The following is a 144,179-nucleotide window of genomic DNA, read 5'->3' as shown; positions in this document are numbered from 1 at the left end:
TGGTCCAAGGTATTTGGTCCGAGGTATTGACCCTAGGTATTTGGTCCAAGGTATTGGTCCTAAGTGGTTTTGGTCCATGGTATTGAGAAAGGCCTAAAACTATAAAAGGAGGAGAAGATCATTAGGCCAAGGTGTGCAAGTATTGAAAATTTGATGAAGTGTGAGATCTAGTATGCAGGTTATTGGCTTAAGGTGTTTTGCTTGGTCTGAACCAGGGATGAACCGTAGAAGTTGATGGACGATAATATCTAATGGTGGATCGAGATATTAAGGCTTGAAATGAATTATCTTTATATGGTTTGATCATGTTTATTCTAGATATGTATACTGACGCATGTGTTGTTCTGTAAATATTATGGTCTAGGTATAACTGAAGTCTGGAATAGCTGCAAAATTATGAATTAATATTTGCAGATGTATACGCTAGTTGGCTTTGGGAAAAGCACGTATACACGCAGGTTCGACACATGGAAGTAGCGTATACCTTATAAAATATGTTTCAGTTGTTTCTATTTGTTGTTGCAAAGTTCTAGGTTCTGGTTTGGGTTTTGGTTACTGTATGCTGGTGACAATATTCTAAATGATCAAATTGATTGGTTGTCAAAGTGATTGATTGATTAGGTTGTGGTTGGTTCAGAAAGTGATCGATTGGTGCAGATGTATTTGATGATTTAATTATAGTAATGATCTTGTTGATGGATCCAGTCTGAAAATTTATGAAACATGGTCCTCGGAGGAAGAAATAAGGTTGTAGCCTTCTGTAGGTTGCAACCTGTGTACTAGTAAACATATCGGCTAGTACAAGAGTTAGGGGGTTGTAGCTCCCTTCCAGAAGAAGCTAGAGAATGAGGGAAGGTTGTAACCTTCTACAGGTAGAAGCCTGCGTATTGGTATAAGTATACACTAGTACAAAATTGTAAACAGATTTTCTTATTATTAAAAGAAGACAAAGACGATAGCAGAAGTTGGCTTTCACCCACATTGGGTTTCCACCTTATATCTTGGTGTTCATGTCTATTGCTTATGTGTGATGTTTTATTTTGATTTTACTGCACTGTGTAATAAATCTCTGATATACTGGTTAAAGTTCAATGCATGATAAATTGAGTAAATCAAAAGTTCTCTGCATATACACTGGTTGCCTTAATTATAGTCGCGTATACACACTAGTTCACTTAGCTGAAGTAGCGTATACAAATATGTTTGGAAAATTAAATTATTGATCTGATAATACTGATTCACCCCCCCTCTCAGTATTATTTCCAACAATTGGTATCAGATCCGGTCCTTCAGAAGAAGCTTGATTGCTTGAAGGGAGATCAATCATCATGAGTAATCAAGAAAGCGTGGGATCCATCATACCACCAATCTTTGATGGGAGAAACTTTGTTTATTGGAAGATAAGAACCACAACCTATCTATAATCACTTGGAACATATTTCTGGGAAATCGTGGAAGGAGGATATACATTTCCATCAGCAATTCTTACAGATACAACAGGTAAAAAGAAATATGAAACCAATGCTAGGGTTGTCAATACATTATTTGGAAGTCTATCACAATCAGATTTTATCAAAGTTATGCAGCTCAAATCAGGTAAAGAAATATGGGACAAAATCATTCTAAGCTACGAAGGAGACTCTCAGGTAAAACTTGCTAAACTGCAAACTCTCAGAATTCAATATGAAACTCTTAAGATGCACAATGATGTAAGTATAGCTAGTTACTTCTTACGTATAAATGAGGTTGTTAATTTCATGAAGAATCTTGGTGAAGAGATAAATGAAGTTACATTAGTTGAGAAATTTTTAAGATCCTTGTCTGCTAAATTTGAATCAAAAGTATCTGCCATAGAAGAAAAACAGGATCTACAGACTATCATTATGACACAGCTTCACGGAATCTTAACTACCTTTCAGATGAGAAAAGGAGGCCCATTAGATATGACAGAAGCCGCATTTAAAGCTTTAGCAAAAGGAAAGGATGAACTCAATGAATCAGGACATATTTCAAAAGAAGAAGATGAAGTAAACTTTGTCAAGAAGCTTCAACGGGGTTCTAGAAGATTTAGAGGTAAACTACCTTTCAAATGTTTTTCCTATGGTAGAGTCAGTCATTATGCTACCAAATGTCCTCATAAAGATAAATATGATGAAGGGAAGGAATTTGCAAAATGGAATAGAAAACAAAGTGTAAGTAAAAAGAGTTACTATACTCATGAAGATAGCGATGGTTTATCAAATAGTGATGAAGATGAAAATAGTAATGACTATAGACTTCTAATGGCTTATGAAGATGATAATTCTTGGGATGCTTTAGAAGAAGATGACCTTCATGAAGAAATATCTAAACTCAAAATCTGTTTAGAAGAAAAGAATATGATTATAGATACCTTGACATACCAACTTGATGAAAGAGAAAAACACAACGAAAAACTAGAATGTGAAATTGTGTGTCTAAGAAATGTTAAGTTATGATATGTTATATGCTTATAACAATTTACTTCTTTTTCTTATTATATTCCACCAATTAGCAATCACATGTACATAAAGTAAAGTGTAGATAGAACATTAAACGATCGACAGAAAACAAGCCAAGACAAGAGACACAAGATGTGGTGGCTAGCCAGGGACAAACCCCACAATGTGTGGGGAAACCCTTTGATCAAATCTTCTTTTATCTTCAATAATTCAGCAGAGAGAAATAGTACAATAAATCTGATTCATATCAGCAGTAGAAAACCCTAGATCAGCAGCATCAGCATTAGCGGCTTCATTATCAAACTAGGGAAGACGATATCTCACAAACCGACCGTTGTATTGACTTCATTCCACCACCAAAAGTTTCGGCTTCCAGAGGAGGTTCAGATGAGGAGACCTTCTAGGCGATGCAAGTCAATCTTTACTTCTGCAGTTGCAGCTTCAATTTCAACAGTTTCCGGCTTCAAACTAGGGCAGACGATATCTTGCAAACCGTTTGTCGGATTGACTTCATTCCACCACCAAAAGTTGCGGCTTTCAGAGGAGGTTTAGATGAACCTACAATGCAGTTCAGATGAGGAGATCTTCTAGGCCACGCAAGTCAATGTTTACTTTTGCAGTTGTAGCTTCAGTTTCAGCAGTTTCCGGCTTCAAAATAGGGTAGTCGATATCTTGCAAACCATTCGTCGGATTGACTTCATTCCACCACCAAAAGTTGTGGCTTTTAGAGGAGGTTCGGATGAACCTACATCGCAATTCCAAAGAGGATATCTTCTAGGCCACGCAAGTAAATATTTACTTCTACAGTTGCAGCTTCAAATTCAACAGCTTCCGGCTTCACATGTGTGAGAGAGAGAGACCCATTTCATCGCAGTAGAGAAGAGACTCATATCTGCGCAGTAGAGAGAGAGTGATGCAATGAGATGAGTGAGTCCAAATGAGGAAAATTCCTCTTATATTTATGCACAACATTGGTGGGTGAATAGATGCGACTGTTGGGCTTTTGAGCCTACATGAGTTGTAGGTCGGCTTGATAATAATTCCATAATCAAAATAAATTTATATCTCCATGAATACTTATCAGAATCGGATGATATTTATATCAATCCTACACCTCTCGACGAGAGGAATCTAATAAAAATATTATCAACCATGAATAAGATGACCCACATGAAGTTTTTCCCTGGTTGCCAATTTTAACACTCCCTCTCAACCATGGAGAACTTCATCTGCAATCTGTCTATCGTTCATTACTATTCATCCATCAAATGCACTACCCTGTACAGCCTGACCCTTGCCATGCTCTGCTCTATTCTTCTTGTTCTGCTTTGTCTTGTTCTGCCTGCACTGATCTGTATTGTTTTGCTCTGTTCTGCTCTGCTCTTGCATTGTTCTGTTCTGCTCTGCTTTTGTCTGAAATATGAAGAAGAAGAAATGATCGAGGATGTATCATACTGACTTAAAGTCAGTCTCAGAGTATGTACCACTGGTCCCAGACTAGTCTCAACCAACCCAAAGTCAGCGTCATAGTGAGTACAACTCCAATGGTCCCAAACCAATATCATCCTGCACTGATTCAAAGTCAGTCTCAAAGTATGTACCACTGATCCCAGACCAGTCTCAATCGACCTGAAGTCAGCGTCATAGTATGGTACAACTCCTACCACAAGTTCCAGACTAGTGTCATTGATCCCAGATCAATGGAGGTCATCCTAGCATAGGGAGTATGGTAGTTACAACGATGCGTCCATCGGTACTACTATGGTCCCTAACTTCATTTCCCTTCTCATTGATCAGATGAGAGGTACTTCCCATGAGTCCCAAACTGCATGGGTAGGATGCCTCGACAGGAGAACTAATCAATCATGTCCTCACAGGAGAACACATCAATCCTGCTACAATTTCCATGGAGAACACATCAATCCAGGCCTCACAGGAGAACACATCAATCCAGGCCTCACAAGAGAACACATCAATCCTGCTACAATTGCCATGGAGAACACATCAATCCAGGCCTCACAGGAGAACACATCAATCCTGCTATAATCGCCATGGAGAGCACATCAATCCAGGCTGCCATGGAGAACACATCAATCTAGGCCTCACAGGAGAAATAATCATCCTACTACACAGGAGAGCGAATCATCCTGTTCCACAAGAGAGTGAATCATCTTGTCCCACAAGAGAGTGAATCATCTTGTTCCAGTGTGCACCACCAGGGTAGGGTGAGTCACCCTGTGGTCATATGTTGCTCTAGTAGGAACCGAAAGCCCTTAGAGCTCCCAGAGCTCAATGTATGCATCATGCAGGACCCTTGTACAAAGGTTTCTTTCCGACTCCAAGTCGTTTGGGAAAATCACAGATTAGATCTTTCCTCGGGGCTTTGACAAGGTGTATCAACCTGTACATCATCTTAATGTGATGGAGCTTCCTTGCTCATCCACTTACCATATCCTAGATGATGTCTATCTACTGGAGCAATTGACGAATACGAGATTCCTCAATAATCGAATCCCACCTCTGGTTGTTACAGAGAATCACAGTGGTATCCAATGTAAATCCAAACAACTCACTGAATAGATTTCGCAACCAGACTGCCTCACATGAGGTTATGCTAGCAACAATATATCCTGCTTCGGCGGTGCTCAAAGCCACCGACTTCTGCTTCCTGCTCATCCAGGATATCGAAGCATATCCCAAGGTGAAACAGTACCCGGAAGTGCTCTTACGGTCCACAACACTGCCTGCCCAATCAACATCAATATATCCAAGTAGTCTCACATCTCCGGCAGTGTATCTTAATCCATGAGAGATTGTGTCCTGAAGACATCTCAGAAGATTCCTGGCATCAATCCAGTGCGGCTCAACCAAGTATGAGCTCACAATGCTAACTGCAAAACATATGTTCGGACGGAGGTTCACTAAGAACATCATTGCGAATGAGTTTTTCAAACTCAGAGGCTTTTCCCAAGTCTGGTCCGACATCACTACCATATAACTTCTAAAAGTTAAGATCCTCGAGGTAGTCACAGGCTTGCAATAAATCATACTGAATCTTTCCAACATATTTACCACATATTTTCCTTGAGATAGGAAATTTTTCCTTGGCTTCTGCCACACTTCAAGTCCTTGGTCCTTCATTTCAAATTCAAAAGTCATCTCCCTCTTACATTTGTGAATGAGAGGGTTTGCACCTGTTAGAAAGAGGTCATCCACATACAACACCAGTATAAGAGGCTTGTCATCTTCAACCTTAAAGTAAAGGTTAGGATCAGCTTCACTCCTAGTGAATCCTAGCTTCATCAAGTAGCTATCGATCCTCTCATACCATGCTCGGGGTGCTTGCTTCAGCCCATAGAGAGCCTTCTTCAACCTGCATACATGAGATTTTCGATCATAAATCTCAAATCCTTCGGGTTGCTCCACGTAGACCTCTTCTTTGATCGAGCCATGCAAGAATGCAGTCTTGACATCCATCTGATGTAGGTTCCATCCTTGTGAAGCGGCAAGGGCTATGATCGAGCAGATGGTCGTATATCTGGCAACAGGTGCAAATATCTCATCATAGTCTATACCTTCCTTTTGGTAGAAACCTCGAGTAGCAAAACGAGCCTTATACTTTTCCGTGCTTCCATCTGCTGCATGCTTTATCTTGTAAAGCCATTTTGAAGTAACAATTGTCTTGTCCAGGGTCTGGGAACTACTTCCCAGACATCATTCTCCATAATAGACTCATATTATGTGGTCATAACATCCTTCCATAGTTAATGCTTGATGACATCTGAGAATGATGAAGGTTCATTTTGTATGATCGAGCTCATGATGGTCAGGTATCCCTGATACCTGTTAAGTTTCTTACTTTGATGGAAGGTTCCTCAGGGTGCAGCATGTCCTTCAGCATCATTAAGTATCCCCCTAAGCCATGAAGGCCTCTTCCTAGAAGAGGAAGGCTCATGTGAATGAGGATCAATCAGATCCATGGGTTCTTCTACATCAGGCATTGATTCATCATCCTTTTCTTTCGGTTCCCTGGTGTCAGCTTCTTAAGAGCTACTCAAAGTCAGCAGATTGTCTACCTTGCTGAGAGCCATATCTTTGTCAAAGGTGACATCATGACTAATCACGACTTCCCTTTGACCGGTGGTGAACATTTCTTCAGGAGTTTAGGAACCCAATGCTTGATGAGGGCATCAATTTTGTACATATACGACGGTGATTGTAGTTTCAGCCCATAGAAACTTTGGAAGTCTTTGATCATGTAGCATGGCCCGGACAACTTCCATCATCGTGTGGTTCTTCCTTCCTGCCACACCATTCTGCTCAAGAGTATGTGGTGTAGTAGTCTCCCTCTTAATGCCAGCCTCAGATATGCCTGAGTGAACCAACTGTAATACATCGGAGGTCTTGCTTTGGCTTGAGGGGAACGGTCCCCTTTTGAGCTTTCCTTCGACACATCCCGGACATACACCTTCTTTCTCTACTTGGAATTCGGGCATCCCTGTCACCATTTGTTTTACACCAAGTAGAGCTTTGTAATGAAGGTGGGAAAACCTCTGATGCCAAAGTTTGGACTCAAGAGTTGTGTCACAAGACATGACACCTAGCGGACTTCCATCGACTTGATATGATGAATCAACACTAAACCCAAGAGTAAAGGCATTTCCATATACATACCTTGCCATTGCTTAAGGTTACCTTGTAGCCTTTGTCTTCCATTGCCGAGATGGACACTAGGTTATTTTTTGAGGTCAGGTGCATTTAATACATCCTGGACTTTCTAGCCTTCTTGAATGGTTGTCCTCTTCCTCGATCCCCAGATCTCCTCTTACCTTTGCTGTTGAATTTGTTATTCCTTTGATTTGACATCATAGGGATTTTGATCATTGTCCCGGTGTGAGTCCTTTCTATCAGGGCACTCCCTTGCATAGTGACTTGCTTTATCGCAGATGTAACATCATCCTTTTCTTCCACCCTTAGGTCTAGCCTTTCCTTTTGATTTAGACCCAGAATTATTTCTTTCCTTAGCATGAGAAGAAAAAGCAGCAGGAGGACCTTTAGGCAAGGGCATTTCCTGCTCTTCTACCCTTGTTTGTTCTTGAATGCATCTAGCCATTAATTCCTCGAAACTAGGAATTACATTATTGTTCAGAAGAGTAGTCCTGAACACATACCATTTAGATAGTAATCCTCCGAGAGTTGTGAGTGTCATTTCTCTGTCAGTAATGGTTTCCCCAATAGATAGGAGATCGTTCTTGATCTCGGTGATTCTTAAGAAGTATGCTTGCATACTTTCATCTTTACCCTTCTTGATTTCCCTCAACTTATTTCTAGGAAACAAAACTTGATTTGCATCTTTAACATTAAATAAACTCACCAGTCTATCGTAGATTTCCTTGGAGGTGTCTAGATCAGAGATGTAGGCCACCAAGTGCTTGTCGATAGAGTCCCGGATGATCTTCTTTGTTTTGACCTCTCCATTTTTCCATTTGTTCCAGGCAGCAGCAGATGCATTTGATGAAGGCTCAACAATATTGCCTCTTACATGGTCCAACACTCCTTGATCTTCAAGGGTTAGATCGATAGACATCTTCCATCCGTGATAGTCAGCTTTCTCACAGAGCTTGTCTTTGGCAGGAAAGAGTGTTGAGGACCCCATAGCTCTTTTAGGATAGCCTTGCCAATCTTCTCTTGAATGATTGCTCTTGCTCTTGCTCGGGCTTTGTCTTCACCTCAACTCTGATACCATGTTAAGTTATGATATGTTCTATGCTTATAACAGTTTACTTCTTTTTCTTATTATATTCCACTGATTAGCAATCACATGTACATAAAGTAAAGTGCAGATAGAACATTAAACGATCGACAGAAAACAAGCCAAGACAAGAGACATAAGATTTGGCGGCTAGCTAGGGACAAATCCCACAATGTGTGGGGAAACCCTTTGATCAAATCTTCTTTTATCTTCAATAATTCAGCAGAGAGAAATAGTACAATAAATCTGATTCATATCAACAGTAGCAAACCCTAGATCAGCAGCATCAGCATTAGCGGCTCCATTATCAAACTAGGGCAGACGATATCTCACAAACCGACCGTCGGATTGACTTCATTCCACCACCAAAAGTTTCAGCTTCCAGAGGAGGTTCAGATGAACCTACAGCACAGTTCAGATGAGGAGATATTCTGGGCCACGCAAGTCAATCTTTACTTCTGCAGTTGCAGCTTCAGTTTCAGCAGTTTCCGGCTTCAAACTAGGCCAGTTGATATCTTGCAAACCGTTCGTCGGATTGACTTCATTCCACCACCAAAAGTTGCGGCTTTCAGAGGAGGTTCAGATGAACCTATAGCGTAGTTCAGATGAGGAGATCTTCTAGGCCACGCAAGTCAATCTTTACTTCTACAGTTGGAGCTTCAGTTTCAGCAGTTTCCGGCTTCAAACTAGGGCAGTCGATATCTTGCAAACTGTTCGTCGGATTGACTTCATTCCACCACGAAAAGTTGCGGATTTCAGAGGAGGTTCAGATGAACCTACAGTGCAGTTCCAAAGAGGAGATCTTCTAGGCCATGCAAGTCAATCTTTACTTCTGTAATTGCAGCTTCAAATTCAACAGCTTCTGGCTTCACATGTGTGAGAGAGAGAGACCCATTTTAGCGCAGTAGAGAAGAGACTCATATCTGCGCAGTAGAGAGAGAGAGATGTGATGAGATGAGTGAGTCCAAATGAGGAAAAGTCCTCTTATATTTATACACAACATTGGTGGGTGAATAGATGCGACTGTTGGGCTTTTGAGCCTACATGAGTTGTAGGTCGGCTTGATAATAATTCCATAATCAAAATAAATTCATATCTCCATGAATACTTATCGGAATCGGATGATCTTTATATCAATCCTACACCTCTTGACGAGAGGAATCTAATAAAAATATTATCAGCCATGAATAAGATGACCCACATGAATTTTTGCCCTGGTTGCCAATTTTAACAAGAAAGGATCTTGAGAAAACAAAATCTCTTAATCTTAGATTTGCTAAAGTATCAGAAACCTTAAATGAAATTATCAAAGTGTAGCATTCTCCTCTGATAAAGATAGGCCTTGGATATACTAAAGAAGCATCTCAATCACATAAGCCATCAACCTCCACTAAAAGCTATCTTGATGAAGCAAAGAATAGTGAACAATATGACAATCGTTAGCAAAGCCATAAAGCAGATCACCAGGTAAATCAGGCTCAATCTGCTTCAAGGATGAATAGAAGCCACAACCAACCTCAGGTAAATCATACTCAATTTGCTTCAAAGATGAATATCAATAGAAATTACAATCACCAGGTTAATAGATTCGATAATCGTAGGAGCTTCTTTAATGGTCAATGATTCTCATGTCATAATTTTGGACACAAAGCTACTCAATGTGTTGCTTACAAAACCATCATGACTAGAGAAGCACGAAAGCAAAGGAATGTAACAAGGATCAAGAAAAGTTCCTATAATAACTTTTCTCTTCTTGAAAATGAAATAGAATGCTCAATCTGTAACAAATTTGGCCATAAAGAATCTGAATGCAGGAGTAAATTTCAGCAAATATCTCAAAAGGAGCAAACTCCATTAAATCCCAAAATATGGAGAAAGAAATAACCGCAAACATAAAGATGTGCTATATCCTTGTATGCAGAAGGACAAGAAAATCAGTGGTACATCAACAATGGATGCTCAAAACACATGATAGGGGACAAAGAAAAACTTCACTCATATAATGCCTTAGAAAAGGAAAAGAATGTCTCATTTGGAAATGACACTCTTGCTGTCATAAAACGTAAAGGCTCTATTTTCTTGAAAGAAAAGGTTAAAGCTAGGAATGTTATGTATGTAGATGGTTTAAAGCATAACCTGTTGAGTGTCGATCAAATATTTTATCAAGGAAATGAAGTGGTGTTTCGATCAAATGGATGTGTTGTTTGTGGGCTTGATACAAGAGTAACCATGATCAAAGGTACAAGAACTCCAAACAACTTATACATACTCAAGGGAGGACAACAACAATGCTATCTAAGCAACAATGATGAAAATTGGCTATGCACAGAAGATTGGGACATCTAAGATTTTCCCAAATAAGAAAAGCATGTAGATTCCAGGTTGTTTGTGATCTTCCAGATATCAACATTCCTAAAAATACAATATGCAAACCATGTCAATTTGGTAAGAAAACCAAATCTCACTTCATTGAAAAAGAAGGGTCAGCTAGTAAGCCTCTTGAACTTGTTCATACTGATTTATGTGGACCATCAAGGAAAATGTCACCTCGTGGAGAAGAATACTTTATATTGTGCATTGATGATATTTCCAAAATGTGTTGGATAGATCTTCTAAAGCATCAAGATGAAGCATTTGAAAAGTTCAAAGCCTTCAAAGCTTTGGTTGAAAATGAATCAGGTCACAAAATAAAATGCCTCAGATCTAATCAAGGAGGAGAATTTACCTTGGATGAATTCTTTGAATTTTTTGAACAACATGGAATAAAAAGGTAGTTCTTCACCACAAGGACTCCTCAACAAAATGGAGTGGTAGAAAGAATGAATAGAATTATTCAACAAATGGCTCGAGCTATGCTAGATGAATCTGGAACTCTTGCAACCTTCTGGGTGAAGCTACATTCGCCGCCATCACTATTCTCCACCAAACAAATGTTCAGGTAAACAACACTCAAACTCCACATGAACTTTGGTATGGTAAAACTCCTACTGTAAAATACTTTAAAGTTTTTGGAAGAAAATGTTACATCAAAAGGACTGATGAAAAACTTGGTAAGTTTGAACCTAGAGCAAATGAAGGTATTCTTATTGGTTACTCTTCCCTAAGTAAAGGATATAAATGTTATAATAAAAAACTTGGGAAAATTATTGAAAGTATTGATGTTGGGGTTGATGAAGCATGCGAAAATCCAAAACAGATAAAATTGAAGATTATGATAATGAAGAAGATGGGGATTATTTTCCCACATCAAAACACACTGATTTTGAAGAAGAAACCAATGAAGCACCAGAAGAAGAGATAACGGTAGAATAAAAGACTCCATCTAGGTATGTTGTGAAAAATCATCTAGAAACTCAAATTTTAGGGGAAAGAGAGGCTGGTGTACAGACAAGAAGAACTATTACAGAAACCTCAAGCTATCTAGCATTACTATCCTCCACCAAACCTCAAAATGTAAATGAAACATGCAAAGATGAATGTTGGGTCAAGGCCATGAATGAAGAACTTGAGAAAATTGAAAAGAATAATACTTGGGAATTAGTTCCTAGACCTCACGATAAGGATATCATAGGAACTAAATGAATATTCAAAAACAAGCTGAATGAAAATGGAGAAGTTATTAGAAACAAGGCTAGACTTGTTTGTAAAGGATATGCTCAACAAGAAGGTATAGTTTTTGAAGAAACTTTTGCACCTATTGCCAGACTTGAAGCCATAAGGATGTTTCTTGCTCTTTCTAGTTTTCAAAAATTCAAAGTATACCAAATGGATGTAAAATTTGCCTTCCTTAATGGAGACTTAGAAGAAGAAGTCTATATTGAACAACTAGAAGGATTCATTCTTGGAGATGATGCAAAACTTGTATGCAAACTCAGAAAATCTCTCTATGGTCTAAAACAGGCTCCAAGGGCCTGGTATTACCATCTTGACAAATATCTCCATCAACAGGGTTTTTCAGAGGGGTCAGTAGATAGAAATCTATATACAAAGATTGGCACTGAAAAAATTGCTAATAATTGTTGTTTATGTTGATGACATCATTTTTGGTAGCAATGAAGAATCCATGAATCATAATTTTGCTTCAATAATGCAACAAGAATTTGAAATGTCCTTGCTTGGTGAGCTTACCTATTTTCTTGGTCTACAAATTCAACAAAATAAAGATGGTACTTTTCTTTCACAAACCAAATATATGAAATAGATCTTGAAAAATTACGGCATGGAAGATTCTAAACCAGTATGTACCCCAATGGTAACAGGATGTAGTCTTAGCTCAAATGATGAATCAGCAAAAATACATCAACCAACTTACATATCCATGATTGGCAGTCTGCCTTATCTAATAGGTATTTGACCTGACATCATGCATGCAATAGGAATAGTTGGAAGATTCCAAGAAAGTCCAAAGGAATCACACCTTCAGGAAGTCAAAAGGATTTTCAAATATCTTCAAGGTGTTATCACTCAGGTTGTCCCTCAGGTTGGAGTAAAGGGATACGACCAAGGTAACCACAGACCAACTTTGGACTACAAATTCTAGCCCACTTGCAGTCAGAGAGGGCTCTCTCTTTATGGTTTAGCTTTGTTGAGGGGGATTTTAGGCTAGTTATTGAGTTTAGGGTGTTTGTTTGTGTTTTGGTGGGCAGATTGATGTTTTCAGGTAAAGAGGCATGTATAGTGTGAAAGTTTCAAACCATTGGGCATGGAGTCAAGGAGTAGGACTGCTGGTGCGTTTTCTTGGTCACAAGAGGAATAAGGAGCAAGGTAGCTGCACATGGAGCAATTTTTCAGGTTTAAAGGATGGAAAGAATGCCAAGGAAAGAGAGGAAATTAAGAATCTCTAATTCAGCTTAGCAGAGAAAGGGGGAATGAGTTCTATCTAGGGGCAGTAAAGAATCCCTGGATAATTGTCAAGCACGTGTGAATTAGAGTAAATATGAGCCACAGGGAATTCATATTCATGTCTAGTTCATTTCAGATGAAGAAACATAAAGAAACAATAGAAATTGAGCCTAGAGTGCAGTTAAACAAGTTCTAAGATAATCTTTCTTTCTGCTATTTAGATGGTGAAACGATGAAAACAGAGGTAAGAAGCACTTATTGAGTCATGTTTGCAGCACAAGAATTCCACATTCACTTCCTCAGATCATTAGACAGAGAGCAGACAATCATTCCTCCAATCTCTTCAACAATCTCTGATCAAGTGAAACATATCAGGTATACAGTGCGAGTCTCTACTGAAAATTATCAATCGACCAACCCTTGAAACAATACAGAGGGTGGTATATATCGAAAAAATTCTCCAAAATTGTTTATTACAACTTTGACCTAAACAGGTCTGAAAGTAAAAGATTACTTTAACCTAAACCTATCAGGAATAAATGCAGGAAAATATCTATGGGTTGTACTAATGGCAGCCGTATCAAAACTGAATTAATGCGTTGTCCTCGGTGGCTTGGTGCAGTGCTTCTGCAATAACTGTGCATGGACTTCTGCTCCATTGTAGTTCGGTGGCTTTAAGTGCTTTAACTGTGATTTGAGAGCTGGGATGGGCTTACACCATCTGATTTGACTTTTCTGGAGGCCATTCAATGTTGACTTGCTTTGGGAACATAAGATTTCCATTAAAAATTTAACTGACACTCTTTGCTGCTTCATCTTTCCTCTGATACTCTTTGACAAATGGATCGGGCGGGTTCTCTCCTTCGCTGTGGGTCAAATCAAAATTTAATGGCTGCTGTTTGGCCCTCTTTTTCCTTTAGAACTGTCTTTTGATCCTTTCTGCATGCCTCACGAAGAAAAACGGGTCATTTGGCGCCTTTTGGGCTTGCTGGGGGCTGCGCAATGAGGGGCTTTCCACTTCGGCCCATTTCCCGTAGCCATGCGCGATTAGCGCTAGGCCCTAATCGTGCATGAAAAACTGCCTCAAAATTTGAATCCGGGCTTCCTAAGCACGATTTTCGCCTCTTGTGCCATAAACTGATGATGACGTCAGCATGACGTGGCGGGATGACGTCAGCAGGGTGACGTCAGCATGTACGGTTGATGACGTGGCAGGGACATGGTGGCAGCGACGTGGCAAGGGTGGCTTGGCAAGAGGCCGACGTGTGTAGATGACGTGGTAGTGTCCTGGTGCAGTCGTCAGGGGGAGGGACAGAAGGCGGTTTGTGGTTTTCATCGGACCGCCTTCTGTACGAGGGCGGTAACTGTCAGAGCGGCTTTGATGCGATCCCAGATGGACGTGCGTCCTTCTGTACGATGGAAAAATCGCCAAGCCATCGGGCGCTAATGGTCAGGCGACGGGATGGCTCCGAAATCGCTGAGAGCCGTCAGATCTGGGAGTGGCGGATCAGAGGGTTGACGGGAGATGGAGCTGGCGGCAGGTTTATACGGGGGATCTGTGCGAATATTTGGATCTTCATAAATGCCGCGGGGAGGGTTAAACTTTGGTTTTGTGGGTTTTATGGGCTTTTACAAGCAGGGGAGAACCAGACTTAATGTTTTATTAAGACCTTTAAACATTATCTTTGTGCAAATGATTGCGGAGGGGTAAAGTTACAGGGTTTTGAGGACAGCAAGGTGGGTAAAGGTTCTTGGTCTAACCAGAGGTTTAGACCAATCCCAGTTTTATAACACGAATGGGTTCATAATATTCCGAGGTGGACTACTATGTCCCAGGACTGAAAAAATACATAGCTATAGTGCTACAAGGTGGGATATGTACATAGGGGAGTTATTAACATAGATTTAGTAGGGGAAGGGGAAAACATATGGGGATTTACATAATAGAGTCAGTAGTTAATATGAAGATGATGAGAAAGCGCTAAGGTAAGGAACCTTAGGCTAATTTGGGGGAATATAACTTTGTAAAAGAAGAATGGAAATCCTTGAGTGAGGCAGATCTTCACCAAGGCCAAAGTTATGGAACATGATGAGACTAAGAGGCTCAAGCAGATCTTGACCTCTTTGGGAAAATTAATGAGTGATTTTGGGAATAAGAAGAAAGGGGAGTTAGTTATGTCTAGTTTGAGTTCCTCCAGATGAAAAACTGCATCATGACTGTGATCTAAAAAGATATAACAATTAGAAACACAAAATTGATCATGGATCATCATTCTGCTACCTCAAAAACTACCTACCCAACCTACTTTCCTAACATTTTTTTCTTCCTTTTGGTTTGGGTGCACTTAGACTTGCAGACCCAGCTTTACAATTTTTCTTTTGATTGCCTTCCTATCTAAATCTACACTTGTTTCTGCCAAGGGCCCAGATTAAGCGATTGGGCTCCTTTGATTCTCCACCTATCTAAAAATCTGCCAAGATTAAGCTGTTTGGACATATATCATTTTCTATATTCTAAAACAGGAAATTGAAACCTAGGGAGACCAAGGTTAAGCTATTTGGCCCTCCCTTTTGTAGAACATTCTTTTTAAAAATGGTTAAATCATCAAAATTGGAATGCAGCAGTGGCATTTGGACTAGCACACTTCATGGCTTCTTCTTTGGTCTCTTCTGGAAATATGGAACATTGCAACATGCAAAGTATGACATATTTGGCATGTAAAATGTCAATCATGAAAAATGAACACCTGTCGCAATAGGAGGCTAACACAAGGAACATAGAACTTTGGTTTATCGTATCCTATAGATACAAATCTTACTCTTCATGCATATACAGATGCAGATTGGGCAGGAAGTGTTGATGACATAAAAAGCACTGGTGGTGGTGCATTCTATATGGGGTCCAGGTTAGTGTCTTGGTTTAGCAAGAAATAAATTTCAATTGCATTATCTATAACTGAAGCAAAATATGTGGCTGTTGCATCTTGCTGCACACAACTACTTTGGATGATGCAAACCTTACAAGACATTTAGATCACATGTACTCCACCCATCTCCATTCTATGTGATAATACAAGTGCCATCAGTATTTCAAAGAATCCAGTCATGCACACCAAGACCAAGCACATACCCATCAAATATCATTTTCTATGTGAACAAGTACTTGAACGAAGGTCAAATTGGAGTATGTTCCCTCCAAAGAATAGGTTGCTAATATATTTACTAAACCACTACCCAGAGAGACATTTGAGTAACTTAGACAAAATCTTGGAGTAGTTGTTGCATCATCCTGCTGTTAAATCCTATTTTTCAGAGAAAGGTTGTTATATGCGACTTTCATAAAGCGTAGTTTCGTACATATGTGGGTTTCTATGGGCAAAGTCATGTATATGTTGGTCTGAGGAAAAGCAGTGGGCTAGACTCAGGAAAAGGGGATCTGATATGGTTCTGTCAATTATCTACTCTATTTGATGATGGATACAATCTGCTGATAACATGTGGAAATATGTTGGTCCTCATAATTTGTTGACAACTTGATGTATATCTTATTGATGACGCTGCATTGATATTTCTTACTGATATATGCAATAACCATATCTGACAGTGAACATCTAGCACAGGTTCACGGGGAGCATATGCCTCTAATAATGCATTGTTGGCATTATCTTAGAAGATCTTGGTACAGATCCGCATAATTGTTTTGATTCGGGTGACTCTTTTGATGATGGAAATATACAGGCTATTGATCCTGATGTTGCTGATGGTGCAGATCATATATGGTGTATGATAGTTTCTGATGACTATCATGGTCTTGTTTAGACCGGTTGTCCTTATTATAAATGTCACGTATATCATTTAAAGTAAAGGTCATGGAAAGACCAAATTTGTAACCCCAATATGCATGGGATGGATGATGTAATATTTGTTATTTTTGTCATGTATAAACAATTGGTATATCCCCACTTGGTAGGGTGGATGAGTCAAATTTGGTATATCCCCACTTGGTTGGGAGATGGATGTATGTATGAGTCATTGGTGATGTATGTATAGAGTCATGTTTCTAGACTTTTCTTGTGCTCAGGGGGAGCATGGACTCAACCATGGGAGCTCAATCAGTACACTTCAACATATCAGAGAATTCAGTATGTACTTAGGGGGAGCATGACCAACATAATGCATGTCAAAAGGGGAGCATGACCCTTTGCCCTTGATGTCAAAGGGGGAGACTGACTTGGTGTTGTTGTTGCCATCAAGTCCAAAGGGGGAGATTGTTGGCATTATGATACAGGTAGTGTCCTTGATGGCAACTCACTCAGATGAAAGATCACAGTACAACAGGTTAATAACAAAGAATTATAGATCAGTCTACACATAAGGAAGAAAGAGAGGTATACGCAAGTTCACCTTGACCAATGTGCATATACATGCAGGTTCACTGAACACAAGTAGCATATACATACACACACACTTTCACAGAAGGAAAAGCACGTATACCTTGGAAAACTAAGTTTTTGGTCTGAAGTATTTGGTCCATGGTATTTTGATCCATGGTATTGGTCCAAGGTATTTGTTCTGAGGTATTGAGCCTAGGTATTTGGTCAAAGATATTGGTCCTAAGTGGTTTTGGTCCATGGTATTGAGACAGGCCTAAAACTATAAAAGGAGGAGAAGATCATTAGGCCAAGGTGTGCAAGTATCGAATATCTGATGAAGTGTGAGATCTAGTATGCAGGTTATTGGCTTATGGTGTTGTGCTTGATCTAAACCAAGGATGAACCTTAGCAGTTGATGGAGGATAAGATCTAATGATGGATCAAGAACTTAAGGTTTGAAATGAATTATCTTTATATGGTTTGATCATGTTTATTCTAGATCTGTATACTGATGAATGTGTTGTTTTGTAAATATTATGATCTGGGTATAACTGAAGTCTGGAATAGTTGTAGAATTATGAATTAATATTTGAAAATGTATGCATTAGTTGGCTTTGGGAAAAGCGCGTATACACTTAGGTTTGACACATGGAAGTAGCGTATACCTTAAAAAATATGTTTTAGTTGTTTCTATTTGTTGTTGCAGAGTTCTGAGTTTTGGTTTGGGTTCTGGTTACTATATGCTGGTGACAATATTCTGAATGATCACATTGATGGGTTGTCAAAGTGATTGATTGATTTGGTTGTGGTTGGTTCAGAAAGTGATTGATTGATGCAGATGTATTTGATGATTGCATAACAGTAATGATGTTTTTGATGGATCCAGTCTGAAAATTTATGAAACGTGGTCCGTGGTGGAAGAAAGAAGGTCGTAGCCTTATGTAGGTCACAACCTACATACTAGTAAACATATCAGCTAGTACAAGAGTTAAGGGGTTATAGCTCCCTTCTAGGAGAAGTTGGAGAACAAGAGAAGGTTGTAACCTTCTAAAGGTAGAAGCCTGCGTACTAGTATAAGTCTACACCAGTACAAAATTGTAAACATATTTTCTTATTATTAAAGAAGATAAAGACGACCACAGTAGGTGGTTTTCACCCACATTGGGTTTCCACCTTATATCTTGGTGTTCATGTGTGTTTCTTATGTGTGATTCTTTATTTTGCTTTTGCTACACTGTCTAACAAATCTCTGATATACTGGTTAAAGTTCAATGCATGATAAATTGGGTAAATCAAAAGTTCTCTACATATACACTGGTTGCCTTAAGTACAATCGCGTATACATGCTAGTTCACTTAGCTAAAGTAGCATATACAAATCTATTAGGAAAATTAAATTATTGATATGATAATACTGATTCACACCCCTCTTAGTATTATTTCCAGCAATATTTTAGCCCTAAAAATTAAGGCGGAAACAATCCAAAAAAACTTATTCGCCTCATTTTGAAGTTGGATTTGATTGTAATCGCCCCGATTTCTAGTTTGGAGGTTGGATATGCTTGCAATGGCCTCGATTTCCTTCTTTGCACATCGTATTTGGTTGTAATGGTAGACAAGATATTGGGTTAGCAGTTAGCACCTACCATTGTGGATGATGGGTTACAGTAAGTGCTTGCAGACATGAGAGGAGACGAGAAAGATGAACTAGATGTTGATGTGGGTAAGTCAAACAGATTGGGAGATATTGGGACCATTAACATATACATATATGTCGAGTTACTTGATTCTGACACCATTAATGAATTCAAATAATTTGGGTGTCTATTTCCACTTATCCATAGGGAACAAACTATAAAAATAGTTTATCGGCTTTCATACATCCATCCCCTTTGCTACTAAAAGCTTGGAGCCCTAGTTTCTCTTCCTACTCATCGATTCTTCCACAGATGAATCTTCATAGGTTCTTTTATTTATTCTGAAGATTAACTTTCAAGAAAGTTGGGAATGTCGTATGTAGCGGTTAAAAGTTTAAACTGGGAATTTAGGATAAACTTCTATGAAATTTTTCTTTCAGATGACTCTGAGTTATGTTTTGAATATCAAGGGATGTCGCCTTTCAAGCATTACACTTCAAGCTCACAATATTTGGGAACCAACTAGAGGTTCACTTTGGAAATTTACTTGTTTAGAGTTTAAGAGCTAAAGATTTTTATTTGTTTCCCAGAGTCAATCTACATATACATTCATGAAATGAGGACACATTTTGGAAATGGTTGTGATATTTTGACCTGGTAAAATGGCATTGGTAAATTGACTTTATCTCTGTTCAAGGAGTCTTGCAGTTATGAGCTAGTAGAGTTGGAGCACTCAGTGCAAGGTTCACCTATAGCAATGTAAGGCAATGATCTTTAGATGCTTTTGGAATTGGGGCTTGCGAAGCCTTTCTTTCAAAATAAATATAAAACCTCAGAAGGAAATATATTGTTTAGAGGCACATATCACTTATCAATAACTATAGACACAGGTTTGGAGACTTTGATCCTGTGAAAACAAATTCTTAGAACCTGAAAAGCAGTATTATATGGCAGATTTGAAAGAGCCCCTTCTTCCTCCTTGGCCTTCTGTTTCTGTGGCGTGTGAAGCTCCTTGTTGATCAACCATGCCTAGAAGGCCTGTATTTCAAGGACTATACATTTCGGGAGTTAAAAAGAGAGGGCAGGGGATTCGGTCATGGATAAGAATAGATAAAAATGGGAGTTCTCAAGTTTTGGAGGTAGATAAATTAATAATAATGAAGCATTGTGACTTTGCAGCTAGGGATATCCATGTTTTGGATCCATTATTTGTATATCCTTCCACTATTCTTGGATGAGAGAGAGCAATTGTTGTGAATCTAGAACATATAAGGTGCATAATCACAACTGATGAAGTATTGTTGTTTAATTCATTCGATAACTATGTTTTACAGTATGTGGTAGAAATACAAAGGCGTCTGAATGTTAGAAATGATAGGGTTAACAATATGTGGCATTCTAGAGAGCAAAGAAGCTCAATATTTCCACTAGTGTAAAGTAGACAAGAACTGAGGAATGATGCCATGTCTGGTAACACACATTCTAGCCAACAAAAAATAGTTAGTGATGCCAAAATTTATAGTGGTTCATCTGCAAATGATTTTCCCTTTGAATTCAGGGCACTAGAGGTTGCTTTGGAGGTAGCTTGCACATTTATAGACACCCAAGCATGTCAAAAACATGTTTATATTCTCATATCCTGGTTGTTGTACCTCTATTGATTGTGAAATATATTTAGTAATACTTCAACTCCTGTCTTGCCTGATTTGTTTTCTAGATCTCTCTCTCTCTCACACACACTCTGATACCATATGTTCATACCATGCATGTATTGTCACTTGCTCTACTATGTTCAAAGAGCGCATGGGATTTGGCCAAAAGCTGAAGGTTCAACTTCATTGAAATGTTGGCAAAAGCTATCAAAAAATGTAGTGGAATGGAAGTGTAGAAACATAGCTGGAAACATTAAAAGTGTCAATTGAATTTGCAACCAATGCCTGCACAGTCAAATCTGTGAAGGCCAATAGCAAAGGATAATGTACTCTTCTCATCTAGGGGCTATTTTATGTTCATACTTCTTGAAGTTATTTTGTTTGACATGTTTAGTAAATTTGTATATGAAATATAAGCCTTAGATTTTGATACACACTCATGCACAAATGGTGAAAAATTGTATATAATTTTGAGATTACTTCTTATATTGACATAATTTATATATATATATATATATATCTATATATATCTATATATATATATATATATATATATATATATATATATATATATATATATATATATATATATATATATATATATATATATATATATATATATATATATATATATATATATTTATATTTTAATTCTTTTTGGATTTTCTATGTAGATGAAAAAAATAACTAAGTCTACTCCCAAGCCAAACCATACGTGGGCTTGTTTTCAAGCCAAATTAAATCAGTCTTGAGTCTGACTCTCTGTTCGTGAGTCAAATTTGCCAGAAGTGAGTTTATTTTATGAGTACTCATGGGTTATTTTCTCCCTAATGAGTGCAACTCATGAGTGGATGGAAAAAATTTCTAGGGTATAAAATAAATGCCAAAACTTGAAGGAAATGACATCATTTTTAATTATTTTGTGACAGAGATTTTTTCCAAGTTTCAGTTGAACTCTTAAACTTTTCCCGTGCAGAGCTTAGTTTTCCAACATTAAATTTTCTAAAGTCTCAATGAAATCATTTAAATGGATTTATTTTCATAAATAGGTACTGTATCAAATTAACAATGAGTTTAACCTTGCCAACATTTTATTATCTTCTTGGCCCAAACTGTTGTATTAACATCAAATTGTGCTTTTATTAAGGTTAACTATATTCACCAAAGGATGAATTGATGATTTGTGTTCAAGTGGATGAGTCAAAATGTATCCCACTATGGACTTCATTGAAATACTATGGGAAGAAAATACCCATGCATTCACTCTTATATGGATCTCTCTGTTATATGCAACCCAAACAAAGTTGGATAGATAAATGTGCAACAACACTTACAACATTGCACAATGCATAGAAATTTTTTATGCTGGAGAAACCCTCACAGGAATAAAACTCTGGCATGTGATTAATCTAAAAACCAATGCTTATAATAATTTCACTTAGGTTTCTAATTTTTTAGTGATTTAACAACCTCCCAAAAAACCATAGTGTTGTGTTGTGTTATATTCTTTCCATGACTAGCCCACATAGTTAACTGGGGGATTAGAGGGGGGGCATAGCTCCCCCCTTATTTGCGTTGATTGTGTAGCCCAGGGGGGGGTCATAAGGGGTTTGAGGGGTACCTGTAACCCCACTTTATAGGGTCTGGGGCAGCGCATCGAAAATTTTTGGTTTTGGACCCTATGTTAGGTTGGGCGGACCCACCTATCGTTTTGAGCATGATTTTCACACATGTTTTTTGGACGCGATGGTATTTCGATCCATGGTTTTGGACACGATGGTTTTTGGTCCATGGTATTGGATGCTTCGGCATGTATAAATGTGTATTGTAACATTGAAAGGAACATAATGAAAAATCAAGCTGGTAGTCCTGGTTTTGGGATTCAGGGGAAAATCTTTCTGTATATGTGTTTTATGTGTTATGCTCTCACATTGTTTATTTTATATGTTTTAGAATTCATATGCAGGTAATTTTTGTACAAGGTTAAAACCTACATTTTGTATCAAAGTTGTTTTTGGCTTCAAGGGGACACCTTTGTTGCTGAGGGGTTTTCGCTCGGGCTTGTGGTAGACCCTGTTCAGTGGGAGATCTGCGAGATCAATTCTGGTGGTAAAATAAGATGGCAAGCAGTGGAAAGATAGAGGTCGAGAAATTAAATGGTCAAAGTTTTGAGTTGTGGAAACTCAATATAGAGGATCTCATGGTGGATAAAGATTAGTAGATCGTGGTAGATCCAGGTAGTAAACTAACAGGAGTGTCTGATGAAGAATGAAAAAAGTTGGATCGGAAGGCAAAGAACACAATATGATTGTGTGTCTCAGATTCAGTATTGCTGAATGTATTAGGGGAAGCTACAACAAAGGCTTTGTGGGACAAGTTAGGGACTTTGTACCAATCTAAGTCTTTGGTGAATAAACTGTTCCTGTGGAAAAAGTTGTATAACCTGAGGATGAAAGATGGAGACTCGGTGACAGAGCATCTGAACACATTTAATACTGTGGTAAGTGAGTTAACATGTGTTGATATTAAAATTTTAGATGAAGATAAGTGCATCACTTTGTTGTGTTCTCTAATAGATTCGTGGGATAGTCTAGTTATTGCAATAGGTAGTAATGCAATTGCCTTACATTTTGATGAAATAGTCTCATCTTTGCTAATGGAGGAGATGAGACAGCAAAATATGGAGAGCCAAAATGGTGATGCCTTGTTTGCATGAGGACGGTCCCAAAACAAAAAAAATAAGTCATCGAGTGGACACCCAAATCTAGAGGGAGATCTAAATCTCCAGGAAAACCTATAAAGGTGGTGTGCTAGAAATGCGGAAAGGAGGGGCACTACCAAAGGGACTATAAATCCAAAGCTCCTGATAAAGGAAAGTTATATGATGATGCTCCTTCTGTAGAGGAAAAAATGACCTCAGATGAAGGTGGGGATGTGTACTTGGCTTCCTCAAGTACACATGTAGATCATGAGGCATGGTTGATTGACTTAGGTGCATCCCTTCACTTCACTCCCCATAGAGGGTGGTTCTACAAGTATGATAAATATGATGGTGGTGATGTCTTCTTAGGAGATGATAGGAAGGTTAGAACCATTGGTCGTAGACAAGTAAAGTTGAAGTTTCAAGGTGGAAGGGTTAGAACACTTCCGGGTGTTCTGCATATTCTTGCATTCACTAGAAATCTGATTTATGTAAGCAACTTGGATGATGCAGGTGTTAAAAACAGTGTTAGAGAAGGATGCCTGCAAGATGGTTTGGGGAGCACTGGTATTGATGCAGGGAGTTTGAATTGGAACTCTGTACAAGCTGCAAGGTAGCATTGTTGTTGATGGGTGCAACAGTTCTATTGTTCCTGAAAGTGGAGCAGAAAATTTAGTGGTCTCTGGAGAGAAGACCATGATGTGGCATCAAAGGCTTGGACATATTGGAGAGAAGGGCCTTCGAATACTTCATGGTAAAGGTATGGTAGAAGGTATGAGTAATAGCTCTCTGGATTTTGATTTCTATGAAAATTATGTATATGGGAAGCAAAATTGGGTGAGTTTCCCCTCTGGTGGTAAGGGGGCAAAACAGATATTAGAGCTTGTGCATAGTGATGTGTTTGGACCTGTGAAGGTTCCATCACTGGGTAAGTCTGTGTACTATGTATCATTTATAGATTACTTCTCAAGGAGTACATGGATATATTTCCTTAAGAAGAAATCTGAAGTCTTTGACAGGTTTAAAGAATTTAAGGCTCTGGTGGAAAACCAGATAGAGAAGAAGATAAAGGTGCTGAGGACAGATAACGGTGGAGATTGTTGTAGTAAGGAATTTGAAGAATTCTATAAGAAGTGTGGTATAGCATGGCAGAAGACTACTCCATATACACCTCAGCAAAATGGAGTTGCAAAAAGAATGAACAAGATGTTGATGGAAAGGGCAAGAAGCATGCTCAGTGGTGCTGGGTTAGGACATAAATTTTGGGCAGAGGCAGTGGAGACAACATGTTACCTGGTCAATAGAACACCTTCATCGGTGTTGGAAGATAAAAATCCACAATTGGTATGGACTGGTAAGAAACCCTCTCTTTCACATCTAAGGGTATTTGGATGTGATTCATATGTACATGTTCGAAAGGAGAAACAAACCAAGTTAAATCTGAAAAGTGCATCTTTATTGGGTATAAGGATGGTTTAAAGGTTTAAAAGCTTTGGAACCCAGTAACAAGGAAGGTTGTGTACAACCAAGATGTGGTGTTCAAAATGGTGAAAGATGTTATTAAACATGAATTCCAACCAAAGCAACCTGAGAAGATAGAGGCTGAGATAAAGGAGGAAGAATCAGACTCTACAGCAGAGGAGGAATCAGAAGATGAAGAGCCATAAAATCTAGGTGTGAGAAGATCAGTTCGAGAAATAAGGCAGCCAGAAAGGTATAGTCCATCTACTTTCTGTTCAAATTTTTCTTTATCTATTACTGATGATGATCCCAGAACTATGAAGGAAGCAATAGATTTAGAGGATGGAAAACTCTGGAAAAAGTCCATGGTTGTGTTGTGGCCAGCAACACCCTCCCCTTGTTCATTTAAGTGTTGTCCAAAATACTAAATGAATGGGGACCCTTAGTTAAATTTTAGAAAAAGAGAAAGAGTTTCCTTTCTTCAAAATAAGGTTACCATCGTAAGCTTAGAAAGGTCCTTTGAATATTTTTTAACCTAAGTCTATGATAAGGGAAATATATTTAAAGCCGCGTTGCAAAAAAGATAGGAAATGCCTCAATTTCTCTATAATATTGGTATGCGCAAGACTCTCGTGTTAAGCATAATATCGCATCACAATAAAGTAATACTCATAAGGAAAAAACTTCAAGATTTACCGATCTGCGATAACACCGATCGCAAGATCGCATATCGCAGAAATGAGCTGACAAGATTTGGCAAACATTAAACTTCTGCGACCTGCAATGTTGCAATCATTGCGATATTATATTCGTATGTTTGCGCAATTTGCGATGGTGCGATTTGCGATGGCGCAATCTGCGATGTTACGTAAGCAAATCATAAATCACTTCATCACGAATCCTTCGGGCACGCCATTCAAAAAAAAGCCACTTACCATAATCTGACTCAAGATCATGCGCTTTTAATGATAGTAAAGGAATTAGTTGTCAACTATTTAATGAAATGAAGACGCGTGCTTTTGTAAAGAATTACTTCATGTAAGGTGGCATATTTGATATATCTATTGCATTTAAAACTCTCCCATAATCTTTCTTGATTAGTCATTTCCATTTCCCTCGTAATCTATAGGAACGAAGAACTAGAGACTATTCAAAGCCAAACACAGGAAGAAATGGGAAAGAAAAATAAAGCTCAAGGCTCTGAGGCGAAGGAAAAGACGAAGGAGATGGCGCCTTTGTATACAGAAACAGCCTGTAACAGAGACGCAGGGATATCGACATGGGAAAGCATGTACAGACTGCTTGAAGAAGAGAATCCCAGAATAATGAAGGTTGCTGTTGTCGCGGGCTCACAACGCTCTTCCGAGGCATCCTTAGAGGAGCTAGCATGTTCGTTTCTTCACCGGATAGAAGCAAGGCCCAAATTCTACCATATACGGATATGATCAAATGGATACTTGACAATGTAGAGATGAACAACAGAGAATTCAAGGTTCAAGGACATGGGCTCATCAGATCATTCACTGCACAATATTTAAAGCTTATGTATCATCTTCCTGAACCGCAGGCGACTTACAATGCACAATTCGTTAAGAAATTTGTGGCAGAGAACCCAAACCTAGCAGAGACCACCAAAGATTGGTCCAGAAAAGAGGAGCCGCTCAAAAAGGACAAAAACGGTATGTACAGCACTGGTTCCCTCACCTCTCCATATTGTTTTGCTGCGGCCATGCTTTGTAGATTATTTTGGATGCCGGATATCAATAAGTTTTCGTCTGAATGGCTACCATTAATAGATGTTGCCACAAATGCCGATATTCTGGATTGGGCCAAGATCTTTTCTGATAATCTATACATGGCTATTATCAATTACCGGTCTAAAAGATCCTTGTCTCAAAGGATCTATCCTCCTTTTTATCTGTCCGCATATGTTATGGATTCTATTTGTTATGTGTCTAAATTTCCCACTATGGGTTGGAAATGGACTACTCAGGACCCATTACCTATCCATGTTTATCATAAGGTGTTATGGGATTCTCAGTTCGTCCCACACTTCTACCAGATTTGTCACGGGCTTATCTTACCTTTGTATAGAATGATGTGTGATGAAGACCCGCCGAGGTGCTCACCCGAGGCACAGATAGATATCATCCCCATTCCAAGATGGTTCGAGGAAGAATGGTTCACCTATATTAGAGTGTTTGGAAGCACTGTGCCTCCTCATGTCCTGCCTCTGTATATCCCCGATAAACTTTTGGCTCGGGAAATTGCTTATCAAACCTGTTCAGAAGGCGGCCTGACCAAAGACCTAAAAGACAAAAGGAAGGCCATATGGCCTTAGTTTCCTGTAGCTTGTGGGGCCTTTTCATTGTTCGATATAGGACACGCTTTCAGCGAAGTGGAGAATGTGACGTGTCTACAATTATTTAAATTCCCAGCAAGGCCATTTGACCCAAATGATGTTTCCCAAGATTTCACAACGAATGTCAAGATAAAAGTATTCATTGGAAAGAAAGATTTGTTTGATGATTTATTTTAGAGTAGAAGCTCACTCCAGGAAATTTTGCGGGAAGCTCAGTCAAAGTCGTCTCCAGATGACCTCCAAAGATTCACGTTATACCGGGAAAGAAGGCTGGCCAGTGTTCCTCTAGAGAAGCTGCGACTGCCTGCCAGAGAACCAACTCCAAGCATTAGCCTGAGTGGAAACTCTAGCACTTCCATATCTAAATCTAACACTGCGCAAGGAGTGCCTGAAAATTCTAAAGGATCTGGAAGCAACCAAGGAAAGAACGAAGAAACAGCTAAGGATACAGCTCAGTCAAGTGCAATGTCGCAACAGCAGGTTATCGCCTCCCCGCCAAGAGATGTCCCCCCTCTTGTCACTGAAGTGCCACCCGTCACAACAGAACTGGACAAAGAAAGGGAAACCTTCAATGAGCTGATCAATCTTGAAGGGAAAGCCCCAAGAACACCTGTGAACAATACATAGGTAGCGCAAGAAATGGTTTTGACCATAGTTAGCAGTGTCACAGAAACGGAGCACATTCCTATCGCTCCACCTTATGAGCTTCTACTTAATGTAGAAGAAATTCCCCCACTGGACGTGTTCTATAGTCCCCAACATAAAGCAGTTGTAAGGAGACAGAGGAAGAAAAGGAAACTAGAAAATACACTGTCACAAGATATTGAACATTTGGACGTCTTATGGAAAGACCCCAACAATAACCCAACTGAAAATCTCACTAAGTTGTCTCAGATCGTAGGAGCATATGCTTCTGCAACTATTGACAAGGCATCGGAAGTTCAACAACTGTTGAAAGAACAAGAAGATCAAATACAGCTACTACAACGACAATTGCAACAAGCCAACGCTAATATTGAAGCTTCCAAACAGCTCGAGAAGTTGCAGGAAGACTTTCAGCAGATGCAGATAGGCTATCAAAGAAGTCTATATGAGAAAGGAAAGCAATTGCAAATTTTACCAGAAATGCATAAAGATGAGCCTAAGATTGCGGAATTTATTTCAGAATCTATTGGCTTAAATGAGCAACTACTGCAGCAATAGGAAGAGTTGGGACGTAAGATATCACAGTGGGGTCACTATTGCGAGCTGAGCGATAAAATCACCAATCAAGTGGTAGACTTGCGGAGTGACTATGATCAGAGTGACAGACGAGTGACAGAATACTTAGCTTGGCAGAATGAAGATGAAGGGAAAAGAGCAAGTGCACCCAGAATAAATGAGAATCATAAAGAATTACTCTTTAATAAATGGGACGATCAAATCAGGCAGGCGGAAGAAGCAGTGGAGACAGTGGCCACGCAAGCAAGCATTCTTATCGACTATGTAAATGAGAATTTACACAGGGCCAATTTAATCGAAGATACCACCCTGGGGTACCTACCAAATAAACTATGACTAGAAGCAGAATGGAAGCAGAAGGCACAGGAAAAGGGAAAAACGATCCAAGCATTAAATAGGTTAAATTGGGAGTGTTACTGGGCATACTTGTTCAAGCCACATAGTCAATGGATGACTGTGAAATGCATCATAAACACGGCCGAAAAAGTAGTGCCAGCTCTCATAGATGCTGTTTTTGCAGCCCAGCTTAGCGCAGAAGTCAGCCAGCCAACTCTCCTCAAGCCCATGATGAACACTTGCAGCTTTAAAGACCAAGTTCAGAAGTAGCCTTATTTTAGAATGTTGTTTTTTCTTTAAAATTAGATTAGAAAAAGGATGGTCATTTGAAAACCGCATCCTCAATTTTGTAAAAACACTATTATTAGAATTAGGAAGTAGTATTTTAACCCTTCTCATGCATTTAGAGAAAGGTCCAGAAATTTGTCAAAAACTTGTCCTCGGAACATGCACTTCTGCACCCTCAGAGGAGGTTTTGATGAATGGATGGATCGAGATTTATTAATGTTTGCATTTGATGTCTACTACTGATGTTGCACTTTTGTACTCTTAGTAGATGTTAGAACAAGTAGAGATAAATCATTTTTGCTTGAAGCTTATGAGTAGAATTAGTCGTAAATGATACTTTTATCTCTTGGCCATTTCTGCTTATATTCTTAAAGTGATATACAGTTTTTAGTTGTTTATATGTTAGTGCATGAATGTATGAGTTACCATTTGGCACTTCTGTACGGTGGAGTCATTTATTTATGTTTGATATATGAATAACTTATTATGCGATATGCTGTTCACAACTGTTTTGCCTAACTTTTTATGCAAAGTGGTTTATCTTAATTGATTTCTATTCTTATGATAGCTGAATGATCTTTATTACTAGTTATTGTTTGAAATCTCTTTAGATCGCATAATAGAATAAATACACCCCGGGTTAGCGTAGATTAGATCTGTTGTTTCTCATTAGATTACAATAGCATAGAGTTAGTTTAAAAGTTTGAATTAAATTAGCTTTAAGTATTCTTAGATCAACAACATCCAACTCTGCACACACACATACACCCTTAGATTGGGAAACTGGTCCCATTATCCCCAGTCGGACCCGCTATACCAAATGGATAAGGAGCTGCCAACCAAGGTCCGGACCGGGTGGGTATCCCCCTTGTTGTCGACCCGATTTTCGGGGCTTCAACATATTTGGCGCTAGAAGGAGGGCCTGAACATAGTGTCTGTTGGAATGATTTTCAATTGTAACATTTGAATCAGGATGGCTGCTCACAAACTTCCCATTTGGAGTTGCATCCATGTTCCTACCTCTTCCAACACTCCACCTGAAGTGGTAAGACTCTTGTCTCAGGTAAAATTCAATGGTAAGAATAATTCTTCTGCTTTTAATCATGCTCTTCAATTTATTCAAAGAGTTTCAAGTTCGGATGTTCAAAGAATTGATGAAGGCGTTTTATGCAAAATTTTTACTCTTACATTCACGGCGGAAGCTAGAAAATGGTGCAGAACCCTCCCAGTTGCCTCAATTCACAGCTGGGACCAATTCGTCAAGACTTTCATTCTTGAATTTGATTGTTATGACTATGACCAGGTATATGATGAAATTGATTATCTACAGAAACAAGATGAATCTGTTAGGGATTTTAATATGCGATTTCATCTTAATTGTCTAAAGTATGATCTTGAAAGTGAACTCATGGATGAAGAATCTTCAGATTATGCTGAGTATTTCCTGCCTCCTATGTTTGATCAAGCAGAAATTAGTCCAAGCTTTGTCTCATTTTATTCTAATGTGAATGAAAATTCCAATTTTAATATACAAATCAGCCATGATGAAGAAAGTCCCCAAAGCCTAGGAGACATGCATGTTCTAATGCAAGAAGACAAAAGCGAGAATGCTGGAGGAAAGCCTGCCTTGGAACCAGGAGATGACTTTGATACAAGGTCAGATAATATCGTTGCAAATCAACAAATGCAGATGCCAAGGTTAGAACAACAAACTATTTCTCTTTCAAAAAGTATCAGTACACAAAGGTATGATCTAAAGCTCGATGTCTATGACGAATCTGATGAACAAAGATTTTGCCATGATGATATTTTCAAATGCATTGCTCCAGAATCGCATTTTTCTCTTTATCCTGATGTTTTTAGTGATGATGGTTTTTCCCCTCTCAATATTAAAGATATCTCAAAAAGTATAGAGGATTATTCAAATGAGTCATCATTAGGTTTTCAAGATAAAAAGACAGCTATAGCACATCCTTTGATCATTTTCAAACAAGAACCACTTGACCTTCCTTGTCTGAAAATATATGACGAAAAAGAGAAATCTAGGGAAACCTGTAAAATCATTTATGATAGCTACTTTGACAACGATGATGTTGTTGATTTATCCCAAGTAACTCAACAAAGCTCACATAATGAGAGATATTCTAATTCAGGAATCATATCAGTCAATCCTCATTTCAAAGTTAAAGATCATTTGCATGATTTTACTATCCAAGACAATACCCCTATCTATGATTCATATCATGAGGAAACCCCCATGCCTCTTCGCAATCATAACTTGTCTTCTGATTCACAAGACGGAATTCGAAATTTCTCGGATCCCATAATTCTGGCCAGTTCTTGTGAAAAAAAAAGATATTCCAAGTCAATCCCAGTTGTGTTGTAACATTATTTGTACAGATAATCATTTCTTTCTTTCTCACTTGCACTCATTTTGTACAAAATCGGATTGTGTTTTAAATTTTCAGACTTTTGATAGATTACTAGGGTATGTTGAGCACCTTATCAAAGAACATTCGAAAGATGTGCTACCATTTTGGAAAACTAAACTCTGTCAAGGAAGTATAGAACTTTCTCAATTCCAAGATCAATCAATATCAGACTTCTTTAAAAAACTTCTTTGGCATCCAAAACACCATCAACCAAGGAAAGTACCTTTCGAAACTTGTCGGAAATTCGCACCAATTGATAAATAGCTTTCCAGAAATTTCCGTCTATTCTGCATTGATTTATTTAGTGATTTATATATGGAAACTTTCCTTTTACAGGAAATCGCTAAAAGCTCGACTTTAACGCACAGTAGGTTACATGCCATTAAAACTGAAAAATCATATTTGCAACCCGGCTTGTCATCTTTCCTATTACGAGATCATCAATCCATAACAGAAATTCATCCTGATTTTTATGATCCAATAGGTATCAAGTTGGAAAGAAGTTTTCATGAGAAAGAAATTTCAGACAAAATTCCAACTGGAGTTACACATTCTTATTCCACATCCAACATTAACAGTCCAAGAAACGTTTTGTTCTTAACACTGATGTTTGAAAGTTACATACGTGTAGGAATAAAAATGAAAAGATGGCTCCACTGGAAATATCATTTCACCTAGTTAATTTTCTGTATATAGTTAGAATAGGAGTAGGAGTAATTAGCTAGGTTATTAGGTTTACTTTTAATAGTTGATAGGCAAAATACGAGAAGAGATTATCCTTATTCTGTACATAATCCTAGGGAATGTCTACCTCTCATTTCGTTAAATATTTTTCTCCATAATAAAATTTGCTATGGTTAACAGCATTTGACATTTACTAAAGACACCTTTTCTCTACCAAGATTTTGAACTTCTACTTCTATCAATAGCAAATCTTTTGGAAACTTGATCTTTATTATCAATAGAACTTTAACCCAGATATGATACTAGTTTCAACTCCAAGAAATTTGAAGAAAGCAATCTTAGTGAAGAAATTGTTTTATGTCAGTACAATGAAAGGCATCAATAACAAAATAAGGATTCCCTGTAGAAACAGCCATTTCCAAAAAACTCTATTATTGTCATCCAGAACTTTCTTAAGGAAAAAAATTGACTTCCTCCCTGCTAAAGAAAATCACAGCATTTAGAAAAATACCCAAGGATACACTATATCTTGAAGAATAATAGGTCTCATCACGAGCCTGCTTATCATGATCACAGATATTATATCTTGCTGACCTTGCCATTACTGTCCACCAAAATAGGGCAACGACTTAAGATTATTGAAATCACAAGACAAGGGGTCTCATCGCGAGCCAACTTGTTCAACAAGAGTGTAAATCAAGTGAATGATTGTGTCATAATTTGGCTACCAAACCAAGACATTGTTCTTTAAGAATAAAAAAAAAGGAAAAAGTATCAATCTGGGTTTTTTCTTTAAGAGTTGTAGATCACCTTAAGCAGGATAAAGGATCATTACTGGGTAATAGGTAACCCTGTCGAGGCTATGGACACCTGCTGGCAGCAGAGACTCTACCTGCGACAAAGGGGAATATTTAAAAAAAGGCTGCTACATAGGGAAGACTTTATTTTATTTTTACAAGACCAAGTAATGGCTGATGTAAATGCAAGGACAAGCTGAGGATGCAAGTAATTAAAATAGAAAGAGGTTGAAACAAAATATCATTGACAGTTTGAAGTATAATATGCTTTATCTTTTTATAATAAAGTTTAAGTTCTCTGAGAAAATTTTTTGTTTTGGAAGTTTGAAAACGTCAATAGAAGATCAGAGATAACTGGTTCTCCCAAGTGAATCGCCAATTTTTGTGGCCAGCAACACCCCCCCTTGTTCATTTAAGTGTTGTCCAAAATACTAAATGAATGGGGACCCTTAGTTAAATTTTAGAAAAAGAGCAAGGTTTCCTTTCTTCAAAATAAGGTTACCATCATAAGCTTAGAAAGGTCCTTTGAATATTTTTTAACCTAAGTCTATGATAAGGGAAATATCTTTAAATCCGCGTTGCAAAAAAGATAGGAAATGCCTCCATTTCTCTATAATATCGGTATGCGCAAGACTCTCCTGTTAAGCATAATATCGCATCGCAAAAAAGTAATACTCATAAGGAAAAAACTTCAAGATTTACCGATCTGCGATAACACCGATCACAAGATCGCATATCGCAGAAATGAGCTGACAAGATTCGGCAAACATTAAACTTCTGCGACCTGCGATGTTGCGATCGCTGCGATATTATATTCGTATGTTTGCGCAATCTACGATGGTGCGATTTGCGATGGCGCGATCTATGATGTTACGTAAGCAAATCATAAGTCACTTCATCACGAATCCTTCGGGCACGCGATTCAAATAAAAACCACTTACCATAATCTGACTCAAGATCATGCACTTTTAATGATAGTAAAGGAATTAGTTGTCAGCTATTTAATGAAATGAAGACGTGTGCTTTTGTAAAGAATTACTTCATGTAAGGTGGCATATTTGATATATCTGTTGCATTTAAAACTCTCCCATCACCTTTCTTGATCAGTCATTTCCATTTCACTCATAATCTGCAGGAACGAAGGACTAGAGACTATTCAAAGCCAAACGCAGGAAGAAATGGGAAAGAAAAATAAAGCTCAAGGATCTGAGGTGAAGGAAAAGACGAAGGAGATGGCGCATTTGTATACAAACACAGCCTGTAACCGAGACGCAGGGATATCGACATGGGAAAGCATGTACAGACTGCTTGAAGAAGAGAATCCCAGAATAATGAAGGTTGTTGCTATCGCGGGCTCACAACGCTCTTCCGAGGCGTCCTTAGAGGAGCTAGCATGTTCATTTCTTCACCGGATAGCAGCAAGGCCCAAAATTCTACCATATGCGGATATGATCAAGTGGATACTTGACAATGCAGAGATGAACAACAAACAATTCAAGGTTCAAGGACATGGGATCATCAGATCATTCGCTGCACAAGATTTAAAGCTTATGTATCATCTTCCTAAACCATAGGCGACTTACAATGCACAATTCGTTAAGAAATTTGTGGATCAGAACCCAAACCTAGCAGAGACCACCAAAGATTGGTCCAGAAAAGAGGAGCCGCTCAAAAAGGACAAAAACGGTATGTACAACACTGGTTCCCTCACCTCTCTGTATTGTTTTGCTGCAGCCATGATGTGTAGATTATTTGGGATGCCGGATATCAATAAGTTTTCGTCTGAATGGCTACCATTAATAGATGCTGCCACAAATGCCGATATTATGGATTGGGCCAAGATCTTTTCTGATAATCTATACATGGCTATTATCAATTACCGGTCTAAAAGATCCTTGTCTCAAAGGATCTTTCCTCCTTTTTATCTGTCCGCATATGTTATGGATTCTATTTGTTAAGTGTCTAAATTTCCCACTATGGGTTGGAAATGGACTACTCAGGACCCATTACCTATCCATGTTTATCATAAGGTGTTATGGGATTCTCAGTTCGTCCCACACTTCTACCAGATTTGTCATGGGCTTATCTTACCTTTGTATAGAATGAAGTATGATGAAGACCCCCCGAGGTGCTCACCCGAGGCACAGATAGATATCATCCCCATCGCAAGATGGTTCGAGGAAGAATGGTTCACCTATATTAGAGTGTTTGGAAGCACTGTACCTCCTCATGTCCTGCCTCTGTATATCCCCGATAAACTTTTGGCTCGGGAAATTGCTTATCAAACCTATTCAGAAGGCGGCCTGAACAAAGACCTAAAAGACAAAAAGAAGGCCATATGGCCTCAGTTTCCTGTAGCTTGTGGGGCCTTTTCATTGTTCGATATAGGACATGCTTTCACCGAAGTGGAGAATGTGACGTGTCTACAATTATTTAAATTCCCAGCAAGGCCATTTGACCCAAATGATGTTGCCCAAGATTTCACAACGAACGTCAAGATAAAAGTATTCGTTGGAAAGAAAGATTTGTTTGATGATTTATTTCAGAGTAGAAGCTCACTCCAGGAAATTTTGCGGGAAGCTCAGTCAAAGTTGTCTCCAGATGACCTCCAAAGATTCACGTTATACAGGGAAAGAAGGCTGGCCAGTGTTCCTCTAGAGAAGCTGCGTCTGCCTGCCAGAGAACCAACTCCAAGCGTTAGCCTCAATGGAAACTCTAGCACTTCCAGATCTAAATCTAACACTGCGCAATGAGTGCCTGAAAATTCTAAAGGATCTGGAAGCGACCAAGGAAAGAACGAAGAAACAGCTAAGGATATAGCTCAGTCAAGTGCAATGTCGCAATAGCAGGTTATCACCTCCCCGCCAAGAGATGTCCCCCCTCTTGTCATTGAAGCGCCACCCGTCACAAAAAAACTGGACAAAGAATGGGAAACCTTCAATAAGCTGATCAATCTTGAAGGGCAAGCCCCAAGAACACCTGTGGAAAATACACAGGTAGCGCAAGAAATGGTTTCGACCATAGCCAGAAGTGTCACAGAAATGGAGCACATTCCTATCGCTCCACCTTCTGAGCTTCTACTTAATGTAGAAGAAATTCCCCCACTAGACGCGTTCTATAGTCCCCAACATAAAGCAGTTGTAAGGAGACAGAGGAAGAAAAGAAAACTAGAAAATACACTATCACAAGATGCTGAACATTTGGACGTCTTATGGAAATACCCCAACAATAACCCAACTGAAAATCTCACTAAGTTGTCTGAGATCGCAGGAGCATATGCTTCTGCAACTATTGACAAGGCATCGGAAGTTCAGCAACTGTTGAAAGAACATGAAGATAAAACATAGCTACTACAACGACAATTGCAACAAGCCAATGCTAATATTGAAGCTTCCAAACAGCTCGAGAAGTTGCAGGAAGACTTTCAGCAGATGCAGATAGGCTATCAAAGAAGTATAGACGAGAAAGGAAAACAATTGCAAATTTTACAAGAAGTGCATAAAGATGAGCCTAAGCTTGCGGAATTTATTTCAGAATCTATTGGCTTAAATGAGCAACTACTGCAGCAACAGGAAGAGTTGGGACGTAAGATATCACAGTGGGGTCACTATTGTGAGCTGAGTGATAAAATCACCAATCAAGTGGTAGACTTGCGGAGTGACTATGATCAGATTGACGGAATACCTAGCTTGGCAGGATGAAGATGAAGGGAAAAGAGCAAGTGCACCTAGAATAAACGAGAATCATAAAGAATTTCTCTTTAATAAATGGGACGATCAAATCAGGTAGGCGGAACAAGCAGCGGAGACAGCGGCCACGCAAGCAAGCATTCTTATCGAATGTGTAAATGAGAATTTACACAGGGCCAATTTAATCGAAGAGACCACCCCGGGGTACCTACCAAATAAACTACGACTAGAAGCAGAATGGAAGCAGAAGGCACAGGAAAAGGGAAATGCGATCCAAGCATTAAACAGGTTAAATTGGGAGTGTTACTGGGCATACTTGGTCAAGCCGCATAGTCAATGGATGACTGTGAAATGCATCATAAATGCGGCTGAAAAAGTAGTGCCAGCTCTCATAGATGTTGTTTTCGCATCCCAGCTCAGCATAGAAGTCAACCAGCCGACTCTCCTCAAGCCCATGATGAACACTTGCAGCTTTAAAGACCAAGTTCAGAAGTAGCCTTATTTTAGAATGTTGTTTTTTCTTTAAAATTAGATTAGAAAAAGGACGGCCATTTGAAAACCACATCCCAAATTTTGTAAAAACACTATTATTAGAATTAGGAAGTAGTATTTTAACCATTCTCATGCATTTAGAGAAAGGTCCAGAAATTTGTCAAAAACGTGTCCTCGGAACATGCACTTCTGCACCCTCAGAGGAGGTTTTGATGAATGGATGGATCAAGATTTATTAATGTTTGCATTTGATGTTTGCTACTGATGTTGCACTTTTGTACTCTTAGTAGATGTTAGAACAAGTAGAGATAAATCATTTTTGCTTGAAGCTTCTGAGTAGGATTGGTCATAAATGGTACTTTTATCTCTTGGCCATTTCTGCTTATATTCTTAAAGTGATATAAGGTTTTCAGTTGTTTATATGTTAGTGCATGAATGTATGAGTTACCATTTTGCACTTTTGTACGGTGGAGTCATTTATTTATGTTTGATATATGAATAACTTATTATGCGATATGTTGTTCACAACTGTTTTGCCTAACTTTTTATGCAAAGTGGTTTATCTTAATTGATTTCTATTCTTATGATAGCTGAATGATATTTATTACCAGTTATTTTTTGAAATCTCTTTAGATCGCATAATAGAAGAAATACAACCCGGGTTACCGTAGATTAGACATGTTGTTTCTCATTAGATTACAATAGCATAGAGTTAGTTTAAAAGTTTGAATTAAATTAGCTTTAAGTATTCTTAGATCAGCAAAATCCTACTCTGCACACACACACATACACCCTTAGATTGGGAAACTGGTCCCATTATCCCCAGTCGGACCCGCTATACCAAACGGATAAGGAGCTACCAACCAAGGTCCGGACCGGGTGGGTATCCCCCTTTTTGTTGACCCGATTTTCGGGGCTTCAACAGGTTGATGAAATGGAATCTTTGCACAAAAATGAGGCTTGGGATCTGGTGGAGTTACCGGCTAGAAAGAAACCCATTGGGAGCAAATGGGTGTTCAAGAAGAAGACAAATGCAGATAGAAAGGTGGAGAAATACAATGCTCGGTTGGTAGCAAAAGGTTATTCCTAGGTGTCGGGAATTGATTTTGGTGATATTTTTTCTCCTATTGCCAAGGTGACTTTTATTAAATTACTTTTATCTGTTGCTGGTACTTTTGATTTTGAGGTAGAACAGATGGATGTGAAGACAACATTTCTTCACGAGGATCTAGAAGAGGAAATCTACATGAAGCAACCTGCAGGCTTTGCGGTGAAGGGTAAGAAAGAACTGGTATGCAAGTTAAAGAAGTCTCTATATGGGTTAAAGCGGTCACCAAGGATTTGGTATCAGAAATTTGATATGTTTATACGGGGACTTGGCTTCACTAGAAGCAAAGTAGATCACTATGTGTATTTCAAATTAATTGGTGACCGTGTTATTTATTTGGTCTTGTATGTGGATTATATGTTTTTGCTTGGAAATGACAAAGAAATTATCCAGGATTTGAAGACCCAATTGTCCTCTAAATTCAACATGAAAGATCTTGGTGCTGCAAACTATATTTTGGGCAAGGAAATTAAATGAGATTGGACAAAGAGGAATCTCTGGTTAAACAAGAGGAATTATGTTGAGACAATACTATAGAGGTATAATATGCAGGATAGTAAACCAGTGAAGTTTCCTATTCCCGTAGGTGTGAGATTATCTGTTGAGCAGTGTACCCAGACACAAGAAGAGGAACAGGACATGTCTCATGTTCCATATGCAAGTGCAGTTGGTAGCCTGATGTATGCAGTGGTCTGTACTAGACCAAACATTGCACATGCGGTGGGAGTATTGAGCACTTTTATGTCAAAAGTAGGGAAGGAGAACTGGACAACAGTGAAGCGTGTTTTCAGGTATTTGCGTGGCATTAGTGATTTTGGTTTGTGCTACCAAGGAAGACCAGGATTGGACAGAATCTTGGATACTTGTGGCTTTGTTGATGCAGATTGGGCTGGAGATCTGGATTAGAGAAGATCTACAAGTGGTATGTGCTTAACCTATTTGGAGGTGCAGTCAGTTGGATGAGTAAGAAACAATTTGTAGTGGCACTATCCACTACAGAGTCAGAATACATGGCAGCCACTCATGCAAGCAAGGAAGCAATTTGGTTGCAGAGATTGTGTTCAAGTATGGGGTTAGTACAGGGAGCTATAAGGATAAACTGTGATAGCAAAACTGCAATTTTCTTGGCAAAGAACCTCGCATATCATTCAAGGACAAATCACATTGATGTCTAGTATCACTTTGTGAGGGATATGATAGAAGGAAAAAAGGCGTTGCTGGTAAAGGTGGACACTTTGAAGAATATTGCAGATGCATTGACAAAATCTGTGAGCTCTGAGAAGTTCTCTTGGGGTAGAGAAACAATGGGTGTTTCAAGGCTGGAAAAATGACTAAGCTCTCTTGTGGCCCCCTATGGAAAGAAAACAACAAGTGGGATATTGTTGGGTTGTGTTATATTCTTTCCACGACTAGCCCATGTAGTTAACCGAGGGGGTTAGAGGGGGGGCGGAGCCCCCCATTCATTGCGCTGATTGTGTAGAGGGGGGGGGGGGGGGGTCATAGGGGGTTTGAGGGGTACCCGTAAGCCCACTTTATGGGGTTTGGGGAAGCACCTCGGAAAATTTTGGTTTTGGAGCTTATGTTAGGTTGGGTGAACCCACCTATGGTTTTGTGCATGATTTTCACACATGTTTTTTGGACGCAATGGTTTTTTGGTCCATGGTTTTGGACACGATGGTTTTTGGTCCATGGTATTGGATGCTTCGGCATGTATAAATATGTATTGCAATATTGAAAGGAACATAATGAAAAATTGAGCTGGTAGTCCCGGTTTTGGGATCTAGGGGAAATTCTCTGTGTATATGTGTTTTATGTGTTATGCTTTCACATTGTTTGTTTTATATGTTTTAGAATTCGTATGCAGGTCATTTCTGTACAGGGTTAAAACCTACACATATCATTCTTGAATTGGTGGCCTTGGATATTACCTTCTCAAACTATATGCTATTTGGCTTAACTGGGCTACACATATGATCTTCCCACCATTTTGTTTGCACCTTCCTCTCCTTCAGTCAGCCAGTCTTAGCTTACAAGCAATGGATCCACACTCTCTCAAGTCTCTTCTTTTTATGCCTTTTCTCCCAGATTCTATTATAGCCTATGTTGATTTTTTTGGCTAGTTGTGGTCAATATTCCTAGCTACTCAAGTCGCGTCCCTAAAATAAAAATTAAGAAGAAGAAATTTAATTCAAATTTGGCTCAAAAGAATTTTAATTCGGTCTAGCACAAGGAGATGTGCCACTTGGGCACCTCATGACCACTATAAATACAAAATTGGCCTCCATTTTTTTGGCATCAATTTAGATCACACAAATTTCATTTGTTTTTAGTTCACATGTGTGAAAGAGATATAGAAGAAGCAAGAAGTTTGACCAGTGTTGACCACTCTTTGACCGAAATTTTTGAGGCATTGTTTTCCCAAATTTCTGAACCAGTTGACTGAGCTCTATTGAGGAAGTTTGAACAATTTTCCTAGGCAGTTGATTGAGTTTCTAGTCAGTTGCAGTAGGTCGAGTTTCAGCCCTCTTAACTGAGGTTGACCGAAATTCTTGCCAGTGGCAGTAAGGCCAAACTTTTCCTATGCGGATTCTATAGTCAATTTGATTGGAAGAACATATTGTACTTTTGTTGAATTGAACAATTTCTCCTAAGAAAATATTGTTGGCTTTTTCCCAAGTTTGGGTTTTCACAGTGTTAAATTGTGTCTCATTTGTGCTTGGTTGTCTCTTTATGATCCTAATATCATTATTGCATTACTGTTGAGATTTTCTATGTATAATTACTTAATGAAGTATGTGACATAAGTGAACTTGGTTAAAGAAATCATTGGAAAGTAATTAATAGTTTAGAAGATCATATTCTCTATGAAGGAAGTTGATAGCATGTTGAAGAATCTAGGGCAAACACAATTAGGTGATTTTTCTTTACTATGATAACAATTTGTGAAGCATTTATACAATTTATCTTAGCTTAATGTTCCATCCATTATTAGTGGGTGTGTTTACTTCATTAAACTGCTACCAAAAACAAAAGAGACAAGAACACAAATATGTGGCTTTCTGCCAGGGCCAAAACCTCTCCCTCTTGGAGAGGAAAACCCACACAAAATTCTTCTCATAGAGATTCCATTGATGAATACCAAAACCATGAACCTTGACCGAATTTGCCTCTCTAAGACCAAGACATCGATCCTCTTCTTCATCATTGTTGGGATCATCATCCTTGCTGCACCTCTGCCTCACTAAGATCTTCATTATTGTTGACATCATTGTTGCACCATGATTGTCTCTTGAGATTTCCACACAGGTGATCTCAGCTTTTTCATTGAGATTATTATTGTGACCTTGATTTTCATCCTTGATCAATGCATCGAGGGATTCGTTGCTGCAACAACATATTTGGATCATCACTGTACCCTAGATGGAAACATCATCATGCTGACTTTGACCAGGAGAGAATGTATTTTATGAAAAAAGTGCCAAGACAGTGAGGGAAACGATAGGATCAATGTGATTCTTCTTAAGCCGAGACAGTGAGACCGAGACTATATGAAGAAAGTAAGGATTCCAAGATTCTTTCCATCACATATATGCATTGACTACCATGAATTAGGTTCACTGAAATTGTGATTACCTTATTTCCTAAACTGAGATCTTACTTTCCATTTAAGCCGAGACTGTAATGATTAATGTTGCTCCTTTTTATCCCAAGACTGTAATAGTGTGAGATCATTGAGATACACATATATATGCCTAGATAAAAACTATAGGGATATGTGTGAGGGCTTTACAGCCACTATAACAACTTACTGTGTCACCTGAAGTCACTATTGTCCCATCCGAGAACTACACCTTACAGTCATGCAAAGGGTCTCAGAGATATTCTGAGATCATGTCCTCACCTAGAGTAGTAGACTCTCTAAGATTCCTCCTTCCTACTCCATATACCCAAGATCATGACTGCACCTAAAACCCAAATGAGGTGTAGTCAAACCCTACTACGACTCTGCTCCTATATGTAAAATTTCAGAGGCATGCGATATTTTTTCTTTGTGTATTTTTGTTGAACATAGATGGGTATTTATAGTGGTTATGTCTATATATGCAAGCCGACATAAACTCATGAATTGTCGTGACTATTTTATTGAGCCAACGTTACTTCCATTTATTTAAAAAAATTCATTTTCGAACTGACATGAAGATCTTCATTATTCTGCTTGCAGACTTTGGTTTTCTTGAATTTGGAGAAGCGCTCTTGCATTTGGACGATCGACCTTGGTCTTGGAGGGATGTTACATTCAGTTGAAGATTTGTATACATTTGAATGACATAGAATTTGAGTTCTGTGTCACTTAAAGAAAATGTGAGTTGAAGATTTGTAATCATTTTTTCTTTGAAATGACTTCATGAGTGCAAGGAGATATATAGGATAGGGGGGTTATCTTGCATGGAATAAAAGGGATTGACAAAATACTTATAGAGAAGGGAAGTCAGTGAATAGGTCTCCTTTAAACTCATGAGAAGGAACTCTTAAATTTCCTCTCATCTCTATGTAGCAAGAAAGGAGACAGATAAGAGATATGTAAAAATTAGGAAAGGTAATCTTTGACATGCAGTAAAGAAGAAATATCTTCATGAGATATCATTTGAGAGATCTAAGAAAGATGATATGAAAATAATCATCTACGTTATTAATAAGCAAGATGTCAGGTGTCGTCAGGATATGGAAAATTCCTTGTTCAACAATTTGAGGCCTCAATGCCAAATAGAGAAAGACAAGTTGGAAGGACTCAAATATGTGCGAAAGGAAAGGGAAGGTTGACAAGACAAACAATAATATATCGCCAGAAGGGTGAACGAAGCTGAAAAAAGGATCAGGAAAAATGGAGTAAATATCTCCATTATGAATGAGATGGTGTCCCTCTCAAAAGGATCCTATTAGAAGTCCTTGCAGATGTGATCATGGTAAGAGGATGCATTGTGGCATCATGGAAACGGGAGCTCATATGCATCATGGAGAACATATCTCTTGGAAATCTCATTGAATACCAAAGGAAAGGAAGAAGTCATCTAGGTCAAAGGGAACATTTTCTAGATAGGGATATTCTAGATGCTACAGAGTCTTGGATATAAATCTTAGTGGAGGATCCCCTAGTTTGGAAAGGCAGCAAGAGTTTCATCATGATTTCCAACTTATGGAAATCATGAGACAAAGGATTGATGACATGATGAAGCAGATCAAGGGATTGAAGATCCATTCAATCAAGAAAGTTGTTGAAAGATACCTAAAGGAGAAATGAGGTATGTATGACTATGAATTTATTTGTATTTGCATTTGATATTGTAATGTCATGATATATGGTTGTAGATAAAATGGATCAAGCATGATCAAAAGGGAAAGGATCTCCTCCTTTGAAAGGATGCAAAAATACATAAGTCTAATTGGATGAAATCAACATAATATGTCCTCATATGAAGTATGAGGCAGTTGACTACTATTGAAGAACTCTAACAGCTCTTGGGAATGAAATATATGAGGATGGAAGAGATCATGAAGTATGCAACCTTGATGAATGCAAACAACATCCAAAAGATTAGGAAGACATGACCAGGAAACCTCCCAGAAAGATGTGAAGACTCTGATGGAAGTCTGAAAGGATGAGGACCCTTGACAACATATATCATTGGAAAACGTATCAACATGTATGCAGGATGATGGATACCTACAAGAAGATGTCAATAGAAGAAGGCCATCAGCAAAAGGTAATGTGTAATTTGTTTTTGGTATCTAAACTCTTGGAAAACGTCTGAGTATGTTTGCAGGATCAAGAAAAGGAGGGTTGTGAAAGATGTCACAAATATGTACCTTGTGATCTAGAGAAATCACTGTTGAAGGAAAGTGAAGACAAATGAGCTTATGAAGGAAGCCCCAGATGTAAAGCCAAGAAGGATACTTTCTAGGAAAGAAGGAATTACATGACGAAGGAAAGTGATGGATGGATGAACCCTACATATGAAGAAATTGATGACATTGAAGTCTTGAATCGTTATTCAACTAGAAGACCCTATAAAGCACTGATGATAGAGTCCTTGTGTAAGAGGGAGCTTTGGGAAGTTCTGATGAGCAAAGGAACTCGAGTAAGTTTTTGAGTAAAGAGAAACTTGGAACTCGTCCCTGGTTGAGAGGGAGAGTTAGACACGACATTCTTGTCTTTAGTTTGGAAGAAAGAATGGACGATTATGTAATCATCTGGCATCTGACACACTTTGAGGATGTGGTAGGGCATCCAAGACAAGAGTGGGAAAGAGGAATGATATTCTTGAGGGTTTGGAACCCAAGATGAGGATAGTCCTAATAGGGTATACTCGAAGAACACCCGGGTGGGTATGAAACGAAGAGAGACAATGATTATGTGTGTCTATCTGTCATTGGTCTCGCCAACATTGTGCTCTAATCTAAGTGAGAGATGGAATTGTTAGTCAAGGCCTTGCTAAATGGAAACAATGTTGGTTGAAATGATGCTATAACAGATGGATTGCAAATCCGATTCTTCTTATGAGAAATTATTCAAATTGAGAATGACCAAGTACCATTATGAATACCTCCCTAGTTAAGAGGGAGTGTTGAAGAAAGTGTAACTAGGTTCGGTCTTCATAATGACATGATCTTTGTATTTGTTGTAATAAAAGGAAATAAATTATTTTTGTAATCTTGCTACATGGGTTTCATGAGCAAGAAGTGTCACTAGGTGAAAGACTTCTTCTTGATGTCTTTAGGATTTATTTATGTGTCAAAGAGTCATGTTATGTGTATAGAAACTCTTCATGAGTTTATGTAAATATAATCAAGTCCATAAAGGTGTGTAGGCCCTCCAACGACCAAGCATTATCCTCCAAAGAAGTCTGCAAGCGAAATCAAGAAGAAGATATTCATGTCGGCTCCAATATCAAATTAATTAAGAAAATTAAAGTCACATCAGCTCAAGAAAGAGTCATTAAGGCTCACAAACTCATTTCAAATTGCATATATGGGTAAATTACGTTAAATACCCATGATAGGGTCAACCAAAGAACATACGAAATTTCGCATTTTTGTCTCTCTGAATTTTCAGGTGAAGGAGCCGTATTCAAGAAGGCATAGAGCATGCAATCAAGGAAGAAGATCTCACTCTAAAATCTCACATGGAGAAGCAGGTTTGCACTAGGGTCTAAATGCACCTCATCTAGGGTATTAGGTGCAGTCATTCCAAGAACTTGGAGGTATAATGTGGACAGAAAACTGATCAATATATTGGGCTAAATACTCTCTGGATATCTATGAATCAATACTTGAATTGATGAAGAAGGGACCTCATGCTAGTAGATCTTAGATGGATGAAGAGGACTACATATCTATTACAATCTCAGCTTCATGGAGATCATGCTATCTCAATCTCGGCATACGTATATATGTATGTTACATTCTCGACATAATAAGGGGTAAGAACATCACTCACAGTCTCAACTTAAATAGAGGGTAAGGATCTCAAGGCAAGAGTGTGATCACAATATCGGTGGACCTGTTCCATGACAGTGGATGTATGTGATGAAAGAATGTTGGAATCCTGACTGTATTCATATGGCTTCAGTCTCACTATCTCAGAACTTCTGTTATAGCGTATACCCTCTGTTGCTCAGAATCAACATGATAATGATTCCAACTAAGGTCCAGTGATGATTCAAGAATGGTGTAGCAGTAATGAATCCCTCGGTAAATTGATAAAGGGAGAGAATTAAGATCACAATGAAATAAAGTGATTAACAATGAAAATTTTATTTAAAAACTAAATATTTATTACATTTTAGTAAAAAAAAATAAAGTAGATAAACAATGAAAAGACTAATTTGCGTGGTTTGGGAGGTTGGCTTTGTTTGCAATTGCCCGATTTCCTGGGTTGGAGGTTAGATTTAATTACAATCACCCCAATTTCCTGGTTTGCAAATCAAAGGCATGGTTGAATTTGGGGGATTCTCCGGCATAAATTATACAGTCTCCATTCGTGCAGGTCGTGACTCGTTTTTCAGCAAGAGACTCAATCTCCATTCATGCAGGTCGTGACTCATTTTCAAGCAAGAGACTCAGTCTCCATTCATGTAGGTCATGACTCGTTTTCGAGCAAGAGACTCAGTCTCCATTCATGTAGGTCATGACTCGTTTTTGAGCAAGAGACCCAGTCTCCATTCGTGTAGTTCGTGACTCGTTTTCGAGCAAGAGACTTTAGTTTATAGATAATATATCAGAGCAGAGCAGTGCATTCGTGAGTTTTACACAGGTCGTGACTCATTTTCAAGAAAGAGACTTTGGTTTATATACAATATATCAAAGAAGAGCAGCTCCAAGGAGACCATAAAGGAAATCCATATAAACCTCACCCCTATATTCAATCAAATTCATCTGCATTGTTGTGTTATGCTCTGCAGGTCCTCTCAGTGATAAAATTCCTTTAGTAGGAAGGGGGTGTATTTTCTCTGCAATTCACACCCAATACTTCGTTGAAGGGGTGTTTGTAATTTCATGATAATTTCATTGTTATATCTCACATAAACATATAAATTTACATGCAGAGAGAACTCTAAGAGGTGTGAAAATGATTATTACTCTTGGTATTTCTATCGTGGATGGGAAGTTGATGGTGTTGGGGCAATGTGTTTTGTCCAACATTCATGGGAATATCACCTTGACCCCTGCATTAGGGGTGGGAATGGTTAACAATGCATTTTTGGGAGCCACGCCAGATCAGAGCAAGAGTCATCATATTTTTCCTATGTGGCAGCTCAAGTGAGTTCTGCAAATCTTGCCTTCAGGATTTGGAATTTTTTATTTTAATATGTATGTGTATTTATCTTTTGGGGTTTATATACATTTCTCAGCAATGGTATGGTATTTTTATTTTATTTTGGGTTGGGATTCCCTCTATTTTTGTGAATTTGATACTGTATGTTTTGTCTATGTTTCTAATTGGCTTGTGGGGTGGTCAACCTTTTGAAGTTGGGTTTGTTTTCAATGCCAATGAGAATAATTATTTATTTCTTTGTATTTTGTGATTTGGGAGGTAATATTGGGGGAGGGGTTGTGGATTTTTTTATTTTATTTCAAGTAGGCAAACAGATCATGGTTCAAATCCTATCCAATGTTTATTAGGATCCACATTATCACCCTGGAAAATGGTTCATATTGATCACTTATGAATTTTCAATGATTATAGCCTGAATGATGGAGTTAAGGCACTCTTTGAATCTTCTTGATCAAAAGGATTTTGGAAGTTGTTCAGGCAGGTCTGGTGCTGCCTTTGCCTACCATGAAAAGAGTGCAGATTAGCTTTTGTGTCTTTTATCTGATTCATTTTAGTTTTTGAGTTTTCATTTTGATACAACCTTATTCGCAAGGGTTTCAATATAATTTATGCTTGTTTTTATTGTCATTCTTGTGGTTTATTATTCTTTATAACATTCTGAAATTTGAGTATTGGTATTCCCTAGAAGTTGTGAGAATTGGGTAGGTGAAAATTGAAATTTTAACAAGTATATCTGAATTGAGCACTCATATTTTCACTTTGTGTTGGTTGGTTTTCTCTGACCTCCTCATAAGGAATCTACAATGAACCAACATCGCTGGTAATGTTTTCCTCTACATGCAAATTTTTTGTTGTTGCAACTAATGAGAATAGGAAATCCTCAACAATAAAACATATATTGTTTATCTGATGTCCATTCTAAATTCTAATGCTTTTCTTGGTTCTATTTTCTTGTTCCATTTTGTTTTCCGCTTTTTTTTTTATTGTGGGAGGTGGGTGAATGTTTGATTATTAATTTAAAGTGATAGTCATCAAGTTTTTTTACGTTTTAGTTTGAGGATTTTTATTTATTGATTTTATCATGGTTATTGATTTTTATGGAGCTTCTCCTTGCAATATTTTTGGGGGTCAATCCCTTTGCTTCTCTTGACATTCTCTTGCAACTCGACTTCCTTTATGTTGATGTCATTTCTTGAAGGTTGAGAGTGTGTAGAGTGGGAAAGATAATATCTTTGAGGTGGCACTTTATTCATTATGCATTGTCTAGTAGCCCATTAGCTCATGTGGGTGGATTATTTCCATCTCCCCCTCCACATTTGCACTTGGATATGCAGATTCAAATGTACATAAATGAGAGACCCCTCTTGCAAAGTACATTGGCACCACGCTAAGAACTAGTTGATACACATCTTTCTTCAGTTGTGGGCTTAGGATCAACTATCCATCATTGTCATGTGTGGGTTAATCATGATGGCCAGAGGAATAGTCAGAAATTTGTCAAAGTGACAGACCACTTTGGGGCTCTTGTTGGGGGTCAATTCCTTTGCTTCTCTTGAAATTCTCTTGCAACTCGACTTACTTTATGTTGATGTCATTGCTTGAAGGTTGAGAGTGTGTAGAGTGGGCAAGATAATATCCTTGAGCTGGCACTTTATTCATTATGAATTTTCTAGTAGCCCATTAGCTAATGTGGGTGGATTATTTCCATCTCGCCCCCAAACCTCCCCCCCCCCCCCTTGTGCCCCACATTTGCACTTGGATATGCATATTCAAATGTACACAAATGAGAGACCCCTCTTGCAAAGTACATTGGCACCATGCTAAGAACTAGTTGAAACTTGATACACATATTTTTCTTCTATTCCATAGATGGTATAGGATACCAATTCTAATCTAGTATTATGTTCTGTGAAAATATATGGTCCAAGGGGGAGAACATCCCAATAGGGAAATATTCTAAGGAATATTAAATGAGAACAAGGAGGGACAAATCTTAAAATGAACATATTTTCAAAACTAGAAGAAGTGATTCAAGGTTTCGTTATTGCCACATAGTTGAATTTCAAGGTTTAGAATTACAAGGTGTTCAAGGATTTCCCTATGACTAAGTCATGATGTGTTAAAGACCAATCGAAGTAGGGATTTTTGGGTTGTAACTGCATATTTGAGATGGATTTAATACCAATTGAAGTAGGGCTTTTTGGGTTGTAAGTGCTAGTGTTAGATGGATTTCAAATATTAAAGACAAATATTCTCCATATATTTGATTCTCTAGATGTTTCCCTTTCACGTAGGCCAATGCCATTTCCAAGTCCATTTGTAACCATAAACTCAATTTTTGTTCAGAAAACGTTTTCTTTGGTTTCATTTCCAATATTTCCAATTACTCTCTTCAAGGCATCCTTCCCTTCCACTACTTCAATGGCCCATTTGGCATAAAAATCCTAGGCTTTCACTCGGGTGGCTAGAGCACCCGATCCTCCTTTATCATCATTTATCCTTAGGGGTGTTATTTGCATATTCAAGTTATTTTCAAAGAAAAAACTCTTTGTTTTTCTTGTTTGAAAATATGATCTTCACTATTTAGGTTTTGAACATGTGATCTTCATTAAGTAGGTTTTGATTTTGAGTCGGCAAAACTCAAGCCTCAAACTTAACTCTATGCTTATTAGGTGCTTGCATGCTCATTATGTCTTGGGAGTTCCATACTGTCCACTTAATTTTTTTTATCATCATGGTCTACCCATTTAGGATGTAGCTCAGAGTGGTCTCAACGAGCTTAGTCATTCTCCAAATCATTATTTCCAGAATAATTTGATAATGTAACTCAGATGGGTATCTTAATAGTAACACATCATTAATCTATCTCTACATGCCTGGAAGAAAGGGTTAGCTCTACTCATATCAATGTAAGTAGGAAACAAAATATGGTAGAGAAGGTGCAGTAGCTATACTATATTACAGTAATAAAACATAACTTATCTGTTGTTTTACTCCTACAAGGAAATTTCACCTTTTATACATATTTGAGATCGCCAGTGATGACTAAAAATAAGAAAGAGAACGACTCAGGGGACATCATCATCTTGAGGTTTAGACTTTGATCTAATAGTTGATATAAACCCAGAAACTGGGGCGAAAACACACACAACATTTCAATGGAGTTTTGACATTTCTTCTGTGCGTTTTTGTCAATATAACTATGTTGCAACACTTATCTACCATTAACATCACTACAACTAACTCAGTCTGACCAAAATAAACTTATAAGTGAAAATATTTTCTATATACTGCTAAATGGTGCCCATAATATTTGTTAATGTTAGATGGAAATAAGAATGGTGGCATAAGTAAATGTATCGATGCCACAAAGAAAAATTTGAACTAGAGGAATTTTTTTTTGGGTTAAAATAATTCTAGAGTTATAAATTACTTTGGAGGAGAATGAAGCAAAGTTTCAATTATAAAGGACAAGGAGGTACAAGACGTCTTGCACCCTACCGTGGCAACAATTGTTTCATCTCCTATCCTACTGTTGGCTATGATATAAGGCTTCTCTCTTTCATAGATTCCCCAATCTCTATCACTCCTCTTCCCACCATCTTTTCCTTCCTAGCTCTTGTCTCCTTAAAAGGCACCAGAGGCATTTATGTTAGGGCTATATGTCTAACTCAACATGGCGTATTCTTAACTTCTTTTTGACCTGATGCTTTAATCATCAGACCTACTCACTTTGGAGGGTTTTGGCCCCGAAAGGTAAATAATTTGAGGACAGTGTTTATTGTTAAGTCTTAGTCTCTGGATCTTGGCTAGGCTCTTTCTCAGCTTCTGCTCTGGCTCTGGCTCTGCTCAATATTTTCCTAAGATACTTCTCTAGGGCCTAAGAAACAATGAAACACCCATCTTATTTAAACTCTAGATGTTCATAGCCTTCACTTTTCGATCGATTCTCAGATTGTGTACAGAGCCTTAGAATACATGTTCCCTAGCTACAGTGTGTTGTAATTATGACACAGGTTTGGCGCTATGGCACAGGTGTTGTCCTTGATGGCAACTCACTCTGGTAACAAATCTCAGTTCAGGCTCTAAAAATGAAGGAAAAATATATATACGCAGGTTCATCGTGACCAAGCCACGTATACACGCGGGTTAGATGTTCCAAAGACGCGTATGCGTATACACGCACTTTCAAGAAAGGAAAAGCACATATGTGTGGGAGAACTTATGTTTGGTCTGTGGTATTTAGTCCTTGGTATTTGAACCTATGGTTTTGGACCATGGTATCTCATCCGAAGTGTTGATCCCAAGTATTGGGTCCATGGTATTGATTTGTTATGGTTTTGGACCGTGGTATTGTGAAAGGCCTAAGACTATAAAAGAGGAAGGAGATCATTAGGCAAGGTCACGATTTGAATTAATTGAATACATAATAAAGTTTTAGATATGGAATACGGGTGATTGAGGTTAAGGTGTAGAGTTGGATCTGAATGAAGGAGGAACCTAAGCGCAAAGAAAAGGATAAGTTCTATTGATGGGTCAAAATCTTAAGGCTTGAGTAATAGTATCTTTGTATGGTTTTGATCTACTGTATGTGGTGCACACTTGATTTATAAATCTGATAATCTGGGTTAACTAATGTCTGAATATTTGAAGGAGTGAATTATCTTTATAGATCTGTACGTAGGTTCAGTGAAGCGAAGGCACGTATACACGTTGTTTCTGTAAGTAAAAAGTGCGTATACGTAGGTTGGTCTTAACACAGAGGCGTATGCACGTAGGTTTCTGAATATTGAAGTAGTGTACATCTCTTAAATTATGTTCTAGCTGCTTTTGTTGATTACTACAGTGATTTGGGTTCAGAATTGGTGTATGTTTACTGTTACTGTGTTCTGGGTAGAGCTGTCAGAGAAGTGTCTATTCGATTCACTTTTAATTGGTGAAAAGGAGATCATTTGATGCAGAAATTCTTGATGTTTGATTGATGTTATTCATGTATCCAGTCTGAAAATTTATGAAAGAGGGTCCTTGGAAGAAAGAGAAGGTTGTAGCCTTCTGTAGGTCAGCACCTACGTACTAGTACCTCAGCTAGTACAAGAGCTAAGGGGGTTGTAGCTCCCTTCCAGGAGAAGCTGGAAAACGAGAGAAGGTTGTAGCCTTCTCCACGTTGAAGCCTGCATACTGGTATAAGTCTGCACCAGTACAGAAACATTGTAAAAAGAAGTTTCTAATTAAAAGAAGATAGAGTAGAATTGTAGCAGGTGGTTTTCACCCACATTGGGTTTCCACCTTATATCTTGTGTTCTTCTGTGTGATTGTCTTCTGCTCTGTCTTACTATTTCTGGTTACTGTTTATATGATTCTGATGCACAAATTAATGATCAACATCTGTAGAATAAATTAAATTATAAGTCTGCATGGTATACACTGGTTTCCTTATTTGTAGTTGTGTATATACGCAGTTTTCTCTAACTGAAGTAGCGTATATGATCTGGGTGTGAAATAAAAATAATTGACTTGATAACATTGATTCACCCCCCTCTCAGTATTATTTCCAACAATTGGAATCAGAGCAGGTCCTTCTGAAGAAGCTTTATCACTTGAAGGAAGATCTATCATCATGAGAAACTACGAGAGAGAAGCATCGATCAGGCCACCAATTTTTGATGGGACCAACTTCGTATATTGGAAGGTAAGAATTACAACCTATCTTCAGTCTCTTGGTACAGAAGTCTGAGATATCATAGATACAGGGTACACATTTCCTTCAGCAACTCCTACAGATCCAGCTGGTAAGAAGCAGTATGAAACAAATGAAAAAGTTGTCAATACTCTATTAGGGAATCTATCTCAAATAGAATTTGTCAAGGTTATGCAGCGCAAAACCGCAAAAGAAATATGGGACAAGATCGTTCTGAGCTATGAAGGAGATGAACAGGTAAAACGAGCGAAACTTCAAACTCTTAAAATTCAGTATGAAAATCTCAGAATGCACAATGATGAAAGTGTGGCTAACTATTTCCTACATATAGATGAGATTGTTAATTGTATGAAAAAATTGGGTGAAGAAATGAAAGAGGTTGTTTTGGTTGAAAAGGTTCTAAGATCTTTGTCTTCTACTTTTGAATCAAAAGTTTCTGCAATAGAAGAAAAACAGAATCTACGGAGCCTTACCATGTCACAGCTGCACGGAATTCTAACTGCTTATGAAATGAGGAAAGGAGGACCGTCAGACAGGAGAGAAGCTGCATTCAAGGCTTCAGGAAAAGGAGATTACTATGAGTTAGGACATATGTTAGAAGAAGAGGAAGAATCAAATTTTGTCAAGAACCTTCAACGAGGAACTGGAAGATTTAGAGGTAAGTTGCCTTTCAAATGTTTTGCTTGTGGAAGAGTCGGTCATTATGCTGCAAAATGTCCTCATAAAGATAAAATAGACAAAGGTAAGGAACCTGTTAGATGGAACAGAAAATAGAATGTAAATAAGAAGAGCTATTACACGAATGAATACAGTGATGGATTATCAAATAGTGATGAAGATGAGAAAGGTAATGATAATAGACTTTTAATGGCTTTTGAAGATGATGATTTTTTGGATGCTATAGATGAAGAAGGTATTTATGAAGAGATTTCTAAACTCAAAATTTGTTTAGAAGAGAAAAATATGATTATTGATACTCTGCAATTCCAACTGCCTGAAAGGGAAAAACATCATGAAAAGTTAGAATGTGAAATTGTGGGACTTAGAAAAGAGATTGAGAAAACAAAAGCTCTTAATCTTAGATTTGTTAAAGGATCTGAAAATTTATATGAGATTATCAAAGTGCAGCGTTCTCCACTAATCAAGACAGGTCTTGGATATAATGAAGAAGCATCTCAAGTGCAGAAACCATCCACCTCCAAAAGTTATCTTGATGCAGCAAGGAAAAATGAGCAAAGGCCTAATGGAGATCACTAGGTAAATTAGGGACAATTTACCTCAAGAATGAACAAAGACTACCAGGTAAATCGAGGTCAATCTACCTTAAGGATGAAGAGAAGCTACAACCAGCCACACGTAAAACCTTCTCAATTTGCCTCAAGAATGGATGTCAATAGAAACTACAATCATTTGGATGGTAGATTTGATAATTGCAGGAATTTATTCAATGGCCAATGTTTCTCTTGTCATAACTTTGGTCACAAAAGCAGCTCAATGTGTTGCCTATAAGACAATCATGACTAGAGAAGCTCAAAAACAAAGAAGTATCACTGGGATCATGAAAAGGACCTACAATAACTTTTCTGCTGTTGAAAATGAAATAGAATGGTCTATTTGTAACAACTTCGGTCATGAAGATTCTGAATGCAGGAGCAGGTTTCGGCAGACAACTCAGAAGGAACAAGCGTCAAATGCCAAAACATGGAGAATGAAAGAAACGCAACCAGAAAGATGTGGGATAGCCTTATATGCAGAAGGACAGGAAAATCAATGGTACATCGACAGTGGATGTTCGAAACATATGACAGGTGATAAAGAAAAACTTCAATCATATAGTGCCTTAGAAAAGGGAAAAAAGGTCTCATTTGGAAATGACACCCCTGCGTTCATAAAGGTAAAGGTTCTGTTCAGTTGAAAGAAAAGGTCAAAGCTGGAAATGTTATGTATGTTGATGGCTTAAAGCATAATCTATTGGGTGTCAGTCAGATGTGCGATCAAGGAACTGAGGTAATATTTCGATCAAATGGATGTAGTGTTCGTGATCTTGATACAGGAGAAACAGTGATCAAAGGCATAAGAACTCCAAATAATTTATACATATTAAAAGAAGGACAACATCAATGCTATCTAAGAAAGAATTATGAACATTGGCTATGGCACAGAAGATTGGGGCATCTTAGCTTCTCTCAGATAAGGAAAGCATGCAAATATTAGGCGGTTCATGATATTCCTGACATCAAAATTCTAGACAATACAATATGCAAATCATGTCAGTTTGGTAAGCAATCCAGAACTAATTTCCTTGAGAAGGAAGGATTGGCTAGCAGGCCACTTGAACTTGTCCATACTGATATATGTGGTCCAACTAGGAAAAGGTCACCTCGAGGTGAAGAATACTTCATATTGTTCATTGACAACTTTTCAAGGATGTGTTGGATAGGACTCATGAAGTAGAAAGATGAAGCTTTCGAAAAATTCAAATCATTCAAAGCCTTGGTCGAAAATGAATCAGATCGCAGAATCAAATGCCTCAGATCTCATCGAGGAGGAGAATTTACCTCAGATAAATTTTTTGATTTTTGTGAAGAACATGGCATAAGAAGGGAATTTTCTGCTGCAAGGACACCTCAACAAAATGGAGTAGTGGAAAGGATGAATAGAACGGTTCAATAAATGGCTCGTGCTATGCTCGATGAATCTGGAACCCTTGCAACCTTCTGGGGTGAAGCCACATTTGCTGCAGTAACTATTCTTAACAAGACAAATGTCCGGGTAAACAACACTCAGAATCCTCATGAACTTTGGTATGGTAAGACTCCCACGGTAAAATACTTCAAATTTTTTTGAAGCAAATGCTACATTAAAAGGACTGATGAAAATCTTGGCAAGTTTGAACCTAGATCAGATGAAGGCATTCTCCTTGGTTACTCTCCCCATAGCAAAGCATATAAGTGTTACAATAAAAGACTTGGAAAAATTATTGAAAGTATTGATGTAGTGATTGATGAAGAAGGAAATACCTCTAGGCAGGAAAGATCTGAAGTTTTCAAAGATGATGAGGACTATCCATCAATGTCAAATCAGATTCATGATGAAGAAGAAACCGATGAGGCACCAGAAGAAAAAATAAGAATAGAAGAAAAGCCTCCATCCAGATACATTCAGAAGAATCATCCAGAATCTCAAATTTTGGGGCAGAAAAAGGCAGGTGTACAAACAAGGAGAACCATTTTAGAAGCTTCAAGCTATCTAGCATTGCTCTCCTCCACCCAACCAAAAAATGTAAGATAGGCATGAAAAGATGAATGTTGCGTCAAGGAAATGAATGATGAACTTGAGCAGATTGAAAAGAATAACACTTGGGAGTTTGTTCCTAGACCAAAAGATAAGAATGTCATAGGGAAAAAATGGATATTCAAAAACAAGTTGAATGAAAATGGGGAAGTTATTACAAACAAATCCAGACTTGTTTGTAAAGGATATGGTCAACAAGAAGGAATCACCTTTGAAGAAACGTTTGCTCCCATTGCTAGACTTGAGGCCATCAAAATGTTCCTTTCTCTCTCTAGTTTTTAGAAGTTCAAAATATTTCAGATGGACATGAAATTTGATTTTCTAAATGGAGACTTGGATGAAGAAGTGTATATTGAGCAACGAGATGGGTTTATCCTTGGAAATGATCCAAAGCTTGTATGAAGACTCAAAAAGGCTCTCTATGGCCTTAAACAGGCTACAAGGGCTTGGTATTATCGCCTGGATAAATACCTCCGTCAACAAGGTTTTATAAAAGGATCAACTGATAACAATATTTATATAAAAATTGATAATGATAAGTTGCCAATACTTGTTGTGTATGTTGATGATATCATCTTTGGTAGCAACGAAGAAGACATGAGTCAAAAATTTTCCTTAGTAATGCAGAAAGAGTTTGAAATGTCTATGCTTGTTGAGTTCACATATTTTCTTGGTTTACAAGTCCAACAAAACAAAGATGGAATCTTTCTTTCACAAACCAAGTATCTCAAGCAGATCTTGAAGAAATATAGGATGGAGGACTCGAAACTAGTATGTACCCCTATGGTGATAGGATGCAGCCTTGGTGCAAATGATGAATCGGCAACAGTACATCAACCAATGTATAGATCCATGATTGGTAGTCTACTCTATCTAATAGGTACCCGACTAGACATTATGCATGCAGTGGGAATAGTTGGAAGGTTTCAGGAAAATCCAAAGGAAACTCATCTTCAGGCAGTTAAGAGAATTTTCAAGTATATTCAAGGAACTCCAAACTATGGCTTATGGTATCCTAGAGATACAAATGTCACACTTCATGCATATACAAATGCGGATTGGGTAGGAAGCGTGGATGACAGAAAAAGCACTAGTGGTGGTGCATTCTTCATGGGTCCTAGATTAGTATCTTGGTTCAGCAGCAAACAAAGTTCTATTGCTTTATCTACAGCTGAAGCAGAATATGTAGCTGCTACATCTTGCTGTACATAGCTCCTTTGGATGATGCAAACATTGCAAGATCCTCAAATCACTTGTACTCCACTTATCTCCATTTTTTGTGATAATACAAGTGCTATCAGTATCTCAAAGAATCCTGTCATGCATTCAAAGACTAAGCACATACCGATCAAGTATCATTTTCTCCGTGAACAAGTGTTGGAACAAAAGGTAAAATTGGAGTATGTTCCCTCTAAGGAACAAGTTTCTGATATTCTCACCAAACCACTACCAAGGGAAACTTTTGAATACCTCAGACAGAAGCTGGGAGTAGCTGATGCATCATCTTGCTGTTGAAACCTGCCTGTTTCAATGAAAAGTGGGTGTACGCGAGTTTCATGATGAGGATCTACGTACATACGCAGGTTTATGCAGATACAGTCGCGTATATGTTTGTTTGAAGAAAATCAGTGGGGACAGTCTCTGGTTGAAGAAAGTATGATATGGGTTTGACAGAGACCATCTAGCATAGGTTCAGGGGGAGCAAATATACTTCTAATAATGCAGTGTTGGCATTACATTAGATCAGGTGCAGAAGGAGAACATGGTTGCTGATCTGAATAATGACGCTGCTGATATTTGTTATTGGTGACTTTCATTGTCTTGCTCTAATTTTTTTCGTCTCTATTTCATGTATATCTTTTATTGTCAAGGTAATGTAACGACCTATTTTGGTTTCCCCACTATGCTTGGGATGAATGATGTAATGTACTTGGTTGTCATATGTAAACTTCTGATGTATCCGCACTTGTTTGGGTGGATGATCCCCACTTGTTTGGGTGATGGATGTTTGTATAGAGTCTTTTGGTGATAGGAAGGTCTTTTATGATGTATAAGTCATGGTTCTTCTTGAAGAACATATTTTTGCAGATCTTGCCTACAATCAGGGGAAGCATGGTCAGCACAGCAGAGCAGAGATTTTAGCATGTACTCAGGGGGAGGATAACCCTTTGCCCTTGATGACAAAGGGGGAGAATGACTTTGAGGATCTTGGGGTTGCCATCAAGTCCAAAGGGGGAGATTGTTGGCATTATGACATAGGTTTGGCGCTATGGCACAGGTTTTGTCCTTGATGGCAACTCACTCTAGTAATAGATCTCAGTTCAGGCTCTCAGAATGAAGGAAAAATATATATACGTAGGTTCATCTGACCAAGTCGCATATACACGTGGGTTAGACGTTCCAAAGACGCGTATGCATATACACGCACTTTCACGCAAGGAAAAGCGTGTACATGTGGGAGAACTTATGTTTGGTCCGTGGTATTTAGTCCTTGGTATTTGAACCTATGGTTTTGGACCATGGTATCTCGTCCGAAGTGTTGATCCCAAGTATTGGGTCCATGGTATTGATTTGTTATGGTTTTGGACCATGGTATTGTGAAAGGCCTAAGACTATAAAAGAGGAAGGAGATCATTAGGCAAGGTCACGATCTGAATTATTGAATATCTAATAAAGTGCTAGATCTGGAATACTGGTGATTGAGGTTAAGGTGCAGAGCTAGATCTGAACGAAGGAGGAACCTAAGTGCAAAGAAAAGGATAAGTTCTATTGATGGGTCAAAATCTTAAGGCTTGAGTAATAGTATCTTTTTATGGTTTTGATTTGGTATATGTGGCACACGCTTGATCTATAAATTTGATAATCTGGGTTAACTAATGTCTGAATATTTGAAGGAGTGAATTATCTTTATAGATCTGTACGCAGGTTTAGTGAAGTGAAGGTGTGTATACACGCTATTTCTGTAAGTAAAAAGTGCGTATACGCAGGTTGGTATTAACACAGAGGCGTATGCATGCAGGTTTCTTAATATTGAAGTAGTGTATGTTTCTTAAATTATGTTCTAGCTGCTTCTGTTAATTACTACAGTGATCTGGGTTCAGAATTGGTGTATCGTTACTGTTACTGTGTTTTGGGTACAGCTGTCAGAGAAGTTTCTATTTGATTCAGTTTTAATTGGTGAAAAGGAGATTGTTTGATGCAGAAATTCTTGATGTTTGATTGATGTTATTCATGGATCCAGTCTGAAAATTTATGAAACGTGGTCCTTGGAAGAAAGATAAGGTTGTGGCCTTCTGTAGTCAGCACCTACGTACTAGTACCTCAGCTAGTACAAGAGCTAAGGGGGTTGTAGCTCCCTTCCAGGAGAGGCTGGAAAACGAGAGAAGGTTGTAGCCTTCTGCAGGTTGAAGCCTACGTATTGGTATAAGTCTGCACTAGTACAGAAACATTGTAAAAAGAAGTTTCTAATTAAAAGAAGATAGAGACGAATTGCAGCAGGTGGTTTTCACCCACATTGGGTTTCCACCTTATATCTTGTGTTCTTGTGTGTGATTGTCTTTTGCTCTGTCTTACTGTTTCTGGTTACTGTTTATATGATTCTGATGCACAGATTAATGATCAACATCTGTAGAATAAATTAAATTATAAGTCTGCATGGTATACGTTGGTTTCCTTCTCTGTAGTTGCGTATATACGCGTTTTTCTCTAAATGAAGTAGCGTATATGATCTGGGTGTGAAATAAAAATAATTGACTTGATAATACTGATTCACCCCCCCTCTCAGTATTATTTCCAACACAGTGATTCAAGAACTTGGTGTTCCAACACTGTTGATCTCCATTTTTTCTCTAGATATAAAATTAGAAACTCAAGCAAGAGCACTAACAATTCAACTAATTTTTGACATTTCCTTTGTGTTATCATGACCTAACAATGTTGCAACACTTCTTTGACAGTAAAATCACTACAACTAACAAAGTATGAGAAAATAAAAATCTTGTTGGTGGAAATATTTACAGTATAAGGGTAAATGTTGTGCATACTATATGTTATTGTAATAGAGAAATAGTAAAAACATCATAAGTAAATACCTACACACTATAATGACTATAAAAATATTGAACTGGAGAAAAACCTTTTCCAGGTTAAAAATAAAAACTAAGACTTATATATTACTTGGGAGGGTAATGAAACAAAATTTAAGTTACAAAGTAGAAAGAGGTACTATATTTCTTGCGCCTATACATGGCAGCAAGTGTTCAATCTCCTAATCTATGTATTGGCTGATGATGGCTTTCTCCCTTTGGCTACTTCCCCATCTCTATCACTTATGCACCTTTTCCTTGGATTTTGTCTACTTAAGAAGTCCCAGGGGTAGTTAGGTTAGGGTTATGTGACTTATGCAACATGGCCTCTTTCTAACTTGTTTTTGACCCAATTCATTCTGGATCGTTCTTACTTTTGGTTCAGGATAATTATTTTGTGTTAGCAGTATGATATCTTCAATGGTTTGATATTGGAAACATTAATAGTAAGCTAAAAAATTAAATCATAGAAACATATAGATATTAAATACCTGAGTATTTTAATAGCCTAGTATATATGTGATCATTACTAAAATCAAAATCCTTATTTTACATTGCTGTGGAAATTGGCTTAGTACTTATTTTCTTCATTCCTAAAGCTTGGGACTAACTTCATGCTCTTGATTATCATAATCAGCCTGTATAGGTTTGAAGAGTTGGATATTGGAGTATCGGTACCGCAAGAACTGCAGAATCTAGAGTTGATTGATTTTGAGCTAAACCTTGCTGCAGACACAACAACAAGCCACCGTGATGTTTTTGAACCAGATCGAGTCTTTTTTATAAGAATGTGGTAACTTAGGAAGCGCTCTGGATTTTTCAGCGACTATACATCTAGTCGAAGCATAGTAAGTATGTAAGTAACTTCAACTAACATTATCAGCTCATAGGGAATTGACAATGAAAGGAAGGGGCATACGGATAATAATTTTTTTTGACTCTTCTAATCCTTAATACAATCATTTCCCTCAGTTGAAGAGATGCAAAAATGTATTGGTGATCTTCAATTAATGTTAAATCTTGGTGCATCCTGGCTTAATTGCAATAGGAATAAGTTCTTTGAAGAAGATTATGATGAAAATATATGGCTTCTGTACAATATCCTTAGGTATGTGTTGTTTACAAATTGGTTGTCAATGAATATCCTTAAGGAAAAAATCAAGTTGAATGTGTCAAGTTCTCTCCACCAGTTTTCAATATTTTATAACTACGAGAGGGAGCAGTACTTTGATCATCAGAAGGAAATAAAAGGATATATATTTGCATTCCATGGAAGTCATTCATGTAACTGGTACTCTATCATAAGGTAATTTAGTTCTGCTATTATTTTCTGTTTTCTTCATATACTTTGTGAGATCTTGTTTCACAAATGAATAACAGAGGAAATAATTTTTTATGTTTTCTTTTATGTGATTTTTATGGTTTTTAAACAGAAGAGAAACTTGACATCCTTAAGAAATAAAAATACTCCCCACGCTTGAAAATATATCAATTGTATGGACAAAAGATGCCTTTACCATGGTGAAAATTGGGATTAAATAGCCTAAGAGATTGCTATCACCCTTTCAGGGTTATAAAACTTCAAAATAACATTTTTCAATTACTTCATTTTAAGAATGATATTTAAAAATAATTAATAGGGAATGCCTTTAATGAAGCCTTTATTAAGTGACTTGAGGCCCAATAATGATATTTAAGGACAATTTAAGAGTATTTAGAACTTTTTAAATGGTATACATACTTTAAGTCAACTGAAATTCGTTTTACTTTTTCGTTTTTCGAAGGAAACTTCCCTATGGCTTTGTAGGGAGTTTCTATGATTGCATGCCATTCATTTGGAGGTCCCCTCATTTGGGACAATACCTATTTGTACAAGTGGAATTTTCTCAATGGCCATTCAAAATCCTTAGGTGGCTAAGCTCCATTGCTACATTTCAGTTGGGTTCTAGATTTGCAAAGCCTAATTGGAGATGATGTAAAAACAATCACTACAACTTAACAATCCTCACACCAAGTTATTATCAAGCATGCCATTATTTTTCCCCTTCCAGATAAAGTGGAACATTTTGATTTTGCTAAGATTCCATGTAAATTGAATTTCTAAAAATCAACAGCAGTTGCCTCCTACCAACACTGCCTTCAAAATGGTAACAGCATGCATCATGGAATTGTAGAAACTTGAAATTTAATTTTGAAGTACCATGGATTTCAGAAAATCAAAGAAAAACTTCAGAAAATAATATTTTCCAACATAATAGGCACAAGAGGGTGAAATATGCCCATTTTAACAAGTCATGGACCTGCTACCACCCAAACTAGCAATCTTTTCAAAGCCCATGTTACACAAAAATATCGTCACCATGATTATTTGCAGTCAGTATGGGTCTATCATCACTTGTACTGTCCTCCTAAGCAAGTCTAAGACCTCAACTCTTCAAATCAAGCTTTGTAAATGGGAGAAAGACATTAAAAATTAATGTAACTCTCGTTCCGCACTTTCTCTCATGGTCACTGTAGAGTCTCTACTTTACACTTGGTTATCCATCATTTCCTACAGTTTTCCCTCACTCATCTCTCCCTTTTGCTCTATTTTGCTGCATAAACTCACCCAGATCATTACATATGATGGCATTAAGCATGATTTAGGGATTTTGCTAATGTGTGACTGTTTTGTTTAGATTTTGACATATTTACAGGCATTCCGCAGCCATCTGCTGATTCCGCAGCCATCTGATGATCCCGCAGCCTTTTTGTTAATCTCAAGGTTCCACGTGTCATTTTGCCAAATGAGCCACATGGGCACTTAGGAATCAAGGTGCTCGAGGTTCCTGTGCTATCCGTTCAGCCATCCACGTCATCTGTACCTCCGGTCAACGAGGGTCAAGTTACGGTCAATAAAGGCAGCTTAACGGTGATACGTAAGCTGTTGGGTCACGTCAGTTCAAACGGTGACTTGTCCGTCTTATGCAGGTCGTGGGGAACATAATCCAACTCTGGATTCAATGCCCATAACGACCAGAACCTCCGGCTCATCCACGCAGACTTATGACGTGTTTTGTTCCTTAATTACGCATGACAGTTAGTTAGTTTTCCAGTTTTAGCTGTACGCATTAGGCCGTCTTTCAGATGCCTATAAAACTAGCGTTTGCATACGCTGAAGGTTACTTTTTAGTTGCTGCATTTTATAAACTTGTTTTTATTTTAGAGCATTCGAAGACTCTGTTTTTATAGTGCTGTTCTAGCACTCTGGACTGTATTTTTCTGCACATGGAGTATTAGAAACAATGCTGTTTTGAAGTTTCCAATTCCTTGAGTCTCTTTTGGATGATATGAATGGAGGGACCCTGTTCATGTTAGCCTTGTAAAGTATTTTATGTATTTTATATGCAGCATTTCCTTATTTCTATTCAGCATTTCGCTTAGTTGAAACATGTACAGCGTAATTTACTTTCTTGTTATTTCATTTCCAGCCTTTCTTTTTAGCTGATCAGCCTTGTTCTTTTGCAGGTTTTTTTAGCCCGGGATTGATTTTGTGTTTGTGTATTTGCTTAAATATCTAGTGGTAGTTTCAGTTGACAGATTCTAGTTGCTGCCTTTACTTTATTTTCATAGCTGATTTTTTAGTTTTATTTCTCAAAGTGGTTTGCTAACATATGAATGATCTCTTTATTATGAATTGTCTATCTTTTAGAGATCAGAATATTAATAACTTGCAGCTGGCTTTGGGTGCTTTTTAGACTAATCTTTAACTACTTTCTAATCGTGTCTTACACAGTACTATGTGTTAGAGGCAGAGAGTTAGAGAGAGCTGAACATCATAACTAGTCTTTAAAGTAGATTTTTCTCATTTTTCTCATTTCTTAGACTTATCTTTAGCTACTTCCTAATCGTGTCTTACACAGTACTATGTGTTAGAGGCAGAGAGTTAGGAAGAGATAAACTTTATCATTGGTCTTTTAAGTGATTTTCTTACCTTTTATTTGCAGCAGCATGAATGGTGTCTAATTCCATTAGAAAGTGGTTCTTTGCTTTCAAGTTATTTCAAGTTATTTATTTCATTCAAGCTTTTCCTTTTCAGTAAGTAGTTAGAAATCACTAATCACACACTCTCACTCATCTAGAATTCACTTTACACACACCATCACTCATCTGTTTATAAATCACCACTCCATTTTAGGAAGATAAATCAATCACAAACAACACCCCCAAACGACAAAAACTCTAAGAGGTTGCTTAAGTACATATAGTACACCTTCACTTCATCAGCTTACGAGCCCCGGGTTGACAATTAATGACATCAATTTAGGAACACAAAATTGACTAAACATTTTGGTGCCGTTGCCGGGGAAGTGAAATTAAGTAGCCATATTCTTAGAAAAAAAAACATAAAAAAAGATTTCAAGGAAAGAAGTTGATAACCTATCGAAGTATGCTCTCCTCTTGCACTGCAAGGTGATCTGGAGGATCAGAAAAGAGAAAGTTATTGATTTGGTAGTTTCTTGAGTATGCTCTCTTCTTGCACCTAGAGTGAACTGGAAGATCAGAAAAAGAACTATTAACTTGACTTGAAGAAAAATAAAAAAATGACATGCATAGAGCTAGAGATTCTAGAGGAAGGTTTTTAGCTAGAGCTCGAAGTTCAATTTTTACAAGTCCATCTGCTTCAAGGGATAGACAAGAGACACCCCCCTTATCTCCAACCGAAACTCCTAGTCCTAGAATTCCTGGAATTCAAGAGCCAAGAGTTGACTCTCCTACACCTTCTATTGAGTTTGAACCAGGAAGAGACTCTTCTCTTTCTCCTACAGGAAGACCAATTATAATTGAGGAATTGGAATCATCTGAAGAAGAAGGAGAAATCTCTTCTCATTCACCTTTTATAGAGGAACCAGAAGATTTTGAAATCCCTAGGAGAATCATCATGGCAGAGGAAGAAGGAGGAGGTAGAGGTAGAGGTAGAGGAGGAGGAGGAAACAACAATAACAATAATGGAGGTAGAGGTCCCATTGGAGGAGGAAATAGAAATGGGGATAATTCATTTGGGTTTCCCATTGTTAATGAGGATTCCCGAGCCACTATGAAAAACATATCACCATCTGTCCACCCTAACTTCCATGGGTTAAGGACTGAGGACCCTGAAACATTCTTATTTGAGTTTGAAGTGGTGTGTCGAACTTATGACTACCTGGATGACTCTCAGAAACTCAAGTTGTTCCCTTCAACACTGAAGGATCAAGCCTTGAAATGGTTCATGGGGTTACTCACTCAATCCATTAGGACTTGGGATGAGATGAAACAGACATTTTTGGATAGGTATTTAGACTATTGCATGCCTACTAATCACAAGGACGAGGTTTTTAAAATGATACAAAAAGAAGATGAGAGCTTAGAAGATTTACTTGAAAGATTTCAATATAACTTGAAAAGAGCAAAAATGAATACCTTGGATGAAGAGACCTTAAAAGCCCTCTTATTAAAATCCATTAGGGATGAATGGATAGACATCTTAAACATGATGGGGAAAGGGGATATTTCTCAACTTTCTCTCAATGACATAGCAAAACTTTGTATCCATCTCTCAAGGGGCAAATCAAAAACTCGAAAAGGGCCTAGAGATCCTTCTCTCCTTAGGGCAAATAAATCTGCAACAAGATCAGTGAGTAGGGCTGAAATCGGCAGTATGCTTGATGAATTTAAAACTGACATCTTAGGGAGTCTTAGTGAACAACTTGATACCCTTAAGATTCACAATAAACAAAAAGCAGAAGCTGAGGCTTTGGCTATCTTTTGCCCAAAATGTAGAAAGAAACATGCTTTAAGGGAATGTCCCTTAGATGCACACATTGTAGAAACATGTGTAATTTGCTCAGAAACTCATGAGACCAAGGATTGTCCTTCAATTCCTGGCCTCAAAGCAGTCTTTCAAGAGGATCCAGATACACTTGAATCTCTCTGTTTTATTGCAAGGAGACCTTGGCAAGGACAACAGAATCAAGGGTTTAACAACTCTATGAATTCTCAATCCCAACCAAATTGGAATCCTTGGCAACAACCTTGGCCTCAACCTCAAAATGCTTTCCAAGCATGGATGCAAAGCATGCAAAATCCTTATGGGAGATTTGCTCAATTCTATCAATATCCTCCATCATTTCAGAATCAGCAAGCTCCACAACTTCCAAACCAAGGTCAACAACTATCATTGCCATACCCTCAACAACAACAACCTCCTCTGCAAAATCAAAATTCTCAACTAGCACTTCAATCCCAGCAGAAATCAAATCAACTTCCCTCTTAGCCATTACCAAATCCAAATAATAGGAACCCTCAAAATGCTTACATGATGGAAGGTCAACCATTCCCTACCTATATGGTTGTTCCTCTCAATGAAGTACAACTTAGATCAGGTAGAATCTTAGATCAACCCTCTACAAGTGTTCAACAACCAAGCATTTCTGAGGAGGAATCTCTCAAAGTCAATAAAGGTTCTGAAGTATCACTTCAAAACCAAAATATCCAAAAAGAAAAAGAAAAAGAATCAACCTCTACAACTCCCATAGTTGAGCAACCTACACCTTTAGCTACACCTCCTTTTCCTGAAAGATTGCAAATTGATAAAGGGGTGGAAAAGCAGATATGGGTGCCTGACTATAGTTTCCTAGATGAATTGAAGAATGTCTGTATCAAGATCCCCTTGTTACAAGCCATTAAAGAAATTCCCATTCTAGCGAAGACAATAAAGGAGTTGAGTTTGAAGAAAACAGGAAAAAGAACCAGAGATACTAAAAGGATACATCTAGTTGGAAAAATTGCAGACATAATGATGGGTAAGATTACCATGCAAAAATATGTAGATCCCGGTAGCCCTATTGTCAAAACTCATATTAATGGGGTTGAAATCCCAAATACTCTGATTGACTTAGGAGCCGCGATCAACATCATGAGTAGACAGACCATGGATCAGTTAAAGCTTCCTAACCTTCTCTTTACACCTACTTTGCTGCAGCTTGCAGATAGATCAATCATTAAACCTGATGGTGTATTGGAAGATATTCCAGTCTCTCTAGATTCTTGGGAATATCCAGTTGATTTTATGATTTTAACTCCCAAGAACAATCTAGAAGGACATCCTCTTATTTTCGGAAGACCTTGGCTGGCCACAGCTGATGCTTTCATAAGCTGTAGGTCTGGGGACATGTATATCTCAGATGGTAATTCCACTAAGAAATTCAACTTGTATCCCCCAGCAAAAGCTATAACAAAAATAGGAGAAGATGAATGGGTAGAGGATGAAGATACTATTAAACCTGTTCTAACCATCTCTGAGATTAGTGAAGACAGTCAAATTCTAAATACATTAGAAAATTTTGAAGTATCTCTAGAATATGACTCTACACATTTTCAGATAGATGCAGATATTGAATATCTCTCCTCTAGACAGATGTCTCTCTTCTCAATGGAAGAGTGTGGTAGTTCTACAGTTGAAATCCTTCCAGGAAAAACATTGAACATTAATAAAAACTTGGGAAGACCACAACAAGAAGAATTAACTAAACTGTTGCAAAAACATTCCACTGCTTTTGCATGGGAATATACTGACATGAAAGGAATCGATCCTAAGACTTGTATTCATCACATCTACATTGAAGAAAATAGCAGACCTATTAGGCAACCACAAAGAAGGATGAATCCAAACCTTAGGGAAATCGTGAAAGAAGAACTCCAGAAATTGCTCAAGGTAAACTTCATTTACCCCATTTCAGATAGCCAATGGGTTTCTCCCTTGGTTATAGTGCCCAAAAAGAATGGTAAATGGAGAGTTTGCATTGATTATCGAGAATTGAACAATGCAACCTTAAGGGATCATTTTCCTCTACCTTTTATTGATCAGGTACTAGACACTTTAGTAGGTAAAAAGTATTTCTCATTCTTGGATGGTTTTAGTGGATACAATCAAATTCAGGTAGCACCTGAAGATCAAGACAAAACCACATTCACTTGTCCTTGGGGAACTTTTGCCTACCGAGTACTCCCTTTTGGATTGTGCAATGCACCCGCTACATTTCAAAGGGCTGTATTAGGAATCTTTTCAGATCTGATTCATGATTGTGTAGAGGTATACATGGACGATTTCACAGTTTATGGTAATACATTTGAAGAAGCTTTAGAAAATTTGGAAAAAGTACTGGTAAGATGTAAGGAAACAAATCTTTCTTTAAGTCATGAAAAGTGTTTTATGATGTTTACTGAAGGGATTGTTTTAGGACATCATATTTCGGGAGATGGAATTAAGGTTGATAAATCAAAAGTTGAAGTCATCTCTAAGTTACCTGTTCCAAATTGCCAGAAAGATGTTAGAAGTTTTCTTGGGTTTACTGGGTATTACAGAAGATTTATTGAAAACTTCACTAGGATAGCATCTCCTCTTTTTAAATTGCTTACCAAAGACTGTGAGTTTAAATGGGATCCTGAGTGTCAATCTGCCTTTGAAGCCTTAAAGTCTAGAATATCTGAAGCACCTATCTTAAGGGGGCCAAATTGGAAACTCCCTTTCCACATCTCTACTGATGCTTCAGATACAGCTCTAGGAGCTGTTTTGGGACAAAAGGATTTGATCCCTTATGCCATTTATTACACAAGTAAGAATTTGACTCCCACTGAGTTAAATTATACTGTTACAGAAAAAGAGTTCTTAGCTGTGGTACATGCGATCAACAAGTTTAGACACTACATAACCGGCTATGAAACCTTTGTCCATACTGATCACTCTGCCATAAGATATTTAATGAACAAACCTGTCACTAATGGTAGAGTTACAAGATGGCTTTTACTCTTGCAAGAATTCAACATTACTGTGTTAGATAGACCTGGAAAACAAAACACAGTAGCTGATTTCTTGTCTAGAATCCAAAACACTAATGAGGATTCTCTAGTAGAAGATAAGTTTCCAGATGAATACTTGTTTGCAGTGACTACCAAGACTCCTTGGTATGCAGATATGGCTAATTATCTTGTTACAGGGAAGCTTCCTCTACACTTATTTCCTAATGAGAAAAGGAAAATCATTCAGGAGAGTGCACATTATTCTTGGATTTCTAATGAATTGTTCAAAACAGGGCCAGATTGTATAATCAGAAGGTGTGTTCGGGAAGATGAAATGCCTGACATCCTTAAGGCATGTCATGATGAACCATGTGGCGGGCACTTTGCTGACAAGAGGACAGCCTATAAAATCCTTTCTCTAGGATATTATTGGCCTTCTCTCTTTAAAGATGCAAAGCAGTATGTTAGAAGGTGTGACAGCTGCCAAAGAGTTGGGAAACCAACTCCTTCAAATGAAATGCCTCTACAGCCTCAGGTATGCATCGAACCCTTTGAGAAATGGGCTCTAGATTTCGTTGGACCAATTAATCCATCATCAAAGCAAAAGAGGTATATACTGGTTTGTACTGATTATGTTACTAAGTGGGTAGAAGCAAAAGCATTGCCTTCTGCCACTGAAAATTCAGTTGTTCAATTTCTTTTTGAGGATATTTTCACTCGTTTTGGTGTCCCAAGGGAAATTGTGACAGATCAGGGCAGCCAGTTTACATCTAAATTGATGGAGAAGCTGATGGAGGAATATAAGATTAAGCACAGAACATCTACTCCCTACCATCCGCAATCCAATGGCCAAGTGGAATCTACCAATAAAGTTCTTGAAGGCATTATCACCAAGACTGTTCATCTTCATAGAAGAGATTGGGCAGAAAGGCTCCCTGAAGCCTTATGGGCCTATAGGACTACATGGAAGAACACAACAGGACATTCTCCCTATGAACTTGTTTATGGGAAGGAAGTCCTGCTCCCCATTGAGTTCCAAATCAAGACCTTCAAGATGGCAGTCCAATTGGGAATGAGCCTCTCAAAAGCTCAAAGACACAGAATGGACCAGCTAAATGAGCTAGATGAAATAAGACAAGATGCAATTCTAAGGACCGATCTAGTTCAACACCAAAGATCTAAATGGCATGATCGTCATATCAAAGAAAGAAAGTTTCAGAGAGGAGATTGGGCTCTATTGTTTGATTCAAAGTTCAAAGACTTCAAAGGAAAGTTTCAAACTCATTGGCTTGGGCCATATGAGATTGATGAAGTCTTTAGCAATGGAGCAGTTCGAGTAAAAACTATTGATGAATTTCATACTCCTCTTATTGTGAATGGCCATCGCTTGAAAATCTACCAGAAGACATTCTCAAAAGAAGAGTTTGTCAAATTGTTCAAAGAAGATTCTGCAATCAGGTTGATGGAGAAGGATTCTTCTCCTCCATCAGCGTAATCTTTGGTTTTTGAAAAAAAAAAGAAAAAATAAATAAATGTAAGAGCCTGAAAACCAATCTATGATTGGCAGTCTCATGCAGAAAACCTGAGGTGAAAATCAGGGTCACCTGACACCTCATGTTTTCCAAAAAAAAAATCTCTCTCTCTTCCATCTCATTTCGCCATTTCATTCACCTCATTCACCATCTCATCACTTTCACTTCACCTCACTTCTTTCTATCCATCCATCCATTCATTAATCCATTCATTACATTTCACTCCATCAATAAGTCATTTTTTTTAGACAACTAAAGTTATTTTGTGCAGCCGGAGGGTACTACTGCAGATTCCGCAGCCATCTGAAGATTCTGCAGCCATCTAACGATTCCGCAGCTCTCTGCACCTGCATAAAAAACACAGTCTGTTTGAAAAAAAAAAAAGTTACAGTTCAGAAGTCATCAACAATAAGTGGAAAAGGGTCATGCAACAGCAACAACACAATGAAGGGTTAGTGGAAAATAATCAAAGGCAATTCAAACGCGAACCTGAGGTATGATCTAAAATCCTAAACTTACGGTTATCTCATTTTGCTAAAGTTCCGGGGTTATGTTTCTTGCCATTTAATGTAATGATTATCCGTTTTTATCCATCATACGACCAAAAATCCACGTATCTCCCCACTCATCGGTCATGATTCATCACGATTTTGAAACTGGATTGCGGCTGCTCTTTCATTAAGGGTTTCGTACCTAAGTGACGTAGACTGCTGTACTACGTCTCTCTAAGTCATAATCCTGCAGCCAAGTGGAGACCTGTGACCGAAGCCTAAGGACCTAACCGTTTACATCCATCACTTCATAACCCTCATACGCTCGCATCACTCCATTTCATTCACGTTGTTTCATTTCCTCATTTCCCTCATTCCGTTGTGCTCACTACGCTGCTACCTCAGTCATACTCTGTTTTTTTTTACGTCTTCCTCTCTGCTAATCCAGGTTATCAGTGTTACGGCTGTTACATTAGAGCCGTAATTTTACGGTGTTAAGGCCACTGTTGAAGCCGTGTAGCCTTTTGATTTAGAACAGAGCCGTAAATTCACTGTGTTAAGGCTACTGTTGAAGCCGTGTAACCTCTCTTTTCCAAAAGTTTGAAGAACAGAGCCGTAGAGTCAATGGGTAAACTTTTAAGGGCAGAACCCGAGGGTTCAAAATTTCTGGAGGGATATCCTCAAGTTAAAGAAGCGTTGCAGAAAGCAAACTGGCTCCAATGCATCCAGAAATTCAAAGGTTGCCACAGAGAGGTTACGAAGGCCTTTGCACGTTCCTTCAGGGATAGAGATAATCAAGTGGAGATAGGGGACCTGAAGTTTATAGTCACTGAGAGCAGCATAGCACAAGCCACTTCCCTTCCACAAACTAGAGAAAGATGGTTTAAAAACCGATCAGTACAAGACCAACAGTGGAAGCAAATCTTGAAGAACCCAGGTATGGATACCAGCATTTTTACAAAAGGGATTCATGTTACTTATGTCAAGGAAGAATGGACAACTTTACTGTTATTAGTGCAAAAATTCTTTACTTGTGAGGGAAGGTTTGGAGTCTTATATGTTTACCATGCCAAAGTCATGATGCATTTCTTAGGAGATGATATTAACCTTCCATATTTTCTACTCTCAAGTCTTAGAAAAATGTGTTCAATGGCCCAAAAGAACCCAAAAAACATTGAATCACATCTATGTCATCATGGTCTTGTTAAAATGCTAGTTGAGGAACAGTTGAAAGCAAAAAGAGATACCTGGGAGAAATTTCTTGTAAGAAACCATTTTGAGGAAGCAGGAGAAACCTCTGTGCCTAGAAAGAGTAGAAGAAAACGAAAGGAGGCTACCCCTGAAACTGTTGACCAAGAGGAAACTGTTGTCCAAGAGGAAACTGTTCAAGAGCAGATTGTAGAAGAAACTGATGTACATCATTCTGAACATGATATTGATCCTGAGCCTGCTGTGGACATTGGTCAAACAGCTCAAGGAATTATCACAGAAACTCTTTCAGAACTTGCCCAAGAAATTGCTCAAAAGAGAAAAGAGAGTAGGATGAAACAAAAGAAAGATAAAGGCAAAGCTGTAGCTCAAGAAACTTACGCTACTCCTGAGAACTCTAGTGAAGAAGATACTCAGCCCTTAGCACAAAGAATGGCCAAACTCCATGAAACTGCCCTTTCCAAAAAGGAGGAAAAACAAAAGCAAAAAGTACCAAAAGAAAAACAGAGTACCACCTCTGTAAGAAGGAGCAGCAGATTACAAAACAGAAAAGTAGGGGCCACAAAGGGTAAACAGTCATTCTTCATTGACTTAAGCACACCTCAAAAAGGTGCTACAAGTCTTGACTTGGAGAAAAGTCCTTCACACGCTGAGTATCTAGAGACCAGTCCTCCACGTGAGGAAAGTCCATTTGAGCATGAGCCTGAATTCGAACAAGGATCCGAATTTCAGTATGAGCATAGCCCAAGGCGTTCACCTGAGGTTGACCCTGATCAACAAAAAGTTTATAATTACCTGGAGACGCTGGAACAAGCAGTGGCTGGGCCAAGCACTGCTCAACCCTTGGAGCAACAAGTCCAATCACTGAAGCAGGAAATATTTGAGCTAGAGGTGCTAAATCGCCACATCAAACAAGAAAATGAAAAACTAAAGATACAGGGCAATGTGGACAAGATGGTCCAAGATAACACCATGCTTCATATGGGTTTGTGGCAAAAGGAAAACAAAAAGCTCAAGAAGAGATGCAGAAAATTAAACAGAGCTTTAATCAATCTGAAATTCAGGTGTTTGATGAAAAGACCAAGGGTCAATGTGGCCACACAGAGAAAGAAGAGAAGGTTGGATGTCCTAGCAGAGGCATCCCAGCAAGTGGACTGAACCATGTTTTTGATTGCATGAGGACATGCAATACCCTCGCAGTGGGGGTATGTAGAGTCTCTACTTTACACTTGGTTATCCATCATTTCCTACAGTTTTCCCTCACTCATCTCTCCCTTTTGCTCTATTTTGCTGCATAAACTCACCCAGATCATTACATATGATGGCATTAAGCATGATTTAGGGATTTTGCTAATGTGTGACTGTTTTGTTTAGATTTTGACATATTTACAGGCATTCCGCAGCCATCTGTTGATTCCGCAGCCATCTGTTGATTCCGCAGCCATCTGATGATCTCGCAGCCTTTTTGTTAATCTCAAGGTTCCACGTGTCATTTTGCCAAATGAGCCACATGGGCACTTAGGAATCAAGGTGATCGAGGTTCCTGTGCTATCCGTTCAGCCATCCACGTCATCTGTTCCTCCGGTCAACGAGGGTCAAGTTACGGTCAATAAAGGCAGCTTAACGGTGATACGTAAGCTGTTGGGTCACGTCAGTTCAAACGGTGACTTGTCCGTCTTATGCAGGCCGTGGGGAACATAATCCAACTCTGGATTCAATGCCCATAACGACCAGAACCTCCAGCTCATCCACGCAGACTTATGACGTGTTTTGTTCCTTAATTACGCATGACAGTTAGTTAGTTTTCCAGTTTTAGCTGTACGCATTAGGTCGTCTTTTAGATGCCTATAAAACTAGCGTTTGCATACGCTGAAGGTTACTTTTTAGTTGCTACATTTTATAAACTTGTTGTTATTTTAGAGCATTTGAAGACTCTGTTTTTATAGTGCTGTTCTAGCACTCTGGACTGTATTTTTCTGCACATGGAGTAATAGAAACAGTGCTGTTTTGAAGTTTCCAATTCCTTGAGTCTCTTTTGGATGATATGAATGGAGGGCCCCTGTTCATGTTAGCCTTGTAAAGTATTTTATGTATTTTATATGCAGCATTTCCTTATTTCTATTCAGCATTTCTCTTAGTTGAAACATGTACAGCATAATTTACTTTCTTGTTATTTCATTTCCAGCCTTTCTTTTTAGCTGATCAGCCTTGTTCTTTTGCAAGTTTTTTTAGCCCGGGATTGATTTTGTGTTTGTGTATTTGCTTAAATATCTAGTGGTAGTTTCAGTTGACAGATTCTAGTTGCTGCCTTTACTTTATTTTCATAGCTGATTTTTTAGTTTTATTTCTCAAAGTGGTTTGCTAACATATGAATGATCTCTTTATTATGAATTGTCTATCTTTTAGAGATCAGAATATTAATAACTTGCAGCTGGATTGGGGTGCTTTTTAGACTAATCTTTAACTACTTTCTAATCGTGTCTTACACAGTACTATGTGTTAGAGGCAGAGAGTTAGAGAGAGCTGAACATCATAACTAGTCTTTAAAGTAGATTTTTCTCATTTTTCCCATTTCTTAGACTTATCTTTAGCTACTTCCTAATCGTGTCTTACACAGTACTATGTGTTAGAGGCAGAGTGTTAGGAAGAGATAAACTTTATCATTGGTCTTTTAAGTGATTTTCTTACCTTTTATTTGCAGCAGCATGAATGGTGTCTAATGCCATTAGAAAGTGGTTCTTTGCTTTCAAGTTATTTCAAGTTATTTATTTCATTCAAGCTTTTCCTTTTCAGCAAGTAGTTAGAAATCACTAATCACACACTCTCACTCATCTAGAATTCACTTTACACACACCATCACTCATCTGTTTATAAATCACCACTCCATTTTAGGAAGATAAATCAATCACAAACAACACCCCCAAACGACAAAAACTCTAAGAGGTTGCTTAAGTACATATAGTACACCTTCACTTCATCAGCTTACGAGCCCCGGGTTGACAATTAATGACATCAATTTAGGAACACAAAATTGACTAAACAGTCACCTGTGGTCCCGCACCTTCTGTGTACAAAAGTTGTGTACCTATCCGCTCTGTCCCTAACGGTGTAGGTGCGGACCCCTGTGAAAGTCAAAAGGCACAAGTTTTATCTTAAAAAACTCACTTTCGGTTAATTATAGAGTTTTCTAGAAGGAATTTTGACGTGGATTTTTCGCTCTGAGGTGGTTCATGCATCCCAAAAGAGAAGGAGCTAATCCCTTGACTAAAGGAGCTATCCCTTTGAAGGAGGGCTTTATCCCTTTGAAGGATGACCTAGTAACTTCCCTCCATTGCACTATAAATACAGGCATTGGAGTGAGGACTAGGGAGGTTAGAAGCTGAACATTTTGAGGGTAAATGCTGGTGAAATTAAGACTTCCTAGTTGAGCTTAAGAGGAGAGATCACATACCTTTCTGGCTTCATTGGGGAGTGAGTGAAACTTGTCAAAGTAGAGGAGACTTCTTGCTGGACCCTGGGAGGAGCTTGTATAGCGTCAAGGCAAAGGTTGTAAAGTTCTTCTTCTTTTGAGTTAATACAATCAAACTAATTTTTCTCATCAAGTATCTTATGTTATTTGTTTCATGAACTCCTTGACTTTCATGTTAATATGTTTTATGCAATTGGATTTTCAGGTGCTATTTAATTTGTTTGCCTTGTTTGTGTTTGCAAATTCGTGAAAAGGAGCTCATTTGGATCAAAGGAGCGAGGGCATCCACAAGCTTGCGTTGGACCAAAGGTAGGCCCTAAAAACACTTGTTTGCTATTGTTTATCAAAACATATTTAGAGAAAGATAGTGTTTGGTTGGTTTGTTTGTCATTAGGTATTCTTCAGACTCTAGGAAGGTCTATCTTGTCCGCAAGATCGACTCATTCCGTGTGACAAAATGGCGATCCATCTCCAGACCCAATCCTTTCGGCCAAAAATTTCAAGGTCGGAACGTCGCAAAATTCGATTCCAGTCCCAACAATTCAAAATTATTGGAGATACTCTTTATCGCCATGGGGCGGACTCTATTTTTCGATGTTGCTTAACTCACGAAGAAGCTGAAAGGGTTCTAAATGACTGTCACTCTGGAGCGTGTGGCGGTCATATGTCTGGGTATGCCATAGCCCAAAAAATATTCCTCGTTGGCTACTTCTGGCCGTCTTTGTTTAAAGATTGTATTACTGCGGTCCGAAAATGCCACAACTGCCAGATTTTTGATCATAAGATGCGTGCTCCACCTGCTCCTCTCCGCCCTATAATTGTCGTTGGTCCTTTTTCTAAATGGGGTATCGATTTTATTACATGTAACCCTCACTCGGCCGGGGGGCATGCGTATATAATCCTTGCGGTATATTATTTTACTAAGTGGGCCAAGGCCATGCCTACATTTGAGGCAGATGGCAAAACAGCTGCAATTTTCGTGTTCAATCATATAATTGCTAGGTTTGGTGTCCCACAAGCGATAATCACTGATCATGGGTGTCATTTTCAAAACGTTATGATGACCGAACTTACAGGCCAGCTTGGTTTACGTCACGATAGTTCAACCCCTTATTATCCACAAGCGAATGGTCTGGTTGAATCCATCAGCAAAGTTTTAGTTATCATGATCCGACGAATAATTGGGATTCATCGATCGAATTGGCACAACATGTTATTTTCAGCGCTTTGGGCGTACTGAACTTCAGTAAAAACATCAACAGGGTTCACTCCTTTCCAACTAGTCTATGATTTGGAAGCAGTGTTACCCATTGAATGCGAAATCCCGTCACTGCAAATGTCCATCGAGTTACTTCCAGCCACTTCCAAAGAGGAAAACTGTTTGTTATACATAGCTCAATTAGATGAGAATCGACGTGATGCTGCATTGGCGATCGAGACTCACGCAAAATGTATGAAAGCTCAGTATGATCGAAATGTGACCCCTCGAAATTTTTTGAAAGGAGACCTAGTGTTATTATTTGATCAAGCTAATGATAAATTAGGCACTGGAAAATTCGTTCCTATGTGGCATGGTCCCTATATTTTCAAGCGAAAGCTAGAAAAAGGGGCCTATGAATTGGTAGACTTTGACGGGGACTCTTTAGGTAAACCCAGAAATGGTCTTTACCTGAAGAGGTATTATGCTTAAAAGAATGGGTATGGAGATTTTTTAGTTAGGTTAGTTTTTCTTTCTAGCTGGTGTGTTTTAGTTTAAAAAGTGTGCTTAGCTTAGAGAGTGTTTTTTTTTTTTTTTTTCATTATTCCTGCTTATCTTGGTTTTACTCTTGATATTGCAGATGTCGATGCCTCTCCAAACATACATTGGATTTGCTGATGGTGCTTGTCATAATACATGGAACATCTCTTCCACAGCTTGGGTTATCTATTCGTCCTCTGACGAGTTAGTTTCTATGCATGGGGTAAGCCTCGGTCAAACAACAAACAACATTGCAGAGTATAGTGCAGAGATTGAGTTATTATCTGAATCTATTTCATTTGGGATTCAGAGTTTGATAGTGAGGTTAGATTCTGAACTCGTTGTATTACAGCTTAATAGAGTGTATGCCATTAGAAATCCAGTGTTATTGAGATTATTTTTGAGAGTGCGTCTCTTGGAACGTGAATTTGATTACATTGAATATTAGCATATTCCAAGGTCTTTAAATACATTAGCATATGCAATTGCTTCTCGAATGTTAAATAGACATTTGCAATAATCATACATGTAAATTTAAAACCATTCCATAACATGATTTACAAGATAAGCCGGTAATAGTTATATATATAGGAGTGTGTCAAAAAATACATCGTCTTCGATCATAGGTTGAAAAACACCTTATGATCGGCAAAAATGATAAGTACAAAAAACAAAAATGTCACATGTGCCCACAATAGGCGATCATCCTATCACTGGTGATGATCTCTATAAGAAACCACTGCCCGGGCCACCTTGCAAAGGAACCTCCTAAAAGGTCCCGGGACTCCAATCACATAGCGCTGAATTCGACGAGGATTGTCATCTATAGTGGTCTCGGGAATATCTCCTGTCAAACGCTCGAGATGACCCTCCAACTTGGCCAAAACCTCTGCTAATTCGTCTTGTGGGGCAGGAACTGGTGCAACTGGTTGCTTCCTATCGAAAGGCTGGAGAGCGGCTGGTCACTGTGAACCCACATCAGCATTTGAAACTTTTGCTATCAGTTTTGAGACGATGGAATGTCACTGGGAAACTTATTCGGCATTGGCGGCCAAAACAGAAGATAATTAATCAGATCATTTATTAGGCGCGACAAGTCAGGCAAGTCCAAAGTTGCGATAAACGGTAACTACCGATTAGGATCCATAAAACTCTGGGTCATGAGACCAACCCCAGGAGGAGGATATCCAGGAAAACTTGGAATAGGAATCGCGTTCGGGATATTGTATCCTCCCGGAAAACCAGGATTAACCGGACCGTACTGGGGTTGTTGAGGTTGTTGATAAGTGTACCCAGGGTACGGTTGATACTGATAGACTGGCTGTTGCACAGCAGGACCGAATTGGTACTGTCCCTGGTACGGTTGATAAGTGAATTGTGGTTGACTTGTGACAACCGTACTTAAACCAGGTTGTCCTACAGGCATCTGAACCGTAGTTTGAATCGTGGATCTAGACTGTGGTAAAGATGTCTGAGGAGTAGATACAGGAAAAGTAGAAACCAGAGTTGTCGATACTCCAGAAGTAGGTGGGGTATATTGAACAAATGTTGCAGCAGTTGCAACAGTCGTTTGAGATGGCGTACGAGGCGCAGTAGGCCCAGACTGAGAAACTACCGAAGGTACAGAAGTTTGAATGTTAGACTGAACTGGTTGCTGGGGTGTACCAGAAACTAAGGGTTGTCCAGTTTGAGATGACAACTGTACACTTGGCTGCAACACCTGTTGGGTTTGCGATGGATCCCACACTATGTTCATTCCGGGGTACTGACCCACAATAGGTTGAGAATATTGAGGACCATAACCGAGTTGAGGGTAGGATTGATAATTGAAAGGTACATTTCCCGTTCCTTTAACATAAGATTGACCTTGGGGTGGTTGGAAACCTTGATTCGAGTACTGACCTTGGGGTAGATACCCTTGAGGCACGTACTAATACTGGGGTTGACCTTGAGGGATAAATTGATACTGGGGTTAACCTCAAGGAACACAATTTGCATCTGGGGGGAAACCTCAAGGACAGTACGTACCTACAGTACAGTACGTTCCTCAAGGTCAACCCCAGACTCAATATGTACCCCAAGGTCAACCCCAGTATCAATTTATCCCTCAAGGTCAACCCCAGTATCAGTACGTTCCTCAAGGGTATCTACCCCAAGGTCAGTACTCGAATCAAGGTTTCCAACCACTCGAAAGTCAATCTTATGTTCAAGGAACGGGAAATGTACCTTTCAATTATCAATCCTACCCTCAACCCGATTATGGTCCTCAATATTCTCAACCTATTGTGGGTGAGTACCCCGGAATGAACATAGTGTGGGATCCATCGCAAACCCAACAGGTGTTGTAGCCAAGTGTACAGTTGTCATCTCAAACTGGACAACCCTTAGTTTCTGGTACACCCCAGCAACTAGTTTAGTATAACATTAAAACTTATGTACCTTCGGTAGTTTCTCAGTTTGGGCCTACTGCGCCTCGTACTCCTTCTCAAACGACTACTGCAACTACCGCAACATCTGTTCAATCTACCCCACCTACTTCTGGAGTATCGACAGCTACGATTTCTACTGTTCCTGTATCTACTCCTCAGACATCTTTACCATAGTCTGGATCCACGATTCAAACTACGGTTCAGATGCCTGTAGGACAACATGGTTTAAGTACGGTTGTCACAAGTCAACCAAAATTTACTTATCAACCGTACCAGGGACAGTACCAATTTGGTCCTGCTGTGCAACAGCTAGTCTATCAGTATCAACCATGTTATAGACATTTTTGTGCCTTACAGCATAGAGCATGAAATGTCAATAATCTAAGGGATCCAAAGTCCCTAAACATGTTGTTCTTACCCTTAGAGGAACAAGGTTAGCAAACCACAGCACTGCAAATCAGTTCTCCACTGAAAAACACTCAAAAACAGGTCAATTTTGGATCAAAGCAGCTGCTCCAAAGGCTACCTGCGCTGCATAGCAAGTGCAACAAGGGCTACCTGCGCTGCATAGCAAGTGCAACAAAGGCTACCTGCGTTGGGCGTACTTGGACATGTGGAGGAATCTTTTTCTCAATGTGCCAGTGCCCAGGAAGCTTCCAAAAAGACACTTGATCATAAGATTCGCCTAATGACGAGTTAAGAGCTTCTAAAACTCCAAGTGGAAGACAGAAACTCCAAGTGAAGAACTGAAGAACAACTGGAATTGAAGAGGACAACAAGTCACACATCAAGCTGACTTATCTTCACTCCAAAACTCTATATAAGGATCTCATCCCATGGGATCTGGAAGGCGGAATTCAGTGCAAAGAATCGTTGTTGGTTTGCAGTTGAGAGTATTGGGTGATTGCTTGAGGGAGGTGAAGAAGAGATTTCTCTCCGTCGGGAAGGTGATGCTGGATTGGACCTCTCATGGTTGTATCACCGCCTAAACCTTACTTCCATATATTAATAAAGCATTTGAGGTTCTTCTATTCGCATGTGTTTCAATGGTGAATTGTCTTACTTGCGTTTTTGATTTATGCTAATCCTTGAATCGATTATGAATGCATGCTTCTTGTAGTTTCCTCTTCTTGTCTTATTTGCAGGATCTCATGTAGCTGGGCCCGTGAAAAGACTTGGAGTTGGGAGCAAGCGGCAAACAAAGGAGATTGGATCGACCATTTGCGCAAGACATCGGTAAGTGGATCTCTCCCTTTTATCTCTTGCATGTCATAAAGAAGAAACTTTAGATAGCTTTGCTTTCAGCTGTTGCTAAGGAACTGTCACCCTTAGAGTGGGTTAGGGTCATTCCGAGTTGGATACTTTCCCCCACAACAGACTGGCGACTCCGCTGGGGACCGTGTCTTGTTGGTAGCTTGTGTTTCTTGCTATTCATTTCTTAAACAAAAGAGTACAGAATCGAACTGCATTCGAGTCCTTCGAATGCAAAGTAGAGGGCAGCTACTCTAGCCCAGTGCTGGGCATGTTTATGATTTGAAGAGCTGATCCACAAGGGCTCTTTTTAGCTCTTTGTGATAGTGTTCATCTTCCTTTAATCATCCTCTAGTGTATACTTGACTGACAGCCTCTGATTTGGCCAAAAACCATTGAGTTGTGAGCAAACTGTGAGCCGGAATCTGAGAGAGACGAGAGTTGTCTCATCAGTGCAGCTGCAACAAAGGCTACCTGCACTGCAACGCAGGTCCCGAAGGGGCTACCTGCGCTGCATCTCAGATTGACAGTGCAGCACCTGCGCTGATCCAGTTTTGCCTTGTGCAGCTGGGATTCCCCACTGTCTGTTGCCCAGTTTTCAGTATTGTTTTTGCAGCCTATTGTCAACCTATATACCCAGCTGAAACCACTTCTCTTTGCCTTCATTCCGCCTCAGTTGTATGAAGAAACCGTCATTGTTCTTATTGTATTTCTTGCTGTCATTCACAGTTTCCCATAGCGAAAGCGAACTAGTCTTGCTATGACCTCTTGGATCTAGACCTGTGAGAAAGTGTCGTTGTGATTCTAAGAGCTAGTTTATTGTTGTTCATAGCTGCTTGAGCATTTGCTTTCGTTATATGGTTCGAATTTCAGTATTTCTTGTGTTGAAACGAGTGAATCTTAAGGTGTTCTTTTGATTATTGGACAAAACTTGTTTGCTTACGCTTGAAATCGAATTCGAAATTATACAACAGCTTCCTTTTTGTAATACACCAACATTAAGGAAGAAGAAAAGAAATACTTGCATTGTGCATGTGCATTTTGACGGTTTGCATGTCGATTTAGGAAAAGTGCATCAGTGTGTGCTCTATGATCTGTTTGAAAAGATGATGTCTTTCTTTTCCTTCAGTAGTTAAGGTTTTCATAAGTTGAAAGAATTGAAAAAGCTTGCTTATCATTCTTAGACTGCATTTAGGAGTTGTATCATACATCACGTGGTGATCCATAAAGAAAAACTGCTAAACAAGATCAACCTAAAAAGAACTGAATTTATCTAACAACGCTTTGAAACATAACGAAACACAGTAGAGGTCTAGGTAGAGATGTGAACTGGCCTCGTTAAACATAGTGACTGTCGATCTCTACGAAGGTGGGTGATTCCTCCTGAGGGACGATAGCACTAATACGGACTTGTGCCCCCGCGTACCGTCGCGTATATTGGGGGACCCCTATAGGAACAAAGCCTTTATCCATAGGAAGCCGTGTCGGCCGCCCTACTGATCGCGATGCAGTGAACACAGCATTCACGAAGATCGACCACTCGTACCGTAAAACGTATTCTGTGGTTTCGCGAAAGGTTTGGCACACCCTTGCCTAGAACTCCAGAGTAGTTTCTTTTGGCCTTTTTCAAACTCTATAACTGAAAAAGTCCATCCGAGCATTTGTCACTTCGGGCTCGTTAATACATCGAAGGAGACTAGAGTCATCTTTAGCTTTTTCTCGACTCTTAAAAAGTGAAAAAGCAAGTTGTGTCTAAAGCGTCGTCATATAAAATTCATCTTAAACGGAACATAATTACCCCTGATTCCTACGTTGATCTTAAAGGTTGAGAACATGGAACACACCAACAAAGGGATTCCACATGATGGGACCCCTAGCCCTTTCTCCTCTTGGGGAGAAGTTGGTGTGCCCCACATGGCCACATTGTCGCTTCCAGGACTGACAATTGGCCTGCCAGTTTGGCTATTCTCAACCGCTGTAGTTCAGACCACCACGGTTCCTGAACAGTCGAGTCAATAGTTAGACCAGTCTAGAGCTACCCTCCAGCCTTCCACTTCTTATACGCCTTCCTCCGATCCTTCTTCTTCGAAAGGTCAAGCCGCCAAAAGCGCGGCTCCCATAGAAAAGAAGAAGGAAAAGAAGAAGAAAGAAAAGAAGCAGAAGGAGCCAAAGGTGCCTGGGGGCAAGCAAAAGGTATCTAACGAAAACCCACACACAGCACGGACCGGGCCCAAATCGCCATGTGTCATATGTAGAGGGAACCACTTCCACAGTGATTGTCCCAGTATTCCCCGGATACTAAGGGACTGGTCCCCTCGTTTGCACAGTTCGGAAGCGTCAACCTCTGACAACCAGGTTGAATGCTTACCGTCGACCAGCAAAAGTGAAGGTTCAAGATGACGAAGGGGAATGAGATTCCCCTGCGAACTGTGTGAAGGCAATCACACCCTTCGCCGTTGTCCCTTTTTAGACGAAGCAAAGAGAGTTTTGGAAGATCAACCGGTTGCACCGTTGCTACTTCCTCCTGGATACCAAAAACTCGCGCCAAGTCCTTCGTTGGTCGAAAATACAGCTGCCCTGCCCATAGGGCCAGCTGAAGTGTCAGTCGCTGAAAGTGAACCTACTGAATCCGGACTGGACGAAAGTCCAAAGGTCGAAACGGCAGTTGACCCGGTTCTCCCTTCAGAAGTTTCATCTTCAAATACCACAGTCACTGAGGATTCATCTTCAGTTGACGCCCTCACCGAAGAGAGTAAGGATGACACCGTCCAGGTTCTCTTCATCAACACCGATTCTGATGAACATCAGGGCAATATGCCCACTCCTTTATCGCAGGAAGGAGCGTCGTCAGGATCATATCTGGCCGTATATTCGGTCCCACCACCAAGCAACCTAGTTGTGTCATTTGATTGGAACCAACTAGGCAGACCCCGGTTACCAGCCAGTATACCATTTAGAATTATAGTCCAAATATACAAAATGGTGATGGCTGGAACTATCATTGATGAAGGGGCGTCTGTGAGTATCCTGTCCTCTATTGCTTGGAAAGCACTGGGTTGCCTGGCGCTTTTGCCCGAGACAAGGCATCTCTCGGGTTTTGACAAAGGAACCAGTCGACCATTAGGGATTCTACCTAATGTGCCTATTACACTGAAAGGGAAGGCTGTCAAGATGAATTTGATGGTCGTCCAAGGACCCTTGGATTATAACCTACTCCTTGGACGAGACTACATATATTGCATGGAAGCAATAGTCTCCTCGCTCTTTCGAATAATGTGGTTTCCATACGAAGGAAGGATGGTCAAGCTCGTAGACCAACTTTCACTTCCGGGATCGCGCATTGCAAGTAGTCACATACCTATCCTCAATGGTCTATTTGATCAAGAAAGGTCTCTACCTCCGGTTCTTCTTCCTGATGAATGCGAGTAATTCGGGAAAGGAAGGCCGGAACCCAGGGGGCATGCATCCTAGTCTGCTCTGGAGGCAGAAAAAACCTTGGGTGTAAAGTAGAATTTCCGCGGGAGAATATGACTAGTCCGTACTCCGTCCCCTCCTTCTTCTTCGTAAAACAGAAGAGCCGGGAAGAGCTCTCATGCGGAAGAAGGGGCTGTTAGGAATGGGGTTGTTCTGGAAAAAGATTCTTTTGTTAAAGTTAAGTGTGTGGCGGAGCATCGTCATTCACCGTCGCCTAGTCGGCGTCGCCGAAGAAAGTTTTGTTTGAAAGAATTAGCGGAACGATCTTTGGGTAACCTGAAAGAGGTAAGCCTCACGTGTTGAAAAAAAAGGTTTTTGATGGAAAAGTAGGGGCAACCTTGAAATTAGACTTACACCTGGGGGCATGCAAACCTCTTGGAATGCAAGCGCGGGCGGCTTTTTAGTTTTAGGTAGGACTAACCCCTCTAACCCGTAGGATAGGCCGATACCCAGCTTGCATGAAGAGAGGATATGGAGCAAAGCGTAGGGAGATGAAGCTCCTTAAAAAATAGGAATCTTCCATGAGACCTTACTACTTTATGACTGGTAAAAACGAGCAGTTTTGGCAAAGTTCATGCTCGTTAAAAAATAAACGCAAGATCCGAGCAGTTTTAATGTGGAAATTCATGCTCGTTAAAAAATAAACATAAGCTTGTGAGCAGGCTTCCCCCAGTGTTCAAGCTCATTCAGAAAAAATGAACCGGTAAATAACCATTTGAGACCGTAAATTCATCAGCCATAAAAGCCTTGGTCGTGTTTGTGCACCGTCACCTCCACTTTTCATTTGGCCGATCATTCACATCCACTTGATTGTTTACCTATTTTGAGGAACAGCTGCGAAGAGTGATCCCACTTAGCCGTCCTTGTAATACTGCCGTGATTGGAAAATTCCAACCTGTACCTGGAATCTGCTGCTATCCCTGTTTATCACTCGTTCCTCAAAATACGAGTCTTCTTTGAGCTCTTTTCACTGACTCGTAAAAAATGAAAAGTTTGCCGAGTTTTTGCCTTCCAGCTCGTTAAAAGGACCGGAAGAGCTATCCCTCCTCTAGATTTTAATCTTTTTGGACCTGAGGGATTATTGCACAAAAAGATCGATTGCTTGTCTAGTTCGGCTCGATAAAGATATCGAACATTCATCCCTTCTGTATTGTTTTATACTTTTTCGGACTTAAGGGATTAGATGACGAAAAGGGACCCCTGGAGTCTACTTTATGTACACTTTTCAGACTCTCTAAAAATGAAAAGGACCGAGTTGTCTTTGTCGTTGGGCTCGTTAAAATATTAGATAGCGACAAACTTGTCTTTAGACAAGAACGAGTTTCCCTATTGCTAGGCTCGTTAAAACATAGCGATGGGCTTGCCCAAAGGGCAGGTTATAGATCAAGCATATGTTATCCTCCTCAAGCTTGACAAAAATAAAGAGGTACTGGTCAGAAATGACTGGGGAAAAATTGGGAAGAACCTCAAAGCTTAATGGTAGCAAGTCGCTCTTGAACATGACACTTTTGCCTCCGTAAATATCGGGTTGGGTTATTATCATTCACCGGTCCCTTCACCACGGTCTTGCCATACCATCCATACATGGGGTAATGCTACCGATCCATCACATCAGTGTTGTTATATGTTCAAGAGATGTCATTCAGAAAGTGTCAACCGGGTCCCATCCACTACCATACATCATCTTTCATCCTTCCATGACCGCCACCCTGAATCATATTTCCCAGATCGTTTTCACCATCATCACTAGCTCCGTTCCGTGTCACTGATGTGGGATTCATTAAGGCCCTCCTTTGATGGATCACTTCTTGTCGACATCAGCTCATCATCCAAGAAGTTGATCTAGGAACACCCCCTCAGTACTTTGAAGCTTGCATGCCTCAATGGCAAGTTTCTCACTCCCGGCGATAGGTATACATTAATGACCTTCGACCAGGAGACTTTGCGTGGTGTTCGACGTCAGATCCTATATTCACACCACGTGAATTGTGCTGCAGTACCTTGAGGGTCATCATCATTATCGGTGATTCCTCTCGCGCTTGTTAACAGTTTACATTATTGACTGGTAATCAAGCGATGTCTTTCCATGTTCGACTTAAAGAAATTCTCACATGGATCGACTTGTACTAGAGTGAAGATCGGACAAGTTTGAAGACCCCGGATCTAGTTTCATCCATCTGGGCTGCGATATATATTCAGGAGATAAAAACATAGACATGTGCAGCAGATGAGCATCCTACTAAAAGGATGATAATTAAAAGCAGAGAATTATCCGTCTCTTATCAGACGATCGTCTGTTTATGTACGACAAATTTATTTATAAAGCTGATCATGGGAAATGCCCGCATCAGCTAGATCATGAAAAGAAAGTATGAAAAGATAATGTATTGTATTGTATTTTGTTACAGGTCACCTCCCAGCGCTTGAATGAACTTCGGATCCTCCTAATAAAGCATTTCACCCGATAAACGACCTCATACTTTAGGGGGCAACTGTTATAGACATTTTTGTGCCTTACAGCATAGAGCATGAAATGTCAATAATCTAAGGGATCCAAAGTCCCTAAACATGTTGTTCTTACCCTTAGAGGAACAAGGTCAGCAAACCAAAGCACTGCAAATCAGTTCTCCACTGAAAAACACTCAAAAACAGGTCAATTTTGGATCAAAGCAGCTGCTCTAAAGGCTACCTGCGCTGCATAGCAAGTGCAACAAGGGCTACCTGCGCTGCATAGCAAGTGCAACAAAGGCTACCTACGTTGGGCGTACTTGGACATGTGGAGGAATCTTTTTCTCAATGTGCCAGTGCCCAGGAAGCTTCCAAAAAGACACTTGATCATAAGATTCGCCTAATGATGAGTTAAGAGCTTCTAAAACTCCAAGTGGAAGACAGAAACTCCAAGTGAAGAACTGAAGAACAACTGGAGTTGAAGAGGACAACAAGTCACACATCAAGCTGACTTATCTTCACTCCAAAACTCTATATAAGGATCTCATCCCATGGGATCTGGAGGGCGGAATTCAGTGCAAAGAATCGTTGTTGGTTTGCAGTTGAGAGTATTGGGTGATTGCTTGAGGGAGGTGAAGAAGAGATTTCTCTCCGTCGGGAAGGTGATGCTGGATTGGACCTCTCATGGTTGTATCACCGCCTGAACCTTACTTCCATATATTAATAAAGCATTTGAGGTTCTTCTATTCGCATGTGTTTCAATGGTGAATTGTCTTACTTGCGTTTTTGATTTATGCTAATCCTTGAATCGATTATGAATGCATGCTTCTTGTAGTTTCCTCTTCTTGTCTTATTTGCAGGATCTCGTGTAGCTGGGCCCGTGAAAAGACTTGGAGCTGGGAGCAAGCGGCAAACAAAGGAGATTGGATCGACCATTTGCGCAAGACATCGGTAAGTGGATCTCTCCCTTTTATCTCTTGCATGTCATAAAGAAGAAACTTTAGATAGCTTTGCTTTCAGCTGTTGCTAAGGAACTGTCACCCTTAGAGTGGGTTAGGGTCATTCCGAGTTGGATACTTTCCCCCACAACAAACCATACCCTGGGTACACTTATCAACAACCTCAACAACCCCAGTACGGTCCAGTTAATCCTGGTTTTCTAGGAGGATACAATATCCCGAACGCGATTCCTATTCCAAGTTTTCCCAGATATCCTCCTCCTGGGGTTGGTCTCATGACCCAGAGTTTTAGGGATCCTCATCGGTAGTTACCGTTTATCACAAATTTGGACTTGCCTGACTTGTCGTGCCTAACGAATGATCCGATTAATTATCTTCCATTTTGGCCGCCAATGCCGAATAAGTTGCCCAGTGACATTCCCAAGTTCGAAGGTAAATCGAGAGAGGACCCGTCAAACCATGTGATGAATTACCACCTCTGGTGTGCGTCTAACTCCATCATAGATGATTCGATCCGTCTTAGACTTTTCCAGCGCACTCTAATTGGTCTCGCGGCCAAGTGGTACATTGAGTTACCGCGAGGCACTTTTTATAATTTTAGTCAGTTAGCTACCTAGTTTTTAACTCATTTCCAGTTGCTAGTCAGATATGACAATGGCACGGAATTACTAACTTTGTTAAAGCAATCGACATCGACTTATATTTCCGATCATATTCATGAATGGAGACGTCGACGGCGTTTAGTGAAGGTATTTATTCCGGATCAGATTTTGGCAGAGTGGTTTGTAAAATCTTTGTTGCCAAATATCACTAAAGATGTGGCTAAAGTTGGAGTTGTTACTGAGGAGCAAGTAATTGCTCAAGTACAGTACCTTGACTTGGTTTATACTCACTCAGGTACGTTACACGAAAAGATCCCCGATCTTCCCAAGTCAAATCAAATCGTTGCAGCTCCTTCGGGATCTCATGCCGCTGGCGGTATGATTGGTATGGTTAACACTAAAAGTAAGAACAAGTCTTCCAAGAATTATTCTCCTATCATAACCTTACCTGATTCCCCAACAGGAGATTCTTCTGTAGAGGTTTCTGCCGATATTCACGTTGTAGAGTCATCTACAGCTAAATCAAAATCCAATGGGAAGAAGAAAGGAAAGAAGAAGAATAAAACAGACAAAAATTCAAAGGAGAAACCTGAAAAGGCAGAATCTAATGATGAAAAGTGAAAACCTCGTTATCCATGTCTCATTTATGACAATGAACATTTTACAAGAGACTGCCCTCATTGTGCAAAGGTTGCGAAGATCGTCAAAGGTTCCCAAACTCCTGCTGTTTTGAAGGATCCATTTCCAAGTCAAGACAACAAGATGATAGGTTCTTCCTCGAGTGCCAATGAAGAACCCATATTGATGATGTCCCATGTTAGGATTGCGACTCGATTGCAAGATTATGGTAGTAAAAGTCCTGTTGATGGCAAAGAAGCAGAATCTTCTCATTCTAATCCATCAACCTCAGCTCCCGGTTCCGATCCACTACAGATCTAGAAACCTAATCCAGACTTAGTAATCAAACCGCCTGCTAAGGGTATACTTCGAAAGTCAATTTTCAATCCACATGCGAGAGCGGCTCAGAAATATAACATTGTTGAGGATTTAGCTGTTTCACCCTCAGCAATGTTGGCTTTGGAAGTGCTACAATCATGTGCAGCACAATGTAAATTACTTTTGTCGGCTATAGGAGCTGTTGATGTTCAGGACCCGAACCTAATAATTTTCGATCTAGAAAATAGTACAACGCGTCTCCCTCATCAAATGGCTTTCTAGATCCCAGTGATAGTCAAAAACAAGCCTATTCATCGGACTGTAATTGATGAGGGAGCCTCAACGTGCATTATGTCGATACAGTGTTGGAGATCGCTTGGTTCTCCTTCACTAAATCAATCCCCGACAATTCTTAAGGCCTTTGATGGCTGTGGGTTTCATCCTTTTGGCATTCTACAGGATTTTCCTATAGGGGTTGAAGGAAAAACCGTTAGTCTAGATGTCGAGGTGGTTGATGCCCCTCTAGATTACAACCTTCTCTTGGGTCGAAGTTGGTCTTACGCTATGACAGCGGTCGTTTCATCGGTCTTTCGAGTAATAAAGTTTCCACATAATGGAAAGATCGTAACAATAGACCAGCTGGCTTACTTTTCATCCGACCCAGCCTCTTCGGAGAATATTCAGCATGTTGGTAAAACGACTATCCCATATAAGGATGTTGGAGTAGGATTAGTTAAAGATGCCGGTTTACTGGGAACTTTTCCTTTTCCTCCAATCAACGCATCATCTTCATTTGCAACCATTCATATGATAACATCAGACACCATTGCTTATGATGATCCTTGGATCATTCCTTCTGAATCTGAGATAGACTCATTTGGTAATTCCATGCCTTTGAGTCCATATGAAATTGCCTATGAAGCCGTGCAGTCTTTTGTCGACCTATGTTCAACCGAAAATGACTTAATCAATGTGGTCCGTGAGGAATCACTTTTCACATCAACCTTGGATTTATCTACGTTTTCTGAACTTTTTCACTCTGACGAGAAAATTCGTGAAATCCTATGTGTAGATGATTTACCATGGGAAGATCTCCATCACAGGTCTTCGTTTTTACCCGAGAATGATCGTTTTGAAAATAATTTCTCATCAATTTTTACGACCGAATATGTCAAGGAACCTCAGAATCCAATGAAACATCCCGATTCAGAGTTAAATGTGGGAAACATCTCTCGAACTATTCCTATTGACATTTCAGTTAAGCCCGAAAATGTTGAGAACATTCATATAGGTGCCTCGTGTACAGATGACGAAATTCAATTATATAAGGCCCTATTTCAAGAATTCCGCGACGTTTTTGCCTGGTCCTATGAGGAAATGCCAGGAATTGATCTCGCGATTGTTTTTCATGAGATCAAGACTTACCCGGACGCTAAATCCGTCTGGCAACGTTTGTGTCAGATTCACCCACGAAAAGCTGTTGCAATTAAAGCAGAAGTTGAAAAACTGTTGCAAGCAGGTTTCATTTATCCCATCCCGTTAACGGATTGGGTATCGAATATTGTTCCGGTTAATAAAAAATAGGGAACAATAAGAATATGCATCGATTATAGGGACATAAATTGAGCCTGTCCAAAGGACAATTACCCAACTCCCTATATCGATCAAATCATTGACGATTGTGCCGGCAGTGAAATATTTTCCTTTATGGACGGTTTTTCCGGATACAATCAAATCAATATTCTACCTGCCAATCAACCAAAAACGGCTTTCATTTGTCCATGGGGGACATTTGCTTATTGCAAGTTACCTTTTGGGCTTAAGAATGCTGGAGCAATTTTTCAAAGGGTGATGTCTTATGCGTTTCATGACATCAAGCACATTGTGCAACCCTATCTCGATGACTTGCCTGCTCATTCATTACATCGAGCTGATCACCTCTTCCATTTACGAGCAATCTTTATGGGGTGTAGGCATTATCGTATTCAGTTGAACCCACACAAATGTGTCTTCTGTATAGAAACGAGTCTATTGCTGGGATTTGTAGTTTCGAAAGCCGGCATTCGCGTTGATCCCTCGAAGGTCGAAGCCATCATCAATTTGCCTGCTCCTTCGAGTCTTCGCCAACTCCAAAGTTTGTAGGGGAAAGAAAACTTTTTACGACGATTCATTCCTAACTACGCCGAGGTTACAAAGGGTTTTACCTGGTTGTTGAAACAGAACACTCCATTCTATTGGGATGAGATAGCTGAGAAATCTTTTGATGCACTCAAACACGCATTGACCCATGCACCGTTGTTGCATCCTCCCAACTAGAACCAGGATTACTTCTTGTATCTCGCCACCTCCCATTCCACCATTGGAATGGTTTTAGTTCAGGAAGATGAATTCGGAATGGAATATGTGATATATTACCTTAGTCGAATGTTGAATCCAACTGAGCTAAAATACTCACATGTGGAGAAATTGGCATTGGCAGCCGTTCAAGCAGTCCAACGTTTTCGTCACTACATTTTACTACGTAAAACTACGGTAATTTCGGATTGCAACCCTATGATCTACATTTTGACCAAGAAATTGCTAGGGGGAAAGTACTCTAAATGGATCGTTATCCTGCAGGAGTACGACTTGGAGTTTGAGAAATCTAAGTCTAAGAAATTTTAGTTTTTGCGGAATTAATGTGTGACTTCCCGCATGCTGACACGGAAACTGTGGCGGAGGAGCCCATTGCAGACGAATCCTTGTTTCTAATCAGCACTTAAGATCTGTGGTATGGGGATATCATCTTCTATCTCTAGACCCAATCCTTTCGGCTAGAAATTTCAAGGTCGGAACGTCGGAAAATTCAATTCCAGTCCCAACAATTCAAAATTATTAGAGATACTCTTTATCGCCGTGGGGCGGACTCTATTTTTCGACGTTGCTTAACTCACGAATAAGCTAAAAGGGTTCTAAATGACTGTCACTCTGGAGCGTGTGGCGGTCATATGTCTGGGTATGCCACAGCCCAAAAGATATTGCGCGCTGGCTACTTCTAGCCGTCTTTGTTTAAAGATTGTATTACGACGGTCCAAAAATGCCATAACTGCCAGATTTTTGATCATAAGATGTGCGCTCCACCTGCTCCTCTCCACCCTATAATTTTCGTTGGTCCTTTTGCTAAATGGGGTATCGATTTTATTACATGTAACCCTCACACGGCCGGGGCATGCATATATCATCCTTGCGGTAGATTATTTTACTAAGTGAGCCGAGGCGATGCCTACATTTGAGGCAGATGGCAAAACAGCTGCAATTTTCATGTTCAATCATATAATTGCTAGGTTTGGTGTCCCACAAGCGATAATCACTAATCATGGGCGTCATTTTCGAAACGTTATGATGACCGAACTTACAGGCCATCTTGGTTTACGTCACGATAGTTCAACCCCTTATTATCCACAAGTGAATGGTCTGGTTGAATCCATCAACAAAGTTTTAGTTATCATGATCCGACAAATCATTGGGATTCATCGGTCGAATTGGCACAACATGTTATTTTCAACGCTTTGGGTGTACCGAACTTCAGTAAAAACATCAACAGGGTTCACTCCTTTCCAAGAAGTCTATGGTTTGGAAGCTGTGTTACCCATTGAATGCGAAATCCCATCACTACAAATGGCCATCGAGTTACTTCCAGCCACTTCCGAAGAGGAAAAGTGTTTGTTATACTTAGCTCAATTAGATGAGAATCGACGTGATGCTACATTGGCGATCGAGACTCACGCAAAATGTATGAAAGCTCAGTATGATCGAAATGTGACCCCTCGAAATTTTTCGGAAGGAGACCTAGTGTTATTATATGATCAAGCTAATGATAAATTAGGCGCTGGAAAATTCGTTCCTATGTGGCATGGTCCCTATATTGTCAAGCGAAAGCTAGAAAAAGGGGCCTATGAATTGGTAGACTTTGACGGGGACTCTTTAGGTAATCTCAGAAAGGGTCTTTACTTGAAGAGGTATTATGCTTAAAAGAATGGGTATGGAGATTTTTTAGTTAGGTTAGTTTTTCTTTCTAGCTGGTGTGTTTTAGTTTAAAAAGTGTGCTTAGCTTAGAGAGTGTTTTTTATTTCATTATTCCTGCTTATCTTGGTTTTACTCTTGATATTGCAGATGTTGATGCCTCTCCAAACATAAATTGGATTTGCTGATGGTGCTTGTCGTAATACACAGAACATCTCTTACGCAGCTTGGGTTATCTATTCGCCCTCTGACGAGTTAGTTTCTATGCATGGGGTAAGCCTCGGTCAAACAACAAAGAACATTGCAGAGTATAGTGCAGTGATTGAGTTATTATCTGAATCTATTTCATTTGGGATTCGAAGTTTGATAGTGAGGTTAGATTCTGAACTCGTTGTATTACAACGTAATAGAGTGTATTCCATTAGAAATCCAGTGTTATTGAGATTGTTTTTGAGAGTGCGTCTCTTGGAACGTGAATTTGATTACATTGAATATTAGCATATTCCAAGGTCTTTAAATACATTAGCAGATGCAATTGCTTCTCGAATGTTAAATAGATATTTGCAATAATCATACATGTAAATTTAAAACCATTCCATAACATGATTTACAAGATAAGCCGGTAATAGTGATATATATATAGGAGTGTGTCAAAAAATACATCGTCTTTGATCATAGGTTGAAAAACACCTTATGATCGGCAAAAATGATAAGTACAAAAAACAAAAATGTCACATGTGCCCACAATAGGCGATCATCCTATCACTGGTGATGATCTCTATAAGAAACCAATGCCCGGGCCACCTTGCAAAGGAACCTCCTAAAAGGTCCCGGGACTCCAATCACATAGCGCTAAAGTCGACGAGGAATGTCATCTATAGTGGTCTCGGGAATATCTCCTGTCAAACGCTCGAGATGACCCTCCAACTTGGCCAAAACCTCTGCTGATTCATCCTGCAGGGTAGGCACAGGTGCAACTGGTTGCTTCCTATCGAAAGGCCGGAGAGCGGCTGGTCGCTGTGGACCCACATCTGCATTTGAAACTTTTGCTATCAGTTTTGAGACGATAGAAAATAAAAAAAATTAAAATAGATAAAATGTTGAAAAGGATTTTACCTGAGTCATCCCTTTGCTCTCCTGGTGGAAGAGCCATGTCTGGGTCACCATGAAAATCTATCCCAGCGTAAGGGAAGTCCTGAATGGAAAAGACCTAGTTTTCCAGCCATTGGAAATACTCAGGTTTGAATCAAGCAACCTCTGTCCTCTCGTCCGGGTGACGGGCCATGACTACGACCCATCGCATCAGTTTGGGCTCTCAAGGAAGCCCACCTCCAACAGTAAGGTGCTGCGGGATTAGCATAGGAACCCTCTCCAGGCCAAAACTCATGACTAAAACCCCATAACCAAAGGTCTTTAGTCATCCGCTCTTGGCCCTGGTCAGTTGGCCCTTCACATTGGCCAGCACAGCATCGCACCAGTTGAAGATGGTGCCTCGAAAGCAATCAACTGCCATATGCATCTGGGATCCGGTGGCAATATGTAATGCGGCAGCTCCGCAAAGTCTGGTGACAATAAACGCAATCACCATGAGTTCAGGATGGGATATGATCGTTATGTCTATCCCTTTGTCTCTAGCCTGGCTGTTGCAGTACTCTAGCTGGAGGCTATCGACAGACTGGCCACCTGGCCTAGTCCCATGCAGAGTCAAGTCTTCGCCTCTCTTAGGCAAACCAGTAAAAAAATAAATGTCCGCCGGCTCGATTTCAAGCTGGTGGCCGCCAATGAAGAAGCACTGGTCCTGTATGCTCCATCTGTCAACTAGCCACTGTAAGAAATCCACCTGAGCCCTCATGCCAGGGATGGCCCAGAATTTGTACAGTCCGCACGCCCTCAAAGCATCAAGTGAAGGCTGATGATTCCATGCGGCAGCATCCACATGTTCATGCTCTCGTTCACACCAATCTAGAATCATGTACTCTCTGCATCAAGTATAATGATAAATTAAATTGCTAGAAAACATTTTGTATGCTCCATTTTTGAGAATTTCTGGGTTCAAAACCCTTGCGGTGGGGTACGCATCCTCTGGGTTAGACACAGTGCGTGGGACCACACTTTGTCTACACAGAAGGTGCGGACCCTGAGCTTTTTCCCAATGGAGAAAAATTCGGGGTCCGCGAGTCCGCAATGGTAAACCTGCGGACCCCCGCACGCTGGTTTTGCGCCTAAAAACCCTCCCAAAAATGAAATGAAGGACTAAAGCAAAAAATTAAATGGTTAAAAATGAAGAGTGGGATGATGTGGATTACCTGGAGAAGACGACGTTTGATTCCGACGGTTGGATTTTCTGAAATCTTCACGGGAAGTTTTCTGAGCAAAAGCACTATTTTCTCACCCAAACTCAAATGGTAAAAATGAATTGACAAAGGCCCTTTTTATAAGTTTTTTGAGTAAATGAATTGCAAATTTGTTTATGTTTCACTTTGAAAAGGTATTTTTGCAACATTTTTATCCATTTCAAACAGGTATGAGTAATGTTTGTGTTTTTGTGTAGAATAAAGGATTATTCAGGTGAAATCTATCATTTTCGACGAAAAAATGTAGAGTCATCTTTAAGCTCTTTTCTGACTCCTAAAACATGAAAAGATTGCCGAGTGTTTCTTTTAAACTCGTTAATATGAAATTAAAAGACGGTCCACTTACAACTCTTTTCCGACCATAAAAACATGAAAAGATTGCCGAATTTTTGTCGTTTCGAATTCGATATTGGTTATAAAACAACGTGTCATTGATCACTTTTTTACTTTTTCGGGTCAAGGGCACTAATAACGAAAAGTAATCCTTGGTCATAAAAGATCAAGCGGTTCTCTCAAGTATTATTTTATACTTTTTCGGGCTTGGGAGACACAAATTTACGAAAAAGGTCAACCCTGGAGTCTTCTTAAGTTTTTTCAGACTCTCTAAAATTGAAAAACACCGAGTTTCTCCTATACTGGACTCGTTAAAATTTCACAGTAAAGGGCCTGTTCAATTACAAACAAGAATGAACCAATCCTTCTTAGGGTTCGAATTTAAACTAAGTTGGACTCATCCGAAGGATGAGCTTATAATCAAGCAAATGTTATCCTCCTCAAGCTTGTCAAAAATAAAGCGGTACTTGCCAGAAATGGTGGGGGAAAAGAGAGAAAAATGAGTTTGTTTGTCATACTTTGTAACCACTCTTGAACACGACACTTTTATTCACCTGGGTTGGGAAATCCTTTGTCTAACAGTTGATCAAACCACATTGAAAGTCTTTAGCCGGTTTCTAGGTATTAACTTTGGGTCAATTTTCACCAAGCCATCTGTCGTGTCGTTACGTGTTCAAGAGGTCACTGCCAAAAAGCCATTCATCTGAAAAATATCAGTCATCCATCTTGACCATCCCTGAGTCAGTCATTGCAACTAAATTTCTTCAACTTGATCTATGATTTCGTGTTGTGGGCTTGCCTATGACGGATCGCTTTCTATCGACATTAGCTTATTATCTAGAAAGATGATCTAGGAATCATCAGTACCTTGAGATCTGCATGCCTCAATTGCAGGTTTCTCGCCTTTGATGACAGTTTACATCATTGACTTTCGATCGAAGGATTCCGTGATATGTTCGACATCAACACATCTATTCACATCTCATGGATTGTACTAGGTACTTTGAGAGCCATTGACATCACTGGTGGTTTCTCTCATACTTGTTAACAATTTACATCATTGACTGGTAATCAAGTGGTTTCTACCATGTTCGACATCAACACATTTATTCGCATGGATAGAATCGTACTATTTCGGGAAGTAGAAATGAAGACCCTGGATCTAGTTTCCACCATCTAGGCTGCGAGGAATTTTGTATTCATTATGTTGTGGACTATTCATAAATAGATGGCTGCATCCATACTGTGTTCACATGAATCTATACTTGTGATGTTTTACAAGATCATTCCTATATCAGAGCAGTAGATAGTTTTCTAGTTAGGTTTGATCTGAGTATGGGAATGCCTACCTCAGCGATGATATGATCTCATATATATATCTTGCATTGAATGTTTTTATAGGTTGCGACCGGGCTCTCCACAAGATGATCCTTGAAATGATAAAGTACTTCACTCTTACTATATGATAAATGAAATCCTCATCTACTACAGACTTTGCACTTTAGGGGGCAATCTGTTACACAAAAATATCATCACCATGATTATTTGCAGTCAGTATGGGTCTATCATCACTTGTACTGTCCTCCTAAGCAAGTCTAAGACCTCAGCTCTTCAAATCAAGCTTTGGAAATGGGAGAAAGACATTAAAAATCAATGTAACTCTGGTTATGCACTTTCTCTCATGGTCACCTGTGGTCCCGCACCTTCTGTGTACAAAAGTTGCGTACCTATCCGCTCTGTCCCTAACTGTGTAGGTGTGGACCCCTGTGAAAGTCAAAAGGCGTAAGTTTTATCTTAAAAAACTCACTTTGGGTTAATTCTAGAGTTTTCTAGTAGGAAGTTTGACGTGGATTGTTCGCTCCGAGGTGGTTCATGCATCCCAAAAGAGAAGGAGCTAATCCCTTGACTAAAGGAGCTATCCCTTTGAAGGAGGGCTTTATCCCTTTGAAGGAGGACCTAGTAAATTTCCTCCATTGCACTATAAATATAGGCATTGGAGTGAGGACTAGGGAGGTTAGAAGCTGAACGTTTTGAGGGTAAATGCTGGTGAAATTAAGACTTCCTAGTTGAGCTTAAGAGGAGAGATCACATACCTTTTTGGCTTCATTGGGGAGTGAGTGAAACTTGTCAAAGTAGAGGAGACTTCTTGCTAGACCCTAGGAGGAGCTTGTATAGCGTCAAGGCAAAGGTTGTAAAGTTATTCTTCTTTTGAATTAATACAATCAAACTCATTTTTCTCAACAAGTATCTTATGTTATTTGTTTCATGAACTCCTTGACTTTCATGTTAAATATGTTTTATGCAATTGGCTTTTTAGGTGCTATTTTTTTTGTTTGCCTTGTTTGTGTTTGCAGATTCGCGAAAAGGAGCTCATTTGGATCAAAGGAGCGAGGGCATCCACAAGCTTGAGTTGGACCAAAGGTAGGCCCTAAAAACACTTGTTTGCTATTGTTTATCAAAACATATTTAGAGAAAGATAGTGTCTGGTTGGTTTGCTTGTCATTAGGTCTTCTTTAGATTCTAGGAAGGTATATCTTATCCGCAAGATTGACTCATTCCGTGTGACAGCCCATACAAGATGTTATGATAACACTGTTGACTCAAAATCTATTAGGTCTTATGAGATGACTCACAAGGCAAAAGCCAGACCAAGACACAATAATGAGGTAGATGCTATTGTCACCTCAACAATCCACCTCTTGCTCTTTAGTGAAATGTCACCACATGGGAGGATTCCCAGTTATGTCCCCTAAAGTATGTTTTAGGTCTAGAGTTTAAAGGTGACACTTCAATAAGCTTACCCAAGGTACTCAGGCTAAGAAAAAGGCTCAATTCTATTGGATAAGGAGTAGTGTACTTATGAAGTAGCCTATAAATATGGACTTCTAGCCTAGGGTTTTCAATGCATACTTTCAAAATTAGCCCAACTAGGCATACAAGAGAGGGAAAAAGTTTGCTTAATGATATCATCAACAATAGGAAAGGAAAACCTTCAAAATGACCCTACTTTGAAGCCTTGGTGCATAATTAGTGTTTTTGAAGCCATAAAATTGCCTAAGGTTGATGATGTTAGCCCTAAGGAAGGACTTCTAATCCTGAAAATTGCTAGATTTTGGTATTTTAAGGCTTAGTAACGTAGAATGACCTCCAACCAACTCAATGTCATGCCCTAGTTGAATCTGGCCTCAAACCCTAATCCTAGTGGTTTACCTTGAAGGGCTGAAATTTTAGGAGGGAGAGAAAAATTAAACATTTTGTGATTTTTTACCATCAATATGGATGCTAGTCCATTCTATCTATTGAAAAATGTAACTAGGTTCAATATTCATAATGGCATGTGAATTTGTGATTTTATGTAATTGATGTAAAAAAGAAAAAAAAAACTACTATTCTAATGCTTGTCTCATGGATTTCATGAGCAAGGAATTTTATTTTTAGTAATGTCTCCCATTGGGAGCCCTTATGATTGGTCATAAAGTAAAATTGATTCAATGTAATGTATGAAGGACCCTTCTTCGGCATGTCACATTTATATATGAGTCAATGAAAGAGTCAACTAGCCCTCCAAGACCAAGCTCAAGCATCTCCTTCAAGTCAGACTTAAATGAAATAATAAAATTTCTCCAAAAGATATGTATGCTCACCCAGAGTTCAAGTCGCATTATTATGGATGCTCCAACCACTATAAATAGGGCATCTTAGCCCCATTTCAGAGACATAATTTTAGTCAAGGAGAAGTCTGCAATAGGAGGTGTGAAGTTCATCAAGGAAGCATATAACCAAGCAAAGGAAGGAAAAATAAAACCGAGGTTATTTTTTATTTCTTTTGGGTTGATATACTCCATACATGTAAAGAAGGGGTGTTTTCCACTATAGAAGAAGTCGAGGTATCATAGTCTCCATTGAGGGACAGATTAAGGAAGAGAATAAGTTCATTATCAAGCCGAGTTGCCAGGGAAGTTGCCTCCATCGAAAACGAAGGGAATCAAGGTTCCAAAGTTGATAATTTACCTCAGAATAAAGAAATAATCATGGTTCTATTGAAGGCTTGAAAAAGCGGGTCTCCAGCAAGGGGGATAACCACCTGGTCCGGACCTTAATGCAACTCCTTTTCCGTTTGGAATAGTGGCTCCGACTGGGGATGATGGGACAATTTTCCCAATCTATTTATGATGCATGTGCTAGCGGGATGATGTCTTTCTTTTTGGGGTTTAATGGGGTGAATGTTTATTCTAAATCTAATATATCTTCTGGCTAACATATGCAATCTATTATAATGAAAGAAATCATCTAACATTAAACTATCACGGGAGTAAAATTTACTTACGCGATCTAAAATAATTTCTATAAACGATTGATAATTAAGATCATTTAACCACAATGAGAATAGAATCCATTTAAAAATTATTGTTTCGTATAAAAAGTTAGCTGAAACAATTATGAGAAATATATCGTATAAGAGTTATTCACATATTCAGCATAAAGAGAAAGTTATCACCATACAGAAGTGCAATAATGAAAAAAAAACATTCAAAATTTCATATATAAATAACTAAAAATGATTTATTGCTTAACACATAAGTAAAAAGTATTAGGAGATAAAAATACCATTGGTAATAAGTTCTACTCATGAGCTGCAGCAATATAGATCTATCTTCAAATCACTTAACATCCACTAAGAGTGCAAAAGTGCATTTCAGTAGCAGATATTAAACTCATATAGAAAATAAATCTCATTCCATTCATTTTATCAAAACCTCCTCAGTGGGGGGAAAAATGCATGTTCTGAAGCATTGTTTTTTATAAAACTCTAGACCCCTCTCTAAATGCATGAGAGGGGTTTAAATACTACTCTATGAAATCTAAAAATAAATATTACAAAAATAGATGAGGAGGTTTAAACGTCCTGCCTCATTTTAAGCAAAAATAATCTTAAACAAAACTAAATGGTATCTATGATAAATCCTGCATCCGATCCTTTAGATCGCAAATATCCAACATTAGTTTCAAGAGCATCAGTTGGCTGACTTCAGCTTTTAACTATCCTGTAAATACAACATTGGCAAGAGCTGGCACTATTTTATCCACCGAAGTTATGAGGCACTTCAGGGTCATCAATTGGCTAAGTGGTTTTACCAAGTACTGCCAGTATATTTCCCAGTTTAACTTGTTTACCAGTTTCATCGCCTCTGCTATTTCTTCTACTGTTTGTTTCCACACTGTTTGAAGCTGTTGTGCCTTTGGGAGGAAGCTCAGAGTGGTCTCTGCTACCAAATTTTCCCTGTAAAAATTTTCATTTATCCACTCAATGACACTGTTTGAGGTTGCCACTGCCTCTTCCATCGCCTGTTCTAGTTCCTTAAGCCGGGAATCCCATTTTGTAAATAAAATCTCTTTGTGCAATTCATCAATTATGGGCATGTCTTCTCTTTTCCCTTCTTCGGATCTCTGCTAGTTCAAGAAGTCTGGCTTCCAGCGTGGTTTTGAGATTACGCGCTGGAATGTAAGAAGAAGTAGATCCTGGATTACCTGCTTAACCAGAAGTCCTAGTTTTAGCTACACCTGTTGAACTAGCCTCTGAGACCTTCTTAAAAATTGAATCATAATCAAGTCATAATTCTACGACTTGATTTGTAATATTATCGCTCATTTCGCAATGGTAATTCCATTGCGAGATCTTCTGGTAGAGTAGTTCTTTCTATTGCAGTAGTTAGGAATTGAGAGAAAGTGCTTCTGTGATAAACTCCCTAATTTTGGGATTGTCCTTGTACAGTTCTATCATACCATGTATCTGTTCTTCTTTACTAGCCAATCTGCTTTGATGTGCCAATTATATTTGCTGGAAGTCGTGCTGGAGCTTTGCCAACTTTGTTTCTACTTCTTGATTGATGCTGATTTGTTGTAGTTGCTATTGTTGGCATTATGATTCAGGTGTTGTACTTGATGGCAAACGCCTTCAGGTGGTAAATCAAGAAGGACGCAGGAAATTTTGTTTAGCAAGCGCGTCCCCGCAGGTATTCCATACAGAACCCGCGTCTAGGGACGCCGGCCAGCCGTTCAGAAGGTGCGTCCGCCCAGTGCACACATTTCAAGGTAGAGAAAAACTCGTGGGGGCTTCTTGTGTGGTATCTAGCCGACGGTTGCGTGTTTCTCTGGTGTCGGCTCGTGGTATTGTTCCACGCTTTGGGGAGAAGCTTGCCTATATAAAGCAAAGGAGTTCATTTGGATTAGGCATCATCTTGGTTGATCATCTCTTGGTGTGATCTAGTCCATATCTTTAAGGGTAAATCTTCTAATGGACTACGATCTATATGGCGCATAATCAGATCTGTGGATCTGAGTGTTTGGGTTAGTTCTGAAGTCCTCTTATCTTCTATATCTAAAGGGACGCAGATTCAGTGAAGGGAAAGTGCGCCGGGACGCAGTACAGTAAAGGATCAGGTGCGTCTCTGAAGCGAAGGACGCGGCGCGACTGTGGTATTGGGTGCGTCTCTGAAGCGAAAGACGCGGCGCGATAGTGTTGATGTGTGCGTCGGTCGCAGACAAGCAAAAGGAACAGTGCGTCTGCACGCAGAACAGCATAAGGTATACTGCGTCCAGTCGCAGGCCACAGAAAGAAAATATGCGTCCCTGTCTCAAGATGATCTGTTAACTGTATATTTCTGTTCATAAGGTGTTCTGGGTTGTTTCTGTAATTACTGATCTGATATCTGTAGTAGACTGTATCTGTTGTATACTTGTTGATCATTTTGAAAAGAAGTAGGGGGTTATAGCTCCCTTCCAGGAGAAGTCTGGAAAACAAGAAAGAGTTGTAGCTCTTTGCAGGTTGCAGCCTGCGTGCTGGTAAAGGACTGCACCAGTACAAAATCATTGTAAAAAGAATTTCTTGAAAGAAGATAGAGACATTATTGCAGCAGGTGGTTTTTCTCCCGCATTGGGTTTCCACCTTACATCTTGTGTTCTTTGGTGTGACTGTCTATTTTCTTTATTCATGCTCATTGTTTTATGGTACTGATATGCGAGAATATTTCAAAAGATCAAATAAGGAAGATTTGGTAAATTGCTAGATAATACTGATTCCCCCCCCCTCAGTATTATTTCCAACAATTGGTATCAGAGCAGGTCCTTCAGAACAGCTTGATCGCTTGAAGGTAGATCGTTCATCATGAGCAACTACGAGAGAGAAGCATCAATCAGGCCACCCGTCTTCGATGGAACAAACTTCAATTATTGGAAGGTAAGAGTTACTGCATATCTTCAATCTCTTGGTACAGAAGTTTGGAACATTGTAGAATCAGGCTATGCCTTTCCTTCAGTTACTCCTACAGATCCAGCTGAGAAAAAGCAGTATGAAACAAATGCAAAAGCAGTCAGCACTCTATTAGGAAGTATATCTCAAACAGAGTTCATGAAGGTCATGCACTTCAAATCAGCAAAAGAGATATGGGACAAAATGATCACTAGCTATGAAGGAGATGAACAGGTAAAAGAAGCTAAACTTCAAACTCTCAGGATTCAATATGAGACTCTCAAGATGTATAATGATGAAAGTGTGGCTAATTATTTTCTTCGAGTAGATGAGATTGTTAATTGTATGAAAAATTTGGGTGAAGAAATAAAAGAGACTATAGTAGTTCAAAAGATTCTAAGATCTTTATCTCCCAAGTTTGAATCTAAAGTATCTGCAGTAGAAGAAAAGGAAAATCTCCGTGTTCTCACTATGTCTCAGCTGCATGGAATTCTAACTGCTTATGAAATGAGAAAGGGAGGTCCATCAGATAGAAGGGAAGCTGCTTTTAAAGCATCAGGCAAAGAAGATCACTATGAAGCATGTCATGTTCCAGAAGAAGAGGAAGAAGAATCAAACTTTGTCAGAAATCTTCAAAGGGGTTCTGGAAGGTTCAGAGGTAAGCTACCTTTCAAATGTTTTGCTTGTGGAAGAGTAGGTCATTATGCTGCAAAATGCTCTTATAAGGATAAAGGAAAGGAACCAGTTAGATGGAACAAGAAACAGGGTACAAATAAGAAAAGCTACTACACCCATGAAGATAGCGATGGCTTATCAAACAGTGATGAAGATGAACAAGGTAACAAATATAGATTGTTAATGGCATTTGAAGATGACAATTATGAGGATGCTATAGATGTGGATAACCTTTATGATGAAATTACTAGACTCAAGAGATGTATAGAAGAAAAGAACATGATTATTGATACTCTACAATTTCAGATTGATGAAAAGGAAAAACATCTTGAAAAATTAGAAGGTGAAATTGTTGGTCTTAGAAAAGAAATTGAGAAAACAAAAACTATTAATCTCAAGTTTGTCAAAGGATCTGAAACGTTGAATGAGATTATCAGTGTGCAGCGATCTCCTCTAAATAAGACAGGTCTGGGCTACAATGGAGAAACTTCTCAAGCTTCCACTTCAAAAAGTTATCTTGATGCCGCAAGAAGAAATGAGCAAGAACACAAGGAAGATCATCAGGTAAAGCAGGGACAAACTTCAAACTATCAGGGGCAATCCAGCTTAAGGGTGAACAAAAGCCACAACCAGCCACAGGTAAAACCTTCTCAATTTGGTTCAAGAATAGATGAAAATAGAAATTACAATCAGTCAGCTGGTAGATTCAATAATCGCAGAAACTTCTTCAATGGACAATGCTTTTCTTGCCATAACTTTGGTCACAAAGCAGCCCAATGTGTTGCGTATAAAACAATCATGACTAGGGAAGCTCAAAAACAAAGAAGCATGACAGGGAATACAAAAAGGACCTATAACAATTTTTCAGCTCTTGAAAATGAAGTTGAATGCTCTATTTGCAATAATTTTGGACATGAAGATGTTGAATGCAGAAGCAGGTTTCCGGAAAGAAAGGTACAAGAACAAAAAGGGGAACAAACCTCAGGCACCAAAACATGGAAAATAAAGGAACCTCAAACAGAAAGATGTGGGATAGCATTCTATGCAGAAGGACAAGAAAATCTATGGTACATTGACAGTGGATGTTCAAAGCACATGACAGGTGATAAAGAAAAACTTGAATCTTATTCTAATTTAGAAAAGGGAAAGAAAGTCTCTTTTGGAAATGATACTCCTGCAACTATAAAAGGAAAAGGTATTGCTCCTTTAAAAGAAGATGTTAAGGCTGGAAATGTTTTGTTTGTTGATGGACTAAAGCATAATCTTCTAAGTGTAAGCCAGATGTGTGATCAAAGAACCGAGGTTATATTCAGATCAAATGGATGTCTTGTTCGTGATCTTGATACAGGTAAAACAGTTCTCAAAGGAAAAAGAACTTCAAATAATCTATACATTTTTGATGAAGAACAACAACAATGCTATTTAAGCAAGGATGAAGAGCACTGGTTATGGCATCGAAGATTAGGACATCTAAGTTTCTCACAAATAAGGAAAGCTTGCAAATATCAGGCAGTTCGCGATCTTCCAGATATCAAAATTCCTGACAACACCATGTGCAGATCATGTCAGTTTGGAAAACAGACTAGAACTAACTTTCCAGAGAAAGAAGGATCAGCCAGTATGCCTCTGGAGCTAGTACATACAGATGTATGTGGACCATTCAGAAAAAGAACACCTAGAGGAGAGGAATACTTGATATTATTTATTGACGATTTCTCCAGGTTTGTTTGGTTGGGACTTATGAAGCACAAAGATGAAGCTTTCGAAAAATTCAAATCCTTCAAAGCCTTGGCTGAAAATGAATCAGGTCACAAGATTAAGTGCCTCAGATCCGACAGAGGTGGAGAATTTACTTCAAATGAATTTTTCGATTTCTGTGATGAACATGGAATAAGGAGAGAATTTTCTACAGCTAGAACTCCTCAGCAAAATGGAGTAGTGGAAAGAATGAACAGAACAGTCCAGCAAATGGCTCGTGCTATGCTTGATGAATCAGGAACTCCTGCAACCTTCTGGGGTGAAGCTGCACATGCGGCAGTTATTATTCTCAACAAGACAAATGTTCGAGTGAACAGCACTCAAACTCCTCATGAGCTCTGGAGTGGTAAAACTCCTTCAGTAAAGCACTTCAAAATCTTTGGGAGCAAATGCTATATCAAAAATACTGAGGAGCAGCTTGGAAAACTTGATCCTAGAGCAGATGAAGGAATTCTTCTTGGCTACTCTCCACATAGCAAAGCATACAAATGCTACAATAAAAGACTTGGCAGAATTGTTGAAAGCATTGATGTAGTGGTTGATGAGAAAGGATACATTCCTAGGCAAATACATCGTGAAGACATTGAAGAAGATGAAAGCTACCCTCAAAGACAGAATGATGAAGAAGAAGAACCGCAAGAACAATTTCAAGACGGACCTCACGAAGAAGCAGAAGAAAGAACAAGAATAGAAGAAAAGACTCCATCCAGATATGTTCAAAAGAACCATCCAGAATCTCAGATCATGGGACAAAAGGAAGCAGGTATACAAACTAGAAGAACAGTTGCAGAAGCTTCAAGTTATTTGGCATTACTCTCCTCTACTGAACCACAAAATGTGAAAGAAGCATGCAAAGATGAATGTTGGGTGAAAGCAATGGATGAAGAACTTGAGCAAATCGAAAAGAACAATACTTGGGAGCTGGTTCCTAGACCAAAGGATAAGAATGTTATCGGAACAAAATGGGTGTTCAAAAATAAATTGAATGAAAATGGAGAAGTAATTAGAAACAAAGCCAGACTTGTTTGTAAAGGGTATGCACAGCAAGAAGGAATAGACTTTGAAGAAACTTTTGCTCCTGTTGCAAGACTTGAGGCCATCCGAATGTTTCTTGCTCTCTCAAGTTGTCAGAACTTCAAAGTATTTCAAATGGATGTGAAATCAGCTTTTCTGAATGGAGACTTGGATGAAGAAGTGTACATTGAACAGCCAGATGGTTTCATTCTTGGAAACGATCCAAATCTTGTATGCCGATTAAAAAAGGCTCTCTATGGTCTCAAACAAGCTCCAAGGGCTTGGTACTACCGGTTGGACAAATATCTTCATCAACAAGGCTTCTCAAAAGGTTCAGCAGATAGCAATCTTTATATAAAAGTTGAAAATGACAAATTACTAATACTTGTTGTGTATGTAGATGACATTATTTTTGGCAGTAATGAAGAAGCTATGAGTCAAAGCTTTGCCTCAGTCATGCAGAAAGAATTTGAGATGTCCTTGCTAGGAGAACTGACATACTTTCTTGGTTTGCAAATCCAACAAAAGAAAGGAGGAATTCTTTTATCTCAAACCAAGTATCTCAAGCAGATTTTGAAGAAATATGGCATGGAAGATGCAAAACCAGTATGTACACCCATGGTCACAGGATGTAGTCTCAGTGCAAATGACGAATCTGCAGCAGTTCATCAACCAACCTACAGATCTATGATTGGAAGTCTACTATATTTGACAGGTACCCGACCAGACATCATGCATGCAGTTGGAATAGTTGGAAGGTTTCAGGCAAATCCAAAGGAGACTCATCTTCAAGCAGTAAAGAGAATCTTCAAATATCTTCAAGGGACTCAAAATTATGGCCTATGGTATCCTAGAGATCCAGATCTCACTCTTCATGCTTATACAGATGCAGATTGGGCCGGAAGCGTGGATGACAGGAAAAGCACAAGTGGTGGTGCATTCTTTATGGGTTCTAGACTGGTATCTTGGTTCAGCAAGAAACAGAGTTCAATTGCCTTGTCTACAGCTGAAGCGGAATATGTTGCGGCTGCATCTTGTTGCACCCAACTTCTTTGGATGATGCAGACTTTGCAGGATTATCAAATCACTTGTACACCTCCTATTCCTATCTTATGTGACAACACAAGTGCAATCAGCATCTCAAAGAATCCGGTTATGCATTCAAAAACCAAGCACATACCAATCAAGTACCACTTTCTCCGGGAACAAGTACTTGAACAGAAGGTCAAGTTGGAGTATGTTCCTTCTAAGGAACAAGTTGCTGATATTTTCACCAAACCGTTGCCCAGGGACACTTTTGAATACCTCAGGCAAAAGCTGGGGGTTGTTGATGCATCATCTCACTGTTGACCATCTTCCTATTGATGGTATAGGCTCAGGGGGAGCACATAATGCATTGTTGGCATTATGGAGAAGGAGATCTTGGAAATAGCTGCAATATGTCTCTGTCTTCTTCATGATGGATTTCTGGTTACAATTCTGGAGAAGCATGAGCATAGGGGGAGCATACCCTTTGCTCTTGATGTCAAAGGGGGAGAATGATGAAGCTGAAAGTTTATGTGGTTGCCATCAAGTCCAAAGGGGGAGTTTGTTGGCATTATGATTCAGGTGTTGTACTTGATGGCAAACGCCTTCAGGTGGTAAATCAAGAAGGACGCAGGAAATTTTGTTTAGCAAGCGCGTCCCCGCAGGTATTCCATACAGAACCCGCGTCTAGGGACGCCGGCCAGCCGTTCAGAAGGTGCGTCCGCCCAGTGCACACATTTCAAGGTAGAGAAAAACTCGTGGGGGCTTCTTGTGTGGTATCTAGCCGACGGTTGCGTGTTTCTCTGGTGTCGGCTCGTGGTATTGTTCCACGCTTTGGGGAGAAGCTTGCCTATATAAAGCAAAGGAGTTCATTTGGATTAGGCATCATCTTGGTTGATCATCTCTTGGTGTGATCTAGTCCATATCTTTAAGGGTAAATCTTCTAATGGACTACGATCTATATGGCGCATAATCAGATCTGTGGATCTGAGTGTTTGGGTTAGTTCTGAAGTCCTCTTATCTTCTATATCTAAAGGGACGCAGATTCAGTGAAGGGAAAGTGCGCCGGGACGCAGTACAGTAAAGGATCAGGTGCGTCTCTGAAGCGAAGGACGCGGCGCGACTGTGGTATTGGGTGCGTCTCTGAAGCGAAAGACGCGGCGCGATAGTGTTGATGTGTGCGTCGGTCGCAGACAAGCAAAAGGAACAGTGCGTCTGCACGCAGAACAGCATAAGGTATACTGCGTCCAGTCGCAGGCCACAGAAAGAAAATATGCGTCCCTGTCTCAAGATGATCTGTTAACTGTATATTTCTGTTCATAAGGTGTTCTGGGTTGTTTCTGTAATTACTGATCTGATATCTGTAGTAGACTGTATCTGTTGTATACTTGTTGATCATTTTGAAAAGAAGTAGGGGGTTATAGCTCCCTTCCAGGAGAAGTCTGGAAAACAAGAAAGAGTTGTAGCTCTTTGCAGGTTGCAGCCTGCGTGCTGGTAAAGGACTGCACCAGTACAAAATCATTGTAAAAAGAATTTCTTGAAAGAAGATAGAGACATTATTGCAGCAGGTGGTTTTTCTCCCGCATTGGGTTTCCACCTTACATCTTGTGTTCTTTGGTGTGACTGTCTATTTTCTTTATTCATGCTCATTGTTTTATGGTACTGATATGCGAGAATATTTCAAAAGATCAAATAAGGAAGATTTGGTAAATTGCTAGATAATACTGATTCCCCCCCCCCTCAGTATTATTTCCAACAGCTATTCCAAAAACAAAATTCTATCCTATTTCTCTTTAACTAGAAAGTGAACCTCTGTTGCTTTATAAATAGTTTCTGAAGCGTACATACCTGCAATCTGTGAGAGCCTAGTTAGATTTTCTGATGGGTTAGTAGTGGGGTCTTTCCAAAGAACTTTCAGGGGTTCATCCTCGGGAGCGAGCATGGCATCTAACTTTATTTTCTTTTTTTGCCTTCTGACGACAGCCTTATGTTGAGGGATATAAAATACGTCTAGGGGAGGAATTTCCTCTATCCTTAGTACAATTTCAGACGATGGAGAAATAGGAATGTGCTCTATTTCCTGAGTATTGATAGCCCTTTCTATTACCATTTATGTGGTTGTCTCCTTCGAATTTGTCGATGGCTCTAGATTTTGTTCCTCTGTGCTCAATATCGTATTAAAATTTTCTCATTCCCCTTCTAGATCAACTACAAGTGGCTTTGTTGGCTTTGTAAGAGAAGTGGGAACTTCAGCTTCTTTTGGGGACAAAGCTTGTTGATCAGACCTGACTGTAGACTGAGCTGTGTCTTTTGTTGACTCTCTGCTTTTACTGTGTTTACTCTTGGATTGATCTTCAGATTTTTCAGCCGATTCTTTTTCAGAACTTGTCTTGGACTTCTCTTTTGAACTTTCACTTATGCTAACACTAGGATTAGGCTCCCTTATTGGTTCGATGAGCAATTGGTCCAATGGGACCTTTGATAACCTTTGTTTTCTATAATTGTCAAACTTTTGGAGATTTTCTTGGTCAAAAACAATTCGTGTTGTATGTTGAACCTCTCTGAAAGTGTTCTTCTGCAAAAAAACATCGTCAAAGGGATCTTCTTCATTGGAAAACACTTTTATTTTAACCATTGTAGTAAAATTACTTACAACACAGAAGGGATCATATTACCTCCCCAGGAACTTTGGTAGCTATAAACATAACATATTATCAACTTCTTTGAAAGCATGACCTAAGTCATGCAATACAAATTCTCCACATACTATAGGAAGTTGGGGCCAAATGGCCTTCTTAGAATCTTTTAGTACCTTGCTCATTCCCCCCACACCACATGTATGATAGGCTATTTCCCTGGCCATTAGTTTGTCAAGGACGTAAAAAGGTAGCACATGGGGTGAAGCAATGCTGCCAAACACTCTAATATACGTGAAAAATTCTTCCCCAAACCACCTTGCCATGGGGAGAATGTCCACTTCAGCCTTTGGGGAAAACCTTGGGGCATCTCGGTTGTAGAGCATTTTATAAATCGGGAGCATAACTCCATGACAAATTTCAAGGAAATGTGGGATGAAATTGGATTCCCACAATACTTTGTGATAAACCTGAATGGGAAGTGGATTTTGTACCGTCCACTTCCATCCCATAATAAGAAAATTGGAAACAAAACAAATAGTGTCCATGAAATAGGCACTCAAAAAGAATGGAGGGTAAACCCTCGAACCAAAGCTTCTTTTAGTTCTGTATCCTAAAATTACAGTGGCTAAATTATCCAACAAAATTTGGGTCCAATCCATTATTCTGGCATTGGTAGCCACATCCACTAGAGGTAACCATTCTGATGAAAACATATTGATGTCTAGTTTCCCGAACAGTCTACATAACATTGCAGCATCAAAACAGTAAGGAGAACAGAGAGAGCCAGTGGCATACATACTGTTTTTATCCTTCTTCAATATTTCCTCATTGTTTGACTAGTGCTTTGTGAATTTTTCCAAGTCTTCATTCTCCTTGGAAAACTGTTCTACAAATTGCTTGTTGTAGCTAGCCTGGGGTTATGGTAAGTGGTACATACGTCTCAAATTGTTTGGAGTAAATGACCCCATGACTTCCTATCCTTTTGTCTTGAACTCTTTGTTAGATATGTCTACGTGATCTATAATCCATTTCACCATATCAGTGTAGGGGAGGATCTTTAGCCTTGCAACAATGCGGTGTAGAAACGAGCATGCAAGCTTAGTTAGGGATGCTTCATAAGAGCCGCGTTCATTTGCTATAACTGTAACTTCCATAATTCTCATGTGTTCGTCCCCTAAAAAATGATACATAGCTTCCCAGGTAGATATTCCTGCATCCCTACTACAGGTAGTGTCTATGAATAATGGGCCCATTTCTGTTTTCCCAGACGTGGGAGCCTTGCCTTTCTTCCCCATTTCTTCGTGTATTACGCTCTGCGTGCTCTTCCTAAAAGTTGCAAGTAGAGAGCACAAATATGATAAATATGATAGTTAATACAGGAATGATAAATTGAAAGACGAAAGTAAGGTGACGAGAAAGCTTTAATTCTAAATCATATCAAAAGATATCAACTTACGTCAAATGGTCCTTTACACTAATCCAAATCATTTTTAATAAATGAAAACTAATAAACCATTATGCTAAACTTTAATGTTCATACATTTGCATCGAACGCTAGAAAGTATTGTCCTAGAACACTGAGCCCTTTGAAATGCATAATATTGCAAAACCTATCCTTGTTAAAAACCATCATTACGTTGAGCTGCTGCGATATGCGATTTATGAGAGGCTATCACATTTCGCGATGTTTGGTTGTGTTACATAAAGTGGTGCCGTGGTATTGGAATTTGCGATGCGATGATGTTCTAGGCTTCATGATTTCTCATACTTGCGGATCGCATTTCCAAGGAGTGACTTTTATAAGGGATGCTCGCTGTAACCTTTTTGCGATGCGAGAATAATCATTTTAAAGCGGGTTTTTTAATTTTTCCTTAATGTTAGAGTCTATATATTATGAAGATTTTCTTAAGCCTTATGGTCATGTAGCACTTTTTATAAAGAAACTCATAGTTTTTGAAGTTTTATGCGCTTGAAGTATGAGAAGGTAAAATTTCATGTTTTAGCAAGTTCTACTTTGATATCTTGTTTTATTCTAAAAACAAAAAGGCAACATTAAATGCTAAGATTTGATTTTTTAGAAGGGTCCTCCTTTATTAATGTTATTACTAACACTAATAAAAGGGGGGTTGTTGATAGTCACAACAATTGGCGATCCACTTGGAAGAACTAGTTATCTCTGATGGATTTTTTGAATTTCTAAAACTTCCAAAATAGAAATGGTTTCGAAAATGAAACTTCATTATAGAAATATAAGGTAAATAGTGTTATTTATTAACAACAACATCTTGTTCTAACTATCTTTATTATGATTATCTTCTTCCCAGAGTTAGTCATTTTACTTACATAAGTCATTACTTGTTTGTAAAGATGAAAACAAAGACATCTCTTTAGATAAGTTTAGGTGTACTCATTTGTCATAGGTAGAGCCTCTGCTACCAGAAGTCATCCATAGTCTCGACAAGGTTACCTGTTACCCAACAATGATCCAGTGTCCTACTTGAGAAGCATGCAATTTTCAAAGATAAACCCTCATATACACTTATTTATTTTTCTTTTCTTATTTCTATTTTAATTCTTAAAGAACAATGTCTTGGTTTGGTGGCCAAAATTCACAGTGCCATTCACTTGATTTATAACTTAACTGAACACGCTGGCTCGTGATGAGACCCCTTGTCTTTTGATTGAAACAATCTCAAGCCATTACCCTATTTTGATATGTAGTATGGCAATGTCGGTTAGTTATAATATTTATGATCATGATAAGTCAGCTCTTTATGAGACCTCTTATTCCTTAAGTTTGAAGTGCATAGTTGGATTACTCTTTGAATCTCGCAATTTCCCAAAGTGGGGAGGAAGTCATTGGTTCCTTAAGAATTCTTTCGGACGACAATTGTAGAGTTTAAAAATAGCTTTTCTGTAGAGAATATTTGTTTTGTTATTGGTACCTTTTATGATTGATATGAGGAAAACTTCTTCCTAAGGTTGATTCTAACCAAAACTTGTATAGTTGAAACAAAAGAACAAGTAAAATTTTCAGAATGATAGCACTTGACCCTATGTTTCAAAAATGGAGATTAATTTTCCTAACCACTCCCACTTATACAAGCGAAAAACAAAATTGACATGAGACACTATTCTTTTCGTGGAAACCAAAAGTAAATGTTCTCAACTTGTTTTATTAACAAAAGAAAACTTAACTAAAAACAATAATCTACAAAAAATAGAAGAGATCATCTTCTATGGGAAATATTTCTTTAGGATTTGTCCATTAACAGGTAAAGACTCTCTTTTCCCTGCTAAATCTTGTAACATGAAAGTTGATGGACTGATGAGTTTGAAAATCTGGAATGGTCCAAGCCACATCCATTGGAATTTAGTGTGTTTTCCTTTCTCTTCATGGGCTTTATCCCATTTTAATACTAAGTCTCCAAGTTGAAACTATTTTCTAGACACGGATTTTGAATCGAAAGAAGCTTTCACTAATTGTTGATTATGAGCATGGGTAATTCTGGCCTTTTCTCGTTCCTCTTCGAGATTAAGATCTACATTTGTCTTAATTGCAAGGATGAGGAAGGGGTTTCTTCAATGAATTGAACTAAGGCTAAAGAAGGAATAGCTAGATTTATTGGTAGGACCACTTCTTTCCCATAAACTAAATTAAAAGGAGAAGTTCCAATAGAGGTTTTCTGAGTTATTCAATCTGCCCAAAGAGCATACATTAAAGACTTATGCCAGTTTCTATGATTTTGACCAATAGTCCATTTAATGATTCTAATAACGTTTTTGTTTGTTGATTCAACCAACTCATTTTCTTGTGGATAATAATTAGCAGAATTTTTAAGTTTAAAACCTCCTTTGAGCACAAATTTAGTCATAGCATTACTTGAGAAATATGATGCATTATCAAGAATTAAAGCAGAAGGTAAGCCAAACCTGGTGATTATGAATTGATCTATAAATTTGATGATATTCTCAAAGTTGGCTATCTTGAGCAGAACTGTTATCCACTTGGTAAAGTATTCAGTAGATGTAAGGATGTATTTATGCTTTTTAGAAGAGTGAGGAACGATCTCACCTATTATGTCTAATCCCCATTGTTCAAATGGCTGATAGATATTGACCGGATGTAATGGAAATGATGGTTTCTTTTTCTTCTGGCGACAGTCGACAGATATTACATTTCCTTACATAGCTATGTGCATCTTTAAATAAAGTTGGCCAATAGTAGCTTACGTGCAAGATTTTGTGTGTTGTCGCATCTCCTGCATAGTGTCCGCCTGCTGGTCCATCATGAAGTTCCTGCAATACTTTTTCTGATTCAGATTTATCAAGGCATCTAAGGAGAAAAGAATCATAATTCATCCTAAAGAGAACATCATTTACAATTTGATATTGTTTATCTTTTAGCCTTAGGGCTCTTTTCTTTGTATGATTCAAATGTGAAGGAGCATATCCATTTTTTAAGTAGAACATGATATTAGCATATCTTGATTCAGAGTCATTTAGGCTTACCTCATACATTTGTACTTCATTGTCTAGAGACTGCGTTTCTGATATGTGCGATGCTCTAGCCAACATCCTGCAAAAAGATTGACCTTTTACAATATTTTCTATTTTAATTTCAGCATCATATTCTTGTAGGGCTGTGACCCAATTTGCCCTCTTTTCGCCCACATCTTTCTGTACTAAAATTTTTCTTATTGCTGGAAATGGTACTATTATTTTCGTATGAGTCTTGAGAAGGAAGGGTCTAAAGTATTTGATTGCTTTGAATACAATATAAGCCTGTTTTTCAACATCAGAGTAATTTAATTTAGCTCCTTTCAAGTTTGAACTGAAGAAGGCAATTGGGGCTTCGACTTTATCTTGATTCGCTTGTGTGAGTATTGCAACATACAATTTCTCAGAGTCAAATGTATACAAAGTGAAAGGATCAAAAAATTTTGGAGTCGCTAGAGATGGGGCATTTATAATCGCTTGTTTTATCAAGCCAAACGCTTCATGTTCTGCCTGACCCCATTTGAAGAGAGAGTTTTTCTTTATCATGGCTTGGAGAGGTGACATGATTCTTGAGAAGTCAGGGACAAATCTTTTAACAAAATTGATATGACCAAGGAAAGGCTCCATTGCTTTTTTGTTAAGGGGTAAGGATATCTCAAAAATTTCCTTAATCCTATCTGGGTCAATATGAATTCTAGATTTAGACACTATGAATCCAAGAAGCTTTCCCTCACTTAAAGAAAAAAATATTTTTTAGGATTAAGTGAGATTCCATATTTTTGACAACATTGGAAGATCTATTTTAAGTCTCTGAGATGATTACTGCATTTTTTAGAATACACTGTTATGTCATCTAAGTAAATCACCACTGACGTATTCACTAATCCTTTAAACAAAATGTCCATGGCCCTTTGAAACGTGGCACCAACATTGATCAACCCGAATGGCATCTTTTGATATGCGTAAGTGCCCCATTTCATGCTAAATGTAGTTTTCAATTGATCATTTGGGTGGAATAATGTTTGATTATACCCTGAAAAGCCATCTAAAAAGGACATTAATTTAGACCTTGTGACTGATTGTAATATCCGTTTCACCATTTTTTTTTTCTGAATGGGACCAGGTTGGAAACCCATTTGGAATGCCTAATGGGAAAAATAATCTTGGGTCTTAATAATTTGTTCAATTCAGATTTAATCTGGCTTTCCAGATTAGGATATATTTTCCTCAATTTCTGTTGAACAGGCTTTTCATCAGCGATCATCAGAATTGTATGTTGTATAATTGAAGTGTTGTAAGTTTTAAAATCATCGTAATCCAGGCAAAGACACTCTTGTATTGTTTTAACAGTCAAATGAAAGCGGATTTCACCTCGGATGTTAGACCAAGACCTAGGTTGATATTCTATGGTTTTATGTCAGTCCCTAGATTCACTTATTCAAATCTCAAAGTTGAACTCTGAAGTTTTGAATTGGTGGACTGTTGAATTTGTCCTTTAAGTCATATAGGTCCTCTAACTTGACTACAGATTTTGGTGTGGCGTTATTGTTGTTTCCTTGTTCCAATTGCTTGTCGTGTTGGTCTTCATCAATTATCTTATTATTGTAAGAGCCCTTTGAAGTCAGAAAACTCACAATATTAGGGTCATTGTTGAAAACTCTCCAATTGGTAATGTTATCAGGAATAGAGGGTCTAAAGACTAATTTAATCAAGAATCTATCTAGACTATAGTCCTCTGGTGGAATGAACTTGGAAGCTACATTAGCAAGGAGATCAACACTAGCATTTTGGAGTCTAGGAATAGAAGAAATATTAAATGCTATAAAGTGTGAGGTCAGGTCTTGTACTAATGATTAATAGTGCTTCAAGTGTCTTGATAGGAAATGTATAGTATTTCTTACCTGTTTAATAACAATCTCAGAGTCTCCAAACACTTGTAGGTATTTGATGTTAAGCTCGATTGCCTTGTATAATCCTTGAACTAACACTTCATATTCAATAGTGTTGTTCGTGCAATCGAACTTGAGTCTACATGTTAGCATGGTTTTCTCTCCTTTGGGACTGACTAATATACAACCTACTCCTGCTCCATCATTAGACTTAGAACCATCAAAAAATAATTTCCAAAAAAAGGTTTTATTTACAGGTTTATCTATAAAATTAATGCATATAGAAGTGTCCATTTGAGAGAAATTTTCTATCTAAGATAAAACAGAATTTTCCAAAAAAGGTGAAGTATGAGCATTGAAATTTCTGAAGAAAGAATCAATAGAATAGTTTCCAATTATGTTGTTTTTGTATGCTACAGGCTCGTTTTATCCTTCTAACTATGTCACTATATACTTTTGATGCCTTTCTAGTTCAACATTGATCTGATTTGGTTTGTCGTTGTAAGGGAGCCACACATGAGACTAGTCAGTTGCAAAGTAACCGTGAAGCTTCTCTGATCAATCCCTGCTAAGGATCAGTTCATAAAATTTAGGGATGTTTGTGACAAGTATATCAATGACTTGACATACCTTCGGGTTTGATGAAAGCCTTATGTTCACTTGATGAAGTTCACTAATGAACTCAAATCCAGTTGCACTACTCATACTGTAGATTTCTAAGGTTGGACATTTAACTTTGCACAAACTGTCTTAGGCAAAATGTTAGATGAGGCACTGAAATCTACCAAACAGTTATGCAATTTTTTATTGAAAACTTCAAAGATAAGGAGAAATGGAGGAGTATGGGATTTTGACCTTCCTCCAATCAAAGCAATGTCATTTGGATCGAATTTATTTGACATGCCAGTCGGAGGTCTCCCCATTTCATTGGTAGCTTGCAAAATCACAGTGACAGGGAGAGGCATAATAGGTATTGCATTCAGCTCTTTCAAAAGCAATTTCTGTTGATGCTTTAACTTGCTGAGCTCGTGAAAAGTGATATTTGCCCTGGTTTTCTTCATATCTTCAACAATATTATACTCCATTTCATAAAAAAAGATAAGTGTTTTAGATGGAGTTGTTGAATCAAATTGCACTGGTTTTGTCTGAGTAGACTTTGGTGAGGATTTCTTACCTGCGATTTTATCCTTAGGAGTTGGGCTTGGATTTTTCCGTTTCACACTGGATTGTTGAGGATCAAGTTGATTTCTACTTTTGGTAGCAATAGGTAATACATCTTGATCTTCCTCGTCTAGAAGGATAAATTCCCACATTCCCTGCAGTTCTACGACTTCATCATCATCAGTCTGCTCCTCATTTGAAACTTCTTCCTCTTATCCTTCAAATTCTGCATTTGTTATAGCGTTTGGAGGTTTTGGATCAGTTGAAGGATTTCTTCTAAAGGGTTTAAAAGGTTTATTGGAAGAGATTTCAGCTACTTGTTTCTTTATATCAACCATTTCATTTGACATGGTCTTCAAGACTTTTTGTAACCCCTCCAGGTCAAACAGGCCCTTTGGCTACTTTTTCTTAGGATCATCTCTAAAAGACACTTTTTTTAGTTTCTTTCATCCACAACGTTTTTCTTTTCTACGGCTAGGATACGCTTTTCTACAACTATCGCCTCTTTCATGTTTTCTTCTAGTGTTGACTTAGCAGCTCTATCTACAAAGATAGCTAAATTTGATGGTAAAGAAGAAATATACCACTCGTTTTGAACTTCATCGCTAGGCTTAGACACTGTTGGTATTTTGTTCAATAATTTATTGAAGCGAGAGTTGAAATCTTTAATCAGTTCCTTGGGTTTAGATTTTAAATTGGAGAGGTCATTGATTAAAGTTGTTGTTGACATGTCATCCCCAAATTTGGTTAAAAATTGATCCTGAAACATATCCTAGTTATTAATGGAGCCTGCCAGTAAAGAAAAATACCAGGATCTAGATGCTCCTTGTAATGTATAAGGGAATAATCATACAACTACATCCTCTTCTGTTACTCCATTCAGATTAATGGATAGCATGAAATTATTTATATGTTCCTCAGCTAGTTGGCCATTGTCAAGATTGAATTTGGGCAACCATTTCTCAGGATGAGCTAGTAATTGTGATAAGAGTGTAGGCATTCTCACAACCCCTAGATTGGCCCATGGCCTTGGTGGAGAGTTTCCTACCATCGTTGGAGTATGAGTAGGGGGGGTGTTGCAGTAGTTGAAGGTGGTTGGGTAGAGGAGGATTTTGCTCCTGTACTTGTGTGAACCACGATCTGGAGTTGAGGGATGGAAGAATGAACTTGTGATGATATGGTAGATGAAGATGATGATAGAACCTCACTATTAGATTCTACTAGTGTTTTCCTAGCTCTCTTACGACTCGGTAAAGGAAACTCAACTGGTGGGATTCCTATATTTTCGCTTTGTGCTCTAGTCAGTTGTTGAGATGGGGTCAAGTGAGAAGTGACACTACCTTGGGATAACTCCGATTATTCTTGAGATATAGAAATTCCCTGTAACTTATGAATTAAAGTTTGTAACTCAGGGGATTTGAAGAAGAATGATCTAGCTTGTTTGGGATTTCAGTAATGTTTTCTGTATTTTCCTTTTCAACTTCTTGTTCAGAGATGGGAGATCTGGAATGCAAACGAGAAGTTGAGGGTGATGGTGAGGGTGTTTTACTCTTTGAATGGCATGAAGATATAGATTTACTTGCCATTCACAGTCAGGCCCTCCTTCTAGCACCAAATATGTTGAAGGCTCGAAAAATTGGGTCTCCAACAAGGGGGATAACCACCCGGTCCGGACCTTAATGCAGCTCCTTTTCCATTTGGAATAGTGGCTCCGACTGGGGATGATGAGACCAGTTTCCCAATCTATTTATGATGCGTGTGCTAGTGGGATGATGTTTTTATTTTTGGGGTTTAATGGGGTGAATGCTTATTCTAAATCTAATCTATCTTCTAACTAACATATGCAATCTATTATAATGAAAGAAAACATCTAACTTTAAACTATCCCGGGAGTAAAATTTACTTATGCGATCTAAAATAATTTCTACAAGCGATTGATAATTAAGATCATTCAACCATAATGAGAATAGAATCCATTTGAAAATGATTATGAGAAACATATCGCATAAGAGTTATTCACATATTTAGCATAAATAGCAAGTTATCACCATACAAAAGTGCAATAACGACAACTAAACATTCAAACTTTCATATATAAATAATTGAAAATGATTTATTGCTTAACACATAAGTAAAAAGTATTAGGAGATAAAAATACCTTTGGTAATAAGTTCTCCTCATGAGCTGCAACAATATAGATCTATCTTCAAATCACTTAACATCCACTAAGAGTACAAAAGTGCATTTCAGTAGCAGATATTAAAATCATATAGAAAATAAATTCCGTTCCATTCATTTTATCAAAACCTCCTTAGTGGGGGGAAAAATGCATGTTCTGAAGAATTGTTTTCGATAAAACTCTAGACCCCTCTCTAAATGCATGAGAAGGGTTTAAATACTACTCTACGAAATCTAAAATAAATATTACAAAAATAGATGAGGAGGCTTAAACGACCTGCCTCATTTTAAGCAAAAATAAACTAAAACAAAACTAAATGGTATATATGATAAATCTTGCATCTGATCCTTTAGATCACAAATATCCAGCATCAGTTTCAAGAGCGTTGGTTAGCTGACTTCATCTTTTAATTGTCTTGTAAATTCGGCGTCGGTAAGAGTTGGTACTATCTTCTCGGCAGAAGTTATGAGGCACTTCAGGGTCATCCATTGGCTATTTGGTTTTACCAGGTACTGTCAGTATGTTTCCCAGTTTAACTTGTTTACCTATTTAATCGCCTCTGCCCTTTCTTCTGCTATTTGTTTCCACACTGTTTGAACTTGTTGTGCCTTTGGGAGGAAGCCTAGAGTGGTCTCTGTTACCAAATTGGCCTCATGCAGATTTTCATTTATGCACTCAATGACACTGTTTGCTGCTGTCGCTACCTCTTCCATCACCTGTTCGGCTTCCTTAAGTCAAGAATCCCATTTGACAAATAAAATCTCTTTGTGTGATTCATCAATTCTGGGCATGTCTACTCTTTTCCCTTCTTTGGATCTCTGCCAGTTCAAGAAGTCTGAGACCTTCTTAAAAATTGAATCATAATCAAGTCGTAGATCAAGTCGTAATTCTACGACTTGATTTGTAATATTATTGCTCATTTCGCGATGGGAATTACATTGCGAGATCTTTTGGCAGAGTAGTTATTTCTGTTGCAGGAGCTGGGAATTGAGAGCAAGTGCTTCTGTGATAAACTCCCCAATTTTGGGATCGTCCTTGTGCAATTCTATCATACCCTATATTTCTTCTTCTTTACTAGCCAAATTTCTTTGATGTGCCAATTGTATTTGTTGGAAGTCTTGCTGGAGTTTTTCCAACTATGTTTCTACTTCTTAATTGATGCTGACTTACTATAGTTTCTATTCCAAAAAAAAATCCCATCCTCTTTCTCTTTAAGTAGCAATTGAACCTCTATTGCTTTGTCAATAATTGCCGAAGCATACGCACCTGCGATTTGTGAGGGCTTAGTTAGATTTTCTGATGGGACAGTAGTGTGGTCTTTCCAAAGAACATCCATGGGTTCATCCTCGGGAGCGAGCATGGCATCTAGAGTTCTTTTCTTTCTTTGCCTTCTGATGAAAACCTTATGTTGAGGGCTATGAAATACGTCTAGAGGAGGAATTTCCTCTATCCTTAGTAAAATTTCAGACGATGGAGCAACGGGAATGTGCTTCATTCCCTGAGTATTGATAGCCCTTTCTATTACCATTTATGTTGTTGTCTCCTTCGAATTTATTGATGGCTCTGGATTTTGTTCCTCTATGCTTAATATATTATTAAAAGTTTCCCATTCCCCTTCTAAATCAACTACAAGTGGCTTTGTTGGCTTTGTAAGAGGAGTGGGAACTTTAGCTTGTTTTGGGGACAAAGCCTACTGATCAGACCTCACTGTAAACTGAGCTGTGTCTTCTATTGACTCTCTGCTTTTACTGTGTTCACTCTTGGATTGATCTTCAGATTTTTCAGCCGATTCTTTTTCAGAACTTGTCTTGGACTTCTCTTTTGAACTTTCACTTATGCTAACACTGGGAGTAGGCTCCCTTATTGGTTTGATGAGCAATTGGTCCTATGGGACCTTTGATAAGCTCTATTTTCTATAATTGTCAAACTTTTGGAGATTTTCTTGGTCAAAAAAAATTCATGATGTATGTTGAACCTCTCTGAAAGTGTTCTTCTACAGAAAAACATCGTCAAAGGGATCTTCTTAACCATTGTAGTAAAATTACTTTCAACACCAAAGGGATCATATTGCCTCCCCGAGAACTTTGGTAGTTCTAAACATAACATATTATCAACTTCTTTGAAAGCTTGACCTAAGTCATGCAATGAAAATGTTCCACATACTACAGGAAATTGGGGCGAAACGACCTTCTTAGAATTTTCAGTACCTTGCTCATTCCCCCCATACCACAGGTCTGATAGGCTATTTCCATGGCCATTAGTTTGTCGAGGACATAAAAAGGTAGCACATGGGGTGAAGAAATTCTACCAAACACTTTGATATATGTGAACAATTCTTCCCAAACCACCTTTCAATGGGTAGAATGTCCACTTCAACCTCCGGAGAAAACCTTGGGGCATCTCGGCTGTAGATCATTTTATAAATTGGAAGCATAACTCCATGAAATTTTTTGAAGAAATATGTGATGAAATAGGATTCCCACAATACTTTGCCATAAACATGAATGGGAAGTGGATTTTGTACCGTCCACTTCCATCCCATAATAGGAAAATTAGAAACAAAACAAATAGCGTCCATGACATAGGCGCTTAATAAGAATGGAGGTTAAACCCTCGAAGCAAATATTCTTTTAGTTACGTATCCTAAAATTGCAGTGGCTAAATTATCCGACAGAATTTGGGCCCAATCCATTATTCTGGCATTGGTAGCCGCATCCACTAGAGGTAACCATTCTGATGAAAACTTGTTGATGTCTGGCTTCCCAAATAGTCTACATAACATTGCAGCGTCAAAATAGTGAGGAGAACAGAGAGAGTCAGTGGCATACATACTGTTTTTATCCTTCTTCAATCTTTCCTCATTGTTTGACCTCTGCTTTGTGCATTTTTCCAAGTCTTCATTCTCCTTGGCAAACTTTTCTACAAATTGCTTGTTGCAGCTAGCCTGGGGTTATGGTAAGTGGTACATACGCCTCTATTATCGGGAAAACTAGTGCCTATGTAGAGCTGCTAGTCCCACTAAGGCTGGTAGCTACCTTAGAAACAAACAAACTAAAAACTACTTTAATTTTCCTTTATGAGAAATAGATAAGAGGGGAATAAGGAGACCCACCTCTGTCTTGCGCTTGGTTCCTTGCTCGATTCCTCTCCCTTCTGATAGGTCCTCGCCACTTGCTTCCTCATCTACCCAGCTTCAAAGAGCACCTGTAGAATCAAAGCAGCATAACACTATCTAATAACATAGATCTATTATCATAAACAATATAGGACCAGATATATATTGACCACACAAATGCATATAACATCAATCATACAAGAATGTGGAGGAAAACTTGAATAGATTTATTGATAATCAAGAAAGAGCAAAGAGGATTACAACCAATTGTTCTGACCCAGCATCATCCTCTCAGCAAGAAAGCCCTTCTTCACCTCATGAAAAGATTATATCACCCAACACTATGATGTTGCAACAAGAAACCAACAACACTTCCTTACAAGATACAAAATTCCAGCCCCCTGGATCTCTGGGATGAGGGATCCATATATAGATGTTTGCAAGGGAGATGAGTCAGCTTTTGAGATTTGATTAGTGTCCTCTCTCTGATATTTCTTGATTCCACATGGAGATTGATGATCTCTTACTCATCCCTGGGTGAATGCAGAGAGGCAAGTGTCATAGGAGAAGTTTCTGGAAGATTCCATGCTCCTCCACCTTGCGGATTGACCCTGCCATTTCTCCACTCTCGCCCATCACACCCCATAGAAGATATTTTCAACATGCATCGCACCTAATGTGTTTATTCAAGTGGGATGTGTTATCACTCAGGTTGTCCTTAAGCTCCGAAAAAGGACACGGCCGAGGTAACCACAGACCAACTTTGGATTGCAGGTTCTAGCCAACCTACAATCAGAGAGGGCTCTCTCTTTTAGATTTAGCTTTGTTGAAAAGGATTTTAGGCTAGGTCTTGAGTCCAGAGGGTTTTTGTTTTGTTTTTGTTGGGAAAATTAATGTTTTCAGACAGAGAGGCAAGGCATAGTCTGGAATTTTCAAACCATTGGGCGTGGAGTCAAGGAGGAGAACTGCTGGTGCATTTCTTCGGTCACAAGAGGGGGAAAATGGAGCAAGATAGCCGAGCATGAAACAATATTTCAGGTTTAAATGATGGAAATAATGCTAAGTAATGAGAGGCAGTTAAGAATCTGTCAATCAGCTTAACAGATGGGGGTAACAGAGCTCTACCTAGGGGCAGTGAAGAATCCCTAGATAATTGGCCAACACAAGTGAATCGGGGTAAACATGAGCCAGGAGGAATTCATATTCATAACCAATTCATTCATTCAGAGGAAAACATAAAGAAACAACATAAATTGAGCATAGAGTGTACTTAAACAAATTCTAAGCTATTCTTTCTTTCTGCTATTTAGATAGTGGTAAACAATAAACAGAGTTAAGATGCACTTATTGCTTCCGACTGCAGCACAAGAATTCCATCTCCATATCTCCAAACATTCATTTACAACAGACTGTTTTCTCTCCCAGCTTTCAGCAATCTTTGATTATAGAAAAACTCAGGTATACAATACGAGTCTCTAGTCAAAATTCTCAATTAACCAACCCTTGAAACAATGTAGAGGGCGGTATATATAGGGAAAAACTCTCTACAACTGCTTTTATTACAACTTGACCTAAACAGGTCTGAAAGAAAGATGATTACTTAACCTAATCCTATCCAAAAATAAATGCAAAAAAATATGTTGGGCTGCGCTCAGGGCTGCCGTATCAAAACTGAGTAAATGATGTAGTCCTTGGTGGCTTGGTGCAGTGTTTTCTGCAATAAACGTGTATGGGTTTCTGCTTTTTTGTTGTCTGTCTGCATTTAAAGCTTTAACTGTGATTTGAGGGCAAGGATGGGCTTACGCCTCTTGATTTGACTTTCTGGGGGGCTCATCAATGTTCAGGTGCTTCGAGCCCCTAAAAAATCTTCGGTTGATACGCTTTGGATCTTCTTCTTCCTCTGATACTCTTTGGCAATAAACCGATGTTGTTATGATGTGCTGTGGGTCTAATCACAATTTAATGGCCGTTGTTTGGCCTCTGTTTCCTTCAAAACTATTTTTTTCTCCTTTTTGAGTGCTTTGCGAAGAAAAATGGTTCATTCGGCACCTTTCGAGCTTCCTGGGGGCTGCAAAATGAAAAGATTCCCTAAAGATTCCCCATTCTGGCCTAAAAATCTAGCGATGAGCGATTTGCTCTAGGCGCAAATCACTCATAAAAAACTGCCTCAGAAACTGATTTCGGGGCTCTGAAGTGCGATTTTTGCTCCTTCGCGACAAAAAAGTGCTGATGACGTCAGCATGACGGGATGTTGTACAGTAGGTGACGTCAGCATGATGACGTGACAGGATGACGTCAGCCTGTGACGTCATCATGTACGGACGGTGTTGTGGCATGTACAGTGGCAAGGTACGGTTGTAGGAGGCCACGTGGCTGGTGACTCGACAGTACGGTGGCAGGGGGCCACGCAGGCGGATGACGCGTCATGGTGACTGGGCAGGGGGGGTGACGCAGCAGGTGACGTGGGGCTTACGTCACAGGGCAGTGCGGTAAGCGGTTTTGGGCGCACCGCCTTAGCGCCTGGGCAGTATTGGGTGGAGGGGCTCCACCACACCCCAGAGCTTGACGCGTGGCAGGAGTACGACGGTAATACCACCCATCTCCCGGACGCTAAGCTTCGGGCGGTTCGGGGATGGGAGGACCCGTCAGCCGTAGATCTGCGGGGCGGATGATCCAACGGCTGGCGGCGATGGTGAGTCGGCGGGGGTATACGGGCGGCGAATATGAGCATAATATTCCAAATTTAATACGACGTGGCGGTAGGATTTTAAAACTTAGGTTTAGTGGGTTTGGGGGGTTTATGGAGTTTAAAAACGGGCGGGTTACGATATTTATAGTTAGGAATTAGGAAAGAGGGGTGGAACATGGGTTTTTTGCGCGTGGGTTTAATGATTTATGTACAAACTTAGGGTTAGGGGAGAGGTTATTAATCTGGCCAGGTGTCAGATTAATCCCTGCTTGGACACAGATGGGCTAAAAGCAGCCCCAAATGGACCATTTTTTCCCGGACTTATAAAGAATATGGCTATATTGCCAAGGAGGGGATATTTACATAGGGGAATTTTATATACAAATTTGTAGTAGGGGAAGGGGGAAAACTGATAGGGAGTTATATACTAAAGTTAGTAGTTAATATGGAGATGATAAGCAGGTGCCAAGGTCAGGGACCTTAGACTAATTTTGGGGAAAAGAGTTTGAAAAGAAATAAAATTCTTGAGTGAAGCAGATCTTCCCCAAGGCAACTGATATGGAGGATGATGAAACTAAGAGGAATCAAGCAGATCTTGACCTCTTTGGGAAATTAGTAAGTGACTTGGGGAATTAGAAGAAGGGGGAGTTAGTAATGTCCACCTTTGAGCTCCTTTGCATGAAAACTGCCTGCACTGTGATCTGTAAAGATATAACACTTCAAAACACAAAATTTATCATAAATCACCATTCTGCAACCACACAGCTACCTACCCAGCCTACTCTCCTAACATTTTTTCTTCTTTTTGGTTTGGGTGCACTTAGACTTGCAGACCCAGATTTACAATTTTTCTTTTGAATGTTTCCTATCTAAATCTACACTTATTTCTGCCAGGGCCCAGATTAAACAGTTGGGTCCCTTTGATTCTCTACCTATCTACAAATCTGCCAAGATTAAACTATTTGGTTAGATGCATTCTCTATATTCTAAAACAGGAAATTGAAACCTAGGGAGACCAAGATTAGACTGTTTGGACCTCCCTTAAATGAAAGCTCTTCAAAACTGGAACAACTCATCAAAAATGGAATACAACAGTGCATTTGGACTAAGCATACTTCATGGCACCTCGTGGAAATATGGAACACTGCAGCCTGCAGAGTATGACATATTTGGCATGTAAAAATGTCAATCATGAAAGATGATACCCTGTTGCAACAGGAGGCTAACAGTGGCTCCACTTGGGGATGGCTTTTCCTTGTGAAAAGTCAAGAACAGCAGGTCAGACTGCCTTGATTTTCTATTTGTTGCTGTAGACTGGAAACACTTCTTTGTTCTGCTAAAAATATAAACTTTGAACTATGAACGACCTCCTCCTCAACTGGATTACTGTGAACTGTACGACATCACCTGCTTTCTTCTGCGTGCTTGATAGTTATTTACAATGCTGCTGGAACATGCCTTTGATTGCAGATAGTTCCTTTCTACCATGAATTGCTTGTAATGTGACAATTTTCCTTTTGCTGTTTTGTGCATTGGTGCAAAGACAAAGTTTTCAGAACTGGGGCACTTGCATCAGCTACGTCTTCACATAATTTACTGTTGTTTTTTAAACAATCGGCTTGCTTATAAAAATGAAAACAAAGTGCTGATATTTACAAATAAGACTGTACAAAGATATATACAAAACTGCATTGTGTCCCTTTAAAAGGGGTCACGGTAATGCTTCAGCATACGGCCATTGACAGGGCCTTTTTTAGTAGAACAATCCTCTACAGATCTGAGAAAATAAGTGTTATTTCCCTTAACAGCAGAAATAACCAATGGACCTCTCCATAGAAAATCAAACTTGGCATGTTTGCCCTTGTCTTCCCTTCTTGAGTCCCATCTTAGAACTTTGTCACCAACATTGAAATCCTCAACCTTAGCTCTCTTATCAAACATCTTTTTGAGCTTTTCTTACACAATTTGAGCTCTGTCATAAACTTGTTCTCTGGTTTGCTGCAGATGGATGGTCTGATTGATTCTTCTTTGAATGTCATTCAGTTCAGCCTGAATCTCTTGTAACAGCTTGATAGTAGGAATGCCCAGGGATGAAGGAAATCTAGCCTCCATGCCATATACTAGCTCATAAGGGCTCATCCCAATTGATCTTTTGCTTGAAAGTCTGTCTGCCCATAGGGTATTTACCAGTTTTTTGTGCCAGTTCTTCTTGTTTTCTTCCAGCACTTTCTTTATGATGTTGATGAGGCTTTTGTTAGATGATTCGTCCAAGCCATTACCTTGAGGGTAATAGGATGTGGAGTGGCCCAAGGTAATATGAAATCTGTGGCAAAAATTAATCATCTTTTTGGACTTAAACGTAGCGACATTGTCAGTGATGATTTTCTTAGGGCAGCCAAATCTAGAAAGGATATTGCACTCAAGGAATTGGATAATGATGGTGTCATTGGCTTGTCTACAAGGAATGGCTTCAACCCACTTAGTGAAATAGTCGGTGGCTGTTAGGATCCATTTGTGCTGGCCTGAGGAAGAGGGATGGATTTCTCCAATGAAGTCAAGACCCCATTGTTGAAAAGGTTGTTCGGTTGAGATGGGTTTAAGGGGCAGGGGTAACAACTTTCTCTTGCCCTCAAAAATTTGGCATTTGTGACATGACATGGCAAAATTCTTTACATCTGCAAAAAGAGAGGGCCAATAAAAACCAGCCCTTAAAATTTTATCAGCAGTAGACTTCCAATATAGATGTCCTCCACAATCACCTGCATGGAATTCTTTCATGACATTGTTAGTTTCATTCATGGTTAAACAATTAAGCAATATACCTTCATGATTTCTCCAAAATAATGCACCATCTATAACACAAAACTTTAAAGCCTTCATTTTCAAAAATCTTTTCTTGGTTCTGGACAATCCTGGGGGAGCACACAGGTTTAACAATACAAAGCATATATCAGCGTACCATGGGGATTGTAAAAATATTTCACTGATCTGTGGAGTCGCCAGCTCCGGTTCATTGTCCAGCTGGTTAATCTCTAAGGCTTGAAAATTTGTTTCGGACATCAGTTTAGCTAAACCTTGTCCCTTTATCAGCTTGGTTGGTTTTATTTCTATGTCATATTCAAGGATGTTTGCAATCCACTTGCCTCTTTTGCCTTCTAATCCCTCTTGGGTCAATATGTCTTTTACAACAGCATGTGGGACATAGGCAATCACGTGTGAATATAAAATGTACACTCTGAAATCCTTGATGGCCTTAACAAGTGCGTAGGCCTGTTTTTCCATTATTGGGTACTTCAAAGGGGCGTCTCTTAAGGCTCGGCTGAAAAAAGCGATTGGTTTTTCAGCTCCCTGTTCATCCTTTTGTAGCAGGACAGCTGCTATAGTGTGATCAGATGCAAACGAAAATATGATAAAATCTTTGTCAAACTGTGGGCTAGTTAGGACAGGGGTTTGTGTTAAGGCTGATTTGATACTCTCAAATGCTTGCTTGGTTTCAAGAGACCATTTTACCTTGGCATCCTTCTTTAACATGTTGCTTAACAATCTTATCAGCTCAGCTAGATTTGGAATAAATCTTCTCAAGAAGTTGATTTTCCCAAGGAATGCTTGTAGCTCTTTAATGTTTCTTGGAAATGGGATTTGGAGGATGGCTTGTATCCTTTTGGGGTCAATTCTGATCCCATCCTTTGATATGATGTGGCCAAGTAATTTTCCTTCTTCAAGGCCAAACAAAGACTTCTTGGGGTTCAAGGAAATGCCATATTTCCTACATGTCATGAAAATTTGCCTGAGATGCTTGAGGTGTTCTTCATCAGATTTGGAAAATGGGGTTAAGTCATCAAGGTAAACAACTAGGAAGTCATGTATTTCTTTGGCGAAAGCAATATCCATTGCACGTTGAAAGGTAGCACCAACGTTTTTAAGACCGAATGGCATCTTTACATATTTGAACGTTCCCCAAGGTGTAGTAAAAGCTGTTTTGTCTTGGTCGTCCGGGTGAACAAGTATTTGGTTGAAACCTGAAAAACCATCTAGCAAAGAGATTCTAGATGATCCCACTACTCTTTGCAAGATGTGGTCCATTTTAGGCAAAGGGTAATGGTCTTTTAGGGAGACTTGATTTAAATTTCTGAGATCTACACAAAGTCTGATTTCTCCTGTCTTTTTCCTCGTAGGAACAAGATTGGACACCCATTCAGAGAATCTGATAGGTGCTATGATGCCTGCTTCAAACATCCTCTTTACTTCCTTCTCAATCGGGGGAAGAAGCATAGGGTTAATTCTTCTAAGTTTCTGTTTGAAGGGTTTCTGGTTTGGTTTTAAAGGAATGGTGTGTTGGATCACCGAGGTGTCATAGGATTTCAAATCCTCATAGCTCCAAGCAAATACATCTTGGAACTCTTTGAATAAGTCAATATACTTGGGCTTTTGATCAGGTGGTAAATTTTTGGACAATTTGATCATTTTTGGCTTTTCTGCTGTCCCAATGTTGTGTTCCTCTATATCAGTGTTTATAGGCTGCAATTTTGGCTTTTTGGGAACATCATTAGCATCAAACATGTCTTCTAATGGGGTTAGGCCAGCAGGCAGAAAGTTATCCTTTAAGTCAATGATGTCTGCCTCTGTTTTGGCTATATCTTCCAAGTGTATTTGTTTCAGCTGTTCTATGTTTTCTTTGTCAAAAATGGTTGGTTTCAGGATTTTCTTGACTGTTGCAGCCATTATATCTTGCTGGTTTGAATTTGTTTGGTGTTGGGAGCCATTCATAGCATCCATGTCGATGTTAATATTCGAAAACTCATGCTCAAGGGTGAGGAAATTATTAATCTGGGCATCATTTTCGAATACTTTCCAATCTTTAACGTTATTTGGGACAGTGGGCCTGTGTTTTATTTCAGCTGTGAAGTGATGGTTTGGGTCAAAATAAAGCTTGCATGTACTAGCAAAGGTGGCTAGGCTGTGTGCATGATTGTTGTGATTTCTGGAAATCTTGTCAAGCTTGAATTCAGTGAATGCCTAGAGTATATTAGTAGCTGCAATTCTATAGGCTCTCATTCTGTTGTCATTGGTTACAAAATTGCCTTTCATCTGTTGTATGATTAAATCAGAGTCTCCTAAAATAGACACTTTTGCAGCTCCTAGAGCTTTGAGGAGTTTAAGGCCTAAAAGCAGAGCTTCATACTCTGCCATGTTATTTGTGCATTTGAAGTTCAGTCTATAGGCATGGCCTTCTGCATGGTTGTTATATGTGTTGTGAATCCATACACCTGCCCCTGCTCCTAACTTGTTGACAGAGCCATCAAACTCTAAATACCATGTGATTTCTTGCTTATGGTCAGTATCAAGAGATTGAGCTGTTTTAGGATTGGGCAGATTTAAAATTTCTGTTTGGGGAACTTCTTCTGGTAGGCTGGTTGCATCAACTGTTGTGACAGTTTCGTGGGTATGTGCAACCGACTCTTCGTTGATGTGTGCTTGTTGCTCTAGAGTAAAGGGCTCATTATCCATTGAAACATTTGTATCATCATTAAACAAAATAAAGGAATCCATATCAGAGTGGATCGAGTAAATGGGAAAATTTTTAGGCTTGCTCTCACTACTTACCACATATTTCATGAGCGTTTCTCTATACAGTCTCTTTGGTTGCCCAAAGACTGAAATGGTGGCATAGGAAAGGTCTAATTGAAGGGATCCTTGAAGCTTTGCTCCCCATGATCTTGACAGGAGCATACCGTACTTTGGTGGAATGTCAGCAACCACTACATCCATGAGGATGGTCTTGTTGGGATATTGGACTAAGGAGACACACAAGTCTTTGATGAGGCCTAAACATTTCACTTGACTTGAGTCAAATGAGTATAAATCTTTGTAAGGTCTTGTAACATCAAGATTCAGTTTTTCCATAACTGCTTTGGGCATAAGATTGTACGATGCCCCTGAGTCAAACATAGCGTTGTGCAAAACTTTGTCATGTATATGCAAACTAACATAAAAGGGTGGGACCGGTCCATGTGTTGATTTTCCATTAACTTCTGGGCCAAATAGCAGCTCTGGGGTGTCATCTAAAACATTTACATTGTCCTTAACCTCTGGCATTTGAAGTGATCTTTGAATTTGCTACCTATATACATCATGTTTGGCAAGTTCTGAGAGGGGAATATATATTTTTAACTTAGCTATTTCTGTCTCTAAGTTAAATGGATTTTCCAGTGGAGTCTTGGTGTTGATAATAGCAGTTTTTTCTATTTCATTTGAATTGTCTGTGTTTTTCTCTTGTTTATTACTGCTATGGGAAGTTTTAGCTTGCGGTTTTTCAACTTCAGGAAAGTTTTTTGGAACCCTGTTCGAGCTTTCTTTCGAGGAAGAAGGTGACAAAGGCTGATCTTTGGAAGGCTGTATTTCTGTTATGTCTTCTACAGTCACTTGATGCGGGTTTGGAACAAGTATATCAACTGGTTCTGTTATGACAGCCTTGCCTTTGATCTTGTTGGGCTGTTTGCTATCCTTTGTTTTGCTAGGTTCGGAAATTTCAATGGTCCTAGTTCTCAGCTTATATTGTTAGTGTACGTCATACACAACGGTATCATAACCTTGTTTAAAATCAAAAGACTCGCCATACCTAGTGTGAAACTGATTGTAATCGGGTTCATTTTGGTCTTCTTGGGACAGGACAGTTTGGTGCTCGCGCTTTAGATCCATTAAGTTCATGTGAGTGTCCTCTATGGGTTCACTAGAAGTAGATCCTTCAAAATAATTATCTTGGAAAGGGGGTCTTATATCATGGTCTTGATTAGGCCTACCAGCATTTTTGTTCTGCGTTTTCCTAAAATTTGGGTTCCTTATGGTATTAGACTGTTGTCCTTCCCATGATGCTTTTCTCTCAACATTTTCTACTCTTTCTCCCAGCCTTTGCAGGCCACTGATGATAGCATCAATCTTTTGATCAAAAGCTGAGGGTTCTTCCTTAAAGGTGGTTCTTCTTTCCATTCTAGCTCTGTTTCTTTTCGCAATTAAATTGGCTTCTACGCTGACAACAACATTTTGCATGTCCGCAAGGGTCTGAGGAGCTCTTTCTTTTAACTGGTATGCCATATCCGGGTCGAATCCATCGGGAAATTTGTACAAGGCAAGGTCAGGTGGAGGCCTTAAGTTCTGTGGTATTGCGTTATATACATTATTGAATCTTTCACAGTACTCCAAAATAGTCTCTTGAGGACCTCGTTTGATTGTATCATATTTAGCTAGTATGTGCAAGGGGTCTTTCTTTTTCTCCCATCTGTTGGTAAAAGATTGGTAAAGCTCATCTGGGGTGGTTATGGAATTTGCAGCAAGTGATCTGAACCAAGTTCTTACATCACCTGTTAAACTCTGAACAAAAATTCTCATTCTTACACTATCATCATCTATTTCATAGTTTTCAAAATAATCTTGCATCTTTTTGGTATGCTGAATGGCTGTGAAAGGACCGGTGCTATCAAAATAGGTAATTTTAGATTGGTACTCTTGAGGTAAAGCCCCAGCATTAGCAGGTAATTGCAGGGGTGCATATCTATTAGCCATATTGGCAGGTATAAGTGGAACAGCGGGGATAAGTGGAACAACTGGAGTAACGGGGATCACAGGAGTAACTGGAACGCTGGAAACAACAATAGTGTTAGTATGTATAGTGAATGAAGGTGTGGAAGGAGTACTATGATATGTAGATGATGAACTAAGGGAAATAGGGGTTGAATGGAACAAAAACTTGACAGGAGTCGGAATACAACTAGGGTAAGCTGTTTAAGGGCTCAAATCAACAAAATTTTCCTGTCTTTCTTGCTTCCTAAGGATTTTTGAGATTATGTTAGGGTTTTCAAAAATAGCTGGAGGGTTGGGATCTGGATTTGATCTGGTATATCGTGGATTTTTCTTGGGAGCCATCTTCCGAATTGTTTTTTGGGTATTTTTCCTGGGAATGTTTTTGTAATCGACAAGGGACTATTTAAAATTTGGGACAACTTATTTGTAACTTAAAACTAGCATGAAGATTGACTGAAGCAGCATTTATTTACTCCTGTTAATGCAAAGCAGAAAACAGTTTCAAAGGCTTCCTGGCTAACATTCAGGCTTCATCTGTAGTTTTAAGAGATAAACAGCAATTCGAAAGTTTGATTTATGGTCTCAGCGGAGCTTTCTTACCTTCTTTGTGAAACTATTTGAGGAAGTTCCCCAGTGGAGTCACCATTATGTTATCACTCAGGTTGTCCTTAAGCTCTGAAAAAGGATACGGCCGAGGTAACCACAGACCAACTTTGGACTGCAGGTTCTAGCCAGCCTGCAATCAGAGAGGGCTCTCTCTTTTAGATTTAGCTTTTTTGAAAAGGATTTTAGGCTAGGTCTTGAGTCTAGAGGGTTTTTGTTTTGTTTTCGGTGGGAAAATTGATGTTTTTAAACAGAGAAGCAAGGCATAGTCTGGAAGTTTCAAACCAATGGGTGTGGAGTCGAGGAGGAGAACTGCTGGTGCATTTCTTCGGTCACAAGAGGGGGAAAATGGAGCAAGATAGCCGAGCATGAAACAATATTTCAGGTTTAAATGATGGAAAGAATGCTAAGTAATGAGAGGCAGTTAGGAATCTATTAATCAGCTTAACAGATGGGGGTAACAGAGCTCTACCTAGGGGCAGTGAAGAATCCCTAGATAATTGGCCAACACAAGTGAATCGGGGTAAACATGAGCCAGGAGGAATTCATATTCATAACCAATTCATTCATTCAGAGGAAAACATAAAGAAACAACAGAAATTGAGCATAGAGTGTACTTAAACAAATTCTAAGCTATTCTTTCTTTCTGCTATTTAGATAGTGGTAAACAATAAACAGAGGTAAGATGCACTTATTGCTTCAGACTGCAGCACAAGAATTCCATCTTCATATCTCCAAACATTCATTTACAACAGACAGCTTTCTCTCCCAGCTTTCAGCAATCTTTGATTATAGAAAAACTCAGGTATACAATGCGAGTCTCTAGTCAAAATTCTCAATTAATCAACCCTTGAAACAATGTAGAGGGTGGTATATATAGGGAAAAACTCTCTACAACTGCTTTTATTACAACTTGAGCTAAACAGGTCTGAAAGAAAGATGATTACTTAACCTAATCCTATCCAGAAATAAATGTAAAAAAATATCTCGGGCTGCGCTCAGGGCTGCCGTATCAAAACTGAGTAAATGATGTAGCCCTTGGCGGCTTGGTGCAGTGTTTTCTGCAATAAATGTGTATGGGTTTCTACTTTTTTGCTATCTGTCTGCATTTAAGGCTTTAACTGTGATTTGAGGGAAAGGATGGGATTAGGCCTCTTGATTTGACTTTCTGGGGGGCTCATCAATGTTCAGGTGCTTCGAGCCCCTAAAAAATCTTCGGCTGATACTCTTTGGCTCTTCTTCTTCCTCTGATACTCTTTGGCAATAAACTGATGTTGCTCTGACGTGTTGTGGGTCTAATCACAAATTAATGGCCATTGTTCGGCCTCTGTTTCCTTCAAAACTGTTTTCTGCTCCTTTCTAAGTGCTTCGCGAAGAAAAATGGTTCATTCGGAACCTTTCGGGCTTCTTGGTGGTTGCAAAATGAAAAGATTCCATAAATATTCCACATTCTGGCCTAAAAAATCTAGCGATGATCGATCAAAAACTGCCTCAGAAACTGATTCCGAGGCTCCGAAGTGCGATTTTTGCTCCTTCGCGCTAAAAAAGTGCTGATGACGTCAGCATGATAGGACGTTGTACGGCGGGTGACGTCAGCATGACGGGACGTTGTATGGTGTGTGACGTCAGCAATGACATCATCATGATGGCGTGGCAGGATGATGTCAGTGGGTGATGTCATCATGTACGGACAGTGACGTGGCATGTACAGTGGCAGGGTACGGTGGCAGGAGGCCACGTGGCTGGTGACTCGGCGGTATGGTGGCAGGGGGCCACGCAGGTAGATGACGCGTCATGGTGACTGGGCAGGGGGGGTGACGCGGCAGGTGACGTGGGGCTTATGTCACAGGGCAGGGCCGTAAGCGGTTTTGGGCGCACCGCCTTAGCGCCTGGGTGGTATTGGGTGGAGGGGCTCCGCCACACCCCAGAGCTTGACGTGTGGCAGGAGTACGGTGGTAATACCACCCATCTCCCAGACGCTAAGCTTTGGGCGGTTCGGGGATGGGAGGGCCCATCAGCCGTAGATCTGCGAGGCGGATGATCCAACGGCTGGCAGCGATGGTGAGTCAGCGGGGGTATACGGGCGGGGAATATGAGCGAAATATTCCAAATTTAATACGGCGTGGCGGTAGGGTTTTAAAACTTAGGTTTAATGGGTTTGGGGGGTTTATGGAGTTTAAAAATGGGCGGGTTACGATATTTACAGTTAGGACTTAGGAAAGAGGGGTGGAACATGGGTTTTTTGCGCGCGGGTTTAATCATTTATCTAAAAACTTAGGGTTAGGGGAGAGGTTATTAATCTGGCCAGGTGTCAGATTAATCCCTGCTTGGACACGGATGGGCTAAAAGCAGCCCCAGATGGACCATTTTTTCCCGGACTTATAAAGAATATGGCTATATTGCCAAGGAGGGGATATTTACATAGGGGAATTTTATATACAAAGTTGTAGTAGGGGAAGGGGGAAAACTGATAGGGAGTTATATACTAGAGTTAGTAGTTAATATGGAGATGATAAGCAGGCGCCAAGGTCAGGGACCTTAGGCTAATTTTGGGGAAAAGAGTTTGAAAAGAAATAAAATTCTTGAGTGAAGCAGATCTTCACCAAGGCAACTGATATGGAGGATGATGAAACTAAGAGGAATCAAGTAGATCTTGACCTCTTTGGGAAATTAGTAAGTGACTTGGGGAATTAGAAGAGGGGGAGTTAGTAATGTCCACCTTTGAGCTCCTTTGCATGAAAACTGCCTGCACTGTGATCTGTAAAGATATAACACTTCAAAACACAAAATTTATCATAAATCACCATTCTGCAACCACACAGCTACCTACCCAGCCTATTCTCCTAACGTTTTTTCTTCTTTTTGGTTTGGGTGCACTTAGACTTGCTGACCCAGATTTACAATTTTTCTTTTGAATTTTTGCTATCTAAATCTGCACTTATTTCTGCCAGGGCCCAGATTAAACAGTTGGGTCCCTTTGATTCTCTACCTATCTACAGATCTGCCAAGATTAAACTGTTTGGTCAGATGCATTCTCTATATTCTAAAATAGGAAATTGAAACCTAGGGATACCAAGATTAGACTACTTGGACCTCCCTTAAATGAAAGCTCTTCAAAACTGGAACAACTCATCAAAAATGGAAAACAACATTGCATTTGGACTAAGCATACTTCATGGCACCTCGTGGAAATATGGAACACTGCAGCCTGCAGAGTATGACATATTTGGCCTGTAAAAATGTCAATCATGAAAGATGATACCCTGTTGCAACAGGATGCTAACAGGATGCAATGCACTTTGACCATGGAGCAGGTGAAATGGTCCAGTTTTGACCATTTCTGAGTAGTTTTTCATGGAGAAGTTCTAGGAGATGCTGTAATCAGTTGACCTTGTTATTTTAGGGGTTGGAACAACACCTTTAGGGACTTAGGAGCCCTTGGTTTATGGACATTTATGATTGGGGTTGCAGTGCCCAAAAATGTCTATAACAGTTGCCGCCTAAAGCATGAGGTCATTAGTCTTTTGATGTCAGGTGAAATGCTTTATCATGAGGATCCAAAGTTTTTTCAAGTTGTAAGGCGACTTGTAATAAGATACAATAAAATAAATTATCTTCATAATATTTTCATGATCTAGCTGAGGCAGGCATTCCCATGCTCAGCTTTATAAATTCATTTTCATGTACATGATACTGACAATCATCTGAGTGTAGACTGATGATTCTGGTAGAGCCATCATCCCTTAGATTGGATGATTATCTGTGCAGCAGTGATGTACATTTGATGTCTTTATTTTCCTGAATATATTTCGCAGCCCGGATGGATGAAACTAGATCCGGGGTCTTAAATCTCGTTCGATATTCACTCAAAGTACAAGTCAATCCATGTGAGAGATGTTCTGGAGTCGAACATGGAAATACATCGCCTGATTACCAGCCAATGATGTAAGATGTTAACAGGTGCGAGAGGAATCATCGATAATGATGATGACCCTGAAGGTACTATAGTACAATTCACGTGGTGTGAATAAGGGACTTGGCGTCGAACACCACGAAAAATCTTTCAGTCGAAGGCCATTGATGTAAACCTGTTGCCGGAAGTGAGAAACTTGACATTGAGGCATGCAAGTTTCAAAGTACTGGAAGGGTTGTTCCTAGATCGACTTCTTGGATAATGAGCTAATGTTGACAAGAAGCGATCCATCATAGGAGGGCCTTAGTGAATCCCACATCAATGACACGGAACGGAGAAAATGATTTTAATGGAGGTGAAAACGATCTGGTGATATAAGGTTCAGGGTGGCGGTCATGAAAGAATGGAGTGTAAATGTATTGCAGTGGGTGAGACACAGGTGAATTCTCTGAGTGACTTCTCTTGAACATATTGGCAACATTGACATGATGGATTGGTAGCATTAACCCCAAATGTGGATGGTGTGAAGGAACCATGGTGATGTGACCAGTGAATGGAACAACCCAACCCGACTCGGATGCGGAGCGAAAGTGTCATGTTCAAGAGCGACTTGCTACCAACAAAATTTCTTCAAGTTTTCTTCCCAAATTTTCCCTCGTCATTGCTGACCAGTACCTCTTTATTTTTGTCAAGCTTGAGGAGGATAACATATGCTTGTTCTATAATTTGCCCTTCGGGCAAACCCATCGCTATGTTTGAACGAGCCTAGCGATAGTGAAACTCGTTCTTGTCTGTTATGGACAAGTTTGTCGCTATTCGGTTTTAACGAGTTTAACGACAAAGATAACTCGATCCTTTTCAATTTTAGAGAGTCTAAAAAGGGACGTAAAGGAAACTCCAAAAATCATTTTCGTCATCTAATCCCTTAAGTCTGAAAAAGTATAAAATAATACAGAAGGGATGAATTTTCGGTAATTTTAACGAGCCGAACAAAACAAGTGCTCGATCTTTTTGTGTAATAATCCCTCAGGTCCAAAAATATTAAAATCTAAAGGAGGGATAGCGCTTCCGGTCACTTTAACGAGCTAGAGAGGCCAATGGCTTGGCAATCTTTTCATATTTTACGAGTCCATTGAAAAGAGCTTAAAGGAGACTCATTTTTTGAGAAACGAGTGATAGATTCGGGTAGTAGCTGATTCCAGGTAAGGTTTGGAATTTTCCAATCACAACAGTGTCACAAGGATGGCTAACAAGATCACTCTTCACAGCTGTTCCTCAAAAATGGTAAACAATCAAGTGGAGGTGAATGATCGGCCAATACAGAGTGGAGGTGATGATGAGAACACGAACAAGGCTTCAAAGGCTGATGATAATACATTCACGATGGTTATTTACTGGAAATTGGTTCATTTTTTAATGAGCTTAAACTCTGGAGGAACATTTGCTCATTGTTTATGTTTATTTTTTAACGAGCTTGAATTCCGTGTTAAAACTGCTCGATAATCCAGTCGTATAATAAGGATGCTCATCTAAGATGCCATTTTTATGGAGCTTGCACCTTACAAAGCTTTGCTCCGCATCCTTTCTTTATGCAAGTTAGGAAACAATCAAATAAATGGTCGGTCTTTGCTTGCATGCCAAAAGGTTTGCATGCCCCCAGGTATAGCGAAAAATTTCCAAGTTACCAAAGATTTTTTTATCTGTGCTACAGACAAAACATTTCCTCGGTGATGTCTACCGAAATATACAAAGGTGAGTGGTGCAGATGCCTCGACTCACATAACTTTGACGAGGGAATCTTATTCCAGCCTAATCCCATTTTCCTAAATGGACGGGTGTGTCAGACTAGTCATATATCCTCCGCGAAAACTTAATCTATACCCAAGGTTTTCCTGCCGAAATAGACCAGGGTGCACGCCCCCTAGGTTTTAGTCATATCCTCTGAATCACTCGCACTCATCAGGAGGATGGACTGGAGATTGATGAGACATTCCTTGTGTGAAAAGATGATACAGGGTTGGTATATGACTATTTGCTATGTGTGAACCGGGGAATGAAAGCTGGTCTACGAGCTTGACCACTCTTCCTTCGTGCGGAAAAGACATTACTCTAAAGAGTGAGGAGACAATGGCTCCCATGCAATAAATATAGTATCGTCCAAGGAGTAGATTATAATCCAGGGGTCCTTGGACTACCATTACGTTCATGTGAACGGTTTTCCTTCTCAATGTTATTGGCACATTGCGGAGGATCCCTAACGGTCGACTGGTTCCTTTGTCAAAGCCTGTTAGATTTCTCATCTCAGGCAAAAGCGATGGTGAACCAAGCACTTTACAAGCATTTGAGGAAAGGATACTCACAGAAGCCCCTTCATCTATGATGGTACCGGCCATGACCATTCTATATATTTGAGAAATGATTCGAAATGGTACACTAGCCAGTAAGTGGGGTTTGCCTAGTAGATTCCAATCGAAGGAAACAACTAGGTTGCTTGGATGTGGGACCGAATAGACGGTCGGATACGACTCTGACGAACTTCCTTCCTACGGTAAAGGAACAGTTAAACTGCCCCCATGTTCATCAGAGTCTGTGCTTACGAAAAGAATTTTGACGGTGTCATCCTTGTTCTCTTCGGTGACTGTATGATCTGAAGATTAATCCTCTGAAGGCAAGACCGGGTCAACTGCCGCCTCAACCTTTTGAATTTCATCTGGTGTGGATTCAGATGGTTTATCTTCAATGATAAATGCTTCGGCAGACCATAAGGGCATGTCAGCCAGATTTTCAACTAGTGACGGACTCGGCAAGAGTTTCTTATATCCAGGAGGGAGCCGTAGCGGTGAAACCAGACGGTCGTCCAAAACTCTTTTAGCTTCGTCTAAGAAGGGACAACAGTGGATGGTGTGATCGCTTTCACACAATCTACAAGGAAATTTATATTTTCCTTTTTTCTAGAGGATTCACTTTCACTAGTTGAGGTGTGCTTCCAACATGATCATCGGAGGTTGATGACACCGGATTGTGCAAACGAGGAGACCAGTCCCTTAAGATCCGAGGGATGCAAGGACAATCTCGATGATAGTGGTCTCCTTTGCAAATGACACATGGAGATTTAAGCCTGGTCGGTGCAGTGTGTGGATTTTCGCTAGATGATGCTTGGTTGCCCCTCTTCGCCTTTGGCTCCTTCTTCTTCTTCTCCTTCTTCTTCTGAGTTACTTGATTTTGGGCTTTACTAGCTTCATCGAGCGAAGAGGAAGGAGGAGAGGAAGAATTGGACGAAGTAGAGGGTTGGGGGGTAACTCTGGTATCATTTAGTTGCTGACTTGATTTTTCAGGAATCACGGTGTTCTGAACAACAGAAGTTGAGAAAAGTCATACGGGCAAGCCAATTGTCAATCCTGGAAGAGATAATGTGGCCATATGGGGTGCACCAACATCTCCCCAAGAGGAGAAGGGACTAGGATTTCCTCCAAGGGGAACTCCTTGGTTGGTGGACTCCATTTTTCTCAACCTAAGACCAACATAGGAAAGGTGATGTTTATTCCATTTAAAATAAATTTTAGACGCTTTGACACAACTTGTTTTTTCAATTTTTAAGAGTCGAGAAGAAACAAAAGATGACTCTAGTCGCCTTCGATTTTTAATGAGCCTGAAGTGACAAGTGCTCAGATGGACCTTTTCCGTTAAGGAGTCTGAAAATGAATGAAAGGGACTGCTTTGGAAATCTAGATAGAGGGATTACCAAACCAATCACAAAACTGTAGAATACTTTTTACGATACGGTAGTTAATCTTCCCGAATGTTGTGTTCAGTGCATTGCGATCGATAGGGCAGCAGACACGAATTCCTATGGATAAAGGATAAATCCTATTGTGGTCTCCCAAAATATACTCGACGGTACATGGGAGCACAAGTCCGTACTGGCACTTATCGTCTCAAAGTGGAGGAATCACCCAACCAACAGTGAAAACAATAGTTACTAGGCTTTGCGATGCTAGAATATGTCTCTAACCTAGAATTCTAAATGTTGTACGTTAGGTTCCAAAGCATTTTTAGATTCATTAAATTTATTTTATAGTTGATCTTGCTTAAGAAATTTTCCTTTCAGGTTCACTGCGTGATGTAGATGTACAATTCCTAAAATGCAATCTAAGATGATAAACAGTCATTTAATCTTCTTTTTGCAATGAAAATCCTAACTACTAAGGAAAGAGAGATGACGTTCTTTCAACAAAGAGCAGAGAGCACACACTATATGCTCTTGTCCTAAATCAAACCAAAAAATAGTCTAAATGCAAATGCACATGCATGTATTTGTTTCCAGCCTCCTTAATGTGTAAGTGACAAAAAGAAAGCTAAGCGAAAATATGAATTATTTTTCAAAGCGACAATTACTAACAAGCTTATTTTCAAAACAAAATGAGGACAATGACGACACTTTTCTATTTGGAATTGAAAAATTGCTTTCGACACTTGAAAAACTACTAATTCAAATCAAATACAAGAGTAACAGTGTAATCGACTATCAAGAACAATTGAATTCTCTTTTATGACTAAAAACGACACTTGCGACACTTTCAAATCAAGAAACGACAATTCAATTACGCTACTTCTTTGTAAAGGAGAACTGAAAATGACTCCAAAATAAATAAAAACATTTACAGTTCTTTTCACAATGGAGGAAGAATAATGGCAAGGAAGGGGGTTTCCAACAAAGATGTACTGACTACAGGTAGAAAAACTCCTGAATAAAGCTGAAAAGTATGAACACAGAAGCCAAAATCGAAGAGCAGAAGAGGTCTGATCAACGCACCTGTAGCACAGGGAAACTGAAATGCAACGCACCTACTACACTCGGGAAGTGTGATGCATTCAAGTTTCAAAGAAGACACAATGCGATGGACCAGGGACGAGACTTTAGCTGGGTTCTGGGTCACAGTTTGCAACTCAGTTCAGGGATTTAGGCCGAGTAAGTGGTAATCAGTAAATCAATCACAGGGGTAGATCTAAGGAGGTTACTAGAGCCACCACAAGGGCAATTAGAGAGCTTGTAGATCAATTGTTTAATTCATAAACAAAACCCGGAGATAGACTGAAGCAGCATTGATCTACTTTGCAATTGCATAGCAAATGCAGTTCGAAGGCTAGCTGTCTTGACTTCAGGCTCCATCTGTAGGTTTATAAAGTAAACAAATGTAGATAAACAAACAATCTATTTGCTCCCCAGTGGAGTCGCCATTTTGTTATCAGGAAAACTAGTGTCTATGCAGAGCTGCTAGTCCCACTAAGGCTGGTAGCTACCTTAGAAACAAAAAAACTAAAAACTACTTTCGTTTTTCTTTATGAGAAATAGATAAGAGGGGAATAAGGATACCAACCTCTGTCTTGCGCTTGGTTCCTTTCTCGATTCCTCTCCCTTCTGATAGGTCCTTGCCACTTGCTTCCTCGTCTACCCAGCTTCAAAGAGCACCTGTAGAATCAAAGAAGCATAACACTATCCAAGAACATAGATCTATTATCATAAACAATATAGGACCGGATATATATTGACCACACAAATGCATATAACATCAATCATACAAGAATGTGGAGGAAAACTTGAATAGATTTATTGATAATCAAGAAAGAGCAAAGAGGATTACAACCAATTGTTCTGACCCAGCATCATCCTCTCAGCAAGAAAGCCCTTCTTCACCTCATGAAAAGCTTAGATCACCCAACACTATGATGTTGCACCAAGAAACCAACAACATTTCCTTACAAGATACAAAATTCCAGCCCCCTGGATCTCTGGTATGAGGGATCCATATATAGATGTTTGCAAGGGAGATGAGTCAGCTTTTGAGATTTGATTAGTGTCCTCTCTCTGATAGTTCTTGATTCCACATGGAGATTGATGATCTCTTACTCATCCCTGGGCGAATGCAG

The sequence above is a fragment of the Pinus tabuliformis genome, chromosome 6 (assembly GCF_031772625.1).
Source record: "Pinus tabuliformis cultivar Carrire ecotype Pingquan chromosome 6, CPIR1, whole genome shotgun sequence".
In the NCBI taxonomy this organism is placed as follows: domain Eukaryota; kingdom Viridiplantae; phylum Streptophyta; class Pinopsida; order Pinales; family Pinaceae; genus Pinus; species Pinus tabuliformis.
Note: the sequence above shows the minus strand (reverse complement) of the source record.